We start from the raw sequence: 138,149 nt of genomic DNA on the forward strand, positions 1-138,149 counted from the left end.
ACGTCTGTGTTGCTACCACGTCAGCACACTCAGCCCTTGGTGGCTGTGGTCAGGCTGTTTCCATGGCCCTGCCCCACCTTTCTGCCTCCCAAGAAGGATGACTTGTTTCTTCTGTCCTCCCATAGCATGTGTCCTATTCCTCCGCTCCAGCGGTTACCACACTGCACTGTAGTGAGTTGTTTATGTATGTGGGTGTCTGACCCAACAGTCGGGAGTTCCCTGAGGGCAGAGAGCATGTCTTGCCTTTGTGTACTCTGAGGTAGACATGTTATGCCTGAGTGAATGGTGTCGTGACGAGCCAGCTGGCAGCAGAGGCAGGATGAGTAGTGGGTAGTGATAATGGTTATAGTTGAAACTGTTGTTTATCTGTGAGGGAGATAATAAGTAACAGTTCTTCCCCCAGAATACTATTCCAGTGGGAGGTTAATTTTTCTTGCTCTTACACTAGTCCGTCACCAGGAATCAGTCCTTCAGCTCCAACTTTTCTTTGTCCCCAGGAAGGGCTTTTATTAACTTCAACGTTATAATGCCCATTCTCATCTCTATAACCTTGAACCTCACTTTTCATGACCTAATTCCTACCCCACCTCCAATTTGATGCTAGATCTAGAATAACCAAACAAGCTTCCTATTTAATTGTAACACCTTTGACATTTACTCTGGATGGGACCATGGGCAAGTAGCTCTGAGTGTCCCAAGATCATCATTATCATTGCAGCTAACGATAATAAGGAATTTGGAGAGCTTTGACTGACAACTTGGATTAGAAAGAATTAGCCCTCTTCTGAAAAACACCTGCCACCATTTGCTGCCTCATGCTCTGGGTATGACTTAGAATGGGCTTTGGTGGGCAATAGACAGTTTATAGTAAACAGTCAGCCCTAAGCGCATGCCTCTTAGCTTTTCTTCAAGGCTCATGACCTTGATTCTGCCCCTGTGCACTCTGAGCACATGGCATGCCCTTCAAATTTCTGAGAGGGGAAAAGTCCTCCTTCACATTCTCCTATTTTCTGCACAAACCAGATCTCCCCTTCATTCCACAAAGATATTTATGGTTGCTGACTTGTAGATGCATTGAAAATATACACAGCTTGGTGCCAATGTACAGATCTGGAACGATCACTGCAAGAGCCTGTCCGTCCTGCTCTGCCCCGCCCTGCCACAACCCAGCGATGCCTGTAGTTCCGTTTGCACTGGGAGCTCTGTGGCTCCAGGGGGGCGATGCTTATCAGTAGGGTACGATGTACTTTCCCATGGGCCTCCTAACATCTTCTTTCCCCAACCTAGCAGATGGGCGAGTTGGGAGGTCACAGGCAGAGTGTTTCGACTGTTTCAGTTTTAGTAAAGGCCAGGGGAAATCTATATAAAGAGAGCAATGTGGTTTTTTTTTTTTTTTTTGGTGAAAGAAAGTATGATTTGGGTGGAGTGGGGGGGGGAGAGAAGACGAAAGAATTTGCTGAGGGATAGGCAGGAAGCAGAATACAGCAGAAGGGAGGCTAGCACTCCTCCCCAGGAGGAGTTAGGGATGAAGACCAGAAAATCGTGAATCCCAGCAAGCCTGAGCTGACAGTGGACAGGCTGCCTTGCAGAGAAAATGCAGCCTAAGGTCAGGTTCCCAGAAAAGATCTCCCAGCAGCAGGGTGTGTCCCATGTCCCTGGGTGGGCCGTGTGAGATTCCGTGAGGGAAATCCTGGGAACAGGAGTCAAAGGGCAATAACTCAGGTGACATCACAGAAAAGCCAGTTTTCCTCATGTAATTCTTGAGCTACACAACTGGAGGGCCCAGCCTTTCCCAGTCAAGCAGACTCCAGGCAGGCCCCTGAGGGCCTGTGTTCTGTGTTAGGGGGTCACTTGGTGGCAAGGGACAGAAACCAGTTCCAGCAAGCCTGAGAAGAAAAAAAAAAGGATTATAAAAAGCCAGGGGGTGCAGGGGTGCAGGGGTGCTGGTGACAAGGGTGACACATACAATCCAAATGCAGAAAAAAGACCTGGAAAAGGCCTAGAACCAGGAGTTTAAATACTTCAGATCTCGCCACGTGTCTTGTCTCACAGCCACGAATACCAAGTGACTGATGGTCTCTCAAGGGCCCGAATCCCAGCTCCCAGGTAAGAGAATCCCAGTGCTCAGCTTGTTTCAATAGTTCGCTGCTGATTCTGAGGTGAGGGGTCATGAGGGGCTAACATAGCTGCCGGGAGCCACCCTGTGAGGGTGGCAGGCAAGGAGAGGGCTTCTGGGGCAGGAGACGCCCCATACATGTCTGTTCTGGCGCTTGTCTCTGTTGCCACTCTCAGTGACATTCAACCTACTCTCCCCTCTTTCCTCACATCTTTTTTTTTTTTTTAAGAAAAGATTTATTTATTTATTTGACAGAGAGAGCAGAGTAGAGAGAGTCTTAAGCAGACTGCGCGCTGAGTGCAGAACTCAATGCGGGACTCGTTCTCAGGACCCCAAGATCACGACATGAGCCAAAACCAAGGGTCCCCTTTCCTCACATCTTTTCACGGCCGCCCTCACCTCATTATCTAGGTCTCAGCTTAAATACAAACTCCTTGGAGGAATGTTCCCTGACCACACTAGCTAAAGTAACAACTGTCCCCTCTCTACTCCTTCCCCTTCTCTCTCCATTGTAGGCTAAACTCTGGCCCCCCACAAATGCCATATGTTGAAGTCCTAACTCTCAGTATCTCAGACCAACTGTATTTGGAGGTAAGGGCTTTAAAGAAGTAACTTAAGTTAAAATGAGGTCATTAAGGCGGGCCCTAATCCAATATGAGTGGTGTCCTTATAAGAAGAGGAAATTGGACAAAGACACAACCCGAGGAAAGACCATGTGAGGACAGGAGACAGCCATCTGGAAGCCAAGGAGTCTTCTTTCTTCAGAAGAAACCAACCCTGCTGACAACCTATCTCAGACCTCCAGCCTCTAAAACTGTGAGAAGATGAATCTGTTGTTTGAGCCTCCCCGTCCTGGAGAGATGCCTCTTCTAGGGTGCTTGCTTTTGTATCATGGTCCTAAAATCTCTGCATCTGTAGAAATCCGCCAGCCTATTGCCTGAGGATTAATACTGGGCTTGTCCCGTATTTCAAACTGCACAGTGATCTGTAAGTAGAAGTTACTCAATAATATTTTAAATGATTTTATTAGATTGCTTTTTACACTCATCTTAGAAGGATTCATGTAGGCTTCAGGTTGGATACTAACGAGCCCTTTTTAACACATATGTAGAAATTACAAATTCCCGGACACACCCTGATCACGGCAAAATCCTTTTGTTAGCTTTAAGGGGCATAAAACTGACACCAAAAGGGGGTGCATGGGAACATGTGAGTAAGGAAGTGAAGCCAAAATATGTCTGATCCTACGATTAGGGGTAAGCCTGCTAAGTAGCAAGGGCATGAAATTTATCAATCTCTAAAATGACTCAAGATTACCAGAAAGAAAGGCAAGCGGATGACTCATCCCTCGTCTCCATAACAACCCATTTGGCTACCCCTTTTTCTTAGTACCAGCGGTTAACTCCTTAAAGGAAGCGATTCCTTGCCGCCAGTCCATGTGGCCTCATGACTCAAAGTCTTAAGATTTAAGTGCTTACTCATTTTTTAAAAAGATTTTATTTATTTATTTGACAGAGATCACAAGTAGGCAGAGAGGCAGGCAGAGAGAGAGGGGGAAGCAGCAGGCTCCCTGCTGAGCAGAGAGCTCCATGCGGGGCTCAATCCCAGGACCCTGGGATCATGACCTGAGCCACCCAGGTGCCCGTTTACTCATTTTCTTAAGAGACAAGGACCATTCCTGTGAGTAACTCCTTTTAAATATATATAGGTTAGTCATTTACTATGGATGACCCATTCAAGTAAATTCGTTGCCAGGTTCCCTCATTAGAGAAGAGATTGTATTTTCATAATTAATTCCTACCCACACGGTGATTCATCCTCAGCACACAGCAAGCCTAGAGGAGACAACGATGCTAGATCAGTGCCAGCCACTGAATCACTCTCAGATTTATCCTAGAGGATACTGAGACACTTTCTCATCTCCACCAAGTGAGCCCTTCATGTGGACATTTTCCTCCTGTGGTGAAAAACTGGATGAAATAATTTATCTGTACACAAGTTATTAATTAGCTGGTTATTTTAGGGAGTGCAAAAATTATTCAGGAGTCAGATTACACCTGGTTTTCTCCCTAGTTTACATCAGCCAGTCCCTGCAAAGATTCTCTGGTTGGTGTTTTTCTAGATGAGTTGCTGAAGTCATGACTTCTGGATTCTCTTCTCAGTCATGGAGAGTGTAGATAAGTAAATCACTTTCCCCGACAGTAAAAATGAGACAGTAATACTTCTCTATTTCTTCCAAGAAAAAGATAAGATGACGTTAAAAGGAGAGTATACATAATTTGAGTTTCCTTTGCAAAATGTATTACAGTAACCCTTCAAATACATTTCACAAAGGAAACTGATAACTGCTTCATAGTGAAATTGTATTGAGAATAGGTCTCTTTATCCAAACTAAGTGGTCAGTCCTTAATCAGTTCCCTGGGGAATAGATATAATTTCTTTTTGTATGTTACAAACGTAGTCACCTATTGAATTTTTCACTCTTAATTTTTTCAAATCATTTTAAAGGAACATTAAATGGTGAACTAGAGGGAACAGCATGGAAAGTGATAAAATAAGGCAGCCAGAGAATTTTCTCTATAGCCCACACTATGAATTTATTCACTTAGCAATATTGAGGGCCTACTATGTGCCACTTGGATCCATCAGTGAATCACAAAGCAAACAGTGAGTAACACTGCAGTCGGGAAGGGGAAGACAGGCACAGAGAAGCAACTGTAAACAGTAGACATAAGAAATAAGCAAATTGCGTAGCATGCTGGAAATTGATAAATACAATAAAAAAAGAAAAATTAGAGTAGGGTAAAGGGGGGATCAACAGCATAAGGAACTGGGAAAAGTTCGATTTGCAATTTTAAATAGGGTGATACAATAGTAGACTCTTGGATAAGGTGACATTTGAGCAAAGACCTGAAGAGAGTGAGAGGGTTAGTTAGTAAATAATGAGCGAAGAGAATTCCAGACATAAAGGAACCATCTGTGCAAGAATGCAAAATTGGAGTGAGTCTTGAGATCAAGGACGAAGAGTCAGGGGCCCTTGTGGCCAGAGTCGGGTAAGTGAAGGAGAGAGTCCTAGGAGGGACAGTTCATGTTAAACTCCAAATTTAAATGTTTGCTTCCTCCAGTTTTCTTCTACAACTTTATATACGTCACATATCCATTGATCTCGGATATCATAGAATCCCAAATAGCCCACATTATGAGGCTTCTTGGGTCACTTCATATGATTTCTAAGTTCATAAGAACACGGCAACCCACCATGAATCCTACATTTTAAAAACATTTACTTAAAACATTCAAGAATATCTTATTTTTATATATAAATTATATATATAATTTATATATTTTATATTATATTATATATTATAATAATAAATATAATAATAAATATGTTCTATATTATTTATATTATATTATATATAACTTATATATAATTTATGTATTATATATAATATTTTATTTATTTATATAAATATAAATATTTCATATTACTATATTTATTTTCTATTTTTATATAATATAAAATATGAAATATATTTATATTATTTATTATACTGTTATAAATAAATAAAATATTTATATTTTATAATATAAATAAATTTTATATTTATTTATAAATATTATTATATATTTATATATAATTATATATATCTAAAATATAGAACTCTATAGTTTAGAGTTATTTATAGATGGATGCATATACCATATATCTAAATATATTTATATATCTGTATCTCTGTTCTTTTTTGTAAAATGTAATTCGAATTTCCATTCATTTTCACCCTTCAATCACATTGTATTCATGAGCTTATACCACAAGACCATATTTCTGATTTTCCCTTTTGGTTTACTGAGTGAAATCATTGCCCAAAACAGGACACGTGTGGTTGTATCATCAAATTACATCACAACCACCAGCTGGCCAGTGCCAGCCAGGCCTCCTTTGTCCCACTGGGGCTATTTATGAGCTCCCCGCAGTCCTTACCTGAGCAGCCTCTCCTGCGCTCCGTTCTGCTAACAAAGCTAGTGTTGCAGCCCCGTCAGCTGCAGTATCTGCTCCAGCCCTTGAGAAACGTCTGTTACCTCCTTGAGGGAACTCCCAGGGACACTGGTAGTGGTTCTCCCTAGTGAGAACCTTAATGTCTGTCCCGGAAATATGCTCTTGAAATCTGCGAAGAGCCCTGGGGTATACGGAGAAGGGGAAGAATAGTGACCTCACACCCAGGACCCTGCCTTGTCATTTGGGCCTTGATGCAGCTTGTCTCAGTTTTCACAAAGACAGTTCCATTCTCTCCTCTCTGGGGCTCCAACCCAGCGAAAGAGGCTGGACTGAGATTGGTTCCAGTATCGTCTCCTGAGTCCTTTATCCTTACTCCATTCTTTAGCACAAAATCCCTTCTCCTCTAGCCAAAAATTCAAAAGTTCCAAGACATAGATCAAGCATATACAAAGCCTTCCTCACATATACTACTAGCCAGACATAGAACCTGGTACGAGATAGGAAAACTGTTCCTTAGAATTAAAACATGAATCCACAGAGCAACTTTGTTCCTTTGTTGTCTCTGAGATAATTTCACCTTGTGGTCAATTATTCTTTCCATTTCTGAATGACCCCTTCCACCTTCAAGATCTCTCAACTTTTGATGACCTGTTCTTGGTAGTGTTTTTATTCTTCCTTCCACAACTCACTCCCTCCCATCCTCCCTCCACCTTTCTCTTTTGTCTTTCCTTTCCCCTTCCTTCCTGTCTTCCTTCTTCCCCCCAACCTTCCCTCCCTCCCTCCTTCCTTCCTTCTTTCCTTCCTCCCTTCCTTCCTCTCTCTTTCCTCCCTCCTTCCTTCCCTTCCTTCCTTTCCCTCAGTCTATTGAATGGCAAATATCCCATTTCCAAACACTTATTCCTCAGATCCTGACATACTTTCCACTTGTTCTATTTTGTGATCTTAGTCATATCTAAAGTACTCTGTGCCTCAGCTTTCTCATCTTTTTTTTTTAAAGATTTTATTTATTTATTTGACAGAGAGAGACAGTGAGAGAGGGAACATAAGTGGGGAGAGGGGCTGGAGATGGAGAAGCAGGCCTCCCATTGAGCAGGGAGCTTGATGCTGGAACTTGATCCCAGGACACTGGGATCATGAACTGAGCCAAAGGCAGACGCTTAATGACTGAGCCACTCAGGTGCCCCCAACTTTCTCATCTTTAAAATGGGGATAAAAATTGCCAAAAAAGAAACTGAATCAGTAATCAATAATCCCAAAAATCAGTAATCATAATCCCAACAAACAAAAGTCCAGGACTAGATGGTTTCACAGGCTAATTCTACTAAACATCTACCAAACTGGGGCTCCTAGCTAGTTCAATCAAGAGAGCATGTACTTCCTCATCTCAGAGTCGTGACTTCAAGCTCCATGTGGGATATAGAGCCTACTTAATTGAAAAAAGGAGTTAATACCTATTCTTTTCAAACTATTGCAAAAAATTTAGAAAAGGAGGGAAAACTTCAATATTCATTCTATGAGGCCAGCATTACCCTGATACCAAAACCAAATAAAGACACCACAAAAAAAGAGTACTACAAGCCAATATCCCTGGTGAATATAGATGCAAAAATCCTCAACAAAATACTGCAAACCAAATCCAACAATATATTAAAAAACTCATTCACTGCAATTAAGTGGGATTTATTTCTGGATTGCAAGGGAGGTTCAATATTCGTGAATCAGTCAATGCAATAGGTCACATCAATAAAAGAAAGGACAAGAGCTATCTGATCATTTCAAAGCATTTCACAAAGTACAACATCCATTCATGATAAAACCCCTCAACAATGTAGGTTTAGGGGGAATATACCTCAACATAATAAAGGCTATGTATGAAAAACCCATAGCTAACATCATCCTCAATGGGGAAAAACTGAGAGCCTTTCCCCTAAGTTCAGGAATAAGACAAGGATGTCTGCTCTCACCACTTTTATTCAACATAGTATTGGAAGTCCAAGCCACTGCAATCAGACAAGAAAAAGAAATAAAAGGCATCCAAATCAGTAAGGAAGAAGTAAAACTTTCACTATTTGCAGAACATGATACCATATATAGACAACCTGAAAGACTCCACCAAAAAACTGTTAGAGCTGATAAACGAATTCAGTGAGGTCACAGGATACAAAATCTACACCAATAATGAAGCAACAAAGAAGAGATATTAAGAAAACAATCCTATTTACAATTGCATCAAAAATAATAAGATATCTAAGAAAAAACCTAATCAAAGAGCTGAAAGACCTCTACTCTGAAAACCCAGAAAGAACTCACAATTATATAGTCAATTAATCTTTGACAAAGCAGGAACATTTCTGAATTCTGAATATCCAATGGGAAAAAGAATATATCTTCAACAAATGATGTTGGGAAAACTGGACAGCAACACGCAAAATAATGAAGCTGGATCACTTTCTTATACCACATACCAAAATGAAATCAAAATGGATTAAAGACCTAAATGTGAGACCTTAAACCATAAAAATCCTAGAAGAGAATCGAGGCAATAACTTCTTTGAATCTGCCGTAGCAACTTCTTTCTAGATATGTCTTCTGAGGAAATGGAAACAAAAGCAAAAATAAACTATTGGGACTACATCAAAATAAAAAGCTTCTGCACAGCCAAAGAAACAACCAACAAAACTAAAAGGCAACCTACAGAATGGGAGAAGATATTTGCAAATGATATATCTGATAAAGGGTTAGTATGCAAAATACATAAAGAACTTATAAAACTTAATGCCCCCAAAACAAATAATCCAATTATAAATGGGCAGAAGACATGAATAGACATTTTTAAAAAAGATTTTATTTACTTACCTGACAGACAGACATCACAAGTAGGCGGAGAGACAGGCAGAGAGGAGGAAGCAGGCTCCCTGCTGAGCAGAGAGCCTGATGCGGGGCTCAATCCCAGGACCTGGGAATCATGACCTGGGCTGAAGGCAGAGGCTTTAACTCACTGAGCCACCCAGATGCCCCGTAAATAGACATTTTTTCCAAAGAGGACATATGGATGGCTAATAGACACATGAAAAGATGTTCATCATCACTTATCATCAGGCAAACAGAAATCAAAACTATAGTGTGATAGCATCTCACACCTGTCAGAATGGCTAAAATCAAAAACACAAGAAACAAAGGTGTTGGTGAGGATATGGAGAAAAAGGAACTCTCTTGCTCTGTTAGTGGGAATGCAAATGGTGTGCCACTCTCAGAGGCCACTCTAGTTGGAGGTTCCTCAAAAAGTTAAGAACAGGGGCACTTGGGTGGCTCAGTGGGTTGAGCCTCTGCCTTCGGCTCAGGTCATGATCTCAGGGTCCTGGGATCGAGCCCCACGTCAGGCTCTCTGCTCAGCAGGGAGCCTGCCTCTCCCTCTCCCTCTGCCTGCTGCTCCCCTTGCTTGTGTTCTCTCTCTGTGTGTCAAATAAATAAATAAAATCTTCTTTAAAAAAAAAAAAGTTAAGAACAGAACTACCCTATGATCCAGCAATCACACTACTGGGTATTTTCCCAAAGAATACAAAGACAATAATTCAAAGAGATAAATGCACCACGATGTTTATAACAGCATTATTTATAATAGCCAAGATACAGAAGCAGCCCAAGTGTCCACTGATTGATGAATGGATAAAGAGGAGGTGGTATATATACACACAGTGGAATATTTGTCAGTCATAAAAAGCATGAAATCTTGCCATTTCCAATGACATGGATGGAGCTAGACAGTATAATGCTAAGTGAAATAAGTAAGCCAAACACCATATGACAAATACAATATGAATTTCACTCATACATGGAATTTAAGAAACAGAACAAATGAACAAAGGAAAAAAAAAAGAGACAAACCAAGAAACACACTCTAACTACAGAGAACAAACTGATGATTACCAGAGAGGAGGCTGGTGGGGGAAAGGGCGAAATAAAGGATGGGGATTAAGAAGTGCATTTGTTGTGATGAATATTAGGTGATTTAAAAAAACTTGGAAAAAATATAAATTAAAAAATAAATAAATAAAATGGGTGTATGTATATGGGGGCTTGTCCATGTATGGGCATATAGGTACTAACATAGTACAAGGCCCATAAGTGTTCAATGAATATTAGATCTTATTATTCCTAACATTATTTTTTGATATACATATGTGTTATTAAATGATTACGATAGTAAAATTAGTTAACACATTCATCAACTCACACATTACCATTTCTTTTGTATGTGGTGAGAACATTCAAGACTACTCTTTTAGCAACTGTCAAATATATGATATAGTAGTAGTACTAATAGTCATCACACTGTACATTGAGTTCCCAGAATTTATTCATTTTATAATTGACAGTTTTTATCCTTTGACCAACATCTCCCCATTTTTTCTCATATCTCCAGGCCCTGGCAACCATCATTCTACTCTGTTCCTATGAGTTCTTTTAGGTTCCTTATGGTATTTTTCCTTCTTTGCTTGACTTATTTCAATTAGCATAATATCCATGTTATTGCAAATGGCAGGATTTCCTTCTTTCTCACAGCCTGGATATTCCTGTGTGTGTGTGTGTGTGTGACATTTTTTAATCCATTCATCCATCAACAGACACTTAGGTTGTTTCCATGTCTTGGCTATTGTGAACAATGCTACAACAAACATGGGGATGCAGATATCTCAAGACAGTGATTTCATGTCCTTTGGGTATACACCAAGAAGTAGGATTGCTAAGTCATATGGTAGTTCTATTTTTAATTTCTTGAGGAAACCTCCATATCGTTTTCCATAATGGCTGTACCATTTACATTCTCACCAGCAGTGCACAAAGGGTTCCCTTGTTCGCATCCTTGCCAACACTTATCTCTTGTCTTTTTGATATAGCCATTCTAACAGGTGTGAAGTGATATCTCATTGTGGTTTGAATTTGCATTTCCCTGATGATTACTGATATTGAATGACTTTTCATGTACCTGTTGATCCTATGTCTTTGGGAACATGTCTATTCAGAGCCTTTGCCCATTCTTTAAATAGGACTATTTGTTTTTTTTTCTGTTATTGACTTCTGTGAGTTCCTTATATATTTTGGAGATTAACCTCTTATCAAATACATAGTTCACAAATAGTTTCTCCCATTTTGTAGGTTGTTTTTTCATTTGTTGATTATTTCCTCTGCTATACAGCTTTTTAGTTTGATGTAGTCTCACTTGCTTGTTTTTGCCTTTGTTGCTTGTACTTTGAAGTCATATCCAAAAAATCATTGCCAAGACCAATGTTGAGGAACTTTCCCCTGTTTTCTTCTAGGAGTTTTATGTTTTGAGGTCTTACAATTAAGCCTTTAATCCATCGTGAGTTAACTTGTGTGAGTGGATATCTGAACTTAAAAAAAAAAATCCATCTTGGAGGTTCTTAATCATTTCACTCAGTTATTAACCCGTGAAATGATACCAACAAGTACCTTCTCTCTTGCAAGAATCACTATTTGTTTTAAGAACCTTTTTTTAAAAAAAGGTTTTATTTATTTATTTGACAGAGGTCACAAGTAGTCAGAGAGGCAGGCAGAGAGAAAGAGGAAGGGAAGCAGGCTCCCCGCTGAGCGGAGAGCCTGACGCGGGGCTCGATCCCAGCACTCTGGGATCATGACCTGAGCCGAAGGCAGAGGCTTTAACCCACTGGGCCGCCTCTGTTAAAAGCTTTTTTAGAGTGGTAGCTTTATCCTATTCCTGCCTTTACCAAAGCCACTTTTGTGTTTAACTGTTCCTTCCTTCATCCGGACTCTCCCCAGTCTTTGAGAAAACAACTAGGCTTTCTAGGAAAGGATTCATTATTTCGTTCATTCCTTCAAGAAGCAAATCTTTCCCGAGAACTTACTACACACCCAACGCTAGGTAAGATGCTGAGGACGCACTGCGGAGCAGACAGACAAGAGCAATTTCGGGCTCTCGGCGTGAGGTGGGTCCCCACATCGCAGTCAGAAAGGCAATGAATGCAAGGCCAAGAGCAGGGCGGCATCTGTGTCACCCAGCACCTCCGAAAACTTGGCAGGGCCCTCCCAGCGACACAGTCACTGTCACTTCTTGGGAAGGCGCTGATACTGAGAGAGGATGTAGGTAAAATAAATGTAGAAAGGACGAGAGTGTCTGCAATTCAGGCAGAAAATAAGCAAACTCGGTTAAAACAAGCAAGCCAGCCAAACTCTTGAAAGATGCACACTCTGAAAGCTTCGCAGACGCTTCCCATCCGGGTCTGAGAGTCACCAGGTGAATCCGGAGAGGGCGGTGGACGTGGCCCGCCTCCAGGTGGCGGCTGGCCGCAGGACACCCCCGAGCGTCCCACTGGCCGCTCTCCAGACCCGGAGCTTTCTCGCTCGCCTAGTACGGCGCCGCGGGGTGCGCGGTGGGGCGGGGGACGCCGGGCCGCGGCCGCGGGGCGAGGCCGGGCTGGGCGGGAGCGGCTGCCCCGCCTCGGAGAGGCGGGCCGGGCCGAGCCTATTTGAGGCGCGGAGCCACCGCCCGGTCTGGGATCGCAGCAAGCGAGAGAGCGCCGAGGCGTCGGGTGAGTGGCGGAGCCGCGGGCCGCGGAGGGAGCTTGCGGGCCGCCGGGTCCCCGCGAGGTGGAAGCCCGCGCGGCGGCGGAGAGGCGAGGGGTCGCGTGCGGAGCCGGGGGCGCGGTCTTGGGCAAGGGCCCGTAGCCTTGACCCTCCCGAGAGGGCGTAGTGTGAGACTCAGGGAAAGTTAATCGCGCTTTCCCGAGACTTCACGCACTCATCGTGGGGTGGACGGTGAGCGGCGCGGGGCACTCTCCGCGGCGACCGGCAGCCTCGGCCACGGCGTCCCGCCCTCGGGCGGGTTGGGGGCGGGGAGGCGCACGCTCCGCCAGCCCCGCGGCCCGCCCCTGTTTGGGATTAGGAAGCGGTCCTCCTTTCCTGGACGCGGGGGGCTGCCCAGGGACTCTGGAGGCGGCTCCTGCGCCCCTTGACTGGGCTGCACGGCCGCTGCATCCGGCTGCGGGGGGCGCAAGAGCTCTTCTACGAGGCCCTGCGCGGAAGGGGCTGCCGCCGCTGGGTGCTGATCCCACAGAAAATGGTGATGCCCCAGGGCCTGAGTGGGCATGTGTCTGGCTTGGCGAGCAGTGCACATCCTAAACTTTTGCAAATCAGTGACTCATCCCTGCCCAGATTGGCTAATTTGGGCATTATCCCAGATCTGTGCTTAGGCCGTGTAGGGTGTGGCAGAATGTTGGTCCGAATGTGCAGAGCCCCGGCGGGGGACGCTAGGAGGTGTCCGCTTTGGGGGGTAGGAGCTGAACGCCAGAGAGTCAGGGACACATAGGGTGAGGCTGTGACTTCGGCTTCAGGCTCTGCCCTGCGAGTTACTGATTCCTATTCCAGATACTGTGGAATCTTTGTAAAGTGACTCCCGGGAGTTGGGTTGCTGGACAGTGAAGATCGTTGAACCACAGTGACCCAGTCTGTTTCTGGGATCCTAGGAAAGGACTGGAAGACAGCTCATGTGTGATCGTTGGGGGATGGGAACTGCTTCTTAACTTCATAACATTTGGGGGTTACACTTAGAATCAGCACCTACTCCATGTTCTGGGGTAAAGCTTGATGATGGTCTTAGAATGTTTTGAGCTAGAAGTGTGCTAGAAGGATGCCTCACCAGGTACTTAAGTAGCAGAAGAGGGGAAGCACTGCCTGAGAGATTGACCACCAAAGCTAGTTTTTTGCAGGGGTCCTTAATCAGTGATGTTTCTCTATGCTACAAAAATGCATCAGTGCTTTGCTATAAAGACTTCACATATTGCTAGTGAGTCAAAAGGCCAGGGTTGGCCTCCCCTGTAGTTTAGGTGCCTACTCGCCAGGAACCTCATCAGCCAGATTCTGCATCTTAACTGTAGCAGAGACCTAGGTTCATGTATTATAACCTGAACATCTCATGTTATCCTTAAATACAGTTGGCCTGTACGCTTAATGTATCTGAGACTCATGGTTAACGGATCTAAAACATAGCCTCCCTTTCCTGTGATGGTTTGGGAAACAGGCTCCTGCTGAGGACAGCTGGGTTAGCATTTGGTGTCTAGTGCCTGAACTGGTTCTTCTGATTAAATTCGGAGTGGTAAGCCTGCCAGAGAAGGGCCTGTTGTAAACTTCCAATTTGCTGCTGACTAAGTATCATGTGTTCGCTCTTCACTGATGTTCAGCTTTTCCATAGCGGGAAAACAAGCAGTAACTGAGAGGCACAAAGTAACTTTACCTTCCTTGATGCTGAGGAACTATGATAAGAAGGAAATCCTAGTAAAGGACCAGTTTCCTTTATTCCAACCCAGCATCACCGAAATTGGCTCTGGAAAGAAGACTTGTTTCAGCAAGGGCCGGAAGTAGACTGGCTCTCCTGGGTTCTTTGCAGAGGAGTGTGGGCAGTGCCTTGGTTCTGAGGAAATGCATTTATGATCTACTCCTTTTTCAGCTTGTATAAAGGTCAGGGCCCTTTGTGAGCAGAAATTACAGAAGTGCTCCCAGGAACCCCAGCTACTGCACTAATTGCTAGGTGGACCTAGAATAGCACAGTACAGTAGATAGCCACTCTTTATTAGAGGGAAAACTACAATTAACAGCCAATTAAAAAGGTCTACATTCTGACTCACATTTAAATTCTTTATTCCAAAGCAACACTGAATTACTTCTTATAGGTTTTTCCAAATGTGAAGACTCAGGTAGTAATTCCTCAATTTTTTGTTAGGCTTTAATATAGTGTTTCTTTTCTGGCGCTTCTAAATTCTCTGATTCTGGGAATGGCAGGATGGCGTTCACATATCTGTAGTATCTGTAGGGTGAGAAGGGTTTTTTTACACATTTGATTGTGTCTCTATATAAACGATTCATCTAAAAGGAAAGAAAGAAAGAGAGAGAGAGAAAGAGGAAGGGAGGGAGGGAGGGAGAGAGGAAAATTTTCCGGGCAAGGAAGAAAGATATTTATCGAAATAGATTTTTTTTTTTAAGTTCTAAGGTTGCTAACCTTGATTTTAAAAAAGTATCGGTTATAATCTTTTCTCGAAAAAGAGAACTGATGTTTAAGAATGAAAATATCAAATAGTGTGTGCCTAATTTTTGGAGAAGTACACTTTATTGGTTTAAACGTGGTTATAATTAGCAAAGTGACTGTGTAAAATGGCATCTTTGTATTCAATACTGTGTGTATTGAAGCTTACTGAATGAGTCAGCAAGTTAGTTTTCTGACAAAAACATGATCTCTTTTTTTAATTTGTTTACAATTTCAACATGTTATGTAGTTCTGAATGAATAAGTTGGAGAATTAATTTCTGAGTGAAGTAATTAAAACTTTTAAAGGACTGTACTTTAAGATTTCAAAGAATGAGGTTTTACATTTAGTGTAAAATGAGTCTGTGTCAAGAGTGAGGATGCTTGGACCCTGGTTGTTGACCTGCCAAAAACAGAATGACTTTGGGTCACCATATTAGCTCTCTGAATCTAAATTTCCTTACCTCTAGAATGGGAATATTAACTTTCCCCTGAAAATCTCTTAAGATCATTATCAGAAAGAGAATAGGAAAAGTATGGGAAAGTGCTTCATAAATGGAAATGCACCACATTAATGCAGGGTGTCATTATTCTAATGGGCTTGTTCAGTGTGTCACAACATGATTCAAACTGTCACCCGAGGCTTTATGTGAAACACCGTGGAAAGAAAGTGAAATCTGCTTTGCTTCTCAAATTGTTTTCGTTGGAGCTGAAAATAAGCTGAATATGTTTGAGCAGAGACTTGAAGAAGAAATGTTACATTTTGGAGATGCTGTCTTCAGTTCCTAGTCGTAATCAACCTTTAAACACGTCTTACTTTGGTTGGAGTTTTGTTAATACACCTTATTAGGCCCATGGTACAGATTTAGCTAGTTCTAACTACTGAAACTAACTCTTTAGTTTTTATTGACCTGTGTATCTACACTTCTGTAGGGATACACACGCCGGTCAGCCTAGAGAAATGTTTCTCAACCAGGCACACTTTTGCCCTCTCCCCCCAGCCCCCAGGATATGTGGCAATGTCTGAAGACATTTTTGTTGTCAGAGTTGAGAGGTGGGGTATTGCACTGCTCGCAATTTTTTTTTTAATAGATTTTATTTATTTATTTGACAGAGAGACACGGTGAGAGAGGGAACACAAGCAGGGGGAGTGGGAGAGGGAGAAGCAGGCTTCCCGCTGAGCAGGGAGCCCCATGCGGGGCTGGATCCCAGGACTCTGGGATCATGACCCGAGCTGAAGGCAGATGCCCAACGACTGTGCCCCCCAGGTGCCCATGCTCCAGGTGTCTTGTGTATTGAAGCCGTGGACGCTGCCCTGCACAAGACAGCTCCAGCTCCCACGAAGGATCCAACCTGAAATGTCAGTGATGCTGAGGCTGGGAAAGAGACTTTACAGAATAGGAATATTTAAGACAAAACACTTATAAAGTTATGTCTGGGTCTTTGGTATGTTGTGCAGGACTGGAAGAAGTTTGGGTAATCAAAGGATTTCTGCCCACCGTGAAGTTCAAGATTGTTTCATACTGGCCTCCAAAATGAGAGAGCCTTTGTTTTCTTAAGAAATGCCCTTTCTAGGGGCACCTGGGTGGCTGTTAGTTAAGCTTCTGTCTTCGGCTCAGGTCATGATCCCAGGATCCTGGGATCACACCCCTCCTAGGGCTCCCTGCTCAGCGGGCAGTCAGCTTCTCCCTCTCCCTCTGCAACCCCCACTCTTGCTCTCTATTTCTCAATTGCTCTCTTTCTCAAATAAAAAAATAAAAATCTTAAAAAAAAAAAAATAAAGATCTGGGGCGCCTGGCTGGCTCAGTTGGTAGAACGAGTAACTCTCCAACTTGGGGTTGTGAGTTTGAGCCCCCCGTGAGGGTGTAGAAATTACTTAAACATAAGATCTTAAAAAAGAAAGAAAGGAAGAAGGAAAGAAAGAAACATCCTTTCTTTTCCTTTTCTGTAACAATGCTTCTCTCAAGTTCCTCCTGCCGTGGCGCACACTTTTCTAAGTGGCAGAAGCCTTTTGGGGAAGGAAGCATGAAGCAGAAGAGCACCTGACTTCTCTTTAAAAGATCACATGCTCTAGGAGACCCAGGAATGGAAGCCCTGGGAGAGTCACTGTGACTTCCCAGTCAAATTGCCAGCAGTTTCCCACGCTGGAAGATGGATGTGGTGATACCCTAAACTTCCAAATATGTTTGAGAATACCCAGATTTTAAAAAGAGATGTGCAAAAAACCAAAACAAAATACCCTTAACACAAGGTAATTTTTAGCTGTGGTATAAATAACAGCGGAGTGTGATAACGTCTGACATGTATAAATGGAGGACTCTAAGTCCTCAGAGGAGTTCTGCCTATTGCTTTTTTTACCGAAAAGTTTAATATTTTAGATTTTTAGGACCTATCAATTAGGATCCCTTGGAGGTAATATCATTTCTTAAAATAATTTAGTAAATATCATAAGTGGGCAACTCAAGGGAAAAGGGATTCTGATTGTTTAAGATCCGGGTCACTTTGGCTATAGGACAAGTGATCCTGACCCAAGAAAACTCACCCAGGCCTCAGGAGTCCAAAGCTGCCCTCTTCCCCTCACTGCAAGAGCACATGCAGTGGGAGCAGGAGTACAGCAGCTTAAATGGTTAAAGATTTGGCATAGGGAGAGGAGCAGGAGAAAGCAGGAATGATGTGTCAAGGCTACCCCTTGAGTCACTTTGGGCAAACCAACTCTCTTTGGTAGCATCCTACCCCAAAATATTTCCCTCCGCATTGCCTGACTCCTCTCCTCTCCTCTCCCTGCCTCTTCCCTCCCCTCTCCTCCCCTTCCCTCCTCCCTTCTCTTCTCTTCTTCTTTTCTTTTTTCCCTAGTTTGTTAGACTGTCAGAGTTTTGTTTGGCATAACAAATATCTTTTAAAAAAGAAAAAGGGAGCTTCTTGTACCCGCCTTTCTTCTTTATTGCTCCACACCTGGATCTCACCTCTCCTTTAAGGCTTAGCTCAAACACCACCATCTCTTCCCCTCTTAGAAGTAATAGTTCTAGTTGTGACTCCCTGTTGCACAGTCTTGCTCCCAGTGTCGAGCCCTTGTGATCCCTACTGGCCTGTGAGCCCTTCGAGCATACAGATCCCGGCCTATCCATCTTCCAGCCCAGGCGAGAGCCCATAGCGTGCCTGGCCCAGAGCAGCGAGGGAATAAGTAATTGGCAGCAAATGCATCTAGGGACATTGGTTTTCAAATCTCCGTAGGAATCAATCAACACTGCTTTCCTGCTAAAACCCGGAAGAGGGCATGGGGGTTGATCTTGTGAACAGGAGGGGAGGGGGGTGATAGGAAGAGCCTTTAAGAGGTGGTGGAAAAGGCGCCCAGGAAGGACGATGAAGAGGACCACAGATGAACCAGGACTGTTTGTGTCTTTACCAAGGAAAGGGGCAGAATATGGTCTTCCTGGTTCTCTCTCCTGTGTTATGCGTCCTGTTACTTCCAGGATTCAGAACACAAGCTAGTATGATTAGAGGTTAAAATTAGGAGTGAAGTTGGGCTTGGTGATCTAGCTGGAGTGCATCCCTGCCTGAGTTTCCTTTGTGGTTCCACACTCCTGATTGAGGTGTATTTGGGGAATAGACTGGCTTGGTTAGAAGAATGCCTGTAGATCATCTAGAACTGCCCAATGAACTATTTGTGATGTTATCTTTAAATGGAAACTGGTGAAATCTTCTAAGATCAAATGATAACCTATCTTTTTTCCCCCCCTTTCAGGAAAATGGCAGACAGTTTTTCAGTAAGTGTTTTATGACTGTTTTCTTACCATGATACACATTCCATGGAGGTTGGGGGCTTTCTTCTTTACCACCAGACATCCCCTTACCACCAGACATCCCCTTCTAATTCTCTCACCCTGCAGCTTCCTCTGGCCGTAACTGACCAATGAGGACTTGTTAGCTGACGTCTTGTTTTTCCAGCAGCAGGTTCAGGGAGAGAGCCAGGCAGATAGAGGCCTGGGACTCGCTAACAGTAAGCCTGGGACAGAGACAGGGGGATTCCATGGGCAGGAGCTAAGAAATATTATGAGCAAAGGGAATTCTGGTGCCGTCTGAGCATCTTGATTTCTGGATTGTTCTTCTCATGTCAGTTAGAGAGGATGTGCTTTTACACAGGGGAAGGCTGCTTTCTGACTTTGGCAAATTATGAAAGGCAGCCCTCCATGATCTGAGATGACGGGAAGCAAGAATAAGGGGAGACAGGGGATGCAGCAGCTGTCCAGACACCCCGTGAGGCAGAAAGGGGAAGGGAGCTACTCCAGCTTCTCCCTTCTTCCCACTCTTTAATCTCCTGCCAATGCTGCCCCTTAGCCAGACTCATCTGGAAGCCTGGAAACCACCGTCTGCAGGGGTTAGAGCCCCTGTGATCAGCACAAGGCAAGGAGAAGGAGGGATTTGACAGTACATTGCCATCTTGGGAATATGGCAGGACTGACTCTTTGCTGTCAAACACGGAGCTCCTGGAACTTCGGGAACTCAGGCCCATCACCCTGACCACCTACTGTAGGGTATTTTTTATCTGAACCATGTAGTTGCTCGACTGTGATGAGCCATGATCCAAAAAAAACACAGATAAGGCAAGTACAGGCCTATATCAGAAACCACTGTGCATGGCTGTGTTGTGGCTGCCAGGGACAGGTTTGTGGTTCTGCTAGAGATTAGAAATGGGACTGGAAGCCCTTTGGGAGCCACTAAGAAGGGGAGCACACCTTCCAGAAATCCTTTTCTGGAATGGTCTTGTGAAACCAGGATGGAGACTTCTTAAGCCATCCTCGTTCTTTGCAAGGAAAAGTCAATGCCATTGGATAGTCGTATTAACTTTACCGTGTAGTTAATATATTGACCCTGTATAGCCCAGAAAAAGTAGCAGTCATTAGAATTATAATCCATCAATGAAGTGCATTCTTTATGGGAAGACAATTCATGTTGAGAGCTGTGAATTGTTTGCTTTCCATTTTCTATATGGCTCTCTTCCTATACAGGCAGTACTCAATCTGGAACCCCACTTAATTAATGGCATGATCTGGCCTTTTAAGAAAAACTTGAAATTTTACAATAGTTTTAGATTTACAGAAAAATTACAAAGATAGTATGAAGAGTTCCCGTATACCCTACGCCCACTTTCTTCTATTATTAATGTCTTACATTAGCATGATACATTTGTTACCATTAATAAACCAGTACTGATACATTACTACTAAAAAAAAGAATAAAATGATGAAGCATATATAATCCCAAAGTCTAATTTTAGTCTTAGAAACTGCAAACTATTTAATAGGTGGAAAATTTTTATTGATATGAATTTCATACCCTTAACATATTTATGACTCTACTTCTTAGATCACATATTCCTATTTTCCTGAAAATTCTGTTTTTGTGAATGTATTCATCCTGTAATTGTTGATGTCTTTCTTTCTAGCTTAATGATGCTTTATCTGGGTCTGGAAACCCAAACCCTCAAGGATGGCCTGGTCAATGGGGAAACCAGCCTGCTGGAGCAGGGGGCTACCCAGGGGCCTCCTATCCTGGTGCCTACCCTGGACAGGCCCCTCCTGGCAGTTATCCTGGACAGGCCCCTCCTGGCGGCTACCCTGGACAGGCCCCCCCTGGTGGCTACCCTGGACAGGCCCCTCCTGGCGGCTATCCTGGACAGGCACCTCCAGGAGCCTATCCTGGACAGGCCCCTCCTGGCGGCTATCCTGGACAGGCACCTCCAGGAGCCTACCCTGGCCCAACAGCTCCTGCTTATCCTGGACCACCTGCATCAGGAGGCCACCCTGGGCAACCGAGTGGGCCTGGGGCCTACCCGCCTCCTGGACAGCCAAGTGCTCCTGGAGCCCAGCCCGCTGCTGGCGCCTTTGGCATCCCTGCTGGACCATTGGTAAGATGGAACTAGGCACTTCATAGACTTGACTATGATCAGGACAAAGCTAATGAAGAACCAGCACAATGCTGTTTGGAGCGCTGGTGCCATTACTTTGCTGTGCTCTGGCTGGGAGCTGGCTCAGGGCACTAACCTGCAAAGGGCTTCAGAGAGACCTGAAGCTTTAAACTCGCAGGTTAGAGCCCCTCTTCCAGGACCAGCCATGGTCTATGTCAGCCCAATAGAAAAAAATCATTGTATTGAGTTTAGGATGTGTACTGTCAGTATAAAGAGAAGTCAATGTATCTTTTGAAGACATCTCTGTAAAGCAGCTTTAATATAAATGAAGTTAAGATTGTAGAAATGGGGGAACATTTTGGTTACTATTATTAATAAACACCGAGTACATAGTTCACCCCAGCTGTGTGCTTCTACATGGGTGATTTCATTTACCCCTATATCTGCCCCATAAGATACTGTTACTGTCCCTACTCTACACACTAGAAAAGGGGACAATAGAGAGTTATAGAGGTTGTCTCGGGTCGTAGAGGGAATGTGTAGGGAAACCAAGGTAATGTGGTTTTGAAAAACCTTCTAAAGATAATTTTGTGATCTAAGGATTGAATTTTCATTTATATTAAAACCCACTTTAGTAAGTGAATTCTAAGTGTATAGACCTAACACTGTGGTGACTCTAGACACATCTCAGACACCAGTCCTTCTCTTCCAGATGTTTAGTCTAGTCAGGAGATAATATACAGATGTGGGAAAAGCGTTCAGTAGCCACGTGGGAACAGACCCTTCCAGGAGCCTATGGACATTGGCACAGGAGGTGTCTGACTTGCTTTTAGGTCAGCTTGGAAGAGAGTGCAGAGAAGGTGCCGGAAGCATGGGCAGCATTGGGCAGGCAGTAGTCGACCACAGTTAGTCATTTGCAGACAGATGGGGACGTGGAGGTTGTGGCAAGGGAGAGGCAGATGTGAGAGAGGTTGCAGAGGAAGAACCCCAGGAACTAGTGGTTACATCTCAGTCAGGGATGATGGGGTTTTCAAGGCTCGTCAGTTAGAGAACCAGCCACAGGTCAGCCCAGACCAGGAACTCAGGAAGGAAACCTGATGTGTGGGGTTGGGTGGGGGGGTGAAGAAGAAGAGACAATTCCAGTTCACACCTGTTGGATTTGAGGCATCTGTGGGAAATTCAGATAGGAGGAGGTATGAGCCCAAGAGAAAAGACTTCGGTGGTGGTTGTACCCAGGGGGAAGAAATCATGAAGGGAAGAGAGAAGAGGCCAAAGGGAGTTTTGGGAATATTTACAGCACCCTGCACCTAGATGGTTAATGCATTTTTGTGGAAGAATTAGAGAATGTATTAAATGAAAAGTGTTCATTCCTCTAATATTTAATATCAGACCCCCCTGTTGATGCCATGTAAGTAGAACTCAGAAGAATTCACAAGTCCCCGGATGGGCCACAATGCCCGCCCTCAGGGAGTAAATGACCGCGATGAGTATGTTATGTGATCAGGCTCTTAAGAGTGGCACAAAATTGTAAAACTAAAACTGATATAATTATATCTCAATAAAAATAATCTTAAAAAAAGAAGAGTAGCACAAAAATGTTAATTTTCTTGATTGCAAGATTTAGTTTAAGACTTTCCAAAAAATAGTCCAAGTGAATTAATTATAGATTGGGATGTCCTTAGTAATGAGAGATACAGTGCTCCAAAAGGGAATATGTGTCTTTGGCACCAATTAACTGATGGCTTTATTCTTTAATTTACTTATTTATTTTATCTTTAAGAATTATTTATTTGAGAGAGAGTGAGAGAGAGCAGAGGCGGGGGAGGGGCAGAGACAGAGAGAGAAGCAGACTTTGCTGAGCAGGGAGCCTGATGTGGGACTGGATCCCAGGACTCCAAGATCATGACCTGAGCTGAAGACAGATGCTTAACCAACTGAGCCACCCAGGCATCACCCCACTGCCCTAATGGCTTTATTCTTTTTTTTTTTTTTTTAAAGATTTTATTTATTTATTTGACGGAGAGGGAGACACCAAGAGAGGGAATACAAGCAGGGGGTGTGGGAGAGGGAGATGCAGGCTTCCCGCTGAGCAGGGAACCCGATGTGGGGCTTGATTCCAGAACCCTGGGATCATGACCTGAGCCAAAGACAGACCCTTAACGACTGAGCCACCCAGGCGCCCCTGGATGGCTTTATTCTGTTTTTTTTTTTTTTCCCCCAAGATTTTATTTATTTATTTGATACAGAGAGAGAGATCACAAGTAGGCAGAGATACGGGCAGAGAGAGAGGGAGAAACGGGCTCCCTGCTAAGCAGAGAGCCCAACATGGCGTTCAATCCTAGGACCCTGAGACCATAACCTGAGCTGAAGCCAGAGGCTTAACCCTCTGAGCCACCCAAGTGCCCCAGGATGGCTTTATTCCTGAGTGTTACTTGTGCATGTAGGAATTCTTGTCCCTTCAGGCTTGGGGCAGGGTGACCGGAGAGTCTGGAAAAATGGCTTAAATTAGGGTTATGTGTTAGTCACATTAGCAACGTATTTTTCTTTCTTTCCTCGAGAAGCCATGACTCTTTACGGATATTTGCATATTTTTTGTTCCCAGACTGTACCTTATGACCTGCCCTTGCCTGGAGGAGTCATGCCTCGCATGCTGATAACAATTCTGGGCACAATGAAGCCCAATGCAAACAGGTAAGAACAGTATTAGCAACTCTAACATATTTGTCAATTGTTTTTTGAATAAAGGGTCATCTATTTTGAATTTTAATAAAATTTTTAGAACTATGCATTGAGAATTCTATACTATAGAATGGGATTATCCCATAAATCAGTGTGTGTTCCCACCAAGGGACAAAGTGTCCCTCATTAAATCTTGCTTTTCTCCCAGAACCACAATGAAACATTTCTACTTTTTTTTTTAAGATTTTATTTATTTATTCGAAAGAGAGAGCATGAGCACAAGTAGGGGGAGAGAGAGAGGGAGAGGGAGAAGCAGGCTCCCTGTTGAGAAGGGAGACCTATGTGGGACTCGATCCCAGCACCTAGGATCATGACCTGATCTGAAGGCAGATGCTTAACCCACTGAGCCACCCAGGTGCCTTGAAACAGTTCTGCTTTGTGAGGACAAAGAGAAAGAGCAGACAGCCCATACAGAAAAACCTAGGTTCTTCCTGGCAGTGAGAACCTTAGAGTTCAAGGGAAGGACAGCCTTTGAAATGTAATGCTTGGTCATCCCTCCACCTCTGAGCTGTATCTTGTCTAAAAAACCAGGCATGCACTTTATATGTAGATGCCCATCAAAAATTGGGGTCAGAAACACCAAGATCACACTGGACATTATTTTGAGTTGATCTGAGAGCTTGCACATTGTACCACTCTATTTGTACAGATCACCCTGCAGTCATGCAGTCACAGTACGTACGGTCTCAGATCTGGTGAGCTTCACTGCCACTTCCGCCTTCCTACTGGGCACATCAGCTGTGTCACAGATTCCTCCAGCATTAGCCAGGTCTATGGATGTTATGTGGTGGGATGAGGGAACCCCAGTCTTCTGAGTAGACACGGTTTATGAAAAGATTTGAAAAGATCCTACAAGTTAAAGACTTCCTCGAAAGAAGTCAACCTTTGCCATGGGAACTGGTTGGATGGAGGGGAGCGAGGACGGAGTTAGCCTCTGAGCAAATTTAGGACAATCCATGCTGATTTATGGTTGCCTTGTTATCACCACTGGTTATACGTCCATGTAATACAAGCAGGTTTGGGCTATCCTGAAGACATCCAGTATGCCTGTCCCCAAGGTTAGTGGTACCATTAAAGCTCCTGCAGCCATAAAGTAATCTGTGTTTCTGGGGTTTATAGACAGTGCACAAAAGGTGCCAATTCAAGCTATGCACACAGGCTTCCAAGAATCCATAAACAACCCCTGTGAGTGTCTGTCACCTTGCTCCTGGTGGATCAATGGGAAACCCCCTTTTCTTTTACCAGGAAATGGACTCAGGACTCAGCCTCTGACCTAATCATTTTACATCCAGCTAGCCCATTCGGGCGCACCTCCAGCAAGCCTTCTCTGCTTCTGTGTGGTAGCTAGTACCCTAAGCCCCCACTTTGTTCCACACAGCCTCTACAGCTTCTCTAAACACAGTGCATACCTGCACAGTAAAGCTTGTCTCACAGCCTATTATGAAATGTATATATCCCCCGCCTATGTCCATATCCATTTTCCTTCCCAAATAATGCAGAACCCAGCACACCCGATCCTGGGCACCCCACACTCGTAGTTTGTGAATGTCTGCTCTCCTCCCCCAGCCACGGTCACACAGAACCACACTGATGTGTTTGCCTCATTGAGGGTTTTTTGCACTAGAAACTTTAGCTCCAGTAACGCTAGAGGTGTAGACAGAGGCTGTGGCAGAGTAAAACTCATTTTGGTGGAAATGGTTAAGATAGTAATAAACTGAAAAAAATGGTTGCTTGGTTCTGCAAAATCTGTGTGAGGAATTACCTGAAAAAAAGAATGCTTAAGGTCTACGGCCATACCACCCTGAACGCGCCCGATCTCGTCTGATCTCGGAAGCTAAGCAAGGTCGGACCTGGTTAGTACTTGGATGAGAAGAATGCTTAAGGCGATAGAGATGGCAAGATCTTCCTTTTCCCTGCCAAGAAAATATAGCCAAATACAAATTTGGCTATTGCCAAATACAAATACAAATGCAATTGCCATCTGACTATATGGGTCAAATACAAATACTATTGCCATTTGACTATATGGGTCCTCTCCCCGGGCATTCAATTATTGGAAGATACAATTGTGTTTGTATGTGTCCATTACTGGGTAAATGAAAATGCCCAAGGAATCATTGTTAATAGGTCTAGAGTATAGACCTTGCTTTCAAACAAGAGCCCCGGCTGATTCTGATGTTGGGGCCCAGGAGCACACTTGGAGAAGCTGAGGGATAGGGTTAATACGTTAACAGTCCGAGGCCTTGTGTTTGCATTAACATCCAAGGAGAAGGAACAAGGTCAAAAAGTTAAGCCAGCCCTTCCATTAATTCCACCTCACATCAGGGAATGTTTATCACATTTATCACCATGACTTTACAACTTAGCAACAGGACACTGTACATGATGTTATCTCCTTCTTGTTATTTTAGGACTAGGTTTTGGTTAACTATAAGGAAGTCAGGTATTTGATGGCTTCTGTTTTATGTGACTGGCTTGCCTTTAATAGGTATTAAAAGTAACTGGCAGGGCAGGAAAGAGGTAAGCATTATTATTCACCATGTACAGCATAAAGTGCCCTCAAAGTGGCCCCAGGTTTCTGTAAGGAACACTTGACCAGTTTTCATAGTAGAGGCAGAAAAGAGGGAATGACAGCTGAATGGAATCATGTGACCAACGACAAGGAGGCAAAAAAAATGGAGCATGTAGTGCCTTGCTTATTTTCAGATACTACAAGAATACATCAACTACTAGGCCTCGTATACTTTCCGGGTTGAAGCCATACTCTGGTTTGTTTGCTTCCATTTGAAAATGTTCCTGTATTTATTAAAAAAAATTCGGATCTTTAGAAAATTATATGTTCTCCACTTGATAGAGATACATGAAGTTGAATCATTTTACTAACTCTGGTCTTTGGTTTAAAACAGATTTGCTTTAGATTTCAAGAGAGGGAATGATGTTGCTTTCCACTTTAACCCGCGCTTCAATGAGGACAACAAGAGAGTCATTGTTTGCAATACAAAGCTGGATAACATCTGGGGAAAGGAAGAAAGACAGGCGACTTTCCCATTCGAAAGTGGTAAACCATTCAAAGTGAGTTATTGCTACCATTATATATTGATAATGCATATTTTTCAGGGAAGAATCACTTTACCACCACAAGGTACTTGAAATGAATTTATCAGCTTTCCTGAGACACTTAACTGGCACATCTGCTCCCCATCCTGGAGGACCAGGCTTAACAGGACTGGCACATTCCCCAGCTCCATTCCCGCCCTTCACCATTGTCCCTGTTATCAAACCTTTGAGTTTAAGCTTTTTGGAAATGAGAAAAATAGCATCTTTAATAAAGAAGGCAGAAGGGGGCACCTATGTGGATCAGTCAGTTAAGTGTATGACTCTTGGTGTCAGCTCAGGACTTGATTTCAGGGTCATGAGTTCAGTCCCATGTTGGGCTCCAAGCTGGGCGTGGAGTGTACTTAAGAAAGGAAGAAAAGGACAGAAGGTCTCAATGGTATAGTTGGGCTGAGACTTAGTACCTTAATACAACATAGTAGGCATGGCAATCAAAGCTAATTTTTTTAAATTCTAAAATTAAGATGTCTTATGAAAAAAAATTTACAGATTTTCAAATTAAAAAGATTTCCATCTTTTCCCATTTCTCCCAACCTCACAAAGTCTGCAACTTGGTTCATATCTTTCCAGTATTTTCTATTACATACAGCACTGTTTGCTTTAAAAACTTATTAAGTAATCTCTACCCCTGAACTCTTGACCCCAGGATCAAGAGTCACATGCTCTATCAACTGTCCCAACACACTTTTTATTTTTAAGCACTGCTTTAACAAATACTAGGTCCACAGCGTTGGGTTAGGTTGACAGTAGAGTGGGCAATAAAACTACTAGACTGTAAGCTCCTCAAGGGCAGACACTTATAGGGACCAGATTCTATATTTGGTGGACATCTTCTCATATTAGAACATTGTTACTTAATAGTATTTCCTTGTTTAGATATGTGCTAATTCTGTGAGTGTCCTATGGATGATAATTTGGAGTATGGAAATATTCCAAACAAATAAAACCTGAAATGTTTATTTTGCTAAAATATTGTAATAATTGTCCTTATAAAGCTTTGCTTCCTAGCAAGAATTTTATTCCAAGAATGTACATATTTTCTAAAAGATTTTATTTGAGACAGAGAGAGAAGCACAAGAGGCGGGTGGGGGTAGGGGCAGAGGGAGAGGAGGAAGCAGGCTCCCTGCTGAGCAGGCATCCTGATGCTGGACTCGATCCCAGGACCCTAAGACCATAACCAGAGCTGAAGGCAGACGCCTAATGGACTGAGCCACCCAGGCGCCCCTCAAGGATGTACATATTTAAAATTTAGATAAGATATTGCCAAAGTGCTGTTTTCAAAAGGCTGTAAAGATAAACCTGTTCACTACTTAACTGTTGAAAGAGTGTTTCTCCTACTCTGGCCCACACTGGTTATTATCAATCTTAGTAACATTTGCCACTCTATTAAAGAATTCCTTCTTTAGTATTCTATTTTCATTTTATTTACTGAAGTACAGTCGACACAGGATGTTACATTAGTTTCAAGTGTACAACAGTGACCATCATCTCTCTCTGTTAACGCTATGCTTACATCTGTCACTATCCAGCACTATTACAATACCACTGACTATATTCCCTATGCTGTACCTTTTACGCCAAGACTTATTCGTCCCATAACTGGAAGCCTATACCTCCCACTCTCCTCCAACGATTTTGTCCATCCCTGTACCCTGCTCCTTCCCTCTGGCAACCATCAGTTTGTTCTTTGTATTTATGGGTCTGTTTCTGCTTTTTGTTCATTTGTTTCTTCCTTTGATTTTTTAGATTCCACATTTAAGTGAAATCATGGAGTTTGTCTTTCTCTTTCTGACTTATTTCATTTAGCATAATATCCTGTAGGTCTATCCATGTTGTTGCAAGTGGTAAAGATCCCATTTTTTATGGCTGAGTAATATTCCATTGCACATATATATGGTATATGTATAGATACATCTTCTTTACCTATTCATCTCTAGATCCACACTTGCACTGCTTCCGTATCTTGGTTATTATAAATAATGCTGCAGTAAATATAGGGGTGCATATATCTTTTCAAACTAGTGTTTTCATTCTCTTTGGGTACATACCCAGTACTGGAATTACTGGATCATCTAGTATTTCTATCTTTAATGTTTTGAGGAACCTCCATACTGTTTTCCAAAGTGGTTGCACCAATTTACATTCCCAAGAGTGCATGAATGTTCCTTTTTCTCCACATCTTCGCCAATACTTGATATGGTTATATTTTTACTTTTAGGGGTTAGCCATACAAAAACTTTGTTTTTTGTAGAGACACATTATTAGTCTTTACTTTTATAGCTTCAACTTATCTTTATTACTCATTATCATCTTTTTTTCATTTTATTTTGCTTGGATCTTTGAATAATCTGTGGAGTTAATTTTTGCTGCAAAGTTATTTTTTTTGTTTTTATTATTTGAGAGAGAGCAAGAGAGCACAAGCAGGGGGTAGGGGCAGTGGGAGAGGGAGAAGCAGGCTCCCCACTGAGCAGGGAGCCCGATGTGGGTCTTGATCCCAGGACCCTGGGATCATGACCTGAGCTGAAGGCAGATGCTTAACTGAGTGAGCCACGCAGGTGCCCCCCAGGGTTCCTTTCTTGGACTTCAGTCAGTTCCACGGATGATTATAAAGATGAAATATGGGACATTCTCAGCTCAGGCCAGATTGGTTTTGAAATTAAGAGCATTTCTAACAGTTTTGTGTATGTGCCATTTCAGATACAAGTGCTGGTTGAATCTGACCACTTCAAGGTTGCGGTCAATGATGCTCACTTGTTGCAGTACAATCATCGGATGAAAAATCTCCAGGAAATCAGCAAACTGGGAATTTCTGGTGACATAGATCTCACCAGTGCTTCACACGTTATGATATAATCTTAAAGGGGAAGATTTAAAAAAAAATGAAATTGAAGATAAACCCTTACACATTGAAACTTCATGTTTCCTGATTGAAAAATTTCACTTGTATTCATCACTGTCCTTCTTGTAAATCTTCAATTTAATAAACATTCTAAGAGTTCCATCTTTATATGTCATTTAATTGGGGCAATTTATTCTTGACGATGCATGATGGACTCAGTGTAAAAGGAATATGTAGCAATATTAATTCTGCATTAAAGTGTTCCAGAGTTTTCTATACTTACTAAAGTATTTTTGAAGAAAATATTATTTTATCCTCTATCTTTCAGAGTTTCATTAAAAACCTGAAGATGCAACAAGGAAATCATTCTCCCATTTTCTTACTTAAGGAAGTGTACATTCAGGAAGCACAAAGAAAAAGTGTAGCTTTTGATGACCCACAGGCAGTTACTGTTAACATTCTGGTATATTTCTTTTCGCTCCTCTTAACTATTTTTTCTCTTTAGACTATATTTAGCTGTTTTCAAATCCATATTTGATACCAATATGAGACAATCTTGGTATAGGTTCTCTTGGTTTTTATGAAATCTCCATATTTGTAGAGGAAAATTAAGCTCTTAATTAGATATATCATCAGCTTAAAAAATTTAATAGTTCCCATTGTCAACCTTCTTAAGCATGCCTTTTGCACTTCCTCATTACCAGCAGGCCCAAAGATTCAGACAATTTCAAAACTAAGAGGTGGTCATAGCACTTTACTTTACAAAAGAATCAAAATATTTGGTCTATTTATTGTTTCTGGAACACCATCTTCTCAGATATTTTTATTGTCACAAGTTGGGTTCCCCGGAAGCAGAGATTAGAACCCAAGAGGCTTATGGAGGAGAATCTTGACATCAACAGCTGAAGGACAAGAAGGCACACGATCGGGCAGAGGGAGAAGGTTTGGTTATCAGCCTACCCTACAGGGGTTCTGAAGCTGGATGACCCTTTGGAGCTGTCAAGAGGGGGAACAGTCCTTTATCTTTTCAGTTCAATCAGTCAACAAATACAGGCCACCTGAGAAACAGTATGATCTGAGAAGTGGCTGTCTTCAGAAAGCCGTCTAATAGCACTTCTAACAATTAAAGGAAAAAGTATTTCAGTCCTAAAGAGGAATGCGAGCAGCATATCACAGTTTGTTAATTCCTTACTCTAATATTCTCATCTTGACTCTATCTATGATTAAGTGGAAAAACATAAGCTATAGAAAAAAGAGGGAACTTGTTCCACATCAAATTACTTAAATCCTGAGCCTTGGTTCCTTTGTCTGTAAAACAGTGGTATAATACACTTTTTGTAGGGTTACTATGATCATTGAATAAATGTTCACAAATGTTCATAAATGTTCACAAAGGGGTTGCCATATAGGAGGTCCTCAACAAATGGAAATTCTTTTTCCCCCCATTTTTGGAAAGGCATTTGTTCTACCAAAGCAATATTTTTTCCTAGTATCTTCAAAGACTTTTCTAATATCTCATAATTCTAGAGTCCAATAGCCTAAGAACACACTATCTAGTTGTAGGGTACATTAATAGCTGCTTATCCATCCCTTCCCTGTTTCCTAATAGTCATGGTTTTATTCAAGTATAATCCTAGATAAAATAAGGAATCCAGATTAAAGACAATCCCAAATGGATTATCAAAATATCCCCAATTTCCTCAAGAAACACTATCATGCCTAAAACACTTTAACACTGAATATTAAAACATTTTATGACACTATATAAAATGATTGGGTAGAAGTGAACACATACATACTCTAAAATTTTTAATACACTAGCAATATATGTGACCCCAAAAGGACCCAGCCACAGAGAAGCCGACACCAAGAATGACAGAAGGAACTGTGAACATAATTTTGGACCTTGAAACCATCGTTGAACTGGTGATTATAAAGCACCAGGAATCACCCTGGCAACTTGTAAAAATAATAAACTTCCCTGTTATTAAGCCAGTTTGACTTCATTTTACTATTACTAAATAGCCAAAAGTTCTCTGAACAAGTCAATAGTACATCTTACTAAACCCACCAAAAAATCACGTTTACTGACATTGTTTTTATTCTCATCTGCTTTGTCCTTGCGGGCAAATGCTATTTTATTATTTTGTTGCATATGGCCTTATATAGACTCTGAGTTGGGTTACTTTGCACCAACTTCTTTTGCATGCTCTTAAGCTTGGGCCCTTAGAAAAGCCTAACTTTTATGTATGTTTCTTTGTTCTGCATGTCTCCCTTGAATTATTCATTAATGGGCTGTTAAAGCTGCTTTTATCTTTTGGTAAGACTAGGCATTTTTTTTTTTTAAAGATTGTGTTTATTTGACAGACAGAGATCACAAGTAGCCAGAGAGGTAGGCAGAGAGAGGGAGGTGGGGAAGCAGGCTCCCTGCTGAGCAGAGAGGCTGATGCCGGCAGATCCCAGGACCCTGAGACCATGACCTGAGCCGAAGGCAGAGACTTAACCCAGAGCCACCCAGGCGCCTCAAGACTAGGAATTCTGAGAACATTCTTCTAAGCCAGCCCCTCACATAGCCTTACTGCTCATATGGGCTCTCTAATAAATACTCTCTTTCCCACAAGCCTAACTTACCTGTCCCTGACAACAAAAGTGGATGTGTTTTCTTTTCTTTTTGAAAACCCCTAATCTTACACATTTATAAGCTGCTGTTTGTTTGGTGAATGCCACCAGCCCTAACTCATTTAGAGGTAGAAAGAACTGGACCCAGGTCTGGTTATAAGCTTAGCTACTACGAGTCTTCCTGGTGCTGTTATGGCCCTATCTTCTACAATCCTAAAATTAAGAATTTTATAAAAGAGAAAATAGTTCAAACACATTAAGTGATTGATACAATTCTTTTCAAGGGAAGAAGGCATTTCCTCCTAAGACTGTCAGGTATGTTAAGGGGAAAATGAAAAGAAAAAGGCAAAGATTTAATGGGTCCCTCTAATAGTTTAACCGTTTGAAATTGCAGAATGTAAACAACTTCAGATTCCAGAAAGCTCATTTAAAGGAACTCACTATTCTCTGAAAAATGCAATACACAAAGCTGTTCAACATCAACAAATTTAAGAGTCCAAGCTAAGAATAAAGTATAGGATGCAAATATTTCTGTCAAAGTTTAATACTATATTTTGATTAAACTGAAGAATGTTCATAAGTGCTGAGTAAGTACACTTAGCTTTAATTAAGCTTATACATTTTAAACAAGAGAGGCAAGGTAAAGTACATTTTTTATTCTGCATAGTTAATGTACAAAATATCCCCACTTCCCTCGAGAAACACTATCATAGCTAAAACACACTCTGATGAACACTGAATATTAAAACATTTTATGACACTATATATTGACTAGAAGTGAACACAAATACATACTCTTCAATTTTCAATATGCTAATAATATATCACATTGATAATATGAAGAAAAATATTTGGATTTATCTTTAAATTCAAAATTCTTCTGGTTGTTCATCACGGAGGGGTCTTAGAGGTGAAAATGTAATCAAATTACCACCAAAGGAAATGTGTCTGGCATGATCTTGATGTCTCCTCTCCACCTGAGTGAATGTGTTACTGAAGTTTAGGCCCGGCTAGAAAATAAATTCAGAGAAGTCACTAAATCAAGGGTTTCACCAATTAAGCCTTCAACATTGCAAGTTAATAGGTTAATTAATAACATGAATAATATTTTGGTATATGGTAATAAAACCATTAACAGCACAATGATTTTGCTACTTACCAGTGGATCTAATTTCAAATATATATATATATATATATATATAAAAAGTAAAAGTAAAAAGCCAATGAGGTGCAGTTATATGGATTGGGATTTGTGGAATCTGTGTAAATGGCTTGAGATATGGTCTTAATTTTATTTATCCTACATATACTGCTGAAGTCCATTACATATTACTAGTCATCTTTGAGGCATTTGTACCTAGCATTCCTTTTCAATTAAAATATATATATATATATATATATATACACACATATATATACATATATATATATGTACCTAGCATTCCTTTTCAATTAAAATATATATATATATACACATATATATACATATATATATATGTACCTAGCATTCCTTTTCAATTAAAATATATATATATATATATATATATATATATATATTTTAATTGAAAAGGAATGCTAGGTACAAATGCTAGGTACAAATGCCTCAAAGATGACTAGTAATATGTAAATGGACTTCAGCAGTATATGTAGGATAAATAAAATTAAGACCATATCTCAAGCCATTTACACAGATTCCACAAATCCCAATCCATATAACTGCACCTCATTGGCTTTTTACTAATGGGATCCCTACTAGGATCCTTTTCTTTGTTCCCCCTCGAGCCCTATTTCAGGTTCAAGTGATGCTACAGAAGCAAGTAATAATTTGGGTCTCAACTAGACAAGCAGACCTAGGGAAAATAAAATTGAAAAGTCCAAGGTCTAATATATATGAAAAGTGGAAAAGAATTCATAGGGAGACTAAATTATAAAGTACCGAGACTTGTCAACTAGCTAACATATAAGATAACCAAAACGCTTTTTTTTTTTTTTTAAGATTTTATTTATTTATTTGACAGAGAGAGATCACAAGTAGGCAGAGAGGCAGGCAGAGAGAGAGGAGGAAGCAGGCTTCCCGCTGAGCAGAGAGCCCAACACGGAACTCGATCCCAGCACCCTCAGATCACGACCCGAGCCAAAGGCAGCGGCTTAACCCACTGAGCCACCCAGGCGCCCCCCAAAACGCTTTTAATCATAATATTAGTATAACACAAAATGTGATACAGTACATTCCAAATTTATTTGTAATATCCTATATTACCAGAACCAAGCATTCAGAGTTCAGATCTGAGAACAGGATTAAATCAGGTTTATATCAATTGGCCTGATGCTGAAATCCCTGACTCTAAGATTAAGAAAGCAGACTACAGGTCACTACAGGTCCATACTGCACACTTCATTTTGCTCCTGAGACATAGGTCAGCCCAGAAGCCTGCATGAAAAGAAGGCATCTTTGAAAATAATGAAAGCCAACATATACGGAGGTCCTTAAGGAATTAGTGGCTTAAGGAAGCCAAGTATTTGCCAGGCTTTACAAGGTTAACAAAACTACTGCTTTTTTTTTTTTTTAAACAGTTTTTTTTTTTTAATTTATTTATCTGACAGACAGAGATTACAAGTAGGCAGAGAGAGAGGAGGAAGCAGGCTCCCTGCTGAGCGGAGAGCCCGATGTGGGGCTCGATCCCAGGACCCTGGGATCACGACCTGAGCCGAAGGCAGAGGCTTTAACCCACTGAGCCACCCAGGTGCCCCTAAAACTACTGCTTTTATCCTACATTTGCCTCAGTGAACTTTTTATATTCTGAGATCAAAGATTAGCAAACCAAGGCCATTTCCTGACCCATTTTAGCAACTGGCCCTAGAAAATCTCAAGGTAAGGCTATAAACCAGGGTGGTCAACCTGGCTACACGTTAGAATCATCTGATAAAGGTCCTACTACAGATTGAAATAAAAATATCTGAGGGTAGGGCTGAAAACCACTGCTGTAAACAGTAGGCAAGAGCGCACTATTTTATTCATGCCACAGTGCCAGCTCTGCCTACAGAGGAATTTATAGATGATAAGGGAAACAGATTCCTAAAATTATAATGGGTTTTAGGAATATAACATATTCATATTATATTCCTAATAAGAGATTGTGTGCATTGTGCACCTACATCTATATATACAAATTAATATGGGAGAGGAGAGCTTTTCCAGGAAGACTTCACAGAAGCATTAAGGTTTGAACTAGATGTAGAGGCAAGAGGTTACCAAAAATAAAGGCTGGGAAGCCTCTAAATAAAATAGTAGAATATATATATGTGTATATATATATATATAGAGAGAGAGAAAGAGATCTCTATAGAGATATATATCTGTATCTCTAAAAGAATTAAAATGGAAATAACCCGTGATGACTGATGGTAGGATAGACATTATCTTCCCAAATACATGTTTCTAAAGACAGAAATCTTGTCTTATTTTTTCTTACATCACTTAGAGATACCTAGCATAATTCAAACTACAATTAGATATTTAAGTATTCAAGCAATATGTCATAACAAATTTGATACATAAATTGTATAGGGAAATAAATCTTCAGAATGTGGTACTAAAACATGCTACATTTTAAAGTTTATAAACACGACATTTTTTCCCATTTTGAGAAAAATGAGTAACAAATGGATTTCATAGTAAATGAACAGTAACATGTAAATCTGAAACCAACTTTGTATACAAACTGAAAAGTGAGTAATACCATTTTATAAAACAAATCTACACTATAAAGCAATTTTTCAAATTAAGTTGGAAAACTTACCGAATCAAGAAGATGGCATTCAGTAGTAAGACTTTTAATATCAAATACTGAAAAAAAACAACAACAAAAACCCCAACTTTTAACTTTTTAAAGAATATCCTCGCAGTCAGGTGTTGTTAAGAAATAGACAAAAATGATGAAAAGCTCCATATATTAAGTGCTAAGATAAAAATCTAGGTCGTCTTATGTTATAGCATTCTTTTATAACTTTTTAAAGAGTTTAAAAATTTATTTATTTTTGCAAAAAAGAGAGAGAGAGAAAGAGGGCACGAGCAGGGGTGGGGGCAGGAGAAACAGGCTCCCGCTGAGCAGAGAGCCTGATGTGGAACTTGATCTCAGGACCCTGGGATCATGACCTGAGCCAAAGGCAGACACTTAACCAACTGAGCCATCCATGTGGCCATGCCATAGCATTTTAAAAAATGTACTTAAATTTTTTATTAAAATTCTCATTCTTAAATTCAGTATAAAAAGAGTCTTCTATGAACAAATCCCATGCTTGTAATATTAAAGGCACCACTGAGCATCCAGGTTGGTGAATATATGGAAATCTGGGGAGAATGGTGCATTTGGAAGGCATGGAAGCTCTGTACCCTTTCTCCATACTTTGCCCTATGCATCTCTTTCACATGGTTATTCCTGATTTACATCCTTTTATAATGAACAGGTAATATACTAAGGTTGAAAGAAAAAAAGAAAATGTACCCAAGAATACAGCTGGAGTACATTAAATGTCTGGCCAAGGTTACGTTTATTTTGCCTTAGGCCCCAGCCAGAACAGCACCACTGAGTAGCAGATGAAAACAGTAGGTGAAACTATCACACATTATACTATAACGAAAGTCTAAGAGCCATTTCCTATTGCAGAACAATCACAACAAAGTAGATAGGAAAAGGCATTATGAAAGAAAAATAGGGCATTTAAAGAAAGTTTTGAGGATGTGTGTTAACAAGGAGGTAAACTAAAAAAATAAACTTTGGGGAATTTCTGAGTCTTCACAATGAAGAATCCAGATTGGTCTAACGTAAAACGCTCCTTAATTCCAACATGGATTATTAGCCGTTGTTTTTTTTTTAAAAGATTTTATTTATTTATTTGACAGACAGAGATCACAAGTAGGCAGAGAGGCAGACAGAGAGAGGAGGAAGCAGGCCCCCCGCTGAGCAGAGAGCCAGATGCGGGGCTCGATCCCAGGACCCTGGGATCATGACCTGAGCTGAAGGCAGAGGCTTTAACCCACTGAGCCACCCAGGTGCCCCTTAGCTGTTGTTTTTAGTAAGTACACTTCCAAAGGTCTGAGGTGTACAGTGGGACACTATGACATGTACCGATTCTTATAAAGCGTTTCTTGTCAATGCCCAATTTTTTAAACTTTACTGTTAGAAACTGGTTCCCAGAAGTAGTCACAATAATCTATGTATTAGTCCAAGCTCATTTATTTAACAAAGCCTCATCTAAATATATTTAAAAGATCTCACCTGACTGAGAAATTTTAGTCTTCTCTTCCTGTAAAATGTCATTTTGTGATGGTATATTTTTTTCAGGGCTGCTCATCAAAACATCCTGTGCTATAACTGAAGAATGTAGCTCCATCCCTCCTACACCATCTGGAATTTCTTCCTTTTTATTAGTATTAATATCATCTGCCACTTCACTAGCAAGTAGAGGCAAATTCATTCTTTCACTGGGTAAACAATCTGTCTCAAAGTTTATCTTGTTTGCATCCTGGAAGTAAAAAAGGTTTTTACATTTAATTACCAAAAATTAGAAAAAATTAAAAAAGTCTTGTTGCTATTAAAAATAAAAACAGCAGAACGACATTCTGAACACAGGATAAAGAACACTGTAAATCCTACTATCTTGCTTCTTGAACAATTAATTCAAAGAATATTATGGCAATAGTATGATTGAAGGAAGCTTCTCAGCAAGTGTCTACGATTTTCCAGTTTTGTGACTGGCAAGCATTTTTTTGGGAAGGGCAAGATGCAAAATATTTTGGGCTTTGTGAACCACAGAATCTCAGCCACAACTACTCAGCTCTACCATTGTATTACAAAAGCAGCCAGATACAATACGTAAGTATGGCTGTGTTATAATAAAACCTTATTTAAAAAAAAAATCTTGATGTGAGTTAACACAAAATGGGACTATGCTTTCAAACAAGACAAAGGCCTTTAAAACAAGAAGTATCATTTGAATGACTGCTTTAGATTTCTGATGGAAATTCTGGGAGTTACTTATGGAGTTACTATATATAATGACATAAATTGCGATCTATATACTGGAGTGGGACTTACATAATTTACTTCAATTAAATCTTGTAATCCAGGACGCTGAGCTTCTTCTATGCTAGTCCTAAAAAAGAAAAAAGCAGATAATCAGATAATTAAACATACTGCTATCTTTTTCACTTGTGTTTTGATATTATCCTTCATGGGTCAAAGATGGAGTCTGGTCCAAGATCAGACCTGGTCCAAAGAAGTTAGTTTGGGACTACAGCTATAGCGGGATGGCCACACAGACTGGATGCACTCCTCCCCAGAAAGCTCACAGCCTGTTACCACGCTGCTCAGTCCACCAGCAGGCTTTTGAATCTCACCAAATCCAGAGCTACATACATACTAGGGAAAGGTTAGAATAAAGCCAACTCCTGGGGATCAAAGCAACAAGTCAGTTATTGTGTAGTTGCAAGTTGACTACATTTACTTGTTAGTTATAGCTTAATGTATTCCAATCTCAAAGTTTGTAACTTGTATTTCATTAAAAATACCTGGGGTATTATGCTGAGCCAAATAAGTCAATCAGAGAAAGACAATTATCATACGATCTCCCTGATATGAGGAATTTGAGAGGCAGAGTGGGGGGTTTGGGGGTAGGGAAGGAAAAAATGAAACAAGATGGGATCGGGAGGGAGACAAACCATAAAAGACTTAATCTCACAAAACAAATTGAGGGTTGCTGGGGGGAAGAAGGTATGGAGATGGTGGTTGCATTATGGTCATTGGGGAGGGTATGTGCTATGGTGAGTGCTATGAAATGTGTAAGCCTGACGATTCACAGACCTGTACACCCCTGGGACAAATAATACATTATATGTTAATAAAAATAATTAAAAAAAAATACCTGTCTCAACCTCTTGCAAGTCATTTTTTTTAAAATATACTATTTTTCTAGTTTTCAGCTCCACTTTGCCTTCAAGATTTTTTTTTTTTTTTTGACAGACAGATCACAAGTAGGCAGAGAAGCAGGCAGAGAGAGAAGGGAGGAAGCAGGCTCCCCACTGAGCAGAGAGCCCGATGCGGGGCTCGATCCCAGGATGCTGGGATCACAACCCGAGCCGAAGGCAGCGGCCTCAACCCACTGAGCCACCCAGGCGCCCTCCACTTTGCCTTCATTGCACAAAGTTGTTTGTGTGTAAGATGCTCTTTCAGGACTACTTTTGGGAATCAAGTAAAAAAATTTAAAGAATACTTATAATATCTTTTTTTTTAAAGATTTTATTTATTTATTTGACAGCGAGAGAGCGAGAGAGGGAATACAAGCAGGGGGAGTGGGAGAGGGAGAAGCAGGCTTCCCGGTGAGTAGGGAGCCTGATGTGGGGGTCGATCCCAGGACCCTGGGATCATAACCTGAGCTAAAGGTAGACGCTTAACTGACTGAGCCACCAGATGCCGCTGTAAAATCTTTTAAATACAATTATGGGTATTCTTAGCACAAGATAATATACTAGAGGATACATACAAAGTAAAGCAACTTGCATTTAAGAAATGACAATAAATTGGTATTTTATAATCCACAGATTTCTAGAACACCTAAAATATTTAGTCCCAACAAAATCTAAATATACCTTGGTTCATACTAAAAAATTTGAAATTTTAAAATTTGTTCCATAAAATATTTAAGAGCCGAAACTTTCATTTGTTTCCTCTATTTCAATTCATAAGGTGTTCTTTTATTTTCTTGACAATCTTCTTTGCTATAATGACTGAGTATTCAATGCTATCCCATCTCCAGATTAATAATAAAACCAATAGGGGCACCTGGGTGGCTCAGTGGGTTAAACCTCTGCCTTCAGCTCAGGTCATGATCCCAAGGTCTTGGGATCGAGCCCTGCGTCGGGGGGGGGTCTCTGCTCAGCGGGGAGCCTGATTCCTCCTCTCTCTCTGCCTGCTTCTCTGCCTACTTGTGATCTCTATCTATCAAATAAATAAATAAAATCTTAAAAAAAATAAGGCATATTAAAAAAATAATAACAACAATAATAAAACCAATAGTTCTCTCTTGGCTCCAGACTACAATTTTATTTTCTCCTTACCTTAAAGTATCTTTTTCCTAACAGATTTCTGGTACATTTATGGTCCTTGAATGAGGACTATATAGATCATTGTGATGTGTTTGTGCAGAGGCCATACTCCGCAGCAAAAAGAATAGAGGCAGCCTCCAGATTGACTAATTATAAGCTGTATTTGGGTAAGTTACTAACTTTTCATGTCTTCTCACTTGAAAAATGGGGATCTAGTATCTCACAGGGTTGGTTCCCCTCCCCCCCCAACAGTGTTCTTTTGCAGATGAAATGAGATAATACATGTCAATAACCTAGAACCATGTCTAGCATATAATTCTTTGGTACACATGAGCTCTCCCTTATTTATGCGAGATAGCAAACTCAAGGCACTTTCGGTAGAGGCTGGTACAAAAGGGCCTATCTCTCAAGGACCCTGCAGGGAAGTCCTGGCACTGGTGTTTCATAAATGATGAACCTGAAGCTAAGGGAGTTAATTAAACGCTCAAAGTTTCACAGCTCGTATGCCATAGAACTGGTTCTGAGCTCAGAGCTGCCAAGCACCAGAGCTGTATTGTGTTTAGCACCAAACAACACTGCATTGTTTCTTTTCTTCTTAGTTCTGCAGAATTTACTTTGCATGCTTAAATATAACCAATAATCGATCTGAAATTGTAAGCCTTAGTTCCCTCACTTAGACAATAGAAGCATTTCTTACACGTTACAGAGTCATTGTGAAATCTAATTAAAAACAAAGATCTTGCATATTTTACCAGGCTAACAATCTAAATTGATATTTAATGTCAGCATCTGTTACACTTCTTCTTTTTTTTTTTTTTTAAAGCTCTTTGAGGTCCTCAGTCATTTTTTTTTTTTTAAAGACTTTATTTATTTATTTGTCAGAGAGAGAGAGAGAGAGTGAGCAGAGGCAGACAGAGTGGCAGAGGGAGAAGCAGGCTCCCTGCGGAGCAAGGAGCCCGACGTGGGACTCGATCCCAAGACGCCAGGATCATGACCCGAGCCGAAGGCAGCCGCCCAACCAACTGAGCCACCCAGGCATCCCTACACTTCTTTTTTAAAGACTTATTTACTTATTTTTAGAGAGAGAGTACGTGCACGTGCACATGTGCATGTGTGTGAGTTGGGGGGGGGGAGGGCAGAGAGAGAGAATCCTCAAGCAGACTCCCTACTAAGCACAGCGCTCAATCCCACCACCCCAGGGATCATGACCCAGACCTAAACCAAGAGCTGGGCACTTAGCCAACTGAGCCACCCAGACACCCCAGCATCTGTTATACTCTTAAAGATAACACATGAAAGAAATACCTGTTTTTAGGAATAGTTGAAAGCAAACTCTCCTTATGGACATGCTCACTTTTGGTACCTTGAGGATCAGGATTCTGTGGTGACATAGTTTGTCTTAGATGATCCATCTCAGCCCTGCATTCATTCACACCTTTGCTGACAGACTTACGTGTCCTATGTCTTTGAGAAAGACGCTCAGAAGAGATAGAAAGTCCTAGAAGATGAGAGAAATCATCTCAATATCAAAAAGTTCTGTCAGTCATTTTTCATTATACCAAAGAAGACACTGCAAGTTCTTCCTGTTACCCTACCAACTAGCCTCTTCCATAATGGTTTTTAAAGACAAATGCCTGGGACTTTCAGTTAAAGATAGTATTGAACACACACATTAGATTCTGTTTCCTCTTGACATCCCACTATTATAAGCAGTAACAGAGATCATCTTAAAAGGCAGAATGTTGGGACGCCTGGGTGGCTCAGTTGGTTAAGCAGCTGCCTTCGGCGCAGGTCATGATCCCAGCGTCCTGGGATCGAGTCCCACATCGGGCTCCTTGCTTGGCAGGGAGCCTGCTTCTCCCTCTGCCTCTGCTCGCTCGCTCTCTCTCCCTCTCTCTCTCTGACAAATAAATAAATAAAATCTTAAAAAAAAAAAAAAGGCAGAATGTTACAAGGACACAGAATACCTCCCCTTTTATTACTCAGGAGCTTTTTATTTTTTAAAAAGATTTTATTTATTTATTTGAGAGACAGAGAGTGAGAGAGCGAGCGAGCGTGTGCTCACTAGTGGGGGGGGGGCAGGGCAGAGGGAGAAGCAGACTCCCCCCCTGAGCAGACAACCCCACATGGGGCTCGATCCCAGGACCCGGAGATTATGACCTGAGCTAAAGACAGACACTTAACCGACTGAACCACAAGGGAGATCTTACTCAGTTTTTTAAATTTGAAACACAATTTCAAGGACAAAGGGAACTAAAAAAAAAAAACAATAACCAGAAAATTTTGGAAGTTGTAATGCTAAATGAGTGAGTGGGATATTATTTTGTAGACCCAAGAAAATAAATTCCAAGCCACCAGTCACCGGTCAGGAAAGAGGAGAAATGACCCAATTTATACCACGGCATCCCTCAAAAGAATTGGTGGTCTCAAGTACGTCTGGAAGCAGAGATGAAAAGGGAGCTAAAAACAGAAGATTGGTTCAAAGTCAGTTTAAAGAAAGAACAACTGGAGCTTTTTCCTCATTCTGCACAGGCAGGCAACTGTCATCATGCCCCCACACCCTTACCACCCAAACCAGAAGACTAAAGAGGTTTACTTCCTGAAAAAGTGAAAGAAAAAGTCTCTGGCTTAGGGGATACCAGGTAAGGTTAGGAGATTGGTACTATATGGTAAAAAGGGGATCACGAACAAACAGTTCAGACGCTTAGTTTTTTCCCTCCCCCCTGGCTCCTGAAAGGCAGACGGCCGGAATAATACCCTCTAGGCAATAGGCTGGAAGAATCTTTTCTGGGGAGCCCGACTAGCCCATGAAAAAAGAATTAAATATACTGATATATAGATTCCTAGCACAATGGCCCAGCTAAATCACCCCACAGTAAAGCCCCGATTACCCACGTGCTACTGGGCAGAGACCTATTCTTTTTTTTTTTTTTTTTTTTTTTTTAAAGATTTTATTTATTTATTTGACAGACAGAGATCACAAGTAGGCAGAGAGGCAGGCAGAGAGAGAGGAGGAAGCAGAATCCCTGCTATGCAGCAGAGAGCCCGATGTGGGGCTCGATCCCAGGACCCTGGGATCATGACCCGAGCCGAAGGCAGAGGCTTTAGCCCACTGAGCCACCCAGGCGCCCCAAAGAGACCTATTCTTAACCATAAGCAGCCAATGAATGATCACCAGACTCCCAAGGAAATCCTCCAGTACAAGAGATGGAAACAAAAACCAAACAAATGAAAGTTTCTTGGAACAAATACTGACTGTACAGGGGAAAGAAAACATAAAAGCTATCATTAACATCCTCAGAAAGGTAAGACAGTGCACTTAACAAACAAGTACAGAATGTTATAAAATGGGACACTCCAAGAATGAGAAAGAGGTCTTGGGAATTTAAACCATGAGAGCAAAACCAAAAACCGAAAACAACATGAAGGCTGAGGAAATAAGGAAGTAAAAAACAAGTACAGGAAAAATTATAAAAATAGTCTATTTACCAGAAAAAAGATAAAATAGATGTTTCTAAAAAGATCAGAGGGGACCAAGGAGAGTAAATTCAAGGAACAATTCACACACACACACACAAACACACACAAAAGAACACAAAAAACACACTACACAATTCAAGAAAAAAAAATCTACATAGTCGAACAACTCAAGACTCCGACAAAACCCTAAGAACTAAAAGTGGTTGGGACGCCTGGGTAGCTCAGTCAGTTAAGTGTCTGCCTTCAGCTCAGGTCATGATCCCAACATCCTGGGATTGAGCCACACATCCCGCTCCCTGCTCAGCAGGACGCCTGCTTCTCCCTCTGTCTGCCCCTCCCTGCTGCTTGTGCTCTCATACTCGCTCTCTCTCTGACAAATAAATAAAATCTTAAAAAAAATAAAATAAAAGAAAGAAAGAAAAAGAAAACGAAGGAGAACTAAAAGTGGCTGCCTCTAGGGAGTGACAAATGGGGTGGGGGGGCTTCCTTCGGGGACTTCTGCTTTGTAACAAGCCTCATACAAACCATGTGCTCTGTAATGAGAACTCAGTTTTAACAAGATAGATTTGGGCCATAAACCTTAATCTCCCCAGTCGTAAATGCCAAGTTGGGTACATGAAAGAACAGTGATGAGTTCCTTGGGAAGTTAGTGGCAAGGAGCCGTGTTACTAGCAGGAGGCAATTCCTGGGTTTGTTGGAAGTGCAGCCGCTTAGAGTAAAGAATCCAAATGAAACCACACCAGGTGTGATAGCTAAACTGACAGGAAGGTTATATATAATATACTTAAGGTGATAAATTTCCATTTTAATATAAATATTAGATAGCAGCTCAAGTTTATGTTCAGAAAAATTTCCCTGTGGACACAGTTAAATAATAGGGAAAAAAATATCCCTTCAGCTGATCGGTATCTGAAGAGGGCTTAGCCCCTTTCTCCTTGAAAACAAACATCTAGCACTTAAAGCACTGATAGAAGTGTCCACCGAAACTTATGGAAGAGATTACTTCAGCTCTGACCTCTCATCATGTGGCTTTTAAATAATTTCTGTCTACATATATAAATTCAGTCTAATAAAGACAGCCTATGAAAAATAGCTACTAAAAAATCATAAAGAAAAATCATAAGATCAGTTAGGAATCAGTTAGAAAATCATAAGAAGGATGGTTTCCTGAAGTATTAAAAGCTGGTTTCACTCTGGAAAACAGCATGGAGGTTCCTCAAAAAGTTGAAAATAGAGCTACCTTACGACCCAGCAATTGCACTATTGGGTATTTACCCTAAAGATACAAACATAGTGATTCGAAGGGGCATGTGCACCTGAATGTTTATGGCAGCAATGTCCACGATAGCCAAACTATGGAAAGAACCTAGCTGTCCATCAACAGATGAATAGATAAAGAAGATGTGGTATATATATACAATGTAATACTATGCAGCCATCAAAAGAAATGAAATCTTGCCATTTGCAACAACGTGGATGGAACTAGAGGGTATTATGCTTAGCAAAATAAGTCAATCGGAGAAAGACAACTATCATATGATCTCCCTGATATGAGGAAGTAGAGAGGCAACGTGGGGGGTTTGAGGGGTAGAAAAAGAATAAATGAAACAAGATGGGATCGGGAGGGAAACAAACCATAAAAGACTCTTAATGTCACAAAACAAACTTAGGGTTGCCGGGGGGATGGGGGTAGGGAGAGGGTGGTGGGGTTACGGACATTGGGGAGGGTATGTGCTATGGTGAGTGCTGTGAAGTGTGTAAACCTGGCGATTCACAGACCTGTACCCCTGGGGCTAATAATACATTATATGCTTATAAAAAAATAAAAAAATTTAAAAAAAAAAAGCTGGTTTCACTGGAATATTTTTAAAGTAGGAAATTAGTACATTAACTGTTTCGTAAAATCTGAGAAGTTTTAAATACAAATGGAAACTAAACCAAATTTCTACTTTCCATAAGTTTCATTTTAAAGCACAGCTAAAGAAGGGTGACGGTTTGATGCCTGAGATGCTTGCAGCTTAAATTCTAAACCAACTAATTAACCTGAAGAAAATCACCTGACTTCTCATGCTTCCATCATGTCCCTTACCTCTTGGGATCCTGTGACCTACACAGGACCATGGAGTTAAGCGGTAATAATAGATGTGAAATCGCTTAGAAAATATAAGAGCCATTTTAGAAGACACAGCACATTTCATCTAATCATATACATCCAAACACGCCTTGCATGTGTGAGCGAGCATGTAGTCTATTTTCCAGACTCAAAGAGACTCGGTGGTCCTTCATATGAAAACTATTTTCGACCTCTTACCTAAGCTCCCATCCACCCCAAGTATTTCTCTCAACGAGTCTTAGCAGAAAAACTAACCTGAGAAGGATTTAACAGGACTTTCGATTCTGAAAAATCCAGCATCAAACACTATTTTATCAACTTCCTTTGGCATTACAGAGGACGCTGCCTCCACAGGTTCTTCCTGCTTCATCCTCTCTCTCATTGCATTTTTTATGGCAGCGAGGCGATTTCTAGCTGCAATTCTTCCGCCATCGTCCTGTTTGGGCTTACTTGCTACCCCTGAGACAACTTTCTTCTGCAAAGAGAAATTATGTATTAAAGCTACTCGTTATCATCTTACAAGAAAAACAATTAAAACATACATAAAATATTAAACACAGTCATCATATGCTAAGCAGGTTCCTTGTATGTGCTAATAATGCCAGAGGCCAAAGGTAAAGGACAAAGCCACTGCCCTTGAAGAGTTCACAGCTTAAGGAAGGGCTAGATATAGATACTAAGAATAATAAATGTCAAGATACAGACAAAATCAGACGGCTATAAGAGAACACAAGGCTATCACCTCAGTCAATCCTCAGAGTCATCAAGAAAGGCTGACAGAAGTAGCCTCTGAGCTGGAATCATGGTTAGCCAGGCTACAAGATGGAATGAGGAAAGGACTGGGCACAGAGAACAGCATGGCTGCAAAGCCAGAAGCGAAAGAAAGTGCAGAGGAGGTAAAGTGGAAGGAGGTAAGCAACAGGTAGATTATAAAATTCCTTGCAGGTAACCATTTTAAGGAGCTACACTTATACAGAGAACATAGGAATAGAGCTTATTGATGATTTTTAATCAGTAGAGTAACATCATCAGCTTTGTGATTCAGAAAGGCCATTCTGTCCATGGCCCAGAGAAGGGACTGGAGGGTTACAAGCCAGTTAGGAAGGAGACTACTGTACTGATAATGAGAGAAGATGACAGTAGTTAGGTTAAGGAGGAAAAATGGAAAAACACGAATGGCTTCAAGAGATATCTAAGGGGGCAAACTGAGAGGACTTGGCAATCTATTGAATGTGCGGTGGAGATGATGAAACAGAGAAAGGACTAAAGAAGATAGCCAGGTTTCTACCTTGGACATCTACTGAGATGCCAATACTATTCTCTGAGACAGAGAAACAGTGATGTGTGTGCAGATGACTTTAGTTTGGAACATACCTTAAAATCTTAAGGTACATGGAGTCAGGCTATATAGAGCTAGAGCTTAGCACTAAGTGTGGTTTGAAATACAGATTTGGGATTCATCACAGGATGGGTAAGACTGTACAGGGAGAATGTGGAAGAAAAAAAATAGGGTTGAGGTAGGAATATGGATATCACAAACATGTAAGGGATAAATGGAAAACCAAACTGCAAACATGACTGAAGAATGGGCACAGAGGCAGGAGGAGAATCAGAATAAAATCTCAAGAAGGAGGGAATCAACCACATTTAATGCTGCAGGGGGGTTGGATTTTCAAAGTAAGTATCTAATAATTCAGTGACTAGAGAATCAATACCCTTGGTGATAACTGTTCTAGAGGCAGAGGGAGGTGAAGCTGAATTGCAGTGAGTTGGAGAGAGAAGTGAGAACCAACATAGTAGCAACAGAGTATAGACAGCTTTTTCTAGAAGATTGTCTGTGATTAGGAGTTGGGAACATCACAAGATGTTTTTTTCTTTAATGGAAATGAAGATAAATTCTAATCCAACTAATTTAGACCCTTAAACATGTCTAAAAACTGATGGAAAAGGAGAAAACAAGGTTAAATGATGGGATGAGAGATCAATGAAGAAGAGGTCAGAGGGAAGGCTATCAAAGTATAGGTAATAGTTTTAGTTTATTTGTCCCACAATCTTAACAGCAGCCTGTAGAATAAAGTAAGAGGAGATAGAGACACCTGGTGATGAGGGACAGAATTACAAGGCTCTGACTGAATGTCATACTGACACAGCCATTATCTGCAGCACTGATGATATTCATGTTTCCAGGACCAGGTACTCAATAAGAAATACCCACAGTGGCTTCAAAATATTCCAGCTTTCTTCCCTGTTTCACAGATCTGAAATTTAATTTAATTTAATTTAGTCACCTGTCAGGAGACTTCATTAGTAAAATGACACTGTAATAGGTTCTTTTAATATTCTACCACCTTAAACTCCTACGATAGGATTTAAAACAGATCTTATTTGGATTACATAATAATAACCAATTTAGAAACCTGATTCTAAACCAAAGGTCTTCTTCTAAAATATAAAGAAAAACTGGCAACATGCAAAGTGGTTTGAGAAGCATCCATGTGCCCAAGAACATTTGAGTTCAAAACATTACTAGAAACAAAGAGACAAGAATGGAAATTATCATGTTAACAAAGCAAATGTTACAGAAAATAAGAATATTTACAAGATAAAGCATAGGGAAGAAGACAGATGTTCTAAAGAGCCATTTGTTCCTCTCTGCTATTTAAGAATTCTTTCATTTTGAAATAGATCACTCAAAAGACTACATAAAAGAGAGGTGGCATAGCCTACTAAGAAACACAGATTCTGGAACAAGAAAGTCTGGCCCTGAAACCCAGCTCCACCTTTGGCAAGTAATTTCTGGTTGTCAGGTTCCTCAACTGTAAAATGGGGAACAGAACCCACTTTACAGGATTGTTGTGATGATAAAATGAGTTTATGTAAGTAAAATACATGGAACAGTACTTGGCACAGACTACACATTATATGAATTATGTAGTACTACTATTATAATTACAACAAAATGGAGATGCACAGTTTGCAGTATAAAACAAACATGCAGATACCCACTGTTTAGTAACTTAGAAGCCCTCTAGGTGTCCCAATTCAATTACGGTCCCTCCCTCCCTCCAGAAATAACACTAAATTTAGTGTTGACCATTTCCTTATTTTTTCTTTAAAGGCAATCAGGACATTGTAATTAATACATGGAACTTTATTTGAAAAAGATAAAAAATCTGAAGCTAAAAGTTTATAAAGCTTAAAAGTAAAAATTTGTTAAAGTAGAAGAGTCTGTATGAGAAATTTGGATATAAAACCACAAACTTACCCGAACAACTTTTTTGCTTATATTATTATTGTTCTGCCATCCAGATTCCTCAAGTTTGGTCAAATTGTTGAATTTTTGGTTTACATCTTCTATCTGTTAATAAATAAAGTACAAGTTTATCAGATTAAAGCTAACCACTGAAGTTTCAAAAAAAATTGAGAATGGTGACTTGGACTAGTGACATATAATTTAAACTAAGTCATTCTCAATTTAGTATTCAAATCAAGAATTTTTTTTTTTTTAGGATTTTATTTATTCAATAGAGAGACAGAACACAAGCAGGGGGAGTGGCAGGCAGAGGGAGAAGCAGGCTCCCCAATGAGCAAGGAGCCCGATGTGAGACTGATGCGAGACTTGATCCCAGGACTCTGGGATCATGACATGAGTCACTTAACCGACTGAGCCACCCAGGCGTCCCCCTAAAAAAGAATTCTTATGATAAATTGCTGTTATTTTTGGTTTTACAAGCTTCCAATATCTACATAAAAAGGGTCAAATATGAAGAACCCTCCTAATTTATTTTTGACCATTAAAATGCAGGAGATATTTTATATGTTTTGTTTCCTAAATTATACAATGTGAACACAGAACACAATATGTCTTCTTCTTCTTCTTTTTTTAAATTTTTAAACACAATGTCTTTTGCAAATACTTTCTCTCAGTCGGGGCGCCTGGGTGGCTCAGTGTGTTAAAGCCTCTGCCTTCAGCTCAGGTCGTGATCCCAGGGTCCTGGGATCGAGCCCCACATCGGGCTCTCTGGGCAGCAGGGAGCCTGCTTCCTCCTCTCTTTCTCTCTGCCTGCCTCTCTGCCTATTTGTGATCTCTATCTGTCAAATAAAGTAAATAAAATCTTTAAAAAAAAAATACTTTCTCTCAGTCTGTGGCTTGCCTTCTCATTCTCTTGACACAATGTCATTTTATTTATTTATTTATTTATTTATTAAAGATTTTATTTATTTATTTGACAGACAGAGATCACAAGTAGGCAGCGAGGCAGGCAGAGAGAGAGGAGGAGGCAGGCTCCCTGCCAAGCAGAGAACCCGATGTGGGGCTCGATCCCAGGACCCTGGGACCATGACCTGAGCTAAAGGCAGAGGCTTTAACCCACTGAGCCACCCAGGTGCCCCGACACAATGTCATTTTAAAAGATTCAAGTAATATATCCACTAGCAGAATGAGAATGTATGACCCTTATCCTCCTGGTATGATCCTTATCTCTTCTAGTTATCTGAAGTGGTGCCTTCTGTGTGCCACTTTAGGGAAGATCAGAACAAACCTTCCCACATTCCAGTCAGGGCTTACATTAACCTCCACTTGGTCTAAAACACATAGCTCCGAGAGAGAGGTCACTGTGCAGACAAACAAGATGGGGGGCCAAAGATGGCGGCAGTGATGTCAGTGTATGATCCTTATCCATCTGGTATTTCCAATCTCCTCCAAAGTGGTCACCACCATCAACAGTTTAGCAAACATGCCCACATTCCCCTACTACGCATATATACACATATGTATTCTCAGTTTTTCTCCTGAAAAAATGTAAGTTCCAAAAAGACTCAGGATTACACTTATGATCAACTGATCTTCAACGAATGCGTCAATGTAATTCAATGAGGAAACGATAGTTTTTTCAACAACGGTGCTGGGGAAATTGAATATCCACAGAAAAAAGATGAATTTAGATTCTTACCTATATCATACACAAAAATGAACTCAAATGAATCAGATACCAAACTGTGGAACTAAAACTACAATACTTTTAGAAGGAAATATAGGAAAATCTGTTAGCTGACATTAGGCAGAAAGTGTTCTCAGACATCTGGAGCCATCCAACTTAATTTGAAAAAATAAATTTTATATAAAGGGTCAAGAATCAAAATAGCCTTGGATTTCTCAACAGCAACACTGAAACACTGAAAGCTGAGAGAAAATGCCCTCAAACCTCTGAGGGAAAATAACTTCCAACCCAGAGTTTTGTACCCAGCCAATCACGTGTGAGGGTGAAAAGGCAGTTTTTAGACACCCAAAGTCTCAAATTTTACCCTCATGTTCCTTTTCTTAGGAAACCAAGTGACAACATATCACAAAAAATGAGGGAGTAAACCAAGAAGCGGGAGGTGGGACTGATCTCCAGATGGGGGCTATAGGAATGGGACTGAGGTGAGTTGAGGTGTGCAGTTAGGAAGCTGTAGTTGAGGTTGGAGCAGGAGGACATAGGGCTCTGTGAGATTGGGCTCTGGGAAGCTGAACTAAATATAATACCTGATTTCTTTGCTTTTTAAATTGTGTCGAGGAGGTTTATACAGACTTTAGAAGTGAACTGATGATAGACACAGAAAGACTAAACAAATGAAAAGCAAAAATGATTCCGTAGAGAAAAAAGGAAGAAAACATAATAATGTCCATTGCTGTATAGTCCAGATGTGAATTGCGTTTAGGAAGTCAGGATGATGTGTTGGTTTATGTCCAGTTTTTATATATTTACCAGTTTTCATAATAATGAGCTGGTTTGGGGCACCTCGGTGGCTCAGTGGGTTAAAACCTCTGCCTTCGGCTTGGGTCATGATCGAGCCCCGCATTGGGCTCTCTGCTAAGTGGGGAGCCTGCTTCCCTTCCTCTCACTCTGCCTGCTTCTCTGCCTACTTGTGTTCTCTCTCTGTCATATAAATAAAAAAAATAAAATAAAATAAATAATGAGCTGGTTCACTACCATCCTTTAAAAGCAGCCAATTACTTTGTGTTTTTTAGTGTTATATTAATTGATATATTTGAAGATTTTTGATATCTTCATATTGTTTATGTTTATCATCTACTGATCATTTCCCAGCTTCGGCTGTTGGGAGCCTCTTCAAGTTAGCTCTGGGAGAACTCTTTTTTTTTCCTTTAAGAATCGTTTTGAGGTTTAATCTAATATTATAAAATTTACCAGTTCTAAATGCACAATTCAGTGATTTTCAGTAAATTGGCAGAGTTGTGCAACCATTGCCAATCCAAATGCAGAATATTTTTAGCATAAAACATCTTCTTTCCTATGTGCTAGTCAATCCCCATTCCCACTCCCAGCCCCAAGCAAGTAACTCTTTGTGGATTTGCCTTTTCTGGACAGTTGATATTAAATAGAATAATACAATATACAATCTTTCATATGTGGCTTCTTTCACTTAGCATGGTGTTTTTGAGGTTTTTCCATGTTGTAACATGTATCTGTACTTCGTTGCTTTTCATTGCTAAGGAGCATTTCATTGTATAAATACATCACTCTCTAGTTACCAGTTGAGGGACACTTGGATTGTTTCTACTTTGGTGATGATGAATAATCTTCTGTGAATATTCACGCAGAATCTTAGGGTGGACATTTGTCTTCATTTCTCATGGGGTAAATATCTAGATATTGCTGGGACATATAGTAAATTTACATTTAACTTTTTAAGAAACTGCCAAGGTATTTTCCAAAGTGATTTTAACATTTTACTTTCCCATCAACAGTGTATGAGTTTTCCTAGGATTCCGCATCCTCAGACATTAACTTCATATTCCAACTTTTTTTTTTTTAATATTTTTAAAATTTATTTGACAGACAGAGATCACAAGTAGGCAGACAGGCAGGCAGAGAGAGAGGGGGAAGCAGGATCCCCGCTGAGCAGAGAGCCTGATGTGGGACCAGGACCCTGCGATCATGACCTGAGCCGACGGCAGAGGCTTTAACCCACTGAGCCACCCAGGCGCCCCCGTATTCCAACTTTCTATAGAATCTTATATTTCTGCTCTCATAGTTTTTAACTTCAAAGAGTAATTTTTGTTGTTCTTGGAATGTTCTTTTTTTAATAGCTGCTCTTACTTGGCAGAGGAAATGTCTGGTCTCTTTGAGAATATTAGCATTTGCATTTAAAAGTTATTTTCTCCTTTATTATCCTCATTTCCTCCAACCAAAAAGCTCTCTTCCTGGGGTGCTTTAACTTATTTTTTCCCTTCAGGTTTGAGGCTTCCCTCAAACGTCTAATGATTATTGGCTACTGGTTCCTGAAATAGTATTTTGTATGTTAATCTCTAAGTTAAGGTCAAAAAGCTATAGAAAGTGTCATGTCCTCTCACACTTTTCCTGATCTTCCTAGTGAGTCCCACTATCATACATTACATTAGAGTATATACGTACATTAGAGTGCAGTTATATGTTGTGTCTGACTCTCTAATAAGTTACAAACTTCTCTGGGAGAGAGAATGTGCCTGTTTTTCAACTCCTGGCACGATGCCTGGCACACAGTAAGAACTCAGTAATTGCTAGCTGATCTTAACTAGTAAAGGCTAAATTTGTTCGTTTTTCTCAAATATAGTCATTAAAGTCTATATGACAGTTGAATATAATCTCAATTTCCAAACCTTTTGGAAATCACCTTGACAGCATAGGAAAGAAGTGGACATCAGTTATAACATTTAGACAGTACTGGGGCGCCCAGGTTGTTCAGTTAGTTAGGAATCCAGCTCTTGATTTCAGCTCAGGTCATGATCTCAGGGTTGTAAGATTGAGCCCCATGATAGGCTCCACACTCAGTGGGGAGTCTGCTTAAATTCTCTCTCCTTCTACCCTTCCCACCACTTGTGCTCTCTTTCCTGCAATATAATCAATCAATCAATCTTTAAAATTTAGACAGTGCTTTACAGTTTATAGAGATATTATCTAATACCTCATTTAACATTACAGGTACCTAAAATCAGCTCACATTATCCCCAGTTTATTTTTACTAACTCCATTTTCAAAAAGACCCACAGAGTTAATACACAGAAAATGCTTAACTACATACCTGAAAACTAACCATATCCCAAAATCCATCCAGATCTGTACAGGTAGTCTCCTTTTCACCTCGTTTATATTCACAATTGTCCACCAGTCCTTCAAACTGCTTGAACCTTTCTTTCATAAGGAGTCTTGTTTGCCCAACTGCTGTGCGAATGAGATCTTTAGCTAAAGTAAATATGAGGTTTTTGAAAGTCAAAGGACAAAACTGGACCTTTATTGCCAGCCTACCAGCTGATAAGAAGACCTCAAAGTAAATAACCTCAGGCTTATAGAATCAAATTCTTACCTTCATGCAAAATAAAAAATATCACGACAAAACTTTATTTTACAAATACTGAGCATTCACTATCTGTTTCAATTCCTGCTAAAAATCAGCAGTATTCATTCTCATACATATTGCTGCACAATCAAGAGCACTCTCCTTGTATTTAATAAGAATTCAATCACAAACAACTCATCACACATCAGTATCTATGAAAGACTTCACACTGACAAGACACAAATGATTTCTTTTCTAAACAGCTTCCCCAAATAAGTAAGACTAAGGAACTTTCCTGAAAATCTGTTCCATATTGATTTAGGTAATTTTCATTTAGAAAAATATTTATGTGTGATTAGACAATAACAGTTACAGATGCCACTCATAGTTATATCAATCGAATAATGGGTAAATGTCTAATTTTCAGGAATAACAATCAATATTCTAATTACTTAAATCTTTGAAATCATGTACCATTTTAGCTCAGAGATATTAGCAAACATATGTTGAGATATGAAAAATTCTTGCTGCTTTGAATAACAATGTAGCCAGTTCAGCTGGACAACCCTAGATCTTTGTTTTGGATAAATATAACCATATTTTAAAATCCAAAACTAAAACAAAAAAATATAAATGTTCCCTCACCATCATCTGGAATGTCCAATTCAAGCTTCCTGTCCCACTCAAGGCAGTGCGAAGTTAATTTCTCAGTTTCTGACTGAAGAATATTTCTAAAATTATGACATACATTTCAGTTTTATTAAATGTTCCTTATATTAATACCTAAGTATTCACATTCTGACACACGTAACATTAGGAAGGTTTAAAAGATAGTCGCGATGTTAATTTTTCAGAGTTGATGCTGACTTTCTGAACTGTGATAAATCCACAAATCCAAGTTGATACACTCTGTCCCTCTTTCTACATCTAAAACATACCCAAATGGTTAATGCCAAGAACCACTTTTCTTTTTTTTTTTAAGATTTTACTTATTTATTTGATAGAGATCACAAGTAGGCAGAGAGGCACGCAGAGAGAGAGAGGAAGGGAAGCAGGCTCCTCGTGGAGGAGAGAGCCCGACGTGGGGCTCGATCCCAGGACTCTGGGATCATGACCTGAGCCAGGCTTTAACCCACTGAGCCACCCGGGCGCCCCCAAGAGCCACTTTTCATGCTAGTATTTCCAATTTCTTCCATTCTTATTTTTTAAAGACTTTATACAATCAGATGTTCCTTACTTCTCCTGTTATTAGTCCTTTGTTACTGTCCATGGAGCTAAGACCAACCCAACTCTCAAGAGTAAGTTGAAGCTAAAAACTGTTAAGTATGAAATTACAATGATAGAGCCTTACTGATTCTCTATAATTATTAGGCTTTGCTTGCCATTCCAAAGGCAGTGGTTCTCAACGGGGGTCAATTTTGTCCTCTAGGACACATTTGACAATGTCTAGAGGCATTTGTGTGTCATGAACTGGAGGAGCGCTACCGGCCAAGGATGTTACCAAACAACCTACAATGCAGAAGATGGTCCCCACAACAATTATCTTGTCTAAGATGTCAGTAGTGCCAAGGTTAAGAAACACTGGCCTAAGGTAAGTGTAATCTGTTTCTTTCTGAAAAGCATCCTCACAGGAGAAACTGAGGATAGTTTTTGTTTCTTAGAAGAAAACTTTAGCTGTTTATATCCAGTGGCATGACAGAGAATGACTTAATTTACAAGAAAAGAGAACTGGCTTAGATCTGACATTATTTAAGTGGGTAAATTGCTTATTATCTCAATGTCTCATAGTTGAAAACACAATGGACTAGCTAAATTGCTAAAATCCTTTATAATTCTAAAATTTTGTGCTCTAAAAATAATTGAAGTGGCTTTCAAACATATAAAAAGATACTCATTCATAATTGAATAAATATTGAGACTATAGGCAAGATAATATTTCTTATCTACTTAATTGGCAAAGCTCAAAAAATTGTTAACATTATATTGGAAAAGGTATGAGAATGTTCTTGCTATGTTCATTCAAGAATAATAGCATGGGGCGCCTGGGTGGCTTAGGCAGTTAAGGGTCTGACTCTTGATTTCAGTTCAGGTCATGATCTTGGGGTTGTGAGATGAGCCCTGCGTGAGGCTCTATGCTGGTCTGGAGTCTGTTAAGATTCTCTCTTTCCCTATCCTTCTGTCTCTCTGCCCCTCGCTTGCATGCACACATGCTTGCGCTCAAAAAAAACAAAAAACAAAAACCTCAACATATACATAAACATGTATGTGTGTATGCCTGCATGTGAATTATAATTTAGAAAATTTGAATACTGACTGGATATTTTATGACATCAAGTAATTATTATGATTATGTTAACCACAGTAAGTATTACAGTTATGTTAACAGGCGTCTTTAACTTTGAAAAATACTGACAAAAATATTTATGGATGAAGTGATACGATTATCTGGGATATTCTTAAAATATCTTGAGTCAGAAGTATATGGGAATAAATATGAAACAAGACTGACCATGAGTGATGGGGTTCAGTGTACAAATCCCTGCACTTTCATATATGTTAAAATTTTCCACAATAAAAAGCTTAAAAAAAAAAAAAGCAGCAGTAAATCATTTCCTGTGTAATGTGGAAGGTTGGGGCCTGTCTCCAAATGCAGTCCTCTGATTTGTTTCCAAGGTCTGTAGGTGACATGGTTGAGGTTCCCCAAACAGGATGTTAATTTTCACTCTTCACAGTTGGAGAAAAGTAATCCTATCTCGTGATTTAGTAGGCCAAAGAGCTTCCTACCATCTCCCACTTTCCTTCTTTTATAAAATATTAACTTGGTTCTTTTTTTTGGCAGGGGCGGGGGAAGTAGGAGAAAATAGGAACTCCCCACACTCCCTTGCTGAAGGGAATGTAAATTGAGGTCGTTACATATTTTCACATGAGAGAACTGGAAAGTATACAAAGTTGTTCTTTGAAGCCTTGAGTGTATTAGTAAAAGACAGAACTCAATGTAAATAATCAGCAACAGCAATATACTATTAAGTCAATTGTGGTTCCTCCACATAATTGGATACTATGTGGTCACTAAACACACACAGATACCCACACCCACAAACAAAATAACGACATGAAAAAGCTCTTTAAGTATTAAAATGGAATGTCTCCTACAATAAACATTAAATGAAAACAGAATAGTAAGCTATTATTTGTACTAAAAAGGAAAAAATACGTATGTTTGTCCCTCTATATATGTTATCTATCTCTGCAAGTTTTCACAAAGCATGAATAACACTTGCCTCCATGGAAGGTTTGAATTGTGGAGTTAGGAGCCAGTTGAGAAAGGGCTTCTCACTTGTACATTTTTCTACCTTTCAAATTAGAAACCACATGAAAGAAAATACTAGCTACTGAAAAAATACATTTTAAAAAACAAATGAAAATCACCCAGCGTCTAATTTATCTATTACAATAAGGTTAAAATACTTTAATTTCGGTTTTAAATATCTACACATTAATACAAATTCTTACACTAGGAATACATGGACAAACCTGAAATATGGCACATCATGGTGGGGCTGAGATACCTGATCTTCATTTATTTCAAGTGATGGGACTTCTTTTATTGTAAGGCCATTTGAATTTTTAGTAGTCTCATCTTTATTTAAGACATGTTCTACAAAGAAAACACCACATACAAATTTCAAAGAAGCGTTTTTAAAGTGACATTCCCTACAAAAGACAAATTTTAAAAATCCTTCCATTCTTTTGTTGTTGATTTTTAACATTTTATTTCTGCTTCAATGATTTCATTTACCACATCTCCTCTAAAAGGTCTCAACGATTTCATCTCTTCAAATTTACATTTATTTTCTCCTTTTTCTCAGTCTGCATTCCTAATCCCAGATGTCTTTCCCCATGTTTCCCATCTCTTCTAACCTTGTGGGGTTCGAAAACAAATCTCTGATAAATCACAATCCAGAAGGCAAGCAAACATTTAATTAAAATACCATACCTTTATTCCAAACTGTTAGAGAACCTAAAGGACACTGTAGTTTATCTGAATCTTGATGTACTGTCTGCATAGAGTAAGTTTTACATTGTTGAGCCAAAATTTCTTTTGTCACTTCTTGAGTCTTATCACTGAAAACAAGAGCAAAAATATACTGCTTGAAGCATGAATCCTATACATCTAATTGAAGGATTTCAAAATTACATTGCTTTTTAAAAACCTGAGATAAAAATAAAAATGTATAGTGTTTTAAAGTTTGTTTATTTAATCTCTACACCCAGCGTGGGGCTTGAACTCATGACTCCACGATCAAGAGTTGCAGGCTCTTCTGACTGAGCCAGCCGGATGCCCCAGAAGTATGTTCATCTTAAAAACAATATATCCGGGCGCCTGAGTGGGCTCAGTGGGTTAAGCCTCTGCCTTTGGCTCAGGTCATGATCTCAGGGTCCTGGGATCGAGTTCCGAATTGTGCTCTCTGCTCGGCGGGGAGCCTGCTTCCTTCTCCCTCTCTCTCTGCCTGCCTCTCTGCCTACTTGTGATCCTCTCTGTCAAATAAATAAATAAAATCTTTAAAAAAAAAAATATATATATATCCATTCCAGAGCAGAAAAATGTAAACACCTATATAGTGGGGATGCCCATCTTTACTAATTGTAATGAGATCTAAAGATTTGAAGATCTCTTAGCGGAACAAACACTTAATCGTCTTGCTGCTGCTGAGCAGTTTCTAGTAAATTTGCGAACAGCCAGTCTGTAAAACACTCTTGCCTTTTAAAGATTCCAAGTGATCCCACCGTAAGCCCTGCCCCTCACTTTGCAAGTTAATCATTTTTGCCTTTAGAGGTAATTTTTCTAAAGTAATTCTCAGCAAAAAACCATAAACAAAAGCTCATGTCTGAGTTACAGTATTATAGCAATTACTTCTTTCTAAAACTTTATTTCTAAGTGTTAAAATAGTCATTTATTAAAAGCAACAAAACACAAATTGTACTGTCAAAATAATGTTAATAACAATGCACAGGAAATAGCAAAACTGTCAAATAGATTATTGTAGCCTTCTGAAGAATTTTTTTAAAAACCAAATTTTCACGATTTACAAGTAAATAAACTAAATAAGAACTTTTTAAAAGCACAGGCTAAATCTAAGAAATTCATTATTAACATTACATTCTTACACTTCTGTTTTTAAAGGGGTCCAGGTATAACTGGGTGTCAGGAAAGCATTGGCACTTCTGGGAGTCATAGGTGTTACTTGATAGGTCTTCAGGCCATCCAGTGGCTGAAACATAAAATCCTGAGGTGCAAAGGAATTCTTCCCTTTCATTTTTGCAGTGTTTGTCTTAGATAAGTTCTCCATCTTTGGTAAGATTCCATCTGGATCCATTCTCTTTGTTGCACTGGTTTGTGAACCCAAAGTATTTTCTTCACTATCGACTTTGAAAGAAACGACCTAGTTGTGAGTAAAGAGAATAGAGTGAGAATTCCTCTTCTGGGGATACAGTTGACCAATTCTTACAGGACTGAAAATGTGAAAGCTGAGATATATGTCCCACAAACATAATTTAAAGAGACAAAAACAAACACAGTGAAATGAATACAAGGAATCATAAGACCAGCTGCAATAAACCATTACTATGATCCAGAAAGAGAGAGAACCAATCTTTGTTATAGAAATAAATAATAGGTTTTAGGTGTTACAACACATTAAAATATATGAAAACTAAGGTGGAAAAGTTAACTCACCTAACAAATACAGACCTCTTTTAACTTAGATTATGCTGATAATTACAATAGTTTCAGAATCAGAAATCCAATGTTTATTAGATGACTACTTCTGTCAAGTACCAAATCCTTTTTGCAAATAATCTTGATTATAAATAACCTTGTCATATGAGCAAAATTATTTTTCAGTGTTACACAGTAAGATGAACCATATAAAATGTGAAGCATATCTTCTTTTTCAAGTCAATTTAATTGTTTTTTTCACTTGAGATATAAATTAACATATAACATTACATTAGTTTTAAGTATATTACATGATTCAATATTTGTATATATTGTGAAATGATCACCACAGTATGTCTAGTTAATACCATACATAATTATAGAGTTTTTTCTTGTGATGAGAACTTTTAAGATCTACTCTCTTTATAACTTTCAAATATGCAATATGGAATTATTAACTATAGTCACTATGTAATATGTCACATCCCAGGACTTACTTATTTTTTAACTGGAAGTTTGTACCTTTTGACTTCCCCTCATCCATTTCATGTAGTCATTAAACATAATTTTTAGAAGTTTCTGTGTTTCTGATTTTCGACAAGATATGAACGGGAACCAGAGTATTTCAACCTGGACAAGAATTTAAGGGTGACAATGTCCCTGAGGCCAACATGGCAGTGAAAGTAAAAACCTAGGTTAACCCTTATAGAGGAAACCAATCTTATGGGAAGAACTATGAGATCCAGCTGCTCGCTTACGAAGGCTTATCCTATACCGCCTTCTTTGGAGGAGCTAAGTTTGATTCTTATGAGAATCTAGCCCGGTTTCTTACACTCTGGCAAAACTTATTTTTAGGGTTAAGGAATTATAACGTGGATCCTAAGCCAAGGAATTGGGTCCTCAAATTGGTGACTCAATTTTGAAGATTCTACTAGGCTCTACGCTAGATGCTGTCAGAAATTTAGCTTATTTCATGGGACACCTGGATGGCTCAGCCTGCTAACCATCTGCTTTCAGCTCAGGTCATGATCCTAGGGTCCTGGGGACTCTTTGCTCAGCAGGGAGCCTGTTCTACCTTCAGCCTGCTGTTCCCCCGGCTTGTGCTTTCTAAAAAATAAATAAATAAAATCTTTTAAAAAAGAAATTTAGGTTATTTCATACTTTTTTTTTTTTAAAGATTTTATTTACTTATTTGAGAGGGAGACAGCATGAGGAGGAGGGGCGGAGGGAGAAAGGGAGAGAGAAAACATTTTAAACAGACTCCACACTGAGCATGGAGCCTGACGCGGGGCTCAGTCCCAGGACCCTGAGATCATGACCTGAGCTGAAACAAAGAGTTGGATGCTTATCTGACTGTGCCACCCAGGTGTCCCAGATTATTTCATTCTTAAAACTACTTTATGTAGGGACGCCTTAGGCAGCTGCCTGCTGCCTTAGGCTCAGGTCATGATCCTAGGGTCCTGGGATCGAGTCCCACATCAGGCTCCTGGCTCAAGGGAGCCTGCTTCTCTCTCCGCCTCTACCTGCTTGTTCTCTCTCTCCTTCTCTCTCTCTCTCTGACAAATAAATAAATAAATAAATAAATAAATAAAAACAAACTACTTTATGTAAAGTATTGCATGTTAGAGATGGGAAAACAAACTCATAACTTGCCCAAGGTTATCTAGCTAATTGGAAGCAGAGACAATATTCAAAGTCATGCCTAAATGAATCCAAAGTCAATATATTTCACCCTACTCTATCTTATCTCTTAGTGAATTTCCGTGTGAAGGTTTCTGTCAGCTGCGTTATTGTATTTCTCACCAGAAACCAAATTACGCTTTCTCTAGCTATAAAGCTCTGAGGATATAATACTTGAAAGACAACAACAGTAAATCCTTTTGATGCTTCTTAAATGGCTCAAGACGTTTTAACACACAAGTAGCTTAACCCTCTTGAAACAGTTCGGTATGCTTAATTTCAACTTTATGAAAATAGCAATAAGATTTTCAAAGTATCTAGAAATAAACAGGTGTTTATACTTTACCTTGTCAGGTTTTGTTTCTATCTTTTTGGCAGGTCTTCCTTGATTTGGTACCTTTCTTTCTGTTTCATTATCTAAAATAAAAGTGAAATAAGACAGCTATTTTGACTAGATAGAAAATGCTGCTTTTAAAGGATCAGGTAATTTGGAAAAGGAAAAAAGGCAACAAGAGGAATGTATATCTTAAAGGATTTTTTGATAAAGAGTAATAAATAAGATAAAAACAGATGAAATTTCCTGCCAAGTATAGGCCATCTGTTTTCAAAACAAAACCAAGGTGTCAAGGTATTTTATCTTTTGCCTCTGACTACCAAATACCTATTTGTTATAGAAAATTAGGAAAATAAAGAAAAGCACAAAAAACCCACAAAATTAAAAAAAAAATAACCCAAGGGCCGCCTGGGTGGCTCAGTGGGTTAAAGCCTCTGGCTTCGGCTCAGGTCATGATTTCAGGGTCCCGGGATCGAGCCCCACATCGGACTCTCTGCTCAGCAGGGAGCCTGCTACCCCATGCCCCCCCCTACCTGCTGCTCTGCCTACTTGTGATCTCTGTCAAATAAATAAATAAATTCTTTAAAAAAACAAACAAACACAAGATTACATTACTCAGTAACAATCACTGTTGCCACTTTAGGATATATTTTTCCAGTTTTATCCTAGGTTCACATATTCACATACGTTTTAGGATTGTGATCATACTGCTCAGAATTTGATCTGTTATTCTTTGTGCACTTAATCTATTGTGTTCTTTCATAACACTGTTCTTCGATGTTCACATTGTATTTCGCCAAATGGACGGGCTCTAATTTATTTGGGTTATTCATTTCTCTCTTTGAAGCGCTGCTAACACCAGATCAGGTACTTCCATCTTTGAGCACCCACTGTGTGTAGTTGGCTGCTGAGGCATGGAAACTACCTTGGGAACTGGAATCTCCTATTTCCTTGCCTCTTATCTAGAGTTGTACATGATGATTTTTAAAACTGAACCCAAAAGCATCAAAGACCAAAACATCCTAGAACAGCCATTGATTAAGAAATAGTTCTTACCATTAGCAGCTCTTGTGACTGGCTTTTCTGTTGTAGTAGAGGAGACTGTTCTGGCAATCTGCTTTGCTGCCTGAGTGGCTGATCGAGTCATTCTCATGGATGTGGTCATTACGGGCTGTGTGACTGTGAGAAAAAAATAACCAAATCAAACGCTTGCTGCAATTATTAAATTACTGTTGTGGCAACATCAGAGCTTATTAAGATATATAATATAATAACTGCTAAATTCCTACCTTTTTTCTCTTTCTCCAACACTTTTCTTTCAGAAGTTTGTCTCTGACCAGGTCGGATTGTTCGAACATCACTCCCATTATTAATCTATTTAAAAGATTAGGTGCTATGTGATTTAATTGCATAATGAATCAAATTGCCACTTTTTTTGGGGGGCAGTTTTCCAAGTCATTTTATTCATTCAACCATACAAAGACTCCCACACATCTCTGCTACTCCCACCTTCTTCCAAAGAGGAGTGGAGTGAGAGGGAGAGAAGGATTGAGCAAACGCCATCCCCCAGGGGTCACTTACAAAAGGGGGAAATGGGGGAGGAGGGAGACATTATAAAAATAGCAATGAATAAATGAGGGGCAACAGAACCACAAACAACACAAGGCTGAGGCAGTGCCAGGGAGGGCGGTGGGGGTGTGGGGTAGATATGGAACCCTTCATGAATTTGCATGCATCCTGGTGCAGGGGCCAAGCTAACCTTCTCTGGATTGTTCCAGTTTTAGCGTATGTGCTGGCGAAGTAAGCACTCAAACTGCTACATATTTTATCTGTAAATTGACCCCATATCTCAAGTCTGACTATTGTAAATGACCTGGCAAAAAATCTACTTCCCCAAATAAAATGAGATGAAGAAAAAAGGTTTGCATTATTTAATGGAAATTTTCCTCACAGCTTCTTTGGAATCTTAGACTTTAGAAAATGCTAATAAGGGGCACCTGGGTGGCTCAGTGGGTTAAAGCCTCTGCCGTCAGCTCAGGTCATGATCCCAGGGTCCTGGGATCGAGCCCCGCATCTGGCTCTCTGCTCAGCGGGGGGCCTGCTTCCTCCTCTCTCTGTCTGCCTCTCTGCCTACTTGTGATCTCTGTCTGTCAAATAAATAAATAAAATCTTAAAAAAAAGAAGAAAATGCTAATAACCTGAGCTATTAAAAATAGCTGTCTATAATCTTCTGAGAATCCTTAAACATACCAGGCATGTTTTCACTTCAAGACCTTTGAATTGTGTCTAGAAACTTCTCCTGGATAGAAAGCTCTTTCCCATGGTTCACTCTTCCACTTCTTAAAGACTTCACTCAAGATGTCACCATCTCAGCGAGGCCCTACTTGACTGCCCCAATCAAAATCCCACCTGACACCCACTCTAGTACTCCCCTTCTCCCTTCACTCTTTTTTTTTTTTTTAACTCCTCTATAATACTTACAACGATCTGACCTGCTATATACTTGTTTTTTTTAATTGTCTATCTCACATGTAAGCTCAATGAAAACAAGGAATTTTGTTCATTTTGTTCACTACTGTACCCTAGAGAGAGAAACGGGATAGACTCAAATGTTATTGAATACATGAAATTCAGGTTCCTCACCTGATGAAGAGGCATACTATTTTCTTCCTTGCCCACATCCCTTTATTTTAGTAATCTTCCTAATAACTTCAGTCACATGGTGTTTTGAAGACCTGTAAGTTTATAACACCCACCCTAGGTGCTCTATTTTTATATCCCTATCTATATTTTATGATGACATAACAGAATGCATAATAGTAGCCCAGTAAACAAAAGAGTGTAACATAAAGTTTAGCATACATCTCACAAGGGATGTCATGCAAAGATATTTTCAGTGAGTATTTCCTTAGTAGCCAAGACGGTTTTATCACCATAACAATAATACAGATTTTGGTACCATTAACTCTAGCAAATTAATCACCACACTTAAAACCGGTATTAGATTAGAAACTAATTTACTCTGAGAAGAAAAGTAGAATTTGTCATCTTTGTAACAATTACCTACTAACTGTCAACTCTACCTTAGTCTGCTCCCTTTGGTCTTTGGCCTTCGACCTCGTAATCCGTTCAGAAGATGGAACAGCCTTAAAACAAAGAAAATAAAGTTAAAAAAATGAAATGGCAAAAGTTTAATTTCATGTCTCTCTTGAAATAAAGTTTCCATTTTAAAGTTAAATTTTATCTTTGATTATTTATGGCAAAAAGATACTTGCCAACTTGAATCCCTATTTTTTCTGATTCTGGCTTGGCTTAAAGTATTTAAGTTAGTAACTTTAAAACTCATTTCTCGGGGTGCCTGGGTGGCTCAGTGGTTTAAGCCTCTGCCTTCAGCTCAGGTCATGATCTCAGGGTCCTAGGATTGAGCCCCACATGGGGCTCTCTGCTCAGCAGGGAGCCTACTTCTCCCCCTCTCTCTGCCTGCCTCTCTGCCTACTTGTGATCTCTCTCTCTGTCAAATAAATAAATAAAATCTTTTAAAAAAATAAATAAATAAAATCTTAAAAAAAAAAAACCAAACTCATTTCTCGGTGAGCTGAAAGAAGAAATTTCAAGCCATATTTTCCAGGTATTTGAACCCACATTAATATGATTTGCTGGACATATTCAGAAGGGGGTAGCTGAACAGACTAGAGTATTAGGATCTTTTGTTTTCTGTTTAATGAAAAGATACTATACAACTTACTCTCCCAGCTTCTACAGTTTGCCTTCAAGCCTTATGATTATGCATTTCTCCACTGTCAATAAGAAAATGGAGACTTGATCACAAAATGTAGAAAAAAATCTAGCACGAGAAAGACTTTAAAAAAAGTGGCAAGATATTTATCAACTCTGTAAAATTTTTTTTTAAAGATTTTATTTATTTATTTAACAGAGAGAGGTATCGTAAGTAGGCAGAGAGGCAGACAGAGAGAGGGGGAAGCAGGCTCCCCGCTGAGCGGAGAGCCCGATGTGGGGCTCGATCCCAGGACCCTGAGACCATGACCTGAGACAAAGGCAAAAGCTTAACCCACTGAGCCACCCAGGCACCCCAACTCTGTAAAATTTCTTAGACATAATCAGGTTTCTCTCTTAGATAAGAAGTCATTTTCTTCTGTAAATCTCAGGGAAAATCTAGTACTAAAGAAATTAGGCCCTTCTCTAGATTGCAGGGCCACCAGAATTCAACAGTGGCCATCTAAATAAAATTAAAAAAAAATTATTGGTGTATCTTATTACTTAATACCGTGATGGTTCTCTTGTTCCCAATACACACACTATAATATATATATTTCCTTAAGTTTTTCATTTTAATTCCAGCATAGTTAACATATAGTGTTATATTAGTTTCAAGTATATAATATAGTGGTTCAACAATTCCATATATCATTCCGTGCTCATCATGACAAGTGTGTTCCTTAATCCCCATCACCTGTTTGACCCCCTCCCCTCACCCACCTCTCCTCTGGTTACTATCAGTTTGTTCTTTAGAGGTAAGAGTCTGCTTCTTTGTTTGTCTCTCTTTCTCTCTCTTCCTTTGTCCATTTGCTTCCCCTTACATATATTTTTAACATTTTTAAATAGTTGTCTATAGTTTAGACCAATGATTGGTATCCTATCTTGAAAAGTCAGCTTAAATCTAATCCCTTCTAGGTCTTCTTTGACGTTCTTCCAAACATAAATAATCTCTCCCTCCTCTGGATATATAGAATATATTTATCTATATCATCCTACCTAAACACTATTGTATTGATTTTGGGTCCCTTCCCCCTTATCCCAAGGTCATACACAGATAATAATAAAAAAATCAAAGATCATTTAAATAAATCAATGAGTTGTGTGAAGCCCAGAAAAATAGGCAGTATTCAATAGGTTTTTATGTTATTCAATTTGTATTTAAATCAGGAATGAGTACACAGTCTAAAATCTTTTATACTTATCTTTAAAATAGCACATCACCAGCGACTACCTAAATTACAAATCCCACTGCCCCAGTTCAAATTTCATCCTTCCTGACTCACTGACCATTTGCTTTAGATCACCTCTCCCTCTATGCAGCCACTCAGACCAGTCCTCCTCAGTCAGTCACTGGAACCTGACTTCTGCCCACTCTTTTCCTATCTCAAGAACCTATAAACTACATCGACAGACCTGATTTTCATCTTCTGAGTTACTATTATGTCATTCCCACCCCGCTACTAACTAGTCACATGAGTAAAGAGAGTTAGAAGTGGTTATTCTAGTTATTTAATCTCTTAAAAGAAAATTCCAGTTAAAAAATTTTTTTGCATCAAATAAGGATAGTAAATTTACCTTTCTTGGCTCAGCTTTCATAGTCGTCTGGTTTGATAACAGAAAACAAGGCATATCAGGTCTATAAAGACCCACTTTAAATACTCCTCGTTTAGCTTTCTCTCTCTGCTCTTTCAATTTCTGAAGCTGCTTTTCTTCTTTATATTTTTGGAGCATTTGCTTTCGTTGATCACCTAGAAGAGTTTTCACTGACCCTAGGTAGAAAAAACCCACAGTATATAATACATTTCAGAAAAAAAGGCAAATGTCTAACTTCTCACTTCAACTGCTGTTAAGAAATGCTTTCAGTAACTTTTGATAATTCCTTAGCACTCAAACAAGTTATTTCAACCTCTATTAAAATTTATATTTCTTTTGTCTTTGTCTTTTCAAATATTTATTAACTGCTTGCTACACAGTAAGCATGCATTACTTCACTTTTGAATTAATGTGCTTGTGTGATAGCCACCCTCCAAGCTGACCCCAATGATTCTCACCTCCTGGTGATGATGCCCGCATGTCATCCCTTCCCACACTCAACACGGCTGGCCTGGTAACCAACAACATACCGTGAAATGATGGTTTTGACTCCCAAGACTAGTCATTATAGACACTGAAATATTTGCCTTGGCCCCTCTTGGATCGCTTGCACTGGAGGAAGCCAATGGCCTTGTAGAATCTTAAGGGGACTTGAATGGCCCTATAGAGATGTCCACATGACAAAGTTCTAAGGCCTCTTGCCAAAAGCCAGCATCAACTTGCCAGTCATGGGAGTGAGTCATCCTGGAAGCAGGTCACCCAGTCTGAGTCAAGCCTGCAAGATGCGTACCTGGATGACATCCTGACTGTGACCTCCAGCACCACCCATTTAAGCTACACCCAAATTCCTGACCCACAGCAACTGTGTGAAATAATAAATGTTGAAATTGTTTTAAGCCACTAAGTGTTAGGTTAATGAATACCCAATATTAGGGCTACTTGTCTGTTTCTTCAGCTCAACTTGGGTTTCCACCTACATACTGTTTGTTTTAACTGGTTTGGGAAGGAGAAGAGGCTATGTGCAAGACAATCTTAGGCAGTGTGAATAAGTAAGAATTTCTGCCCTTGAAGGGCTCACAGCAACCTGGAGAAATGAACAGCTTCAGTCTGGTTTAGTATGAAACAAATAGGAGAATGCACACAATAGAGAATGAGAAAAAACCTCCCTATGGGAAGACCAGGAAAGGCTCCTCAGAAAAGAGAATACCTGAAAAAGGTTCTGAAGAATGATTCTGTTTGCCTACTGGGTAGGGGTTAAAAATAATTCATGAAAATAATACCCCAAGTAAGTAAATTTACTAAAAAATAAGCATGTATTTAAAATAGGTAGATTTTTTTATGCCATGTAAATTACACCTCAATAACGTTGTTTAAAAAAAAAAAAGCCAGAACAGAACATGCAAAAGCACAGATGCCGAAATGGTTAAGCAACAAAACCTCTGGATTCTCAACTTCTTCTCTAAATGTTCCCTTCATCTCTTGATCTGACTGAAACCTGGCTCTCCCTGAAGACAGTCTCCTCTCTGTCTGACAGTCTCCAGCTGTCCTGAAGACAGCTGTCCCCTCACACAGTTGACTGTTTTTTTCCTTTCACACCAGTGCTATCACTGGACCTAAAGAGGGGAGGTGTCCTCATCACTGCTTCCCAGTGATTTCTTCCTTGTCACTAAAAGATCCCACCTTTACATTTCGTGTCATCAGATCCCACTATCCAGTACCCCAGCTTGTCTTCTATAGGCCCTCCAAGTTTCCTCTTGTCCCTTGAAGGCTCTAGCTCCCTCTCACTCTCTCTGTCACTATCATAGTACAAATCTTGATGACCCCTCCAATACCCGGGCTTCTCAATTCTTAGGCTTTCTTTCCTCCGGTGATCACCCGATGGTCACATCCCTGCCAGTATTTCAATCTTTCTGATGCTGTAAAAGATAACACTTACACACACCACACTGGAGCAGACAGAGAGATTTGCTTATGATCAAACACAAGCAGCCAGAGAGGATCTCTGACCAACCCATGTCCTTCCAGAAACGTCACTATTTTGTCACACCTGTATTCATTTATAACACAATTGGTACCTTACTTCTCATGCTATGGTCCTATTGAAAAAAGCTAGTCAGTTGTCCCACAGAATGTCATGCACTGTATATTTGTTTGTATGCTTTCTCATGTTTTTTACTCATTCCTCTAGCCTTCATTTTTTTTTTAAAGATTTTATTTATTTATTTGACAGATGGAGATCACAAGTAGGCAGCGAAGGAAGGAAGATAGAAAGGGAGGAAATAGGCTCCCCACTGAGCAGAGAGCCTGATGTGGGGCTCCATCCCAGGACCCTGGGATCATGACCTGAGCCAAAGGCAGAGGCTTTAACCCACTGAGCCACCCAGGCACCTCCCTTCATGTTTTCTACAAACTGGAAATTATATCTAAGGTTTTGATTAGACTCAAGTTTAACTTTTGGGGCAAGACTATGTCCTGAGTGGTGCTGCTGAAAACCTTGGAGTCATCCTGCTCTTCTTTCTTTATCAACCCTACATCCAATCCATTACGAAATCTTATTGGTCCAACCTCCTAAGTCTATCCAGATTGCAACCACCTATTTTTAATGCCATCATTTTGATCAGCCATCATCAACTAAATTATTGTAATAGTCTCCTACTTGGGTTTTCCTAAGGCCATGCTTGCTACCTTATAATCTATTCACAACACAGCAGCCAAAGTGATGCTTCTAATACATAAATCAAATTTACATAAACACCTATTAATCTTTTAATAGCTTCTCATTTCATTCAGACTAAAAGCCAAAGGCCTTATGATGTCCCCTGAGGGCTCCACAGGTGTGGGAGCTACCCCTTATTTATTCTACTCTAGCCATGCTTGCCTACTTGTTTTCTCTGGAACACACCAGGCTCACTCCCACTTCTAGTCCTTAGCAAACAGAAAACAAACCAGATATTTTAATAGCATACTGAAAGGGTTAGACTTTGATTTGAGATTTTGGTCAAGGAATAGAGCATTTGAGGGGGCAAGAGAAGAGGCAAGGAGATGACTTAGGAGTCATAACATCTCTGGTTCCCAGACAAATAATGTCTCGTTCCTCCTTGAAAAGTCATCCTCTATCATTCTATGACCCCATTTTCATTTTCTCCCAAATTCTAAGAGATGTTGTTCTTCAACTACCAGCCCATTTCCTTGACCTTCAAACATGCATGGATCACCTCATCTCAAAAACAAAATCCTTTAACACTTTTACCCAATTCTTTTCTCTCATGTTCCTTTAGAATCACAAACATGATAAATCCAGAAGAAATCTTTTAGCCCAACACTCTCATTTACAGAACTGATTAAGTTTGAATATGTAGGGAGTCTTGCAAGTGCCATATATTACAATGGTCCTAGAAATAATAAAATTGAAGTAGTGAACAGTTAAACAACTTAGCATCCCATTTCATTCTCTATAAAACTTCTAAAAAAGACTATCTCTGTCATTTACTCAGCACTTATCCCCGCTTTATTTCACTGCAATCCAGCTCCTAATGCCTGCTATATAAAGCAACTAAATAGGGGTCCAGTGACTCCTGTTGGCAAAATTCCTTTTTGTCTATAGCATCCCTTGCCTTTTAAGACACTCTACTTTTATTATTTTTATCTTTTGCTGAGGTCATTCCTTTCTTTTTTAATTGTTTTTTTCCTTCCTAATGACTCCAAGTGCTTTTAGAAAATCGCAAGGGCAAATTCTTTGCTCTTCTGAGGAACCTTCCCATCGATAAGGTATCCTTATTTCATGGATTCTTCAATCAGTTCTATTTTTAATGGCCCTTATCAATTTCTCTTGTCAATAGTCATCTTACCACCCTCCAAAAGTAAGAACTTTAGGATTCCTATTAAACAATATAGATAATACAGTGTTATAATTCTCTATAGGTGAAGGGCTTTAGCCTAGCCAGGGACTTGCACAGCCTTTACCTTGAACAAAGATCATTTAGTTGTAGAAAATACCAAGTTACCCAGAATGATGTTTCAAAACTCCATGCTTCTGTTCAGGATTTTCTTAAACTCAGGTATTAAACCAAATTTTATTCACTCTTCAAAGCATTTAAAGTTACAATGGACCTTTACTTACTTGGCTTGACACTGGCCTTTTCTGGAACAAGCTTTTGACATGTCTCATCTAATTCAAGAAGAATTCTACTTTCCAAGGTTGGAATGTTGACATCTTTCAAACCAAAGTGTCTATTTCGTTCATATTCCTTATGCCTGTTTTCTTTTTGAGACAGTGATTTCCTATGAGCAATTCTGGTTCTAATCATGTCGATACTTAAATCCTTTCTGTGTCGACTGGCAAAATGTGATGAAGACATCCTATCAGAGGAAAAAAGAGACCAACTTCCATGGATTTTTATCATTTAAAAAATTGAGATTTCAATCCAACTTCCGTCCTATCTCAGAGTCTTTGAAAATAAAAACATTAAAATACACACAGAGACACACACAGACACACACAAAAGGAATAAGTAGGTAACACTAAAGAGAGGGAAGGAGATTATCAAAAGATAAAACATATTGCTTATTTAATTCTAAATAGGAACTTGCTTGACAGATGCAGGGAAGCCCAGGAAGTTATGGTCCAGAATATAAACAGGAGGCATTAGGAAGTTAAAAAAAAAATTATAAGCACACTATACTCTTCAACAAGAATAACTAAGAAAGTCTGCCAGAAAACTCCAGATAAAAGAAAAATCTGCAAAAGAAATGCAACAAATTAAAATGTTACATGATTTAAAGCAATCAACAGAGTCTAAAAATAGGAATGCATATGACCTGGATGCCAGTAAGATTCTTCTTCAAGAGCCATGGGGAAGTGACAAGGGACAGTGGTTTTGTTTTCTTTTGTTTTTTTAAAGTAAACTCTACACCCAACCTGGGTGTAGAACTCCCTACAGGGAGATGAAGAGTCCCACATTCTACCAACTGGGCCAGTAGGCACCCAAGGACTGTGCTTTTCAAGAATTCTCCTCTACTACTTGACTTGTCACCTCCTGCCAAGTATGAATTTACGACATATGAAAGAAAAAATAAAACTTATGATTAGTTATTTTAAAATACAGCATAGCATTCATTATACACCGCAGAGAAAGGAAGGAGAGGGAGAAAGAGAACGCACACTAAGGGGACATTTAATAATCATTTAAACCCTAAAAGATAGTATTACCGCCATTATACAGATGAGGTAAATTAACTGCTCCCGTTAGCACAGCTAAAGGGTGGTGGAGCTGGCATCCCAGGTCAGGCAGCCTGGCTTTTCGGATACATCTAAGCTCTGTTCTTTGACTTCCTGGAGTTTCTTCGAGCTTGAAAATCTAGAAATACCTTAGTCTTGCTTGCCTAGAAGTTCTCAGCCGGGGTGTTCTCAGTTTTCACAGGATCTGAGAAGAGCTACTGGAATTTAAGGTTGGGGCCAACAGTACTTAGCAGTACCTACTAAATACTGTCCCGCCCCAAAGGCTAATTACGCCCCGGTGGCGAAACGCCGACTACTACCACACAGGTCAGGGCAACAAATATTTACTCTCCTGGAGGGCTGCGTCATCAACTACAGGGAGGACTTGTAACACGGTCCTAGAGGAGACTCCCCTGAGCTGCGCGTCTAGCCCACCGTCTCGGTCCTCCAAGACTTCCAGACCTTCTACAAAGTGGGTCCGCTCCCTCCCGCCAGCTCCCCAGCACCCACTTACCTGAGAGCTTCTGGAGTAAAACCTCAACTGAACTAAAAGTAAAGGAACCTTTGGGTCTGAAAGACACTGACGCCTCAGAAGCAGGAACAGAGGTCCGTAATCCAGAGCTCCGCAAAATTCAAACTTCCCGCACCGAGCCTCTGATTGGAGGGGTTTTAACCAACACTTCCGGGGAAATGCCCGCCTCTTCCCTTCGAAGAGGCTTGCGATTGGTTTGCTCCTGGCGATATTTGAATTGATTGAAAGATGAACGGACGGTTCAAAGGATGGGTGTGAGTGGAATGAATGGGCGGGTCTGCTTTTGATGAGAGGCGGAGCAATGGGGTTTCTGGGCCTGGGCCCACGTAACTGCCGTAGGAGTCACCCATACTCCCAGGATCCCCAGTGTCCGAGGAGGGACCTTGGCTTCCGGAGGAGGAGGAGCTTAGAGTTTGCAGGGCTTTTTAATTCCCTATTTAGTTCCAAAAATCGGAGTTTATCGGACTGTTTTCCTCAACGTTTCAAAGGAAGGACTTAAGCCATCAAATTTCTCATTTTATTGTATAGTGTCAACTTTTCAAGGGTGCCAGTTTTTGTTTTGTTTTTAAGTATGCGCCACGCCCAGGGGACCCCAACTTGGGGCTTGAGCCCCGGACCCTGAGACCCAAGACTTGTGCTGAGATAAAGAATTGGATGCTTAAGGACTGAGGCACCCAGGCACCCCGCCAGTCTTTTTTCCCCCCTCCATTTTTTTTTAATTGAAGTAAAATTCAAATAGAGTGAAAAACAAGTTTTTTTTTTAGTGTATATTTGATGAATTTTACTAAATAAAAGCTGTGTAACCACCACCCAAGAGTTCCTTCAAGCCCCTTTCCAATCGCCCACCTTTTACACAACCACTCCTCTGATGTCTATCATAAAAATAAAGGTGGTAGGTTTTCTTTCACATCCTCCTTCTTTATCTCATGTTTTGAGATCCATCCCTATTGTGAGTGAATCAACATTTAGTTGTTTTGATTATCAAAAAGAATTCCATTGTATGTAACTGACCCTTTAACAATATGGGTTTGAACTGCATGGGTCCATTTGTTTGTTGTTTTTTTAAAATATAAATACAGTACTGTAAATATTATCTCTTCCTTATAATTTTCTAACATTTTCTCTAGCTTACTTTCTTGTAAGAATACAGTGTATAATACCTATACAAAATATGTTAATAAGATGTTTATGTTATTGGTAAGTTCCTATCAATTAGTAAAGTTCTGGGAGAATCAGAAGTTATACTCTGATTTTCTGCTGTGAGGGGGTTCGTACCCCTAACCCCCTGTAGTTTAAGGATCAGCTGTACTTTGCTTACCCATTCACCTACCGATGGACAGTTAGCTCGTTCCAGTTTTTGGTTATTATTAATGAAGTTGCTATAAACATTCTTGTACAAGTCTTTTTTTTTTAATATTTTATTTATTTATTTGACAGACAGAGATCACAAGTAGGCAGAGAGGCAGGCAGAGAGAGAGAGAGGAGGAAGCAGGCTCCCTGCGGGGCAGAGAGCGGGATGCCGGGACTCGACCCCAGGACCCTGAGATCATGACCTGAGTCGAAGGCAGAGGCTTAACCCACTGAGCCACCCAGGCGCCCGTCTTGTACACGTCTTTTTGCGGGCATGTTTTATTTCTCTTGGGGAAATATAGGTGTGGAATTTCTGGGTCGTTAGGTAAGCTTAATTTTGTAAGAAATTGGCAAGAAGTTTTCCAAAATGGTCAGACCATTTTACCCTCCCACTTGTGATATATAAGAGCCCCAGTTGTTAAATATGCTTGCTAACATTTGGAATCATCACTCTAATTTTAACTCCTCTAATGGAGGGTAGTGTAAGAAAGGGAGGCAGGGACAATGTTCCCCCGCCTCCCTCACCACCAAGAGGAAACTACCCTTAAAAAGGGATTGGGTGACAGGAGCATGGAGAGTTAATCATATTTAAACAGCCTCCCAACATTCTCATAAAAACCTCTAGACTTAGAAACTCCAGTGACAACCCTTTTGGGTCCTCTCCCTCTTACGGAGCTTTTTTTTTTTTTTTTTTTTTTAATATATTGGACAGAGAGAGAGATCACAAGTAGGCAGAAAGTCAGGCAGAGAGAAGGGGAAGCAGGCTCCCTGCTGAGGAGAGAGCCCATTGTGGGCTCGATCCCAGGACCCCAAGACCATGATCTGAGACGAAGGCAGAGGGTTAACCCACTGAGCCACCCAGGTGCCCCCCTCTTGGGGAGCTTTGTACTATCACTCAATAAACTTTGCTTTGCGGCCCACTTCTCTGTTTGATCTACCTCTTCATTCCTCAAAGCAACATGACCAAGAGCCATGGGCACTAAAGGAAAAGAAATCCTGAAATACCTCTCGTAGGTGTGAAATGGTATTGAGTTTTAATTTTGTAGTTCCCCAATGTCAAATGATGGTGACCATCTTTTCATGTACTTATTAACTATTTTTATATCTTGTGAAATATTTCTTCAGTTCTTTGGCCTGTTTTTAAAATTGGGGGTTATCTTTTTAAATTTGGTTGTCTTTAAAGTATTCATTTGTAGTAGTTCTATCTCTTCTGAGTGCAAATCCTTTGTCATATATATATGTATTTTGAATATATTTTTCCAGGCTGTTGATTGACTTTTTTAAAATGATAAACTTTTAGGATGATTTCAGATTAACAGAAAAATTATAAAAATGATAGAGTTCCTGTAAGTCCCACATCCATTTTCCCATTACAGTTTCTCAGAACTTTCCTTGTTTTTGGTAAACTTGACAGTTTTGAGGAGTCCTAATCAGATATTTTGTAGAATGCCCCTCAGTTGGAATATGTCTAATGTTTCCCCCATGATTAAGCTGGGGTTATGGGTTTTTGGAAGGAAGACCATAGAGGTGAAGCATCATCCCCATTATATCACATTGAGTATGTAATATCAACATGACTTATCACTGGTAATGTTAAGCTTGACCACTTTTTTGAGGTAGTGTTTGTCAGAATTCTCTACTGAAAAATTACTAATTTTCCCCCTTTCCAGACTGTTCCCTTTGGAAGGAAATAACTATGGACAGCCTACTCTTAAGGAATAGGAGGTCATGTCCCATCTTCTGAAGGACAAACATTTTAAACATAAGCTATTTGGAATGGTTTGCATGGGAGATTTGTCTCTTCTTTGTTAGTTATTTGTTTAATCACTTCTATCAGGACCCACGGATATTTATATCTAAGATTCATTTATTTATTTTAGAGAGAGAGAGAGCATAGTGGGAGGGGAAGCTTAAGGAATCTTAAGCTGGCTCCATACCCAGCACAGAGCCCTACACGGGGCTTGATCTCACTACCTTGAGATCATGACCTGAACTGAAACCAAGAGTCAAACGCTTAACTGACTGTGCCACCTTGGCACTGCAAGGATATTATTTTATACTTTGGGTCATACTCTAACACTACTCTATTTTTTTGCTCAAATTTTTCTAACTTTGGCCATTGGTAGCTTTTTCAGTTTGTTTCTCTGTCACTTTAATATATCTTCATGATCGAAGGACTTCTTTTTTGGTTGCTTTTTATTTTTTATTTTTTGTTTATTTTAGTAATTCCTTACTTTCTGACTCTGCAGGATGCTCCGGGCATACCTTGCATTTTCACTGCCACACTACTAGGTCCAGTCATTTCTCTAAGGAGCCTTGGTTCCTTTTATTGGAGAATGGTACTAGAAACCAAGTTCTGGATATGAGATGGGCTTCTTGCTACTGGATAGTCTCTCAGGTGACAGAAGGAAGAAATATACCTGTTTCTATAATAAGGCATGTATATTTGTATCTATAAATATTTCTATACATAACCACCTGTATCTATATTAAATTAATCATGAATTCATGCTGATGTCTCCAATTGTAATCCACTACCACATAGATCATTCTAGTTTTCTCCCCTTGCTTATCTGTAACCTCCCACTCTAAGAACAGAAAACTTGGAAAACCAACTCTATTGGTTGCCTTTTCATTTTATTCATAGCATCATTGGTAGATAAAATGTTTTCAGTTTGATGGGTCTAATTTATCAATGTTTTCTTTTATCTTAGTGCTTTGTTTATTTAAGAAATACTTGCCTACCACAAGGTCATGAAGTTATTCTCCTGTTTTCTTCTAGAAATTTAGTAGTTTGAGCTCTTATATTTAGGTCTGTGATCCATCTCAAATTAATTTGTGTGTGGTATCTCTAATCTTTTCTCACTGATCTCAAAGGTCCAGCACTACATATAAATGAAATCTGTAAGTATGGCCATTCAGATGATTTTTCTTAGTTAACTAAAACTGTAGTACTTTAGTGTATTAAGAAATATAAAACAGGGGCACTTGGGTGGCTCAGTGGGTTAAAGCCTCTGCCTTCAGCTCAGGTCATGATCCCAGGGTACTGGGATCGAGCCCCACACCGGGCTCTCTGCTTAGCGGGGAGCCTGCTTCACCCTTTCTCTGCCTGCCTCTCTGCCTACTTGTGATCTCTGTCTGTCAAATAAATAAATAAAATCTTTATATATATATATATATATATATATATAAAACAAAGCATGGGATATGGGAAGGACACAACATTGCATGTTTAATCCATTTAGCAACAAAGATGAGATTGGCAACTTTGGTGAGAATAATCTCAATTGAATAATGGTGGCAGAAACCATAGTGGAATGAACTAAAGCTTCACTAGGAATTACTGAAACACAGGCAGAGAGTGTAAGTAAGAATTAATGTTTTATTGATGGAAAGGACTTTGAGGACTAATGACTTGTATTAGATCCCACAGCTATTTAAGTGGCAGATCCACTACTCGAACCAAGGTATTTTTATCTTCCTAGCTGAAAATTTGGCTTGTTTCAATGTTAATTTGAGAATGAAAAAGCACATGGGCTTTGGAGTCAAATAGATGCAGTTTAAAATTGCGTCTTTAGGGGCACCTTGGTGGCGCAGTCAGTTAAGCCTCTGACTCCTGGTTTCATTATCAGGTTGTGATCTCAGGGTCTTGAGATCAAGCCCTGCATCAGACTCTGGGCTCAGCATGGAGCCTGCCTAAGATTCTCTCTCTTTCTACCTCTGCCCCTCCCCCCACCCCGCCCCTACTGGCTTGTGCAGGCACACTCTCTTTCCTTCTCAGATAAATAAATATATATATTTTGCAAATTGCAGCTTCACATTGGGAAAATTCCCCAACTCTCCATGTCCTTATCTACCTCTTAGGAACGTTGGGAAGACTAAATAAAATAATTAGTTGCAGTTCTGTTTCCTACCAAGATGCTGACCAAGTAAAATTGCTGCCTCCTTCTTCCAAGATCAACCTCAAAGGAGCTACAGAGGGGGAAGAATGCCAAGTTACCTAGTAAACACCCAAATACCAAGGAAAGAGGAAATTCTGGGGCAATGTGGCTGTTCTGAACTGGTGTTTATGGGAAGATGGATATGGCTTGGGGCAAGAGGCAGTGGAGAGTAAAACAGGAAATTGTAAATAATTGGCTTTCATGTCTCTGCTACCATTCTCTTGGGACAACTGTGCCTGTTCCTATATAGCAGCAGCTGAGAGTCCAGGAGGTATAGAGAGGAATATAAAAATAGGTGTTTGGGGGCGCCTGAGTGGCTCAGTTGATTAAGCGTCTGCCTTCAGCTCAGGTCATGATCTCAGGGTCTGGCATCAAGTCCTGCATTGTACTACCTGCTCAGCAGGGAGTCTGCTTCTCCCTCTCCTCTGTCTGCCACTCCCCCTGCTTGTGCTCTCTTTCTCTCAAATAAATAAATTAAAAAAAGAAAGATTTTGAAAATGAACAAACACATTAGTAATGTTTGTTGTTTAAAAACTGCTAAGACCAGAAGAAAGAGAACATACATTCACAATAACCTAGAAAGTCTCTAGATAATATCAAGATAAGGAAGGTGAGAGTAAAGAGAAAGCAAGGGATAAGAGGGTGTACTCAAATTCTCATCTGATAAGGGGCTTTTACATATAGTACTTTTTTAAAAGTAGGAAATAGAAAATGTGGGAGAAACTGAAATTACAGACTAAGATGATAGAAAATTTTATAAATTTATCAACAAGTACAGGAAGTGTAAGTGGAATAAATCTCTAATCAGAAGATATATTGGATTTTAAAAATCCAGGTATGTGCTATTTATAAGACATATGCCCAAAGCACAGGCATGAAGTGAAAAATAAAGGGATGGTATAAATTATGGCAGGCAAATACTAGCCAAAAAGAAAGCTGATACATTGTTAGGGATGAAGAGAGTCACAGTGTCATGATGAAAGTTTCTATTCATTAAGGTAGAGTAATTTGAAACATGTATACATCTGATAAAATAGACTCAGAATGGATGAAGCAAAAATGTATAGAACTACAGAAAAAAACCAGTAAGTCCACTTGATGGTCTGTGATTCAGCACACCTCTTTCATTACTGATAGACCAAACAGACAGAATATTAGCAAGGATATACGAAGAGTCTGATCAAAACAATTCACAAACTTGACCAGAAGAACAAGGACCAATCAGAGAATCCATCTTTCTCAAGCACACGTGGAACAGCTACAAATGATCACATAGCAGACCATGAAGAAACGTCAACAAACTTCAATGAATAGATTCCAATGAAGTTTGATATTAAGACCAAAATGATAAATTAAGAAATTCCTGATAAATAAGCAAACAAAAAAATCTTTAATAAATGAATAAATTAAAAAAAAGAAATTCCTGTTAAAAAACTTTTGCTTTAAAAAGAACTTTTGAGGAGGGCACCTGGGTGGCTCAGTGGTTTAAAGCCTCTGCCTTCAGCTCAGGTCATGATCCCAGGGTCCTGAGATTGAGCCCTGCATTGAGATCTCTGCTCAGTGGGGAGCCTGCTTCACCCTCTCTCTCTGCCTACTTGTGATCTCTGTCTGTCAAATAAATAAAATCTTAAAAAAATAATTAAAAAAATAAAAATAACTTATGAGGGAGATTTTGAAATGCCTAAAACCAAATGGTAATTTTAAAAATGCAATGAAAACTTGTGGGAGAAAGCAACATTGATGCTTTGAGGGAAATTTTGAGACTTAAATGCTTAAATTAGAAAAGAAGAAAAAATCTCAATATTAATAAGCTATGTTTTCCTCTTAAGAAATCAGAAATAAAACAATAAAGCCAAAGAAAATAGAAAGAAATAGAGGCACCTGGCTAGCTCAGTCGGAAAAGCATGCAACTCTTGATCTCAGTGATGAGTTCGAGACTCACATTGGGTGCAGAGATTAATTAAAAAATGAAATAAAAAAAAAAGAATATAGAAAGAAATAGTTAAAGAAAAATAAGAAAACAGTGAAATAGAAAGCAAAGATACATTAAGAAAATCAACACTGTTAAAAAAAATCAACACAGTTAAAACTTGAATCTTTATAAAAATTATAATAGAGGGGCGCCTGGGTGGCTCAGTGGGTTAAAGCCTCTGCCTTCAGCTCGGGTCATGATCCCAGGGTCCTGGGATCCAGCCTCGCATCAGGCTCTCTGCTCAGCAGGGAGCCTGCTTCTCTCGCTGCCTCTGCCTGCCTCTCTGCCTGCTTGTGTGTACTCTTTCTCTCTCTCTCTGGCAAATAAATAAAATCTTAAAAAAAAAATAACATAGTCTGTATACACTATTTTCCCAAAATTACTAATTATGTCCTGATATAGGATCTTTGGGAGATATATGGGTTGGATTTTTTTAGAGATTTATTTAATTTATTTTGAGAGAGAACAGGGATGGGGGATGGACAAAGGGAGAGGGAGAGAATCTCTAGCAGTCTCTCTGCTGAGCATGGAGCCCATCAGGAGGCTCAGTCTCATGACCCTGAGACCATGACCTGAGCTGAAATCAAGAGTCAGTTGCTTAACTGCCTGAGCCACCCAGGAGCCCCAGGAGATATATGTTTTCTAAGAGTTGATTGTCTGGGGGTAATTTTTCCTCTTAACAAATTCATAAATCACGCCAGTAGTTTCAATAAATAAGATAGGGATAGAAGGAAATAGAGTGTCTAGAACAAAAGGAGTTGGTGGATTTCTATGCAATTTTATTTATCTATGTTATATTTAAGCATTTCTGGGTGAAACTACATAATGAAATTGGCAAAGATAGCATAGCTCTTTTAGTTGAGATTTTTACCATCAGAGGGACACCATCTTTCCGAAAGAAATATATTTAATAAGTACAAGTCTGCAAATCTTTGTCTGTTCTATAGACTTTAACTGTGAAACATTTATGATACATTCTAACTCAAAATAATGATGACCTAAAATCAGAATGATAACTCTGTATTAAAAATTAATGAATCAGCAGTTCTTATAATTGTAGCAACCCTGAAATAAAAAACTGTCAAGAAAAAGGCTGTGGAAAAGAGGTCACAGTATCATTTAAAATATATCAAAATTCCATTATTATGTATTTTAGGGCAAATGAAGACACATATGTAGAAGAAAGAATGCTGTAACTGGTGATGTTCTTCTATGTGGCAGGGAAATTATGCCCAAATCACATTTATAACAATGAATTCAAGGGTGTAGATTTTTACATAGCTGTGACACAGTAAGTTAATATAATCCTTCTGTTTATTTATTTATTTATTTATTTTTAAGGTTTTATTTATTTGACAGAGAGACACAGCAAGAGACCGAACACCAGCAGGGGGAGTGGGAGAGAGAGAAACAGGCTTTCCACTCAGCAGGGACCCTGATGCAGGGCTGGATCCCAGGACCCTGAGACCATGACCTGAGCCTAAGGCAGACCCTTAATGACTAAGCCAGCCAGGCGCCCTTATAATCCTTTTAGAAAGCACTTGGGCAGAACGTGTTGAGAGCCATAAAAACTTCAGAGCCTTTTGACCCAAAATGTAATACCTGATGATTTGTCATAAAATCATATGCTTGAAGAGGTTCACCAGTTTCCAGACAATGAAAAACTGGAAGCAATTTAAATGTCAACCCTGGGAGAATGGTTTGGTAAACAGTCTAATCTGTTTGATGGCATATTATGCAATCCCTAAAAACATTAACAGCGAAAGCCAAGTTACAGCATAGAAAAATGCATATAACATAGTGTTAGTGGGAAATGAAATGGACAATGATTGTTCACTGTTGAAAAAAGTGAACAGGAATATAGCAAAATTATAATAGCCACGTTACAGAGGAGCTAGAGAAAACTTTTTTCTTTCCTCTTTTCCTCAAAATGTCCAATGGCAAGGCGCCATTACTTTACAATGACACACGTGTTAAATTCTTCTCACAAAGTCAATCTTAAGAGAGATCACAGCGACTGTAAATTTTAGACATGGTCAATGGTTATTTGGAGGCTTGGCGATGTTAAGATCTCAATGTGTTGATACAGTTTGGGGAGTGGGACATTTTGCTCCTTCTACTCCAATTGCAAAGCCATTTTTAATACTCTGAAGGAATATTAATTGAATGGTAAAGAGTAGCAATGTAGGGGTGCTGACAACACAGACTCCATTTTTGTCCCTCCATCTTGTTCATGCCCTGAAATGACCTCCCTCAGGGCTATGTGTTCCAGGCCCCCTGAGGTTAATGTCAGCCCCAACTGCAATGCCCGAAGCCTTGTTCTCTGACCCTCCCTAAACTGGTGCACAGAAGGCACTGCTTTAGATAACGAGTAGAGATCTTCAATTCTCAGATGGTGCCACTTTAGAGAACTACCCTGTGACCTCACCACCACGCCCTGGGGATTAAGGTCAGGACTGGGCAGAGAATAGGGCAGAGGAGAGCTGAGTGGTGCTTGGGTCATTTGTCTACTGGATTTCCCTCCTGTCTGTGAGTTTCCCTGGATGAAAGTTTCTAAATAGTATGGAGCGCCTTGCATCATTTTTCCGTCTCAAAGTACTTTCTCAGTTTGGCGGATACACCACCTTCTAACAGGGAAGATGGCAGGGGAAGGAGTTCAATGACCTACAATTAACCAAATTGTAGTATTAATTTGTATTTATTTATTTACCTTTAAAAAATCTGTTATAGAAGCCACCAAATACAGATAAATGGTTACCTAACTTTTAAATCTTTTTGTAGAATTTAGTTCTACATTCATTGAGCCGTAAGAACAATTTAAGCACTGGGGACATCATAAATGAGTAAGATACAGTTCTTGCCCTCAAATCGTTCTTCCAACGGTGACCTTATAAATAAATACCTTGTATCAAATCCAGAGGAGCTATGGAGATTCCATGCAGCACTAATCACCTTTTTTAGCTAAGCAATCACTTAATCAGCTAACCAGCAACTGCTTAGTGAAGGCCTGCTATTAATGACTAACTAAAATTAGTGAGATTTTAGTTACTTTATTATTTAGTTATTATTTTAGTGTATACTAGTAACCTCTGAACATTGTGCTATTTTCAGTCTTTTAAATCATAGTAGTTCTTTTATATTATATTATTATTATTTATTTAAGTAGCCTTCACACTCAGCTCAGAGCCCGAAGTGGGGCCCAAACTCACGACCCTGAGATCATGACCTGAGCTGAGATCAAAAGTCCGATGCTCAACTGACTGAGCCACCCAAGGGCCCCTAGTAATTCTTTAATATTTTATAGTAAACATTTTTCTTTAATGAATACTATCTCAATTAGATACTGGTGAACTGTCCTCCATAAAAATCTCAAAACCGTTTTTCCAAGAAGAGGATTCTGCTGCTACTGTGAGCAATAGCTTTATCAATGAGGCCTTTAAAAAAAAAAAAAAAAAGGATATGGGAAAGTACTGTTAAAATAACAAAAAGATTTTTTAAAAAGCAGAATCCAAAACTATATAGTTTTAATCCAGTTTTGGAAAGTAAAATATCTATAATTATAGTGGCAGGCACTGTTTTGAAAGAGTTTTACCCATTTAGTCCTCACAAGAACCTTAGGAGGTAGCTAGGGTTAGGAAACTGAGCTACAGACAGGTAAGTGATGCGCCTAAAATTTACCTGCCCCGGTAAGAGAGAAAGTGGACAAAGGGAAAAGGAAATGTCAGAATTCCAATAATTCTTAGATCTAGAGAGTATAAATAAGAGGTAGTCTTGTTTCCTATTTTTGATTACATATTTTCCTAATTTTTCTACAATGAACCTAAATTGTTTGATAATCATAAAATTGTTTAAAAATAAAATATTCAAATTTTATGGTCAATAAAATTGCTCGGTAAAGTAGCAAATGGAGTGCTGTAAGCCAAGGCATTGCAATCATTTCAATGAGCATGCAAAGAGCGTTTTTGTTTTTAAGAGAGTGAGCAAACATGAGAGTGGGGGCACATGGTGGGGGGAGGGGCAGCGGGAAGAGAGAGAGAAGAGAAAATCTTAAGCAGGCTCCAAGCCCAGTGCAGGGCCTGTTTCAGGCTCCATCTCATGACCCTGAGATCATGACTTGAGCCAAAACCAAGAGTCGGTCACTAAACTGTCGGAGCCAAGTGCCCTGCAAAGAACATTTGTATTGACTCTGATGACATTTTCTTATGGTTTAAGTGGGGACATGAAATGATGTCAGAATGTTCCCTACAGTGACTGTAAAAATCCTTTGGCTTGCATTTTGAGTCTATTACCTGGTGCACACATACTATATACAATGTAACTTTTTACAAAACTTCTTCAGGATAAATCTAATCGAATTCTGACCTAAAGAAACAGAGCATTGCAGACTCAGCGGGACTGCTACCAGCTGGTTTTTGACTCTAAGTCCCCTTGAAAGCCACACTGCTGAGCCATGTTAAAGGGATAGCACTTCTTCATGCCTTGATTACTTGACTGCAGATTTGAATCCACACCTCTGACCTCAATGTTTATGCTCTTTCTAGAATACCAGACTGCCTCTCAAAATGATCTTACCAGTGTTTCCTTTTGGTTTCTTGTATTCTGAAAACAAAAGATGTTCATGCAATATTGAAGCAAATGTCAGAGTATACCTCAGAAAACCTGCTGATTAAAATGATTTACCAATGTTTCATAATTAGCCAAGGACAGAACTGAAACATGAATGTGGGTATACTTTTCCCCCATTAAGTCATCACGAGTTACACACATGCCTGATCTCTGAGGCCCTATCCGCACAGATGGAAGTAGATAGGAGGGCTGCCCACAGTCTGGCAAAACTCTTCAATGATGACTCAGGCACTTCTAATCATTTCTGTCCCAAAGAACCTAAAGTGTATCTTACTTGTAATGGCATCTAATTTCAGGAAGAGCTTTGAAAAACTTCATATTTCCTTTATGCTCTTAGGGACATACTTGGGAGAAGTAAGAGATAATGCTCCTAGTTAACAAAGATGAGGGAATCCCTGCAAAGGGGAGAAAACAGGGCTGATTGGGAGTCCTGAGATTAAATTTAAGGTGACCGAGCCCGCCCTGCAGCAGAAGAGAAAAACTGGAATCCAAGAAAATTGAGTTCCTTTAGTGTGGCAGAGCATTTATGGATACAAAAAAGAAGGGATTAGTGTGGGGTCTCCTGATTGGATGGGGGCCACCAAATGTAGGGCAAACCTAGGTCTGGAGCTACTCCATTCTAACACGATGGAGTGGAGGCCAGCAGCACAGAAGGAGAAAGAATTTGCCCAAGGCAGAACAAAAGGAGATAGAAGTTTATTGAAAATACCTTAAGGAAGCAGCAGGCAGGATAGCAAAGTTGACACTGTCAAGAGGTGGGGGGGGGGGAGGTGAGAAGGTATGGGAACCTATGGAATTTTCCTTTTTTGGTACCTGTGTCTGGTGTAAGTAGCCCATTGGTCAGCTAGGACTGACCCCCTAATGGGCCTGTTTGGATTCAGCCCAGTGGTCACTTCGGGGGCGTGGTAGGGGGTGGGGGGCTGGGGGGGCATGGCTTCTACTTTATTCAGGCCTCCATTGTTCAAGTTCTTTGCCTAAAAGAGGCCTCTACAAAAAGGAGAAAGAAAGAACTAAGGATAATGGTGAACCTGTGAAATCTGCTTTTGTTAGTTATTGTCAAGGGCTTGGTGATGAGAAAACGTATTCTCTAAAAGCATACATACACCTGAGCTGTCCAAAGTGGTTGCCACCAACCACACGTGGCTACTGAGCGCCTGAAAGGTACCTACAGTGACTAAGGACAAAATTTTTTACCTTTACTTAATCTCCAGTAGTTTAAATTTGATTCAGTTGTTGGGATGCTTTTAGGTATATTTGTAACAACCTGGGTAGGTGGATATACTTTGCAACTGTAGATTTTATGGCCTCTAAATACAGATCAAGCTTTCCCATGAAAATCTAAGTCCAAATTGAGATCCGCTCTACTGGATTTGGGATCCATGGTACAAAAAAAGTAAAATATCTAATATAATATTTCTTTATATTCTGTGTTGAAATATTTCAGGTAAATTATGGATATATGGAGTTAAAACCCATTACTAAAATGAATTTCACCTGTTTCTTTTTTAATGTGGCTATTAGAAAACTTTAAATCACCTGTGTGGCTTGCATTACCTCTCTGTTGGGAAATGTTGTCATCGTTATGAGAAACATTGCCATTTGAAATATCAGTGACAATGGAATGTCTCATTCCTACTCAGAAGATCTGAGCCCTGTGGGTTACTTTAATACAGGGAAACAGAATCCATTTCTAACCAAGAGCTTCAGATAAGAGGTTCTTCAACTGCAGTTTCCAAGGAAACAGGTAATCAGAGCAGAATATTCCTAGGAGAACTTCTAAAATGTTTCCAATGGAAGGCCAAGGCCATGTAAACAATGTTTCTCCTCTGGCTATACAGACCCTGTCCTTTGGAATGATTACTGACTTTTCTTTTCTTCCCCGCCCCCCCCCCCCCCCCATCAGTGATATCCGTTGTTCTGCTCTGTTCCTGTTGCCTCCAGACCAAAAACTGCAGAGAAACCTCAGTGGCTAAACTGCTCCTCCTTCATGACATCGCCATTTCAGAGCCGATCCCCACTCGTTCCACGCCCTCTTCAGAATCCTTCAGCACAGGCTCCAACTTTGAGGTAAGTTCCTTCCCAGTCTCTGATGCCCAGACATCCAGGGTCCCGGAGAGGCCTTACGCTCTCTCTCTTGCAGCAGCAGGTAAGTAACCCCAACTTTAACTACGAGTGCGTTCCTGGTGGTCTTCATCTGATGGACTTCATCTAGGGACATCTGAAAATGACGTCTTGAAATCTTGAAATTGGATTACCAAAAAGGAGCAAGAGGAATTATTCATTGATTCCAGAAAAATTTGAAATATAAAGAGTGGAAAGCAGTTGTAGAGTCTAACCAACCTGGGTTCTCGGCCTGGAGCTACTCAATTTCTATTTTCAGACTTCATTAAACACCAAAACATCAAAACATCTATTTCAGGAGCACCTGGGGGGCTCAGTCGGTTAAGCGTCTGCCTTCAGCTCATGTCATGATCCCAGGGTCCAGGGATTGAGTCCTGCATTGGGCTCTCTGTTTAGTGGAGAGTCTGCTTCTCCCTCTGCCTCTCCCTCCCCCCTGCTCATGCTCTCTCTCTTGCTCTCTCAAATAAATAAATGATCTTTTAAAAAAAATCTATTTCATAAGGTGTTAAGAATTTAAGGAAATACCCTAGTTAAATTGCAGCTGGCACAGTGAACACTTCAAAATGGTAATTACCATTAGCTGCCCACAAAGGGGAAAGTTAGCAGGAGGACAGAATTCTGTGGGCATTTCTGTGTTCTCTGGACCAGCCCGGTTTCTGGCAAAGCAGTAAATGGGGGGTGGGGGGTGAATGGAACTTAATTCATTAATTAATCAATTTTCCTGAACAGTTAAAGCTAAAGGAAAGTAAAAGGAGTTCTAAATTTTCCTTTGGAATCAAAAGATGAAGGAATTGCAGATAAAAGATTCTCCTTTTCAGAAATTTGTTCTGCTTTTGCGTGTTTTATTTTTATTTTTTAAAGATTCATTTATTTGAGACAGAATGAGAGAGAGAGAGAGAGAGAGAGAGAGAGAGCGTGCACCAGCAGGGGGAAGGGACAGAGGGAGTGGGAAAGAGAATCCTCAGGCAGATGCCTCAGTGAGCATGGAGCCTGATGCAGGTTTCACTCATAGGATCCGGTATTAGGACCTGAGCCGAAATCAAGAGTTGGATGTTTGACCAACTGAGCTACCCAGGTGCCCCTGTTTTCCTATGTTTTAAAGATGCTTTTATTTTATATGCCTAATAAACTTTTAATGTTTAGTGGCTCCAGAGTCCCTGTAAACCAGCCTTGGATTAACAAACTACCACAACGAGAATAGGATAGTAGTGAAAAGAGAGTGGGCTTCGGCCTCAAAGAGACATGGGTTTATATTCCAGTCCTGCCACTTTTTTAATCCGTACGTTCAAGGCTACATATGGCCTCAGTCAAGAGATTTACTTCTTCCTCAGCTTCCCTTTGATAACAATACTTTCCTCATGGAATTTTAAGATAGATTAAAGTACCTGACAAATATAATAACAATATCCTTGGATCTACCAACAGAAACTATGTGCATATCTGATTAAAATATTGAGAAATGAAGAGCAAAGAGATAGTGCTATCAAAAGTTAGTGAAAATGGGGGAGCCTGGGTGGCTCAGTGGGTTAAAGCCTCTGCCTTCGGCTCTGGTCATGGTCTCAGGGTCCTGGGATGGAGCCCCACATCGGGCTCTCTGCTCAGCAGGGAGCCTGCTTCCCTCTCTCTCTCTCTCTGCCTGCCTCTCTGCCTACTTGTGATCTCTGTCTGTCAAATAAATAAATAAAATCTAAAAAAAAATATTAGTGAAAATGGCAAAATTTACTGTTAATTGGTGACAACTATAAACTGGTAGAGCTTTCTAGAAAACAAGCATTGAAGCTGTTTCCCAATCAGTCTCACTTGTGGTAAAGTGGGTAAGATTTTCCCCAATCCACATCACTGTAAGCTTTGGAGCAGCATCTCCCCCCAACCCCCTAAGTCCATTTTGAAATTTAAAGAAAGTCAAACTCATTTAGATGTCTTTTCTCCTCCACCTATGGCTGCTTTCTTTCACCAGTCATTAAAGGCTATTGATTCTTCCCTCAGAACTGGTCTATAGAAAACATAGCAGAAATGCAAAAAATGTTGATTGACATTTTTATTATGCAGATGTTCCATATAAAGTGACAAGAATTCATTTTTTATGCTGCTGTGAACTCATTTCAAAGTGATTGAAAACCCTTCTCAAATTTTCTGTAGAATTTAAGCACACACCTGCAAAATTATCTGTGAAAATATATAAATACAGAGTTGACAGATTGCAATTATTTAAAAGTCACACACATATTTTGACAAATCCTGGGTGGAACTGTGCAATGTGGTGAGATTGGGTGAAGCTTTCTTGTATTTTAATTCCTACCGTATTGTATTAATAGTTTTTGTACAATAAATTGTAGCTTAAAAATTCCTGCAAATAGTTCAATCTAATTATATGTCCCTAAAGATCTAATTTAATGTTAAAATCTTCAGTTATTTAAAAAAAACACATCTAAAAAACCCCACATCTTTCTTTAAAAGAAAATGCTTGCTGAATAATGTATTATATTTTATATATGTTATATATTACAAATTAATCATTCTCTTATTAGCTAAGCTATTTTTAATTTCCCTATTATACATAGTCTTTCAATTAACACCTTTTAAAATGTCAAGTGTTGTTCAAGCTTTTCTTTTATATCTCAACATTTTTTTCTTTATTTGCCTAGTCTTTACAATGGGAGAAAGAGCAACATAATTTTTAAAAACTATTTTTAAAAACTGAAGGAAGTAAAAATACCTGTTAAAGCAAAATATATACATTTACATCACCATCTGTCATTTCCCACTAGTGGCACTTCTTTCTTTCTTTTTTTTTTTTTTATTTGTCAGAGAGAGAGAGAGGGAGAGAGAGCGAGCGAGCCCAGGCAGACAGAGCGGCAGGCAGAGGCAGAGGGAGAAGCAGGCTCCCCGCCGAGCAAGGAGCCCGGTGTGGGACTCGATCCCAGGATGCTGGGATCATGACCTGAGCCGAAGGCAGCCGCTTAACCAACTGAGCCACCCAGGCATCCCCGTTCTTTTTATTTTTTTAAGATTTTATTCATTTTGTGGGGGGAAGGGGCAGAGGGACAGAATCTCAAGCAGACTCCTAGCTGACCGTGGAGCCTGACACAGAGCTCAGCCCAGGGCTCAATGAGGGGCTTGATCTCCCAACTCTGAGACCATGACCTGAGCTGAAACCAAGAGTCAGAGGTAAGCCTCTGGCCAACTGAGCCACCTAGGTGGGCCCCACTGCTACCTCCTTCTGAGTGCGATCCCTTTCAGTGTGAAAGGGATCTTTAAAAAAAAAAAAAAAAAAGATTTATTTATTTATTTATTTGAGAAAGTGAGAGAGAGAGAGTGCAGGGGAGGGGGAGGGACAGAGGAAGAAGAAGAGAGAGAATCTTCAGCAGACTCCCTCCTGAGCACAGAGTCCTGCATGGGGCTCAATCCTGACCCCAGTTGAACTCAAGAGTTGGACTCGCTTAACCGACTCAGCCACCCAGGCGACCCAGTTTCTGATTATTTCTTAGGAGAGAATCCCAGATGGGGGGGATTACTAAGTAACAAGGGCTTCAAGAATTTGGAAATTACAGAAACATTAAAGGAAATTGTTTGTGACAAGATAAAAAAATTCAAATACTGTCTATGTAAAGCGAGAAACATTTGTACAAAAGAAGACAAAGTCAAAAGGAAAAGCAATGGAGTGGCAAAATGTTTGTAATTAATACGTTAGGTGGAAGTTTGTGATCTGAAAGGGAACTGATGGTAAATTTCTCTGGACAATAACTAGCATTCCTTGGGTAAGTAAATATTTTTTAAAAATGAGAGCTAGGAATAAAGGAATTTGCCCAGTTCCTGAAGAAATTTGTACTCTGATGCCTGTGCTAAGTCCAAGTTCTTAGTGACTCAGTATATACTTTCTCATATTCAGGACCGATGTGTATGTGTTATACATACACATGAGGTTTCATGACTAAATATATAATGTAATTTATATTGATTGAGAGTATAGATAGGAACTGTGGTTTAATTTAACAGTGCTGGAATAGATTATTAGAAATAGTTTTACTGGATGATTTTTTTGTGACTCTGATAATGAAATGTTTGGATGATTTCTTCTTTTGAGAGGCTGTGTACTCATTAATACTGTTTTGTTCTCTTGTTAATTTTTATTAGTGTTTTTCCTTTCAGTTGTTTCCCAAGTGTTTCTTTTTGAGTAAACTATCTGTGCATCCGTATAAAAACAAGATTTGTTTTATAGTGTGGATTACTTTTAGCAGGTGTTTATAATATGAGAAGGAATTAACTAGCGAATTTTTAAAATAAAGGCCTAGTGTCCATAGGCAAATTTTAATGTGTGAGCTCTTTATTAAATACATCATAAATATTAATGAAACAGTGTGTTTAAAATAGCTTCATGTCTTTATTTTTAATTAATCTGGGTTTTTTTTTGTTAGAAAAGAATTGCATGCACATAATAAAGAAGTTAGAATAAAAAAGCTTAAAATGAAAAAAAGTCTCCCTCCTCTCCCCAACTCTACCCTCTCCACCAGAGTCCCTAATTCATTTCCCAGGAATCACTCTTGTTAATAGTTTCTGCTTTTAGTTTATCATATTTCATGTCTTATCAAATCTACATAGGATCTATCGATATTCTGTTATGAAAGATTAATTTGTCATGAACCAACTACCCTTCTACCTCTGGATTTTATTGCTTATATTTTCATATTTCTAAATGTTTTCTAGTGGTTGCCTTATTTACTTATTTACTTTAATAACACATTTAAATGTTTAATTCTGGATTTCTCAAGTTTAATGTGGCTTGGAGACCTGTAATGAAAAATGAGAATATTAGCCATCTTTCTACTTCTATCTACCTCCTAATTTTTCTTAGCTATATTAATGTGCCTGAGTAATATTGTATACTATTAATTAATATTTTCTCTTTTCCATTTCTCCATTCAAGCAAGTAAAGGGCTCTGCATTCTATCCCTTCAGGGGAGACTTTGGACAGGAAGGAAAGCAGAATTAACGTGTAAAATTTTTCCTGGCTTTTGTTTTCCGTAAGCCTAACCTCACTGGGTTGCATTGGAGTTGGAGAAAGGGAGTGTGATGCCTTACGGAAGCAAGAGGTGGGGAGAGGCTTCTCCTGGAGATTTCATGAGGGTGGTGGTGAGAAGCTGTGTGAGACTCAAACTTTGCCGCATGGTGGAGCCCTGGGGAGGGGGGCAAGCTCAGAAGAGAGCCCTTTCAGGTATCTGGGAAAGGAAGCACAACACTGGCACAGGGTTCCCAACCTCAGCTAGGACTCCCATATCACATGTGGGACCCCAAAGGAGCAGAGACCTGCTGCAGTGGAAACGACCATTTGTTGAGGCTCTCAGTGACCTGAGCACAGACTACTGATAACTGGAGGCCCCTCTTCTCTCTGATGTTTTGGTAACTGTGTGCTTTGGGACCCGGGGAGGGCAGAGAAATCCCAAGAATGTTTGTGTTTATGTTTCCCATCAAGCAGGTCTTGGAAGGGAGGCAGAGGGATAAAGGGACTATTCCCCAGAGGCAGACATTTAAATTGAAGGGTAGAAGATAAAGTGATATTTCTTACATACTTGAATTTGTTGGCTGAGGTTTATATCCCGCCACATAATTTTTAAATTGCCAAGGTTTATGACCTCCACATGCTACTCTGTAATAGAAATCTCCTGCATTTTGGGCGTTGTTTGATACCCCAAAGTGAAGTATGATATTATGATTACATAAGTATTATTTACTATAAAGCAAATATTATGATTGGACTAATTTAGAAAGAAACCAAATCCTATGACATTAAAAATTTGTTGCTTAAGTGTGCCTGGGTAACCCAGTTGGTTAAGCATCTGCCTTTGGCTCCAGTTATGATTTCCGAGTCTGGGGATCAGGCTCCTTGCTCAGCAGAGAATCTGCTGCTCCCTCTGCCTCTGCCCCCTCACTCTTGCTTGCTTTCTCTCTCTCAAGTAAATAAATAAATCTTTTAAAAATTTCGCTGCTTAAATCTTTCCTTTGTTTTTTCCCGATTCTATTTAGTGGTCACCATTATTGTATAACCTGATGACTTGGGTTCCTATTTCTGTGCTGAAGGACTTCCTGTAGTAATTTTTTTCAGGTAGGGAGTATGAATGGTAAATGTTTTATTCCCAGATGTCTTTATTTTGTCCTCTTGCTTAATTAGCAATAAGGCTAAGTTTAAAAAAAAAAAAACACAAACTCCCTTTGGACCTCTGAAGTCATTACTCTACTTTCTTCTATATTCTTACTTTTTATCCACTTGCTCTAACAGATTAAGGGAAGTGAATTGAAGTCTGTATCTTCTAGTGTTTCTATCTTTTCCTTGTATCTTCTATAGTTTTTTGCATTATGACTATTGATGCTATGTTATTTGTTGCATAGATTTTATATTTTCCTTGTGAATTCTGCCTTTAATATTTTCTTTCCTGCCTTTAGTATTATAAAGTATCTTGTTTAATGCTTTTTTGGCACAAATTCTTTTTTTTTTTAAGATTTTTTTTGTCAGAGAGAGAAAGAGAGGGAGATCACAAGCAGGGGGAGCAGCCAGTAGAGGAAGAAGCAGGTGCCCTACTGAGCAAGGAGCCCGTAGCAGGACTTGATCCTAGGACCCTGGGATCATGACCAGAGCTGAAGGCAGATGCTTAACCAACTGAGTCACCCGGGTGCTCTGGCACAAATTCTTAAGTTACTACAAGTCTGGCTTTGATTTTTCTCTCAGGTCCCAATAGTTTCACCAGGAAGCATCTTGAATAAACGACACTGAGAGTTGTTCTACAGCCAACTTTTCTCTTTGAATTTGCTGATACTGACCCTGGATCTTGTCTGAGGCTTTTTTGAAAGAACGTGGTTGGCCTTTGGTATCCTGAGATGCAATTTCTTCTTTATTGATTTTTTCAGGAATTTCAAACCCATTTGCTTTCTATTTTCTAAGTAGTTCTCAAAATTTCTGGTATACTGATGATACTACTCTAATTGCTTTCTACTGAACAGGTTTTATGCTTTTAAAATGATCTGTCTTTGGAATTTCAGTGGGATATGGGAGGGGGCAGGAGGAATCATGTGTCACAGTCTATACTTTGGTCTGAAATCTTTCCTGTAACAGAATCTTAATCTCCACATTTACTGGAATAAAACATTTTTTAGTGCCCATCCATTTTCTTCTTCCCTCTCTTATTCTTCAACCTTCATTTGCATGCTGAAATTATTTAATCATTTAATTTATCATCTGTACACTTTTCCTTAATATTTATTAAAAATTTCAGTGCTGGAATTCTCTCCGCCCCCCCCATCCTGAATATTTAAAACACTAGAAAGACTTATTTGAATGATGGATATCTAGCAAGCATTCAAAAATTTCAGCATACATTTTAAGATGTTAATGTTAGGTAGCCATGATAGAATGGTATAATTTCAAAGGGAATTATAGAAACTTGTAGTCAGAATATAGTACAATAATAAAAAAAAAATCACTAAGTTCAAGGGTTTGAATAAATTACTTGCATGTAATTTTATTCTTTTTTAAAAAAAATATTTTATTTATTTATTTGAGAGAGAGACAGTGAGAGAGAGCATGAGCAAGGAGAAGGTCAGAGAGAGAAGCAGACTCCCCGCGGAGCTGGGAGACCGATGCGGGACTCGATTCCGGGACTCCAGGATCATGACCTGAGCTGAAGGTAGTCACTCAACCAACTGAGCCATCCAGGCGCCCTTTATTCTTTTTTTTTTAAAAAAAGATTTTATTTATTTGACAGAGAGAGAGACAGCAAGAGAGGGAACACAAGCAGGGGGAGTGGAAGTGGGAGTGGGAGAGGGAGAAGCAGGCTTTCCTCCAAGCAGAGAGCCCAATGTGGGGCTGGATCCCAGGACCCTGGGATCATAACCTGAGCCAAAGGCAGACACTTAACGACTGCGCCACCTAGGTGCCCCTATTCTTTTTTTTTTTTTTTTTTTTTTTTAATAACACTTCTATTTCCCCCAGAAACAAGCTTCTCATGACAAGAAATCCTTAATCTCTAGATCACAATTTCCCAGTGGTACTTGAGGGGACCCAGGCTGTGTGTGATTAAGTGTTAAAATGAGTGATACCGGGGCGCCTGGGTGGCTCAGTGGGTTAAGCCTCTGCCTTCGGCTCAGGTCATGATCCCGGGGTCCTGGGATCGAGCCCCGCATAGGGCTCTCTGCTCTGCGGGGAGCTTGCTTCCCCCTCTTCCTCTCTGCCTGCCTCTCTGCCTACTTGTGATCTCTGTCAAATAAATAAATAAAATCTTAAAAAAAAATGAGTGATACCAAAAATGAGGGCTCTAGGGATTCAGAGACAGTGGTGCAGTGGATTCTATGGGAGAACACAGGGTCCAGAGCCTTTGGCTGGACCTTACAAGGGAAAAAACACAGAGGGGCAGAAGGAAGACAAAAAGAGTACGTAGCCACATGAGGGTACCGAGGTGACAAATTCTAAGGTTTTAAGTTCAGGAGAATCAGTACAGCGTCATTACCCAAGTCCAGCCATGGCCATCTGTATAATGATACAGGCACTCCTCTGAGATAGCGAAGGCTCCATTCTAGGCCATAGTCACTTCCCTTTATGGAAATTGGCAAGAGGCAGAGCACAGGAGTCAGGCCTGATATGGGTCACCAGGAACAGACTACACGGTCTGGCTGGAGACAGAAGACTCTGAGATCATTCTTCCTCATGCCAGGACAGGGACCAACTCAGATCAGGCTCTTGTAAACAAATGATCAGATCAGGCCAGCAAAATCCTCTGTAGATACACCCAGGGGCAAAGAGGTTACGTCTTCCTCATCTTTGGATCCTAGTGTTATGCTTTGAAGGACTGGGATGGGGGAGTCAGGGAGGAGGATTGTAATTTTATTCTTAGCCTTTCTACACATTACCACCTTCAAGGCATTTCACAACTAGTGGCTAAAAATATTTTTAGTAAGTCATTTTTTTTCTTTATATGGTAAATATTCAAGCAGAAAGTTATATACTTAGTTGAGCTATAAATGATGTCATTATCTATATGATCTTAAATCCTCCTTTCTGAAGATAAATCTTTTTTTTTTTCTTTAATGGAAACATTAGCTCACCTACTTTAATTTTTGGCCTCATCAGAATCTGTGTAATTACTTTTCATTTTAGGAATCTAATTGCTTGAGTCCTTGTTTGAAATAATCAAATAGCAGTAGACAGACTCACCACGTGGTGGCAGCCGAAAGCCTAGAAACCAACATCAGGCAGGCCTGTATTAGGCATGTGTCCAAAAACTTAGGCAGACAGCTGCCTTGTGGGAATATAAGACAGTCATATTAAAAGGCTGCTGGAGGGGCACCTGGGTGGCTCAGTTGGTTGAGTCACTGCCTTCGACTCAGGTCATGATCCCAGAGTCCCGGGATCGAGTGCACATTGGGCTCCCAGCTCCACGGGGAGTCTGCTTCTCCCTCTGACCTTCTCCTCTCTCATGCTCTCTCTCATTCTCTCTCTCTCAAATGGATAAATGGTGAAAACTGCACCATTAAGAAAACAGTGCAGGGGTGCCTGGGTGGCTCAGTGGGTTAAAGCCTCTGCCTTCGGCTCAGGTCATGATCTCAGGGTCCTGGGATCAAGCCCTGCATCGGGCTCTCTGCTCTGCAGGGAGCCTGCTCCCCCCCTCCTTCTCTCTCTGCCTGCCTCTCTGCCTGCTTGTGATCTCTGTCTGTCAAGTAAATAAATAAAATATTAAAAAAAAAAGAAAGAAAAGAAAACAGTGCAATGGATGGATAACTTGTGGGCATAATCACATTTTGAAACATTATCTATCAAGGAGAATTAAGCAGAGCTGCATAGATAAATCTCACACACACAGTGTTGGGTGAAAGAAATCGCAAAGAGCATTGCCTGGGTGGCTCAGTTGGTTAAATGTCTGCCTTCAGCTCAGGTCGTTATCCCAGGGCCCTGGGATCAAGTCCCACATGGCCCATGTTGGGTTCCCTGCTTAGTGGGGAGTCTGTTTCTCCCTCTCCCTGTGCTTGTGTTTTCTCTCTCTCAAATAAATATATAAAATCTTAAAAGAAGTCACAAAGATAACAGATATATACATTTTTATATAAAGTTCAAAAGCAGTCAAAATATATTGCTTATTGATGCATACAAAGGTAGCAAACCTAAAGAAACACTAGAGACTGATAATAAAAGGGATAATGGTTTCCCTTGAGGGGCAGGAGAAGGAAGCCATAAGAGGAGAAGAACAGAGATGGCTTCTAAGGTACTGGCATAGTTCTGTTCTATTTCTTAACCTGGGTGATAGTTACACAGGAGTTTACTTTGTAATTGCTCTTTAAATGTAAAAGAGACAGATTAAAAAGTGAAAATCGAGATATCAGATATTTTATTCTTCAGGAATTCCAGTGGTTTACCCTTTGGCAAAATAAAGTAGTCACCGGCACCTGGTATTATACGTAGAGTTGCCAGATTTAACAAATAAAAACAAGAAACTACAGCAAATAAAAATATAGAATGCTTAGTTTGTGAATTTCTGATGACGAATGACTTGCAGTGTAAGTATATCCCCATGGGGTATTTGGTCCCATGCAATATCTGGGACATACTTATACTGAAAAATAATTCATTTTTATCTGAAATTACATGCAACTGAGCATCCTGTATTTTGTCTGGCAACCCAAATTATGTGGCCAATTGCTCAGGCAGAAGCAGTTCTGTTAGTGGAGTATCCAGAGGAGGGTCAAAGGAAGAGGAGGAAGAAGTATTTTTTATTCTTTTGATGAATTAATTTTAATTTTTTTTTAATTTTTTGGAAGAAGTATTAAACTAGTCTGACCCTAAACCCCTGTTTGAAGAACAGAGTAATTAAATTTGCTGAGTTTACCCATTATTGCAGTAGTTTAGGAATAATGAATGCACATGATGTATTGCATAACTTCTATTAGCAAAAAACAGCATCAGCAAATGTTTAAAAGAGGCATCAGTGTTTCCCCTAAAACTTGTGTATCTCCCACGGCATCAGTCCTTCTTCTAATCACTTTAGATAAGATACTATGAAAGACACCTGATAATGCTCATTCTGTGGCTAATGTTTTTCTAATTAGTAGCCAATGATTAGGAGTGAAGTTGAAAGGCAGGTTGCTTAGTTTTGTTTTTATTCTACAAATATTCTGACAACCTACATGGGCCAGGAAACCATCTTAGACTCAAAGAAGAGAATAATGAATGACACAGACATAGTCCCTTCCTTGAAGCTCAAAGTCTAGGCCCTAGGGGATGACAGATTAGATAGATAGATAGATAGATGATAGATAGATAGATAGATAGATAGATAGATAGATAGATAATGTGCTCTTGGTAAAACTTTACCCAGCAATAGTGGATATTTGCTGTTTGCTGCCCAGCATTCCTCTTTATTTGGGGAATTCAGCCAGACCCTCTTCTGTATTATACGGTTTGGGTAGAATTGACCCCAAGCCAATTGCCAAAATGACAATACTTGAATCAAGGATGAGCATATAATCCAATTAGAATTGATGACCCCAGTGTGTAGAAGCTTCTGGAAAAGAGAAGCATTCAGTCTTGCCTTTGGTTATGGTCCCCCCGTTGCTAACGTGAAGGGAGCCATCCAGATGACCAATGCATCAGGTATATACCCCCAGAGGACACTATTCATGTGCAAAACAAAGTCAACACCAGAAAAGCATCTTGGTGAACTTGTGGAGCCCTGGTTCAAGACTCCCCCTCCCCTCATCCTCACACACACACACATACACACACACACGGATTTTTCAGTTAAATTTAGCCAATAAATTCATTCACTTCTCAGGGCAGTTTGAGTTTCAGTTTTCTGTCATTTGTAGCAGAGTCCTTAACTGATGCAATGAAAATTTGTTTCCTGCCTATTCCCAATCTCAGTTTCACCCCTTAAAGATAATTACTGTTACATTTCTTTCAGTTATTTGTTTGCATGTGTGTGTGTGTGTGTGTGTGTAGTGCCTATTGATGCAAATAGGATTGTATTGTACATGCAATTTTACCACTCGCTCTTTTTAGACTTTAGTTGTATTGTGGACATCTTCATTTGCCAATGCATTATATTCTGTAAATTGGATGTATCATCATCAATTTAATCTGTCTTCAGTTGATGGAAGTTTACATTTGTTCTCAAGTTTTACTCTGAAATCGTCCTTTATACATACAGCTTTGTGCATTTATGCAACTATGTCCAAAGGAAAAACCCTAGAAATGAAATTATTCTTTCAAAGAGAATGTGCATTTAAAAATTTGCCCCCCAGAATGATTACAACAATTCATACTCCTCACAGAAATGCCTGAGAATGTTTCTTCTCATCATTGCTACCACAGTTTTGTCAAATTTAGGACATTTTGCCAATAATAGTGAAAAGCAATGTTGTTTTCTTGATCTGCATTTGTTTCATGAGTATATGTACACATGGACATACATGGAGAAATACATCCATGTAGGCTCCTTTATAAATTTGTGAACTATTGTCCTATAAATTCCCCATTTTAAATCCTTTGCTGGTTTTTCTGTTGTTGTTTTTTTTCTCCTATTGGGTCATTTGTTTTACCTTATTGATGTATCTTTAAATATTATGAAAATAGATACTTTTATCATACATATTTTAAATATATTTTTTCCAAATTTATTTTTTGTCCTTCAACTTTCTTTACTTCTTTTTTTTTTTTAATTTATTTATTTGTTAGAGAGAGAGAGCGAGCACAGGCAGACAGAGTGGCAGGCAGAGGCAGAGGGAGAAGCAGGCTCCCCGCCAAGCAAGGAGCCCGATGTGGGACTCGATCCCAGGACGCTGGGATCATGACCTGAGCCGAAGGCAGCCGCTCAACCAACTGAGCCACCCAGGCGTCCCTCTTTACTTCTTTTTTTAAAAGTATAACTTTTTAAGCATATAGGAAATAGGAGAGAATTATATATTGAACACCTATATACCCACCACCCAGTTTTAAAAGGTTTCCATTTTACAATATTTGTCTCAGCCATTTTCTGTTTTTTTAAAAGATTTTTTAATTTATTTGAGAGAGGGAGAGAGCAAGAACATGCAAGCAGGGGGAGAGGCAGAGGGAGAGGAAGAGAGATAATTTCAAGTAGACTCCACACTGAGAGCAGAGCCCAAGGCTGGGCTCTACCTTGCCACTCTGAGTTCATGAACTAAGCTGAAACCAAGAGTCAGACACTTAACTGACTGAGGTGTTCAGGTGCCCCACACCTTTTCTTCTTTAAAAAAAAAAATGAAGTGTTACAGGGACCCCTGGGTGGCTTAGCTGTTAAGCATCTGTCTTCAGCTCAGGTCATGATCCCAGGGTCCTGGGATCAAATCCCCCAACAGGCTCCCAGCTCAGTGGGAAGCCTGCTTCTCCCTCTCCTTTTGCTCCTGCTTGTGTTCCCTCTCTTGTCGTCTCTCTCTGTGTCAAATAAAATCTTTTTTAAAAAGTTACAGATTAATTGCAGCTTCTTCTATACTCCCACTGATCCCATTCCTGTCTATCTTTCCCCAGAGGTAACAACTACCTTGAAGGCAATGTGCTTGTTTTTGGAGACTAGAAACCTGAAAACTCCCTCATATGCACCAAAGGTTTAAATATTTTCTTGTCTCTCAGAAAGAAAAATAAAAGTCAGCAATAACAAATGGACTGTTAACAGTTGTTCTCAACTAAGTCTTACCAGAATCTGCAGGCATATTTCTAAGAGATGTTAATTTCACATTATTGCAATAGGAAGACTTGCAAAGTTCCCATGAGAAGCTGTTCACAAACTGTGCCAGCCTTCTGATTAATGTTGCTAATAAAGAACAGAGGAGAATCTGCCCGTCAAACTTGCCTCAAATGAGGTCACTGCATTTTTGACAGGATGTATTAATACTATAATTTATTTTTACCCCAGAAGAGGTTATTTTTAAAAAGGCCATCATACCTCTTTCTGCTCACTTTGGAGCAGACGTTAGTTGGGGTCAAAGACCTTGTGTCCGTTTCCATAACAAGTGAGCTTGTGGCAGTGGGTGTGTTCAGATCCCCTTGGACATATGAGAAATGAAGAAATTTCGTAAGTAGAGTGATGAAATCAATGTGGTTATGCCTGAACATTGTTGCAGAAGGAAAAGACTGTTAAACATTCTTTGAATAATCTCTAGTCTTTTGATATTCTGAAACTTATATCTTCACTGTTAATTTTTAAAAGGACCCAGATTAAGCTTTGCCTAAACAAGGGAGTCACCTGTGATTTTGACAAGCACCTTAAATAGTATACTTTTATGGTTTTACATTTTTTTAAACAGATCTATATTTCTTTAGAAATTGTCTATAATATAATTTTGTAAAATTGCAAAGTTTATATAAATTTCATGATATTATGCATAGCATTCTGCAATTCCCCATAGTTGTTACCGTGTGACTTCCAAATTTATCCATGTTGATACATATAGATTGATTTTTTCATTTTAGCTAGTGCATACTATTCCCTTTCATGAATGTGTCTATTTTAAAATTAACGAACATGTAGATTATGCACCTTTATTTCCTCTAGTAAAAATAATGCTGCATTGAACGTATCTCCTTATGCACACATCTGAGAATTTCTCTAGTGTATCTAAGGGGCACATTGCTCGACTCTGAGTCCTGCGTACCTTTTAACTGCATGTTGCCAAATTGCTCTTCAAAATGGTGTATCATACAAGTTAGACTTTCCCCAGCAGTAAATGACTGTTCCTCTTAGGAGGATTCTCATATCCTTTCTGTCTCTGGTATTTTTGCTTTGGGATTGTATGAATTTGAGTAATAGCCTAATGTACCAAACTCTTGCCTTGTGGCCTCTGTGTGGGATATGTGTGTTCTCATGTTTAGAGGGTGTTGGGGTTATGTTTAGTTGGGGCAGTGAATGGTTATTGCTGCTTACTGTGGAAACACAGTGATGCTGTTCATTTTGTTTCATAATGGTAAAGCTGAAACAGAAGAGCACTGATAGTCCAGGAACCTACCAATCCCGCAGCATAATTCTATCCAGATTGTACCACACTTTGCCTTCCACACATTAAGAGGGGCTAACAGTAAAGTTATGTAAATTCAAAAAAATTGTGTTGGGGAAACCGTGCTGATCACTGTGTGTAATATGCAGGTGTTTGTTCATTGAGAGGTTTTCCCTTACTGCACAGAACTGGGTTATGTAATTGTAGTGTTAATAACTGTATCAGTCCAGGGGCGCCTGGGTGGCTCAGTTGTTAAGCATCTGTCTTCATCTCAGGTCATGATCCCAGGATCCTGGGATCGAGCCCCACATCAGGACTCCTTCTCCTACTCCCCGTGCTTGTGTTCCCTCTCTCACTGTCTCCGTCAAACAAGTAAAGTCTTTAAAAATTAAAAATAGAATACATTTTAAAAAAATAACTGTATCAGTACAGGGTGAATCGTGGAGAATTCCAGGGTTAATGTTTCTCTTCCCCAGTCTCCCTTGTCCTACTTCTGAATAGTAGTCACCTTCCCTTCCTTATCAGATCAAATCTTAAAGTTTCAGGGAAGTCCTAGAAGTTCAGGCTAAAAATTTTTGCGGCCTAAGCTTATCCATGGTATTAAACTTTCTTATACCATCCCAGCTAAAAATAAACAAAAACTCCAAACCAGTAGGATAACCAGATGTGACATCTGCTGAGCTGTCCTGTATAAATAAGCAATAAATTACAGAGTGAACAAGGAATTTGGCAGGTGTGGTAAATCAGGAATGGCTTTGTGACATAAACTGGTATTTTTACTTCTGGAACAATTGGAGGCATTTTCTTATTTTACATGTTCAATCTTTTTTATATAAAACATATTATTTCATAACAGTATAAAACCTAACAACAGTTTTTGATACTATCTCTGGGTGTGTGGGGATTTTTTTCTTTCACCATCTAAATGTCCCTAAATGGAAAATTCTTGCCTCAAGATGTACATTCTTCCAATTACATGTGAACATCTTTTTTGAAAAGAGCCCAGCTGCTTTAGGAAAGTTTAAATTCTATGTAAGCAAAATCATTTTTAAAATTTATTTTTATATTTTTTAACTTAAAAAAATTTTTTAAAGATCTTATTTATTTATTTGAGAAAGAGAGAGTGAGAGAGGGCATGAGAGGGGAGATTATCAGAGGGAGAAGTAGACTCCCCATGGAGCTGGTACCCTGGCACAGGACTCGATCTGGGACTCCGGGATCATGACCTGAGCTAAAGGCAGTCACTTAACCAACTGAGCCATCCAGGTGCCCCAACTTTTAAAAAATTTTTAAGTTATCTCTATATCCAATGTGGGGCTCGAATTCACAACCCTGAGATCAAGAGCTGCGTGCTCCACCAACTAAGCCAGCCAGGCACCCCTTGTTTTGTTTTGTTTTGTTTTTAATATTTCACAATTTTTAGAGGGTGGGAAAGTCCTTAATCGCTTTTGGCCATATCTGAGGGTTTTTTTTAAAACATTTTATTTATTTATTTGACAGAGAGAGAGAGAGCACAAGAAGGCAGAGCGGCAGGCAGAGGGAGAGGGAGAAGCAGGCTCTCCACTGAGCAGGGAGCCCGACCTGTGGCTTGATCCCACCACCCTGGGATCATGACCCAAGCCAAAGGCAGCCGCCCCACACACCTGGGTTTTTTTTTTTTTTTAAGATTTTATTTATTTATTTGACACACAGAGAGAGAAATCACAAGTAGGCAGAGAGGCAGTCAGAGAGAGAGGGGGAGCAGAGAGCCTGATGCGGGGCTCGATCCCAGGACCCCGAGATCATGACCCGAGCCGAAGGCAGGGGTTTAACCCACTGAGCCACCCAGGCACCCCACACCTGGGTTTTTAATGAGAGTTTAAGGAACTCAAATAAATCTTCACTCAAGACACCTGGAAAGACATTCCTAGTTTACAAAACCTTCTCAGGCTCTTAGGGTGCTGTATTCATAATCTCTATTCTCTCCACAGCTAATGCCAAGGTACTCAGGTGACAACAGTTGTGTTATAGTATCTCCCATTTATTATTACTTTAGGCTATTTAATTATTGGAGGTCACTGTTTCATAAATCTGTACCTGACGTTCACCTACCATCTGACTCCCTGATTGCTGACTCCTACCTTCCACTTACGTCAACTCTCAACTGAAATGGGTAAACTCAGACTCAAAGAGGGAAAGGGCTGTTGCTTTAGATGATAGAGAGGCTGGGTTTAGGGCAGCCACTGGGGAAACAGGCATTTGTTCTGAGCAACAAGGCCAAAGTTCTTTAAGGCAACTACTGTCACGGCCTGGAAGTAACTTTCCATGGGACACTTAGATTGGTTCAAGATTGACTTTAATAACTATTTTTTTCCTGAATGTTCAGACTCCATCATTATTAGCCCATTGTCTTTTGTCCCCTTTAATACATTCTTTTTTTTAAAAGATTTTATTTATTTATCTGACAGATAGAGATCACAAGTGGGCAGAGAGGCAGGCAGAGAGAGAGAGGAGGAAGCAGGCTCCCTACCGAGCAGAGAGCCCGACGGGAGCTCGATCCCAGGACCCTGGGATCATGACCTGAGCCGAAGGCAGAGGCTTGAACCATTGAGCCACCCAGGCAACCCCCCTTATTACATTCTTATGGAACTAGTCAAAGATTTTAAAAATCTTTTTAGAGAAGATGAAGTTACCTATAATTATTCATTTGGTTGCTGAATGACTAATTCAAAGAATACTACTGGACAAGTACTGAAGCCTAGAGCAAAGATCTGGATTCAATGAGTAACAACTGGTATAGCAATGTTTCTTTTTTGTAGTTCCTACTAGATGCCAAGTAGCCAATTTATTAGCTTAAGAAAGTACTTCTCTGCATTGTAACTGTCAAGGGGTGAAAATATTGGCTAGAAGTGTTGGCTGAGCGCTGTGCCTGCTGTGAACTCTTCTATGTATTAAACATAAGTGAATGATCTATTATATCAAAAAGGCACAAAGTCTTTTATGCAGTCACTAGTGATCAAAGGCAAAAATCAGGGCACCAGGGCGACTCACTCAGTTGAGCCTCTGCCTTCAGCTCAGGTCATGATTTCAGGGTTCTGGGATTGAGTCCCGTGTTGGGCTCCCTGCTCGTAGGGGAGTCTGCTTCTCCCTCTGCCTCTCCCCCTGGCTTGTCTCTCTCTCTCTTGCTCATTCTCTCTTTCTCAAATAAGAAAAAAGAAGAATTTTAAAAAGACAAAAATCATTTAATGTGACAATATATGTATTAAGATACAAATTGAATTAATTACTTGTCCCTCTTTTGGATACTGCCCTGAGTAATTTTTTTTTAAATTTTTAGGTGCATAGTAACTATATTTGGGAGGAAAAGGAGTGTAACATAACCTTTTGAGTCTTAAGAAGAGCAAGCTCAGTCAATACATTTAATTCCTTAAGCTGCTTGTATTATCTTCAGTGGTATAAGAAAAAATCCTCTTTTTTACATCTGGAACTTACAAATCAATCTTTTTCAGTAGTATGTGTCTCTCTGTACTCACTAGGAGCTCCTAGCAGCTGGTGCTTGGTATTAATCTCTTCTAATTAGAGAAGCACATGCTATAAATTTATCATTCCGAATGAGAGCAAAATGTTTCATCAGTTTCTCTGATCCTTCTTGCTTTACTGTCCATTAAGCAGTGCCTGATGATTATGCAGCTTGTCATACAGGGTAGGGGGTGATAGAATAACATGGGAATGGGAGATTTACTGCTTGGATTTGAGTCTAGGCTTCTAACTAGCTGTGTAACTTCTGGCATGTTACCTAATCTCGCTGAGCCTCGGATTCTTCATCTGTAAATAGAATTATTCCAGTTACCTCACAAGACAGTTTCAATGATTAGATGAGATAATACACGGGAAAGCGCCACAAAAATATCTTTTTTTTTTTTTAAGATTTATTTATCTATTTATTTGACAGAGAGAGATTCCAAGTAGGCAGAGAGGCAGGCAGAGAGAGAGAGAAGAGGAAGCAGGCTTCCATTGAGCAGAGATCCCGATGAGGGGGTTGATCCCAGGACCCCAGGATCATGACCTGAGCCAAAGGCAGAGGCTTTAACCCACTGAGCCACCCAAGTGCCCCACAAAAATATCTTTTAAAAACTTTTAATTATTGAAAATTTCAAATGTACTTATTTATTTATTTATTTATTTTTATTTTTTAAGATTTTATTTATTTATTTGACAGACATCACAAGTAGGCAGAGAGGCAGGTAGAGAGAGAGGGGGAAGCAGGCTCCCTGCTGAGCAGAGAGCCGGATTCGGCACTCATCCCAGGACCCTGAGATCATAACCTGAGCCGAAGGCAGAGGCTTAACCCACTGAGCCACCCAGGCACCCTATTTTTATTTATTTATTTTTTTTAAGATTTTATTTATTTATTTGACAGAGATCACAAGTAGGCAGAGAGACAGGCAAAGAGGAGGAAGTAGGCTCCCCGCTGAGCAGAGAGCCCGATATGGGGCTCGATCCTAGGACCCTGGGATCATGACCTGAGCTGAAGGCCGGCTTTAACCCACGGAGCCACCCAGGTACCCCTCAAGTGTATTTAAATACTGAGAGAAGGGTTGTACCCTCATTACCTAAGACTCAACTTCAACAATCATCTGCTCATGATCAATGATGTTCATCTATACTCCACTTGGTGCTCCCCCATCCCCAAAAGGAACAGTGAAAAACAAATTCCAGATATCATATCATTTCCATCCTTAAATATTTAAGTACATGTCTCTAAAAGATAAGTTATTTTTTATGTTTTAATTTTTTATTCTTTTAAGGATTTTATTTATTTGAGAGAGAGAGAGAGAGCAAGAGAGGGGGTGGGCTCAGAGGGAGAAGCAGGCTTCCCGCTGAGCAGGGAGTCTGATGTGGTACTTGATCCCAGGACCCTGGGATCATGACTCAAGCCAAAGGCAGACACCTAACTGACTGAGCCACCCAGGTTCCCCAAAAAACATTTTTTTTTTTTAATTTATTTGAGAGAGAGAGAGAGAGAGAGAGAGAAAGTCAGCACGAATAGGGAGAGGGCCAGAGGGAGAAGCAGAGTCCCTGCTAAGCAAGGGGCCTGATGCAGGGCTTGATCCCAGGATCCCGGGATCATGACCTGAGCCAAAGGCTGACACTTAACAGAATGAGCCACCCAGGTGCCCCTTAAGCTTTTATTTATTTAATCATTTAAGTAATCTCTGTGCCCAGCATGGGCCTTGAACTCTCAACCCTGAGACAAGAGTCACATGCTCTTCTAACTAGCCAGCCAAGAACCCTAAAAATGTTTAAATTATTTTTTTAAACATGACTGTCAAATCATTATCATATTTAAAAATGAACAAATATCCAGTCAGTGTCCATTTCCCCAATTATGTCATTAATTTTTTTTTTACAATTATTTTGTTTGACTTAGGATCTACATAAGTCTCCATCTAGCATTTGGGTGATCTTTTTGTCTAATCTACAATTTCCCTGTTTGATATGGTAGCCACTAACTACATGTGATTCGCTTTAAGCATAAACTAATTAAAAGTGAATAAAATTAAAAATTCAGTTCCTCAGTTGCAAATAGCCACGTGGAGAGTGTAGATATAGAACATTTCCACCATTGCACACAGTATTATGGGATAGTACCGATCTACAAGTCTTTTTTCCCTCTGTTTTATTTTTTTAAATTTAATTGTCGAAAAAAACCAAGTCATTTGTCTTACAGAATTTCCCACATTCTGGATTTTTAAGTTGAATTCCCATGGTGTCATTTCACATGTTCCTCCATCCTCTGTATATAATTGATGGTTAGAGCTAGTGACTGAAATGTTGTTCACCTGGTTTGTGAGCTCAAGTTCAACTGTGTGACCTTGAGCACATAATCTGACCTATGTAAATATCAGTTTCCTCATATATAAAATGTGAACGATAACAGTATCAATACTGAAGGGCAGTTGTGAAGACTAAACGAGATCATTGATATAAAGTGCTCAGCCTGGCACATGATACATAGTATGGATTAAGTATATATTAGTTATTACTTGTGTTATTATACTTATTTTTAATCAGTGATTCTCAAATAGTAGTCCATGCCTTGGCTGTATCAAAATACTCTATAAACTTAAAAAAAAGTTCTAGAGATTTTAGTTCAGGAGGTTTTAGTGTGGTCCAAGAAAAATCTGTATTTCTAATAAGTTCTTGATGATTCTGATGAAGTTATGACTTTAAAAACTGATGGTTTTGTGATATGTCGACTTGACCAGGAGGAATTTCAGTCCCCAGAATTTCCATTCTAGTATGCTGCCTGTTAGAGTGGATGACAAGAGATCGTCTCTTGCAAGAATTGGAGGAGGGCAGGGAGGCAGCAGCCATTTTGTAGCATGCACATATCTTCTCCTGGTTATTCAGTCCAACATACTTTAGGTGCTACTATAAAGAGATTGTGTCATTGTAATTAAAATCCCTAATTAGTTGACCTTAAATTAATCAAAAGGGAGATTATCCTTGTTAACCCTGACTTAAATCAATTGGAAAGCTTTTATAAGAGGGCTTAGGGCATAGTCCAGGCCAAGCTGGCTTCACTGGTGAATTCTAGCAAACATTTTTTTTTAAAGATTTTATTTATTTATTTGACAGACAGAGATCACAAGTAGGCATCGAGGCAGGCAGAGAGAGAGAGGGGGAAGCAGGCTCCCCGCTGAGCAGAGATCCCGATGCAGGGCCTGATCCCAGGACCCTGAGATCATGACCTGAGCCGAAGGCAGAGGTTTAACCCACCGAGCCACCTAGGTGCCCCTCTAGCAAACATTTAAAGAAAAATTAATACTGATTCTGCACAAACTCTTCTAAAATATGGAAGAGGAGGGAACACTTTGCAATTTATTCTATAAGGCCAGTGTTAACATGCCAAAATCAAACACATCACGAGAAAGCAAAATTAGAAAACAGTATCTTTAATGAGTATAGATGGAAAAATCCTTAATAAAATACTAGCATACTGAATGTAACAACATATAAAGAGGATTATATACCATGACCAAGAGAGCTTTCTCCCAGAAATGCAAGGTCACTTTGATACCTGAAATGAATGTATTATTAATAGAATAAAGGCCAAAACCCATAACTATTTCAATAGATGCAGGGAAAGCATTTGATAGAAATCACTGATTTATCCTAAAAGCAATCAATAAACCAGGAATAGAAGGGAACTTCCTCAGCCTGGCAGAAGACATCTACAAAAAACTTTCTCTGGGGAACTCATGCTTTCCCAGAGGGGAAGGTGGGGAGGTCTGGGATAGCCAAGTATCTGGGCCTAAACAGGTGAGACTGTCTTCTCAGTGGGGTTCAGTTTTAAGAAGTCTACCTGCTCACAGGTGTATGAAATATTATCCACTGTAGTCTTTATTCATAACAAAGGTGATACTTTGCTGGCTCAGTTGGTGGAGCTTACAACTCTTAATCTTGGTCATGAGTTCAAGTCCTATGTTGGGTGTAAAGCTTACATAATAAAATATAGGGCGCCTGGGTGGCTCTGTCTGCTGGGCATCTGACTCTAGGTTTCAGCTCAGGTCATGATCTCATGGGTGTGGAATCAGGCCCCACAATGGTCTCTGTACTCAGCAGGGAACCTGCTTGAAGATTCTCTCCTTTTTGCCCCTCCTCCCGACCCCGCACTTACTCTCTCTAAAGTAAATAAATAAATCTTAAAAAAATAAAATAAAAAATTAGAAGTAAAAATAAAAATATTTAAAGGTGGTACTATGCCTCCCGCCAGTCCCTAATGTTTTAAACTCTATATTCTCAGCTGATTCAGAATTAGGGCATGAGAGAGGGATGGTTGTTGTTGGTGCCCTCAAAGACTCCAGCATGAAACAATGAAAGAAATAATTTATTGTAGTTTTAGGCATGCACAATAGTAATCCCTGTAGTAATGATTAGAGTCTTAGACTTATTTTAAAAGTTGGAAGAGATCCTAGAGATCATTTAGCTGCTAGATTCTAACCCCCCAGAGATTAAGAAATGTGTACAAGACTACCTAGTGCTCTAGTGACATATCAGAACTAGAATCCAAATTTCCTTCAGCCTGCCACACTTGCCACCACACCCTGTTGCTTCCTTAATATATGGAGATAAAACGTTCTTTATCATCTGCTTCCCCGAAGATCAGAATTTTGTTATTGCTATAAATGAAGAAATAAATGCAATTGAGTTAAACAATTTTCCCGTGATAATGGGACTTATCAGAGTAGCCCTGGAAATGAGAAATACTCCTCTAATTTTAGTTCAAGGCTGTGCCGATGAGATCATTTTCTCTGTCAAAATGCCAAACTGGAATAAATGGATGAGTGGTACATCGTGGAAACACAATTGCTATGGCAGAGTTTCCGGTTCACATGTTAATTCAACTGGTGATCTCTGGTTCCTTTTCTAGCATGATGTCATAGTATGTTATGGTATTAAAATTTCCTCCTGAAAGAATAGAAGGAAGTGAGTAGAATGGGGTGTTACTGCCTAACTCCAAAGCCTGTGATCTTAATTAACCATGATGTTTACTGCCTCCCCAGATCTGTAAGGTACAAAGGCAAGTGTTTGGACAGTAAGATAAAAGTTTAGATGAATTCTAAATGTAGGGAATTTATGATATGTGTGAAAGTAATAGAACCAAGCTATTAGAACTTTCTTTAAATAATCATCCTTGCAGATCTATTGGTGGAAATGCAATAATGTGAAAGATACACATTAAGCCACCAAAGTAACAGCAGATGCGCTTTACTAATCAGGCCATTACTGTTTGATTTTCTACAAAATCTACAAATGAATTTGACTTTGATTTTCTACAACAAGATATCTTTAATCTTATATGCTTTCCACATTGAGAAATCATTCATTCATTCATCAAGTAGTTTTTTAGTGTCTACTGTGTATCAGGCACTGTTTTAGGTATTAGGGGTAGAGTTATAAATAGAACTACGTTCCTGATCTCATTGAGCAGAGGGCATTCTAAAACAGTAACATCCTTTATTTGCTGCTGTTACAGATAGGCATAACTCTACTTAATAAAGTTGCTATATTAGTGTTTTTAGAAAAGAAAAAAAACAATGGTCAAATCAGTTTGGGAAACAATGCAATGATAGCCTCTTCTTAATGCTTGAAATTACACACACTTATTAAAGGCCCAAGGATATTAGACAATAAAAATTTCTCCTTAACACTATTTTCCTGACTTGACCATTTAAACTTTTCTTCCTTTCTCTTTCTCTCTTGCTTTTCTTGCTTGCTTTCTTTTTCTCATTTTTGGGATAGTACCTATTAACCTCTTGTGGAATTAATATTCCAAAGAAGACAGTTTTAGAAAATGCCACACTGTAAGTGCTCTTTGTGTTGTTTCGTTTTTATATATGTTCTACATTTCTGTGTCAGTTGTAGTTCTTATTTTATATGGTTACATTTTGAAAGACACAAATGGACCTGTACTAGCTGAAATACATAATAATAATCAACTCTGTTACAAGGGTGTGTCTACTGCATGTACTTCTTTCTTACCATTTTCAGGTTGATTTGTCTCCTTAAACCACTGTAACTTTTTAATACTTTTAAAGTTTTGGGGGTTTTTTTTGACAGAGAGATAGAGAGCACAAGTAGGCAGAGCAACAGGCAGAGAGAGAGGGAGAAGCAGGCTCTCTGCTGAGCAGGGAGCCCAACGTGGGGCCTGATCCCAGGACCCCGGGGTCATGACCCAAGCCAAAGGCAGACACCTAACCAACTGAGCCACCAGGTGCCCCACTTTTTAATACTTTCAAATTACAAAATAAATAGAAACACATAGGGCGCCTGGGTGGCTCAGTGGGTTAAGCCTCTGCCTTCGGCTCAGGTCATGATCTCAGGGTCCTGGGATTGAGTCCCACATCAGGCTCTCTGCTCAGTGGGGAGCCTGCTTCTCCCTCTCTCTTTGCCTGCCTCTCTGCCTGCTTGTGATTTCTCTCTCTGTCAAATAAATAAAATCTAAAAAAAAAAAAAGTTTATTAAAAAAAATAGAAACACATAGAAACAGGAAACTAAACAAATGTAGAGCTTAGTGAATAATTGTACAGTGAATACCCTTGTAGCCACAACCCATGTCAAGAAACAGAACTTTTCCAGCCATCTCGGGAGCCCCCCAAAAGCTCCAGACAATGCACACCCACCCCTCTTCCTCCAAAATAACCTCGATCCTGACTCCTAGCCATCACTCTCTTGCATTTCCTTACACTACAGTTTAGTCTTGCCTGTTGAAAAGAAAACACCTTATTTTTTCACATTTCCTTTAATCTCCACGTTCTCCTCTACTCTTTCTTTTCCTTATACTTTATCTGTGGTACAACTCCGTCTGACACAGAGAATTTCTTGCAGTCTGGGTTTTGCTGAGTGCACCCTCATGATATGGCTCAACATGATCCTGTGTCTTTCGTGTTTCTTAGGAATTGGCAGGTGGAGCCAGAGTTCCATCAGGTTTAGATTTGATTCCTTTGTGTTCTTTTTCAAGTCTGGTTTTCACTCCTTTTCTTTTTCTTTCTGTTTCATGCTAGCAGCCATTGATCCTCAATATTTAGATTTATTCATTGAAGCTTGCAAAAAGATGATATTCTGTTTCTACCATTTTGCTTTCGTGGATTATTTTGAGATGCATCCCATGCATCCCAATGAACGGTTTACTACGGAAAAGGCAGGAAAGATGTTGGAGTTTTTCCCTTTTATTTCCCCAGGTTTTAAAAAGATGTATTTATTTGAGAGAGAGAGAGCGTGTGCACAGGGCAGAGGGGCAGAGAGGCAGAGGGAGAGAGAAAATCTCAAGCAGACTCCACACTGAGCATCAAGCCCGAGGCAGGGCTCAATTTCACAACCCTGAGATCATGACCTGAACCAAAACCCAGATTCTGACCCTCAACTGACTGTGCCACCCAGGCACCCCTCCCCAGTTTTTGATTCCCTGTCATCTTTCACAGATTCAGATTTTTAAACTATTACAATGAACTTAAGGACTTAAACATATTTGGGGAATTTCAATCCATTGCAATTCTTATCTTTCTTTTTTTTAATATTTTATTTATTTATTTGACAGAAAGAAACAGCACAAGCAGGGGGACTGGCAGGCAGAAGGGGAGGGAGAAGCAGATTCCCCGCTGAGCAGGGAATCAGATGTGGGACTTGATCCCAGGACCCTGGGATCACCAATTCTTATCTTTCTTGAGGCTCCAACTGTCCCATATTTGGCTGTCGGTACTCCTCAAATTTCCTCCTTGGATGTGATCCTAATAGTTTTTTTTTTCATAGCTTTCTTGATAGCTGATATGTCAAGATATTCCATTTTCCCTCCAGACCTCCGTTCCTGGAATCAACCATTTCTCCAAGGACCCCGATCTCTTTCGATGGCATGTATTTCAAGATCACAATGTAATTGCTGTTTCTAAGCCTCTTTAGTGGAAGTGGATATATATATTACATCATGAGTTCATACTAATATTTCTGTTTTAAATTCAGAACTACAAGGTTTTTACTTAACCTCTTTTGTGTTATATTTTATATATATTCATATATAAATATGTTTTTATATATATGTTTATCTCCTGTCTTTCATACCAACAACCCTGTTTCTCAAGGTAACAGGGAATGGTAGAGTTAGAATATTCCCTATTTTTCATTTACTTCTTTCCATATGACACCAACAACAGTCCAGAGTTATAGCACTGATACTACTACTGATGGTTAATATTACTAATATCACCACCAATTACTAAAAAAATTAAAATTTGTGTATGCTATCTCCATTTCTCCCCATTTTAAAAATGCTTGTGGTATATTTGTACCATGCTGTATATGATCTACTTTGTGAGGTCATCTAGCCATTGTACTCTGTAATCTCCTCCTTTTTTAACTGTTGTCTTACTTCTGCAAACAGCTGTATGTTTAATAATCACCTCTTGTCCTTATATTAATAATTCTGTAGTCATTTTGGTTGGCTGAAACTCACTCTCTATTTAGTTTCTTAGGAAGAGCACATAGGAACAATATTTTTTGAGATTTACCAAAAATAATTTATACCTTTTATACATGCAGGTCAGTTTTGCAGGATATAAAATGTTTGGCTGATAATTTATTTTTCTGAGTCTCATAAAAACAGCCCTTACCTTTCTTCTGCCATAATGGCTGCTGTTGAATGTTTGATGACAACCTAGTTATTTCTCCTTCTTAAGTCACATGCTCTTTTTGCCTCAGTACCAAAAACTTTATTTTTTTAAAGTCCAGTAATTTTAGGGGCGCCTAGGTGGTTCAGTGGGTTAAGCCTCTGCTTTCGGCTCAGGGTCTTGGGATTTGGCCCTGCATTGGGCTCTCTGCTCAGCAGGGAGCCTGCTTCCCCCTCTATCTCTGCCTGCTGTTCTGCAGACTTGTGATCTCTCTCTCTCTGTCAAATAAATAAAATAAAATCTTAAAAGAAAATAAAAAATAAAGTCCAGTAATTTTAGTAGAACATATCTTGGTCTTGGTTGTTCTGATCAATATTCTCAGGCACATACAGTGCTATTTCAATATTAATTTCAAATCTTTTTTTTAATTTCAGAAAACTTGTTGTGAATTACAATATTTGTTTTATTCTTTCTGTTGGTTTTCTTCTTTGGACCCCCTTTGTCTGCATGCTGATCTTCTTTGACAATCTTCCATATTGACAACTTTTGAATCCCTTTTTTTAAGTCTCTTTTTTTTTTTTTAAAGATTTTATTTATTTATTTGTCAGAGAGAGTGAGCACAGGCAGACAGAGAGGCAGGCAGAGGCAGAGGGAGAAGCAGGCTCCCTGCTGAGCAAGGAGCCCGATGTGGGACTCGATCCCAGGATGCTGGGATCATGACCTGAGCCGAAGGCAGCCACTCAACCAACTGAGCCACCCAGGCGTCCCTAGTCTCTTTTTTTAATTTAAAAAACATTAATTTTGTTTTAGTTTTTAAATTGTCCTTTTCATCTTTTATTTCTTATAAGGCATTATTTGTCAGTGTGTGTATGAGTGTGTGTTTTGCTTTTATTTCTTCTAGTTTAGCATTTATTTCTAAAATGATCTTTTATTTTCAAATTCTCCTCTGAGAATTATTACCTAATTTGCAAATTTTTCTAATTATGATTAGTGTTGTTTTCTCATGTCTTGTATTGTTTACTAAAATTTATTTTTAAATACTACAATTTGTACTACCATTTTTATCTGTTTCTTGAGTATGTCCTTCTAATGTGCTTTTGTTTCTTTATAAGGATGCTATTCTGCTCCTTATTTTACTTATTTTGGGGTGGGGGTGGGCAGTAACTGTGAGATTTGACCTTGATACTTCTCTATCGCTTACTCTTAAGTAAAATTAGTTTTCCTGAACTTTTTGCAGGAGGCTTGGCTCATATAGCTTTTTAAAACTTGAAGTGATGCTACTTCATGTTTTTGTATAATATTTAAAAAACAGGGCTGCTTGCTTTCTGAGATTTTCTTTTTTTAATCTTTAACTTTTTTTTGGAGACTCTTTTTTTAAAGATTTTATTTGTTTACTTGAAATAAAGCAAGACTGAGAGAGTGAGAGAGTGAGAGCACAGGAGAGGGAGAAGCAGACCCTCTGCTGAACAGAAAGCCCAACTTGGAGCTTGATCTCAGGACCCCGAGATCATGAACTTAGCAGAAGACAGCCACTTAACTGACTGAGCTACCAAGGTGCCCCTCTTTCTGAGATTTTCTGACCATTTCCCTCAACCACTATACCCCCAACCATTTTTGGTATGGATCTTCTCTTTACTTCTATGTTGTCCCTGCCCTGATCAATTTTTATTACATGGCCAGTGGTTTCTTCTCAGAGCTACGTCCTAGAAGAGCATTTTGTCTGGTCAGTATTGAGAATTCATAGGGACGAGACTATTCCTACCCCTTTGGGTCTTACCAGGGCCCCCTTGCCCTTATCTGTTATAGGAACGGGCAAAACCATCCCAGGTATAGTTGTTATTCTCAGATTGACCTAATGGGCTTTCTAGTAAATATCTTGTTTCTCTTTGGGATTCTTCTGTTCTCAGGTCCATCAAATATCCCATTGACTCCCTCTCGTCTGCCTTTCATAAACTCTAGTATCATGGCCTTGTGGTTGTTAGTGATTTTCTTCCACCTGCTTATATATTGTGATTTGTGGAGACACCTTACTATCTTGTTTTGTTGTATATGTTATCCACGAGTTTTTAACTTTACTTTCTAATTTATTTGTTTATATGTAGGGATTTGAGAAGATCCAAACCTTATGTTGTCACTTTTTAGATGCTGACTATAATCTTCAATGAACTGAGAAATGATTATTTCTATATTATATATTACGTTTTTTAAAAATACAATTTTATTTATTTATTTTTAAGATTTTACTTATTTACTGACAGAGATAGAGAGAGTACAAACAGGGGAGAAGCAGGCAGAAGGAGAGGGAGAAGCAGGCTTCTCAAGAACAGGGAGCCTGATGTGGGGTTCAACCCCAGGACCCTGGGATCATGACCTGAACCTAAGGCAGATGCTTAACTGACTGAACCACCCAGGTACCCCCAAAATACTCTTTTAAAAAAAATTTTTTTAAAAGATTTTATTTATCTGACAGACAGAGATCACAAGTAGGCAGAGAGGCAGGTAAAGAGAGATGGAGAAGCAGGCTCCCAGCTGAGCAGAGAGCCCAATGTGGGACTCGATCCCAGGACCCTGGGATCATGACCTGAGCCAAAGGCAGAGGCTTTAACTCACTGAGCCACCCAGGCACCCCCCAAAAATACTCTTTTAAAAATTGTTCCAACCTTACAGAAAATTGCAAGAACAGTATAAAGGATATTAGTTTACCCTTTACCCAGATTCTCTAATCAGTTATTAGCATTTTACTGTATTTGACTTATCATTCTTTCTGTCTCTTTCTCTCCCGCAATTATTTTGTATAGTATATAGTAAAATCATTAAAATCAAGTAATTGGTAAAATTATTAAAATCAAAAAATTAAGATTGTTACAATACTACCATCCAATCCATTGGCTGCATTCACATTTATCTAATAATGTGCTATGTAATCACTCTTTGCTTTTTAATGCAGGATCCAATTAAGGATCATGTGTTGTATTTAGTTGTTACATGTGTTTAGTCTCTTTGGGGCAGTTCCTCGGTTTTTCCCTGTCTCTAATGACACTGACTTTTTTTGAAGACAACAGATTAGTTACTTTGCAGAATGTTCTCAATCTGAGTTTACTTTATACTTATTCTGACTAGGTTCATGTTATTCATTGTTTGGGAGGGATACCATAGACATGATGCTATGTTCTTCTCAGTGTATCATCAGGGAGCAAATTAACAAATGTTAATTTGTCCCATTTCTGTCAGTGTTGACTTCTATCACTTTGGTAAGGTGTAAAATTAATTGTAAAATTTGTAAGTATTACATACTTTTTAATCAATGAGTTATTAATATGTATTTTTTGAGAGCTACTTTGACGTTTTGTTAATATTTTGTTTCTCAATATATTTTCACTCACTGTTTTAGTGTCCATTGTTGGTTCTGCTTTGAGTCAGCTACTACTGTAACGGCTGACAAATGGCAGTATTCTAAGTCCACCATTCATTCCTCAGTCATTAGTTGGCATTGTACTATGAGGTAAAACTTTCTATTTTTCTTCTTATCTATTTATTTACATATATTTATGTCACGATGGACTCTTATTTTATTCAATGGGTCATAATTTGTTGCTTTAATTTTTCATTTTATGTTTAAATTGCTCAAGAGTTAGCCAATGGGAGTCCTTCAATCTGGCTCTTGTCCTTGTAACATGTCCTCATTGTTCCTTGAGTACTTCCTTACTTTCATACTCAACAAGATGTTCCAGGAACATATTGTACTTTCCCTGTCCTGGTTCTAAATTCAACTATTTCTTCAAGGAATTCTAGATCCTTTTAGTGGAGAATGATATTCAGAAGTTACCATCTGGGTGTAGGTGTACTCATGGCTACTAGGGGATCACTTCCTGTGGGTCTAGTTTTCTCCCTTTCCACATTGATAATTGGCAGTGAGAAGTCTGGGTCCCATTATCTTTTTTTTTTTTTTTAAGATTTTATTTATTTATTTGACAGAGATCACAAGTAGGCAGAGAGGCAGGCAGAGAGAGGTGGGGAGAAGCAGCCTCCCCACCAAGCAGAGTGGCCCCCATCATCTTAATGTAGTTACTTCATCTTCCTATATGTAACCAATCCCCTGACCTACTGGCTACCTTGCAGATCAAGACCCTCACCCTCCTACCTCTCCCCATTGAGGCTACTGTGTAGTGGAAATGAAGACTTTCTCAATGGGCCAGCTCCATTACTCTTCCCATTATAACTTATAAATTGCATCATCCAAGCAGATGAGATACTTTTTTAAAAACTCATTTCTGGGGCGCCTGGGTGGCTCAGTGGGTTAAAGCCTCTGCCTTCAGCTCAGGTCATGATCTCAGGGTCCTGGGATCGAGCCCCGCGTCGGGCTCTCTGCTCAGCAGGGAGCCTGCTTCCCTTCCCCTCTCTCTGTCTGCCTCTCCACCTGCTTGTGATCTCTGTCTGTCAAATAAATAAATAAAATCTTTAAAAAAAATAAAAAAAACTCATTTCTAATCTTTACCAAAAAAAGGAGAGCATATATGAAATTTGAGACTCTGTGTATATAATTTATTGTAATTCTGAAAATTTTATTTTACCGTAGAAATTAATGCCATAAATATTATAACTGGAATTTTTATGTGAAATTTCTGTCTTTGTATTTAGGAGTTTGTTATGGCACAGTGGGAATATTTGCTCAGCTACTTTCTGGATGCACATCTAACAATTTGATAAATAAGACCCACCTAGCAGGGAAGAAAATAGTGAGAATTTTTTAAAAAATTCAGTTAACCACAAAACTTAGTTTCTTGTGTTTAAAATGTGTTCTTAAAAGCTAATGAAAGTCTCATATATCATTTTCAACTCAATAAATGTATTTTATAAAATTAACCATGTTATTGTAAATGTCATTATAATTAATAACAGTTTCATCTGAATGAACATTATTGCTCACAAAGCACTTACCAACGATTATTTCAGGTCATCTTTTTCCAGCTTGGTGAAGTAGTTGATTTTATCTCAATTTACAGATATCATCACAGTCTTCTAGAGGTTATGCACACATGTTGAAGATTGTGCAACTATTAGGTGGCCAAAATGGGGTGTAAACACTGTTCTTTTAATGCATAATTCATTGTTTCCTTTTCACTATTTCAATCCCCTGAATTGGGATTTTCCCCCCTTTTCACCCCTGGCCTGTTTGCCAGATTACACATGGATAATTACTTTCCCAAATAATTTATTCATTAGTCATGTAGCCTGAGATCATTCAGTCAACTCCAACAGATCTTATTTCTTCAGAGTAGCAGAGAGTTCTTGTCCTCAATATTCATTTTCCCTTCATTCCACAGTAATGGAATGGTTAGCCTGGAAAATAGTCACCCAGGATAAAGCTAATTCTTGTTGCAGATGTGTTCCTTTGTCCCTTCTTTGTCACTTCCTCCATCTTGCTCCCTGGAGCAGAGATCCTCCCTTGGATAATGAAAATTAGGGCCTGCACCCAAGAAATGTCCCCACGGTGTTGGGCTAGAAGGAGACTCCTGGGTCCCAAGGACTTTCTTTGCTCACATTCTTCACTTCCTGAAATGCCTTGTCCTTCTTAACATAGTTTAATCTCATTTCTCCCTTAAAGCTAAGCTCAATTTCTACTTCCTTAAAGAAGTAGTTTAGAAGGTGGTGGATGGAGGTCTCCTTTCCACCTTCTTTCTTTTCCCTCCTTCCTCTTTCTTCCTTCTCCTTCCTTCCTTCCTCCCTCTCTTTCTCATTCTCTCTCTCTCTCTCTCTTTCTTTCTTTCTTTCTTACTTTCTTTCTTTCCCAGAGTCAGATATATGTCTGGCCAGCCAAACAGGGGACACCTAGTCTTTAGCAAACCTTTCAGCAAGTGCAGGAAACACCTACAAGATGTTTGATCTTATCCCCGCATGATCTGATTACTGTACAGAGACCACAACCTGAGGGCAGGCCACTAAGAAGGACTCTTTTTTCTCTTCCCATCTTGAGTCTCCAGGGTTAAACCCCAACCTCCTCTGGCAAGAAACCTGACTATGTCAAAAGACTGGCAATTGGGACGCCTGGGTGGCTCAGTCGGTTAAGCGTCTGCTTTCAGCTCAGGTCACGATCCCGGAATCCTGGGATCAAGTCCCATGTCGGGCTCCCTGCTCAGCAGGGAATCTGCTTCTCGCTCTGCCTGCTGCTCTTTCTCTCTCTCTCTCTCTCTGTCTGACAAATAAATAAATCTTAAAAGAAAAAGAACAGGGGAGAACAGGGGAGTCACTCCATATCTCCAATTCCAGAAGCAAGCATTCCATATATTTTTTCAGAATGTGTGAACTTGACCTGTCTGCAAGTGGTAAGACTTTTTGGAGACAACTACAGTACCATCTCCTTTCTAGAATATGAGTATGATGTATCGGAGTCCTGGCTGGAAATAAAAAGCACACTCAACTGGTTTAACGGAGGAGTTTAAAAAGGGTCTATTCCCAGTGGAAAGCCATAGGATAAGGGAGTAAAGGACATGCAGTTCTTGGAGGTCATTGTTCTAAGGCACAGAAAACAGGATGGAGCATAATAGACAATCGATCTGTGGTGAGGGGACAAACCCAGAATACCTAGCACAATGGAGCTGTAACTGTTCTCTCTTCCAAATCCCATAGCATTTACTGCTTATACTCTCATTTCAATTTCCAACAAACATTTCCTGGGTGCTTCAGGATGATATACAAATTAACCAAACATGGGGTCCCTTTAGGAGCTCAAATCTGGTGGACAAGCACTGGACACAGAATTCGCTATACTTTTGGTGGGTGCTGCATGTTTTCCCGCTGCAGGTGCAGAGATGTGTTCAGGTCCTTTCTTATGATGTGAGTTTTGTATCAGGTTCTGTATAAAACTAGAAGGTTGGTCCAGACACTGTGGCAAATTCTAGTGACGACCCAATGGGTTTTGCAAGAGTTGTCTCTGAACCAGGTGGTTGTGGCTCTTGGTTCCCTGCTCTTGTTCCTTTCCATTCTTGTAGCCCCACTTTCTCTGCTAACTGTTGACCTCTCTGTATGTTTCACTCAGATTGTATTGTCTGAGAGGATTAAATTGGGGTATTTTGTCCCTCTCTGTCCCTATTAGAAAGGGTTCATCTATAAGCCACTTCCGAGGGTACCTATTTTTAATATGCTCAGTAATAGATGATAAGTTATGTCCTGAATAGCCAGGTCACGTGACACAAGTATGGGAACTGTAATGAGTATCCATCATTCATGGCTGTTCTCTCCCCATAATCGTAGTTCTTCACAGTGGAAATCCTGACTTCCCCATGTAGAACCGTTTCCCTTCCTCAGCTTTCCTTCTTGTTAGGGTGCAGACATGTGATGTGGATTCTGCTCATCAGATTTAAGACTGTTTCACAATGGAGGGGAAGAGGGAGAATTTAGAGTATGTATTTTGCAGGTGCGGATCCTGGCAAAGATGCTATGGTTGGAGCTGGTGAGTGAACCAGAGAAACAGAAGAAAAGAGCATCTGTATCTGCTCTTACTCTATGTCCCAGTTCCAAACAGCCTTTTGTCTCCCTGAGGATGAGAACTTCATAGGAAGAAAAGAAAAGGCCATCAAGGCAGTTGTGGACATCTAATAGCCAAGGCAAACTTTTTAAAATGCAAAAGCTCTCTTGTGCCTCTGCCATTGCCAAGGAATGACATGACTGGGCTTTTCTGCTGTCCTGGGGGGAAGATGAGAGATGGATAGGAAGAGCTAGTGCACAGCTGGGTCCAATCTTCATCAGCTGGTTCCCAGCTGACCCTGCGATACTTTGAGCTTGTCTAACCCAGCTCAGTCTACATCAGCTGACCCCAAAGCACGTGAGCAAATCTAGGCAAGATCAGTAGCCCTGCCCAGATCAGCTGACCCCTAGGTAACCTTGAGACATGTGAGCAAAGGCAGCTGAGGTCAGCAGACCTACTCATTGCCTCCCTCTTAAAAATCAGCCAATTCCCAACTGACCCACAGTTTAATTGTCAACAAGATTCAGCTGGACAAGGCCTGCATTCTCCACCCACCCCTTATGCTCAAGGACCAGGCTCTACATTGAAGAGATGTTCACATGGCCCAATACTCCTGCCATAGGAGGAAAGCTCCATCCAGCACCCAACATCCCCTAAGATTCTCATTCTGAATAACAGCACCCTGAAGGGCTTCCATGTTATCCAACATTTCACTACTATGTGCAGGAGTAGTTTGAATATCATACTTCCCTTGCTCACAGGTGGACTGCACAGTCTTGAAATGTGAAGACCTTGAAAATACCACTTGCTTCTTCCTTAGTTTTTAAAGGTAAAGTTAGCAAAGTAAGTTGAAACCCACTGTGGGTTCAGTAACCCCTATAGCATCTCTTCTCTCCCCCACGCACCCTTACCCACCCCCACTGCCACATGCATGCAGAGGCCAATCAGATATAAACCATGAGGGGAGCTGAGAATAGTTTTTTGTGACCTTTGTGGGCAGGACAAGGCCTCTAGGGTCTCAGAATTAAATATTTATCCAAGAAAGGGAGCATGATTGACCAGTGTCTTACAGTCTCCCTTCCCCACCTCCACGAAGGTCTGTGCCTGTTGCTAACAACTATTTGGTTCTGGGCTGGATGCTCACCAGTGTTCTCTGTAGTCCCAGCAGTGGCCTGGCATCTTTTTTTTCTTTAAATAAGATTTTATTTATTTATTTGAGAGTTAGGCACAGTGACAGAGATAGCAAGAGAGAAAGCACAAGCAGGAAGGAGAGGAAGAAACAGGCTCCCCGCCAAGCAGGAAGCCTGATTCAGGGCTCGATCCCAGGACCCTGGGATCATGACCTGAGCTGAAGGCAGATGCTTAACTAACTGAGCCACCCAGGTGCCCCAGAGTCTCAGCATCCTGAAGGGGTCAAAGTAATAGCCATGATGCTCCACGTTACATTGGTCCTGGAGACACTGTGCCAAATGGTGGCAGCACAGACAGGAGACAGCAGATCAGACCCAGATCTTCATGGATTGTTGTGGGAAATGATGTATTTATATTCAGAGTCATATTTTTAATTATTAAATCTAACTTTAGGGGCACCTGGGTAGCTCAGTGGGTTAAAGCCTCTGCCTTCGGCTCAGGTCATGATCCCAGGGTCCTGAGATTGAGCCCTACATTGGGCTCTCTGCTCAGCAGGGAGCCTGATTCCCCCTCTCTCTCTGCCTGTCTCTCTGCCTGCTTGTGATCTCTGTCAAATGAATAAATAAAATCTTTAAAAAAAAATAAAAACTTTAGACAGAGAAAAAGAATTAGCCACTGGAGTTTGCGCCCTTCTGTAGAAAGATAAACCAAGTTTTTGACAAGCTTAGCTTGGTTCAGTAAGAATAGAAAAGGCTACATGCTGTATAATTTTGGCCACAGGACATTCTGGAAAAGGCAAAACTGTGGATACAATGAAGAGGTCAGTGATTGCTAGGGGCTGGGGGAAGGGATGGATAGGTGGAGCAGAGAGGATTTTTAGAGCTATGTATTCTGTATATACTACAATGGTGGATACATGTTATACTTTGTCAAAGCCCATAGAACGTATAACATCAAGAATGAACCCTGAGTGAACTATGGACTCTGGGTGATATGTCCATGGAGGTTTATCACTTGTAATAAATGTATCACTTTGGTGTTCCATGTTAATAATGAGGCTGTTGTATATGTGTGAGAACACGGGCTATATGGGAGCTTTCTGTACTTTGTTTGATTTTGCTGTGAACCTAAAACTGATCTAGAAAATAAAGTTTATTAATTAAAAAAAAATCTTAAAACTACAGAAAAGTTGCAAGTACAATGCAGATAACATTTGATCTTGAACTATTTAGGAGTAAGTTCTTAACCTGTTGCCCCACACCCCCAAATACTTAGGGGGTATATGGAGGACATTCTACATAATCCAGATATCACCTTCAAAATCAAGAAATTAACATTGATAACACTACTTATTCCTCAGACTCCATGAAATTTTATCATTTGTACCTGTAATATCCATTGCAATACAGGAAAAGAAAAAAAAAAAAGGATTTAGAGGCCTTGCATCAACTTTGATGGATGTCACATTTGAGGAAAAATAATCAGAAATATAAAAACTGGAGACCACTAATAAAGAGCTGAAAATTTCCATCTCTCTTCTTGGGCTTAAAATAAAGATTCTGAGAAAAGAACTAAAAGAAGAAAAAACTGTTTAAAAGAAGTCAAGCTGATGACTGACATTATAAGAAATATTCATTCTTTAGAAGATCCATCAGAACACATAAAATTGCAATTAGCTACAATCAAAACAGCCTTCAAAATACATGAGAAGAGTGAAAATCAACTTTAGAAACACTAAAAGATGCGTTGAATGAGAGATCTGATATTCGGGGAAGCTTAAAACTGTATTCACAAAAAACCCTGAAGAATAGAAGGAAGAGTAACCAAATGAATCCAACAGAAAGAAAAAGTCAGAAAATGCTCAGGTGCACATGGGACAGGTGCTAAATAGTAAAGAATGTTGGAGCAAGCCCCTGGTGAGCATGTGCTGTAGATGGAACATGGGGCTGTCCTTCTTGGAGAAGACAGCAGAGATGGTGGGAACTTGCACCTGGATATAGTGACTGCATTAGAAAATGACCACCTCGGGTGCCTGGGTGGCTCAGTGGGTTAAAGCCTCTGCCTTCGGCTCAGGTCATGATCCCGGGGTCCTGCGATCGAGCCCCGCATCGGGCTCTCTGCTCGAAAGGGAGCCTGCCTCCCCCTCTCTCTGTGCCTGCCTCTCTGCCTACCTGTGATTTCTGTCTGTCAAATAAATAAATAAAATCTTAAAAAAAAAAAAAGAAAGAAAATGACCTCCTCCTAGAAGATGAATGAAGGGAGTTTTGAAGAAATGAATTGAAACAGTTGAGTCAAATATTTATTTAAAATCTCTCAAGGAAAAAAAAATCCAAATGTCCACTAAATTAACTAAAGGGAATAATTAATGCATTGAAAGATCATATTAGAAGTCTCTAAATGAGTGTCATTGCATTTAGGGGAAAAAAAACTGAAAGGGAGAGGTCAGAGCTCTGGCAGAAATTTCTTTCTGAATTGCATCAAGAAAATGAAATCAATTTTCACCAAATAACCAATGTGGAGAGAATTTACCCTGTGAAGATAGAAGAGAACCTTTTTAAACAGAGATGTGAAGATCACCCATGAGTATGAAGAGTGGAACACCTATAAAACAGAAACAAAAATTCTTCCAGAAAAATTCAAGCGACTTTCTGATTTACCAAAGCTAGTTTACTTCCCCATGAAAGAAAGGCTCATACTAGTGATTGTTGAGAGCTCAGCTGGCGGAGATTAAACCTTGATAATTTAAGAAGAGAAATATATGCATTGAGAAATTTGGGGGGAAATCCTTATGTTCCTTACATTCCAAATGAGATGTTTGGAGAGGCCTGAGATCACTAGGGAATCCTTTTGATGACCAGATTCCTTAGGAAGAAGAACCATTTGTGATGTTGTGGAGATCCAGGGTCCCAAGTCCTATATGGACTAGATGCCATTCTCATGGAGTCAGGATTCCAGAAAAAGGATCCCTCCATCAGGTCAATTCCATCAACACAGATCCCCTAAAGGAAAAAGACAGAGCTTGTCCTCATACTCCTCACACTGACAGAAGCTCAAGATCTTTTTTGTTGTTGTTCAGTATCCCACCTGAACTGGGAGACTCTGACCCAGGTAATTTCTCTCTTATCCTCCTGTCAGGGGTGGGATGTTGCAGAGGGGACAGAGGGAAATTCCTGAGAAGTAGGTTCCCCCCTGGCTTGTGCATATATTCTCGCTCTCTTTCCCTTGCTCTCAAATACATAATAAAATCTTTAAAGAAAATAAAATAAACTTTTTCCCTCTTTTGGTTTTGTTGTTTACTTGATTAAACAATAGCTTGAATGGAAACTTAATAGGAGTATAATTCTTAGATAGTTTTCTAAATGCATACTACATAAGGAGCGAACCTTGTTGGGGCGCCTCTGTAGCTCCGTTGGTTAAGCCTCTGATTCTTGATTTCAACTAAGTTCATGACCTCAGTGTTGTGAGATCGAGCGCCACATCTGGCTTGCACTAGGCAGGGAGCCTGCTTAAGATTCTCTCTTTCCCCTTTCCTCTGCCCCTACCCCTCTAAAAAAGGGTGTGAATCTTGTTAGTAAACTATTTCCATCTTCTTTGATTTCTAGATAATGTATCATATTTTGTGTTGCTAGTTAAGTGATTTTGAATTTTCTCTCATTTATCTTCTCTGCTATATGTTCAGTGATTATACAATTGCTCAGATACAAGCTCATTAGGATTATAATTCAAAGGATAGTGTTTTTTAAATGTGGTTTATTTAAAAATGACTTTTACAAGTGAATTTTTTTCTTTCTCTTCTATTTCTAGAGGATGTTAGGATAATATTTCAGCTGTCTCTGTTTGAAAAGTCTCCCATAACATGTACTCTTCTGACAGTGGTCACAACCAGAGACTTTTGAAACTCAGTTTATTTCTATATACTGAACACTGAAGTTACTCTCGTTATAAGACTGATATGTCTAAGTAAATTTTTATTTCAAAAATGGGCTAATTTCAAGTATTATTAGTAAAGTAGAAAAAGATAGTAATTCTATTTATGAGACTGATATTTTAAAATAAATTTTGGTTTTTAAAAACAGTGGAACAAGCAAAAACTGATGAATGATAAATCACTGATGTTAGTTTTTCCTTACATTCTCTGAGGAATTGAATCTGTGATGTGTAAAAAGACCAGGGATATAATGTTTTGCTTTCTTACCCCTTCACTATAACTTCCTCACCCCTAAAGGTGATGCTGGAATGGGCACCCAGAAGCTCCTGAGAGCTGACTGCACACACCTCTTCCCAGTAGCTCCACATTAGTTAAACTTGGCCTTGGTGGGAGTATTTGCCCCGCAACAAAGGCACACACACTAGCTAGTCAGAGCTCTGGGAGTAATCCATCCTCATCCCCAAGAGTCAGTTTACAGACATATCCCTGGCCCTAGGGCAGTAATTCTTAACCTTCCCTGTGCATCAAGATCACAAATGCCTGGGCTCCTCTTCCCAGAGACTATGATTCAGTGGGTCTGGGCTAGTACCTAGACATCCAACTGTTCAAGAGCTTTCTAAATAATTTTAATGTGTAGCCAAGCTTCAGAACCATTGCCTGTAAATACTTTCAATCAGACTTTGATCTGTTTATTGTGGAAGAGACCTTTAGATGTTACCTTCATAATTATTTAAGGAAAAATAAGTCGACCTCATTAAGTTCTGAGTTCTTATCCTCCGGGGCTTCTCTCCCCCCCAGGCAGTAAACAACAGTAAGTGAAAAAGATTATAGACTGTCTGGCACAGAGCTACAGGTGTTTCATAGCTGGAAATCCCTCCTGAGTATATTTGGGTGTTACTAGCTCTTCTTACCATGGGGTACTTAATAATGATCACAGAATGGTCTCTTTAGATTGGATGCTGCTTTTGACATAGGTCTCTGGCACTAACTCATTTGAAATAAGTGGCAGGACTTCTTTTTTTCATAAGATTTTTATACCTAGGCAAAATAAAAGGTTCGAATTATTATTCAGCTTTTTGTTTAGAGCTTTGCTGAGTAAACACAGAGCAACAACATATTTGAAATGTATATGAAGCATAGGGGTCAAGAATTGGGTACTTGATGTGGTGACCAAATACAATGGCTTTGCCACAGCTCCATTAAAGACACATAATAGAATCATGTGGGTTTCTCTATATGTGTGCTTTGGCTCCTAGCATTCTCCACTGTGCTGGGTCGTTGAGCGGTACCACACTGTAACAGGTTAGCCATATGTTTCTGTGCTTTCTTTGTGTACAGATCTGGAGGGTATGGAACCAACCACAAATTAATGCAATTTAGTGATTTTCAAGAAGATTCACATCATTTATCTCAGACATCAGTGTGCCAAATTGCAGTCCAGTCCAGGATAAGGTCCAATGTGTTAACTTGGGCCATCAAGCTCTCTAGAGAGAACCTGTAAGTCATTTCACCTTTGAGAAGGCCCTGAGAAAAACGTGAGCCTTTGGAAAGACCAGCAAGATCCATTCCAATAGCATCCCAGCCACAAAGACTAGCTCTGAACTACTCAGAAAAGGATCACAGAGCTGTGACTGTTGAAGAGTGTCATGTGCTTTAAATTAGTTCCACTTATTAAAATTGACAAGTTTGGTCATTCAAATATCATTGTACTTGATGAAAAGGTAATTTTCCCTCTGAATGTTTTGACATAGTAAACAAAACTGCTCTCAGAGATCATCTATTCTCTGATTTACTAAATCTTCAGCATGGGTCCTTAAAGAACTCACAAAGAGAGAAGGTAAGGTATGTGTATAAATCACATTAAAGTGTCTAAAGTGCAAGATGGCTGGCTGGTTCAGTAGGTGGAACTTTTTTTTTTTTTTTTTGGATTTATTTATTTGAGAGAGAGAGACAGCAAGAGCAGGTGTAGTAGGGGTTACGGGAGAGGGAGAAGAATCTTTAAGCAGACTCCCCAATGAGCACAGAGCCAGCCAATGTGGGACTCATTCTCATGACCTGAGATCACAACCTAAGCTGAAACCAAGACTCAGACGTTTAACCAACTTTGCCACCCAGGCACCCAAAGGAACGTGTGACTTTTGATCTCGAGGCTGTGAGTTTGAGCCCCATGTTGGGTGTAGAAATTACTTAAAAATAAAATCTTTAAAAAATAAAGTAGGGATGCCTGGTGACTCAGTCAGTTAAGCATCTAACTTTGGCTCAGGTCATGATCTCAGGGTCCTGGAATGGAGGCCCTCTTCTGGCTCTGCATTCAGTGGGGAGTCTGCTTGTCTCTCTCCTGCTGCCCCTCCCCCTGCTCAAGCTCTCTCTCAAATGAATAAAATCTTTAAAAATAAAATAAAATAAAATGTCAATTTAATAGCAAAAGTGCAGCAAAGTACCATGAGATGATATGTGATGGGGGTGAGTAATTCTGTTTACTTTTAGGGAAGAATATTGTGATATTCTGATGATATTGTGGTAGGTGGATAACCTGTCTGTGTGAACTATGTTGTTCACCTCTTCTCTGGACAGCTTGATAGCTACCCATGTATAAGAACAAGGGTGGAAGCATAAAAAATGAAAACGACCAATTTCATTCATTTTATGGTTTGTGTGGCTTTTTGAAGGAAGGAAGCCTTAGCCCATAATTTTGGAGCTTGAAAAACATCTCTTTTTCTGTGATGTTCCAACAGGGCTTCTATTATCAGAGCACAACTTCCTCCTCAAAGCAGGAGATTGGGAATCAGAAATGACAATAACACATATGTGAAAACACATTGAGGACATGTTTGAGACATGTTTAGTGAATTTAACTGTTACCACACGTATTAATCACACGTGGGTTTTATTCAGAGTGGAGGTTGAGAGCCTTGCTGAGACTAGAAATGTGAAAAAAAGGCAATGCATGCTGCCATGTGAAAATAGCCTCTGAGTAGTAGAGAATGAAGGAAATGACTCAAGGGGAGAGGGCTCAGACCTGCACTCAGGATGCAGAAGCTTGAGTGGGAGCACGTAAGGACCAGGAGAGCCTCACTGAGAAAAGTCCGTGATCTTCAGCTAGTGAGGCCTGTCAAAATCAAGCTGTTTGCTAAGAAAGTCAAGAAATATGGGAGGAGGAGGAGGCACAGAGAGAAGAGAAAGAAAGCCTATGAAAGCTAGAGAGGTATAGCAACAGCAAAAGCAACATATGGCAAAAGCCGTGGGAGCAATGAAGCCTTAAGGAGCATGGAATCAGAGTGTGGAAATGCTGACTTTGGAGTAGCTCTGAACAAGGAGGAACAGTCAGATGTCTCTTACTTGTATAAGGTCATCACTCTACCACTTTAAAGGCACACGCTGGCTTTGTTGATGGGAGGGACATCAAGAAAAAGGACAAGGGGCGCCTTGGTGGCTCAGTGGGTTAAAGCCTCTGCCTTCAGCTCGGGTCATGATCTCAGGGTCCTGGGATCGAGCCCCACATTGGGCTCTCTGCTCAGCGGGGAGCCTGCTTCCCTTCCTCTCTCTCTGCCTGCCTCTCTGCGTATCTGTGATCTGTCTGTCAAATAAATAAATAAAAAATCTTTAAAAAAAAAAAAAAGAAAAAGGACAAAACAGGTTTAATTTACTTTATTTTTTTAAAAGGAGAATTTATTTGAGAGAGAGCATGAGCAGGGGGGAGGGGCAGAGGGAGAAGCAGGCTCTCCACTGAGCAGGGAGCCCCATGTGGAGCTCAATCCCAGGACCCTGGGATCATGACCTGAGCCAAAAGCAGCTACTTAACAGACTAAACTACCCAGATGTCCCAATGTACTTTAATAATACATACACGTATTATTTTTCAGATCTTGCCGGAGGTGTCTTGCTGGGGACACGCACACACACAAAAATTACACATAGCTCAGCAGTCTAAGAAGGGGGCAAGAGGGGAGGTGTGGTGAGAAATCAGTGGGATTCCGTTAGAGCAACAGTAAACTGTAGAGTGGTGGGACAGAAAGCATGCAGTGGGCATTCAAAAGAAGCCCAACCACTGTACACGTTTCCAGGGAAAATCCAGTTTGAGTACACTACTTAATTGATAAATGATTTTTGCAAGGAAATGCTGGTAACTGAGCTCTGTACTTTTTGAAAAGCATCTTTGGTATTTCAGAGCAAGACTGGGCATGAAAAGCATAGCTATACTTGGTAGAAAATGTCAGCAAATCCCAAAACTGCAGAAAAAGTTACTGGCTTTCTTAAGAAACTCAATTCTGAGCAAAATCGATCCCCTGGACCAGGTTAGCAAAGCTGATATAACTAGGTTATTTTAGCCTGGCCGTCTATCCTCTGCTATAGCAGGTGCCTGTGAATTAGGTGTATAGAACTTAGGAAGAATAAGGACAGACTGGCTAGTATTAGGAAGACAGGCTCCCTCAAATTAAATTTCAATGGTTGGAAAATGTCATTTTCTTAAAGATTTCAAGGTGTCATATAAGTTCTCTTCCTTTATTTAAAGAATACAAACATATTCATTGACAAAGATTTTGTTCCCACTGATTTTTATTTACTTCTGATATCATTAGTTTGATTATTCTAAGAGCATGGTAAAATAAAATTATTTTATAACAGACTATTGTAAAGCTTGTTCCCAAAGAAGTAGGTTAATGTCTTCACCTGCCTGTTTTATTTCCTATACAGGATCCCCAAATTTGTGTGTGTGTGTGTGTGTGTGTGTGTGTGTGTGTGTATAGTGAATGAAGATGTTTTCAGTTACTTTCCTATAAAATAAATGACTTAGATGGTTACAACATTTATTATCTCACATAACAAGGAGACTCAAGGACTGGGTAAGTCAGAGGTGCAATGATGACATCAACAATGTGGGTTACTTACACCTTTCTGCTTGGCCATTCTCTTATGCTCTCTTCCGCTAACAACTCTCATGGTCCCCAGATAGAAATTGTAGTTCTAGACACTGCACACAGACATAATGACATCTAGCCGCACAGGAGGGACTCTTTCTTTTTTGTATGTTTCTCTCTCCCATTCTTGGTCAATATGGTTCTACTTAGGAAAGTAATGCATTGCAACAGAAAATGAGTATCTTCCTTTAATGGTAAGAAAAACCTTTTCCGGAAGTTTATCAGTCGATTTCTCATTGCATTTTATTAGCTAGATTTGCATCACACACCCATGCCTGAACCAATCCCTGAGAAGGAGATTGGGACCACACTGATTATCTTAGAGCAAGGTCTCTGAACCTTGGCACTATTGGCGTTTTGGAACAAATAATTCTTTGTTGTGGGGGACCAGCTGAACTGTATATTATGGGATATTGAGGGGCATCTCTGGTCTTTTCCTACTAGATGCCAATAGCATTTCTCCCAAGATGTGACAATCAGCAAAGTCTCCAGGTGTTGCTGAATGTACCCTGGGAAAAAAAAGTCATCAATCACCCCATTGAGAACCACTGGCTTAGGTCAATCATAATTCACTCCATGGGTCTGGGCTCTCTTCTCATGAAGCACAGAGAAGGCCTGAGATCAGGATTCTGTTAACAAAGAAGAAAAAGGGAATTGTTATTTGAGAGGTAGTCAGTGGGTGGGGACACCCTACTCCACCCTTTTTCTTTCTTGCCATTTTTCAACAAACAGATCAAGGACTTATTGAAAATATGAAAGATAGAAGGATGAGTTATCTGGTATTACCAGAGAATGCTAGTTCCTGTCTAAATGCCAAGAGATAATACAAATATCCTTATAACCAATTGGTAATCTAGAAAATATAATCAAGGATAGTGTGTGTTGAAGCACCCAAATCGTGACTGGTAGGTTGGTTGGGTTCTATAGGTTTCTGACGTTCCTACTTTTGGTCCTGTTCTTGAAGCACCACCTTTGATTCTCCCTTAACTCAGGTCCTGTTTATGATGTGTAAGACTTTCTACTCTTGTAATTTTTGTCATCCACTGGTGTTAAATACTTGCATCCTGAGTTAATTGTTTGGGGAGAAAAAGCATGGATATTTTTATTAATTCAACAGCCATCTATTGAGAGCCTTAAATAATGCCATTGGGAAGGTGATTTTTATTTTTTAATTTTTTTTAAAGATTTTATTTATTTATTTGACAGACAGAGATCACAAGTAGGCAGAGAGGCAGGCAGAGAGAGAGGAAGGGAAGCAGGCTCCCCGCTGAGCAGAGAGCCCGATGCGGGGCTTGATCCCGGGACCCTGAGATCATGACCTGAAGAGGCTTAACCCACTGAGCCACCCAGGCACCCCTAATGAGTACCTTTCATCAGGCATAGGTACTATGAACGAAAGTGACAAGGCTGAAATACCACATTGGAGAGTTAGAAAGCTGAGGAAGCAACATCTCAGCCAAGAAAAGGGGGAGAATGGAGAGAGATTGAGGGAGGGGACATGTCTGATTATATAATGGGTATAGTAAGGAGTTCTGATTTTATGTTAAGATCAGCCAGAAGAACTGATGGATTTGGGGATGGGGGAGGGGGTGTGTGTGAGAGGAATTGTTTTCCTTTTGCCTGTTGTGTTTTTGTACTTGGAATGTAGCATAATTCTTGGCTAGGTTTAATTTCTTCTGTGCTATAATAATTTGTGGGATATGCAAACCTTCATTCTCTTTTTGTGATTTTTTTTCCCCTTTCTGTTTCTTAAGGCAGCATTGTTATTCGGCTTTCAATCTCTCAAGCAGAGTTTAGACCTCCTGGTTCTCTCAGAAGCCCCACCCTCTAGCTTTAGACCTGATGTTCCCACAGGAGTGGCTTTAGGCTATAGGTCTATGGCCTTATCTGGATGATTGCTCCTGGTCTTACTCCACTGGCCACGGAGAGAACATCTCCTGGGGAAAATCTCACTAGGAAAACTCTTCTAGGAGCAGTGAGATCCTCTATTTTTTTTCTGCCCCACTTTCAAAAACGTCTTCTAGCTCTCATAACTGCTGGAATTAAACCATTCTTAATATAGATCACTGCTGTCCTTGGAGAAAAGTAGTTCTAGGATTTAAAAGAGATCATTGAACCATTACTTATTGAGTAACTTCTGTCAGACACTGGGCTTAGCATTAGGATATAGTAATGAATAAAGTCCAGTCTCCATTCTTTTGAAGCAGGGGGTTATAGTATGTAAATTATGTTACACAGTTTTGTGAAAGGATGGCTAGGGACATCCTGGTTTGAAGAGGCTCTACCCACTTCCTCATGTCACCCCAAAGGAAAATAAAATCTAAGTAAAAACTAGACTTGATAGGGAAATGGTTCCCCAGCTTACCTCCGTCTTCCCCCCAAGACCCTCCTGAATATAAATTCCAGTGTTTCCAGTGCTCTGTGGAGACTTCAAGCCAATACCTAAGATTGTGTCAGGGCTAAGCAGTTGCAGAGAGGCTGGAGAAGAACCTTCTAGGCTGAGGGACGAGCAGGCCCAAAGGCCTCGAGATGGAACAGAGATTGCCTGAGTTGATAGAGCTAACAAAATGCTTTCATTGTCTCTTGCTGAACTGCACGACTTGGATTCTGCGGACTACGTGGAGTTTAAATAGAGGAACGTCTAGAATATACTCTTGTTTATGTATAGAATTCTAGTAAAAAGTCAAACATTAAGAAGGGACTTGGAAAAAAAAAAGGAAGGGACTTGGAATTCCTTATGGCTGGGTATCAAATCTACCCAAGTGTTAATTATGATGATCAGAATATGAAGAGTTTGGTGGGGGAATTGCCTCTTTTATATGCTTCAGGTAGTGGGATACACATAGAAATTGCTGTGGACCATTGGGTTGGTGTTATAGAAACCATCATCTGAAATGTCAAGGGTACTGAAAACAAGGAGAGCTTCTAAGGGCAATAGCACAGGGGAAGGAGAACTTGGGACCTTGACTGTGTTTTGCCACGGCATTTCACTGGAGGAGGCTGTCAGTCACCACCCCGCATTTCTTTTACTTTCTTTCACAAGCACGCAGGGCACCATAAAGTAAGCTATTCTAAAGGACTTTTTTGGAGAAATTAAAATTATTTAAAAAATTATCTGTGTATCTATCAATATGTCTCCCCCTTGTCCCCGCCCCATAAAGAGTCTCTTGGTTTTTAGCTTTTGTCAGATTTTCATGGGGCCACAGATCCCCTCCCCCAAAAAAAGGCTAAGTAATATGGTTTTCTGATTTCAATATTCACCTTTATGTATATCTCTCACAATCTACAACTCAATCGTGAGATACATTCATCTGTTGGCAGTTTGCTGCCTTTGTTCTTCTGTTTCTCCTTAGTTGTTCTTCAATTTATCACAAATGAAGTCATCTCTCATGACTGAGTAGCCTCTGCCCAGCTTCCCGGTGCCACCTCCATGCTTCATACATGCATATGGGCTCAGAGCTTTAAGCATGCTCCAGTGACTTCTTTTCCTTAGGCCTGTTTAAGTGCATGCCTTAACTTGGTGAACTTGAAAGCACTTTCCCTTTTTTCTCTTTTTTTGGCAGAGATCGACAGAGAGAGAATGGGAGTAGGGGAAGGGGTAGGGGTAGAGGGAGAGGTGGAGAGAGAGAATCTTAAGCAAGTTGCATGCATAGCATGGAACCTGACACTGGGCTTGATCTCACGACCCAGAGGCCATGACCTGAGCTGAAATCAAGGGTCAGATGCCTAACCAATGAGCCACCCAGACAACCTTCTTTTTTCTAATTTAAACTTCATAATAATACAGTTAAGTAGGTAGGGAAAGGCATTCTAACACCCAGTGACCTAGTTCTATAGTGAAGATGGACCTAGAAGCGAAGTCTAACAGAGTCTGCCTCTGGCTTTCTTTTTTACTGCAGTGGAGGCTGTAGATTTGGTTAAGGATGAAGAGTTTGGGGGAATGGAGGGAGATGAGATGGTGTTTTTCTTTTAGAGCTAAGAGTGAGCTTATTAAGGAATGGGTGGAAGGTTCTTAGTTTTATTTTGTTTTGTTTTTTGCTTTTTTTTTCTGAGCAGAGAGGAGTAATGAAACCAAATCTATACAAACAGCCCCATTTGATTTAATATGTTTGATGGTTTGAGATAATTGTTTTAATCATTGCTGGAATAACCAAAGTTGTATACAACGTGTATTTAGGATCTTTCTGCTACTCTGCCATCTCAGGCCAACTCCATCTTGTTCCTCTTTCAGCTTCTTATCACTCACTGTGGCCTCACTGTGCCACACTGGTGCCTTTTTTAGGGAGCTCCCTTTGGAGAGCCTGTCACAGGGTCTGTGGCCTGATGCACTGCACTGGCTCTGGTAGCTGTGTTTTTTGGGGATCATTCCCATTGTGTAAATGGAGAAAGAGAATCAAGGGAGCAACTAGAGTAAAATGGTTTCACTGCCCTCTGACCTAATTTTATTTCCCCCAAACTAGTCCTATTCGAAGTGTGGCCCACTGGCCAGCTTTAGGATGAGTCTGTGATAAGAACAGAAATTAAGAATGGGTGCCTGGATGGCTCAGTCGGTTAAATGTCTGACTCTTGATCACAGCTCAGGTCTTGATCTCAGGGTCGTGAGTTCCAGCCCCATGTTGGGCTCCACGCTAGGTATGGACAATACTGAAAAAACAATAACAAAACTTTGAAGAACAGAAATGGAGAATAGGAGTTTTAGAAATTTTACTGGCAATTTGACAGAGTAATTTTATGTGTGCTGAGTTTAATAATAAAGAATTTGGGCTTTTATTTTGTCTTTTTAAATTTTCTTTTTTTAGTAGTTTTATTATATTTTACAAAACAATCAGTTCACAATGTATTAAGAAAAAAAGCAAACTGGTCATTAACCACAGACAGTTTGAGAAAATAGACCAAAGAGTCTCTAATAGGACTTTTGAAAATGAAGGTATGCTCTCCTCATGCAAACCATTGTCATTTTAGTTTGATGATCTCTCTGTCATGCTTTGTCGTTTCATTGTCTTTAACTCATCTGAAATTCCCCCAAACAGTACAGTGACATGGTGAAAATGCTGGAGTCTTTGCTAAATTTGGCTCTATGCCACCTAAAATCCTGGGCAAATGGTTTAAGTTTTCCAACCCTGGCCTCCTCATCTGTAGTATGAAACCTCAGAGGGGTGTTTTTCTGATTAAACGAAAGAATGTATGTAATACACAGAATAGTGTGTATCAAACGTCAATGCAATAAATGTTGGGTATTAATTAGCTGCAGTAAACACTATTATAAAGTGGAGATCATATTTATCTACCATCATGAGAAAAGTACAGATTAACATATTATAATTACTCATTAAACATGAAACCATATCAAGTACAAGATCTTTTGGTGGAACGAGGATATAATCTCTGTCCTCTAGAAGTTTAGAATCTAGCAGAGGATATTAAATACACACATGGAAGATGTGTGTGGAGTAAAATCAAGGCCATCAGAGGAAAAAATGAGGGAAATCAATTTTTTTGATTCCTCTAAGGAAGCAAAACGTTTTAAACAGGACAGTATTTGCAAAGAACCTGAAAGGATGGATTTACATTTTAGAACTTTGAGTCAAATATAACACAGAGAAGTTTCAAATGATCATGATATATTAAGCTAATACTGACTGGATATTAAATCAGACATGAAGTTTGATGTCAATATGTACAGTATGATTCCTTCCCCAATTTAAAAAAAATTATTTGTACAGGGACACCTGGGTGGCTCAGTGGGTTGGGCCTCTGCCTTCGACTTGGGTCGTGATCTCAGGATCCTGGGATTGAGTCCCGCATGGGGCTATCTGCTGGGTGGAGAGCCTGCTTCCCCTCTCTCTGCCTGTCTCTCTGCCTACTTGTGTTCTCTCTGTTAAATAAATAAATAAAAATCTTAAAAAAATTATTTGTACAGATAAAGGCCTAGATGGAGAAATTAAATGATTATTTCTTGGAGGTGAGATTATGGGAAATATTTGTTTTCCTTATTCTCTTTTTTTTTTGTTTTGTTTTCCTTATTCTCTTAATTAAAAAAAATTTTTTTGATATTTAAGATTTTTTTTTAAAGATTTTATTTATTTGTCAGAGAGAGAGAGAGCGCACAAGCAGGCAGAGTGGCAGGCAGAGGCAGAGAGAGAAGCAGTCTCCCTGCCAATCAAGGAGCCCGATGAGGTACTTGATCCCACCACCGTGAGATCTTGACCTGAGCCAAAGGCAGCAGCTTAACCTACTGAGCCACTCAGGTGTCCCAATATTTAAGATTTTATACATATGTATTTTATCAGAGTAGTTTTATAATTGGACAAAA

The 138,149-nt window shown here is 39.8% G+C and overlaps 2 protein-coding genes across 2 annotated transcripts; one reads left to right on the forward strand and one right to left on the reverse strand.

The window, feature by feature from the left end:
* The first annotated feature begins 12,556 nt into the window (after positions 1 to 12,556).
* On the forward strand, positions 12,557 to 30,132 carry LGALS3 (galectin 3). The gene is made up of 6 exons (XM_080808415.1): positions 12,557 to 12,685; positions 18,913 to 18,934; positions 20,614 to 21,075; positions 23,678 to 23,766; positions 26,721 to 26,886; positions 29,626 to 30,132. The coding sequence occupies exons 2-6, from the start codon at positions 18,917 to 18,919 to the stop codon at positions 29,779 to 29,781; spliced, it is 891 nt and encodes a 296-aa protein (XP_080664541.1). The 5' UTR covers positions 12,557 to 12,685; positions 18,913 to 18,916; the 3' UTR covers positions 29,782 to 30,132.
* A 2,768-nt stretch (positions 30,133 to 32,900) lies between these two features.
* On the reverse strand, positions 32,901 to 73,407 carry DLGAP5 (DLG associated protein 5). The gene is made up of 19 exons (XM_080808658.1): positions 73,235 to 73,407; positions 71,623 to 71,861; positions 67,485 to 67,678; positions 65,216 to 65,278; positions 63,422 to 63,506; positions 63,189 to 63,311; positions 62,145 to 62,215; positions 59,569 to 59,843; positions 58,397 to 58,524; positions 57,934 to 58,057; positions 55,045 to 55,130; positions 54,145 to 54,305; positions 49,349 to 49,441; positions 46,339 to 46,558; positions 41,796 to 41,988; positions 38,485 to 38,542; positions 37,666 to 37,912; positions 36,187 to 36,233; positions 32,901 to 33,396 (listed from the first exon to the last, which is right to left on the reverse strand). Exons 2-19 carry the CDS (start codon positions 71,858 to 71,860, stop codon positions 33,256 to 33,258), a joined length of 2,547 nt encoding a protein of 848 aa, XP_080664784.1. The 5' UTR covers position 71,861; positions 73,235 to 73,407; the 3' UTR covers positions 32,901 to 33,255.
* Positions 73,408 to 138,149: the final 64,742 nt, after the last annotated feature.

This window comes from Martes martes (genome assembly GCF_963455335.1).
Source record: "Martes martes genome assembly, chromosome: 7".
NCBI classification, from domain to species: domain Eukaryota; kingdom Metazoa; phylum Chordata; class Mammalia; order Carnivora; family Mustelidae; genus Martes; species Martes martes.

Excerpts from the sequence above, each read along its gene's own strand:
- LGALS3 (XM_080808415.1), top strand. Across the intron at positions 23,767-26,720 it reads ATGAAGCCCAATGCAAACAG|ATTTGCTTTAGATTTCAAGA; the intron begins GTAAGAACAGTA and ends GGTTTAAAACAG. Across the intron at positions 26,887-29,625 it reads AAAGTGGTAAACCATTCAAA|ATACAAGTGCTGGTTGAATC; the intron begins GTGAGTTATTGC and ends GTGCCATTTCAG.
- DLGAP5 (XM_080808658.1), bottom strand. The coding sequence starts at position 71,860 with ATGTCTTCATCACATTTTGCCAGTCGACACAGAAAGGATTTAAGTATC. Across the intron at positions 65,279-67,484 it reads TGAAAGCTGAGCCAAGAAAG|GCTGTTCCATCTTCTGAACG; the intron begins GTAAATTTACTA and ends CTTTGTTTTAAG. Across the intron at positions 49,442-54,144 it reads GGGATATGGTTAGTTTTCAG|ATAGAAGATGTAAACCAAAA; the intron begins GTATGTAGTTAA and ends ATTTATTAACAG.